The 144179-nt window shown below is 40.1% G+C and overlaps 2 protein-coding genes and 2 long non-coding RNA genes across 10 annotated transcripts in view; 2 read left to right on the top strand and 2 right to left on the bottom strand.

The window, feature by feature from the left end:
• The first annotated feature begins 33038 nt into the window (after positions 1 to 33038).
• Positions 33039 to 77375, top strand: ITGB1 (integrin subunit beta 1). Of its 2 annotated transcripts, XM_040056207.1 has the most exons (17): positions 33039 to 33141; positions 52566 to 52635; positions 52883 to 52968; positions 54464 to 54686; positions 56682 to 56852; positions 57168 to 57406; positions 58620 to 58775; positions 59791 to 59886; positions 60706 to 60795; positions 61416 to 61556; positions 61692 to 61894; positions 62861 to 63099; positions 64528 to 64750; positions 65811 to 66043; positions 68168 to 68334; positions 69086 to 69166; positions 76119 to 77375. In XM_040056207.1, exons 1-16 carry the CDS (start codon positions 33133 to 33135, stop codon positions 69158 to 69160), a joined length of 2421 nt encoding a protein of 806 aa, XP_039912141.1. In that variant the 5' UTR covers positions 33039 to 33132; the 3' UTR covers positions 69161 to 69166; positions 76119 to 77375. The 2 variants fall into 2 exon arrangements, with proteins under 2 accessions (XP_039912141.1, XP_039912149.1); XM_040056215.2 differs by lacking the exon at positions 69086 to 69166.
• Positions 77376 to 81280: 3905 nt separating this feature from the next.
• On the bottom strand, positions 81281 to 90355 carry LOC120757573 (uncharacterized). Its single transcript, XR_005702584.2, has 3 exons — positions 90263 to 90355; positions 82626 to 82664; positions 81281 to 82547 (listed from the first exon to the last, which is right to left on the bottom strand). It is a non-coding gene; the product is annotated as an uncharacterized LOC120757573 (long non-coding RNA).
• Positions 90356 to 113810: 23455 nt separating this feature from the next.
• The window catches only part of EPC1 (enhancer of polycomb homolog 1), a 63425-nt gene continuing 33056 nt past the window's right edge, over positions 113811 to 144179 (top strand). For 2 of the 6 annotated variants that reach the window (XR_005699610.2, XM_040056553.2), the window contains exon 1: positions 127802 to 128148. Coding sequence is in view for 4 of the 6 variants with exons in the window: in XM_040056553.2 (XP_039912487.1) it covers positions 127996 to 128148 (153 nt within the window). In the remaining 2 variants the exon portion in view is untranslated. Of the gene's footprint in view, positions 113972 to 114724; positions 114829 to 127797; positions 128149 to 144179 lie in introns of those variants that run through there. The other 4 variants (XM_040056577.2, XM_040056544.2, XM_040056560.2 and 1 more) reach the window with 4 other exon arrangements.
• Positions 114557 to 125558, bottom strand: LOC120749311 (uncharacterized). The gene is made up of 4 exons (XR_005699616.2): positions 125420 to 125558; positions 125019 to 125057; positions 121311 to 121441; positions 114557 to 114590 (listed from the first exon to the last, which is right to left on the bottom strand). It is a non-coding gene; the product is annotated as an uncharacterized LOC120749311 (long non-coding RNA).

Below are 144179 nucleotides of genomic sequence, written 5' to 3'. Positions count from 1 at the left end.
ATTCATATTACCAACCTCAGCCTCCCTACCTGACTATATATCACAAATTGTTTAAGCCACCTGAAAAATGCGTGGCCACCAACCAAGTGTCATCCTACTATCCCAGGATCCCTGAGTGCATGTTCCCACCGCGCTGCTGGCACTGGCATTGCCACTTGTGCAGCCACACAGTCAACCAGACCACAGCTGCTCCTTCAGTTCTTTGTGCCTTTTTTGGGAGCTAAATTTTCTGCCCAAGGGAGCCAGCAAGGAGATGAGCAGAGAGGGAGAAAGGCGGGACTGCCTTTTTTGCCCACAGGGCACACAAGAGGATTCGCAGCAACTATGAAACTGCCATCTGGTAAGTGCAAAAACCACGCAGTGACAGGAGGAAATGTGCATTTAGACTCTTCCCAGCTACCACTTTTCTGTTTTAATCACAATCACAGTTTCATGTGGGCAGTGCATCACCCTTGTGGGGAGGGGGTTGCTATTTGCTTCACTGAGCTGTTGAACTTCGCCAGGCCTTCAGATCAGGCAAGAGCAGAACGCACAACAAGAAGTGGGCAGGTTTTGCAATCCTTAGTCATCAGCTTCAACACGAGTTTGTCTGGAGGGGAGGAGGGAAAACCGTTAACGAACAGGCCTAAAAATAAATGCAAAGGTTTCCTGACATTGTTTTCTGGTCCTCTGTATTCCCCCTATGAAGGAACAAGAACAGTGGGAGTCAAACTGCATTTTAGTTTGTTGTTGAAATTCAGATCCCAAGAAAATATTTAACAGGACTCGGAAACAAAAGCAGGTGTAGTAGCCACTATGACCTTCACTTCTGTTGTCCCTGGGGTTTGTGAAAGAGAAAGGAAATCACCCATCATTACCAACACCGCTGCAAATTATTAGTTACAAGCTTAGGTATCCAAATACTAAACACTTAGAGAACCTTCTTTCCTCCAAAAGCTGGACCACATTTATAGAAGAAACCAGTACATTACATTTATAGGTAACATCTTAAACTTTTCCATTTCCAGAGAATATAATGAAAGCTCTAATTGTTTCTTTCAGTATATTTAGGGAACCTGTCAGAAATTCTCCCACATCTGCTGCAGCCAAATATACAACTTTTCTAGCTATGTATCTATCTATGTCACAGGACAGGCTTAAAAAAGAAGCAGCAATATTGATCTCTCAGAAATCTATACAAAAACTATTTAGGTTCATCTGTCTTGGATACCATAATTATAGAGCACAGCTTTGGCTGGCTGTTAGGTTCCTCAAAACAAGCTGAAAGGTACTAGTTTGAGTATTTATTTTCTCTTTGGGGGTACTTCATTGCAATTGCCCTAAACATAAAAAATCCACAAGTTTTCCTAATGGTTTTCAAAAACAAAAAAGCCCATTTTTAGTGGGAGGGCTTATATACAAGATGTATATAACAGGCAAACACCACTGGAGTCTGGATGTATCTGGGGTCTGTTGTGCTGATGCAGCAGTGTATGATTTTTCTTACTGTTGCCCTTCTGGTGCCCTCACCCAGCTGCTGTGGAGGAGTGAGCCAGGGCCTGTGTGAGGCTGAGCTACCTACCAAGGTTAACCTAAAACAATTTATTCCACTTTTTTTTCTGTCCTAGTCAGTCTTGATTTCATGTTACAGAGCTTAAGAACCCAAATTATTATTGGTTGACATCATAAGACCTCCAGTACACAGAAATAAAGTAAAACTCACTCACAAAGTTCGGTGAAAGGTATTTGCTTGACTAAAGGGTGCAGTGTGGGGAACAAGAGCCAGTTTAACTGGTATAATTTGCTGCAAGGATGGCTCCTCTCCTGGCTTGATGATTGCCAGATGCTCCTCCTGGTCCTCTGCTCCTGCAACACCAACAGCTGCTTCAGCTGTTTCCCCCAGTGCTCTCAGGCATTTTGCTTCCCCTTGCACATCTGCTGGCATCATGAATTCTTTTGACCTGAGCAAGCAAGTCACCATCGCCAGCCTGACTTCTGCTAGACAAGAATTACAGATGCCCAAAGCCACCTGCTACTCTTCCATCCTTCATTTCCTACCCACCGAGTCACACTGCTCTTGTTTGTTAGGGGCCTGAGTGCTTTGAACACAAGACAAAGATGTTATCAGCATTATTTCTGTGTACATATCCTGTTTCAGTCCTTTTTTTCTTTTAGGTCCTGCCCTCCTTGTGACTTCTCCATGACCTTGCCACTTGCTCTGTGAGAGTGCCTCTGGTTATTGTGCTTCTAAGCTTAGATGCCTTCCTGTTATTGCTTTACCTTGATCTGCTGCATGCGCTCCCAGCAGACAAACAAGTGGAAAAAGGCTGAAGCTGTAGTCTAAATGCATTAATTTGGAAGTATACTATGTCTATCTGAGGGACAGGGGAATGAAAAAGGTCTCAAAACCAAGGAAGAGGATTACATAATAGAAAGTATGTCCATCATTTTTCTTCTGATGCAGTTTAACGTAACGATTCAGCTTACAGAGATGATCTGGATGCTCTCCACCACTCTCACCAGTGCACACTAGCTCAGGAAAGTGGCTGAATATTATATAAACTATTTTCAGAAGCAGCTTTGTAAAATATACACCTACAGACCTAGGGCTGCCCCTGCTTGTTTGAGTTTTCACTCTCCCTCTGATGGATGCCCGTCAACGCCTGTGTTCTGCTGAGGGCAGGATGTTCCTGGCCGGCTGGTGAAGCTGGAGCATCATCAGTGGAGGCAGAACACAGCGAGGAGCCAGCCGGGCTGGGAGGCAGCTGGCATCATCGGCATTGATGCAGAGAGCAGCCACCAGCTGAAATCCCTTCTCCAGCTCCCGCTCATCTCCTGATAAAATAATTACTTGATCGAGCCCCAACTTCATCAAAGACAAACTCGATCTCTGAATCGTGACGTTACCTTGGGACAATGAAATTTTTACAGTCGGGATGAAACGCACAACAGGAGCTTTTACAGGATCTGGGAACAGAACATTTTTGGATGCTGAGAATTGACACTCTTCTTCCTGAAAAAAGACAAGCCTCAAGTCTGATTCATAGAATAAAAATAAACATTATACATGAATATAAAATTGGTGACCATTTTGTATAAAGCTACGAATATAATTTAAAGCTGGAATGGACCACCATAATGATTTGTTTTGATCCCCTACAAGGTATTAACTGCATGAATTCCCTGAACTCTTGATTTTAAAAATCAGTTTGACAGTATTTATTACAAGCCTATTACTAATTATCCTCCTTGCTAATAAATTGGACTTTTATCAGTGAAAATTAAAATATCGTCATTCTACCGTGAATGTAGTGTGGTAATACATTACTTCCTTTTCTTATAAAATGTTGAATTTACAGGTTAAAATTCATATCAAATTGCAAATATGTAAATAGAGACTTTCACTGTTTTGAGAACCTTTAGAAATAATCAAATAAACATAATGTTGACCTCATTGAAAACCGGTATAGAAACCTGGTCTGTATCCAAAGTCAATTAATCTCTTTCCAAAATGCATTCTAAATAAGAATTGATTTGGTAACATTTTAAAATTGTATTATCAAGAAAGCCAGGTCTAAACATACCATTTTAACTTGATTTGCCATTTCTCATTATCATTTTACTATTTATTTTGTCCCATTTTTCAATTGAATGACTTAAGCATTGCCCTTGAGATGCTCCTATTTATAGCATATCTTAGAATTTATTAGGTTCACAAAAATTCAGTCAATGATGTTGACCTTTACAAGAAAGAATCACTCAGACTCCTTAATTCCATTTCACTGCATTGCAGTGGTAGCTATCTTTCTCCATTTTATCTAAATTTTACCTATGTATTTCACTATCTTAAGGTTCCCTCAAGCAGGAGGACATTTTCAAGCTTCAATTTTTCATAGCCCCTTTATTAAATGCAAATTTTCTTTTTGTAGTTTTCCTTTTCACTGAAAACGTAGAAAAACAGACAAAAAATCCCTGAGATCTAAGGAAAAAAGTTGGTTAGTGATGTATTGTAAGGTCTGTTCTGCAAAGACACAGAAGTCTTTCCTTCCACAAAAGCATGGACAAGTCCAGACCAGGGCTAAGAATCAAACTGAAAGAGTGACAATGCAGGGCACCTTACGGTAATGTGGCTTTTCTGCTTCAAAATTAATAATAAGACCACTAAGATTAGGAATACCAGCACACACACACACACACAAAATAATTAAGAAAAAAATGTTTAAAAAAGCCAAAACAACTCATGCAAAACTGACTTAACTTAGTAGATTACCAAGAGGTTAAATTAAAGGTCTGCACAGGGAAGAACATACATCACTGAAAAGCTTCAGCATACCAAGTAGGTAATGTGACTGTAGATTAATGGAAAAGAAGGTGATGGCAGGTTAATTAACCACATTTCATGTAGCCCTAGAAAGATCACAAAAGGGGCAGAGTCTCAGAAACGGTAGTAAAAAACCCCATATTTTAACTTTCAAAGTTGGCATTGGCATGGAGTTTGTTAGTAGCTGCTGTCACTAACTGCTGACTGCTTCACGTGTGAGAAACGCCTCAGCACAGAGGTTCTTTTAGAAACTCAAGGTAGAAGGATGGCAAGCCCAGACAGAATCATGATATTTACTCAACCAGAGCCAAAAGCAAAAGAACCAGCTTCAGAGCAATGACATACCACACAGAGGAGGCAGGTATTTATCAGGGCCATAAAGTGATTTTGTCACACCTAAGGGTCAGCGAAGTTCGTACTTCCAATCTTTCTTCTCACTTTCTTATGATTATGAGAAAGAGTGGCAAAGTAGCTTCCTCTTTGCAAACATTAGACCCTTTCTACCTCACAAGCCATCTCTGCCACCCAAAGTCACCCCACAATCTTGGCTGCTGAGAGAGCCAGCAGAGCAGATGAGGATCCCAGACCCGCTGAGGCATCACAAGGCAAATGAAGCGATGCCCAGACGAAGCCTCTGGAACTCTCCTCCTCTTCATTTTGGAAAGTCAATTTTATCAGTCTACAGCATGCATTTGCAGACAATTGGATGTTCCCTAAAAGAATCTGCAGGGTTTGGTAACCATACAGTGTGGGGTACTCCAGGAGAAATCCCAAAGCTCCAGTGACTGCAATCACAGTATCCAGTGTCTGCCTGGTACTAGCAGCTTAGTTCTATCCCTACAAGATGGGGATTAAAGATAAGGACCGTTTCCTTTTGTTAGACACAGATTAAAACAGATATCTGTAATAATAAAATTGTGACAGAAAAGTACAAGGCAGGTTTTTTCCAGTAAGGCCAGCACCTTCTCAGCTGTTCTGGTGAGACATGTCTGTCCCCCTCTATCACCTTTGCCATGCTTGGAAAACCTCCTTCTTTTCTGTCAGGATTTTCCAGTGACAGTATTCTCTGTGACAAGTCACATGGCAATGTGAAAAACTAGATTATCTTTTCCATTCCTCCTTGATGTTTCCATGAATAACACATTCATTGGATCCCTCTGCTACTTTTCCCAGGAGGAGTATTTTAGTGTGGGGAGGGTGAAAATAAAAGGAGGGTGAGATTTGTCATTGTGTAGATAAAAAACTCTGGATTGTGCTATTTATGGGACACACCTACCTTCTCACTGACCTTACTTTCTTTGCACATTTATATATCCATTAGAATTTATTAGCTATGAATACATTAGGCTCCAGGTGCATAACATAGTGTCTAGAAAATGTATTTTAATAAAATATCCCAACAGTATGTCCAGATAATGCCTCCAGTGTCCCCATATATCTCACTACACAGATCACACAACTTAGTATGTCCTGGTAATGTATGAGCTGCAATGGTATCATCAGCTACACTCCTTGCCATTTAAGACAGGACAAAAAGGCAAACTCCTATTAAGTGGTTTGGGGTTTCTAACTGTTCTATTTGCTACTTTAGAGCACAATATTTTAATTAAGGGGGTTGTTTTCCCATTATGGAAATAATTTTGAAGCAACTTTCCTCCTGGTTGCTTAAGCAGGTTCATTACAATGCAATGCAATTTACCCAGCTGGACAGGTCTGCAGGTGGCCAGAAACCCATTAGAGAGGTACCTACCTACTACAGGGGAAACTAATATTCAGGAGACAGGAAATCTCACAGGGACTTCGATTTTGCCAGGCATTAACACAGTTGACTGGGTAGCAGGTGGCTGGAAGCATAAATTTCCCTGTAACTTATTTATTAGGTCTCCCTTGCCTCCCTTCTTCTAGAATTATGACATGCTCTTGGCATTGATAAACCCCAGCAAGGGCACACTGTAAAGACACAAGTAGCAAAGCCTTGATAAATATTTTTTATCTATTTGACCTGAGCTATTTGAGCCAAATTGGAGTCTTTTTCTTTTCTTTTCTGAGGAGAAAATAAAATATTCCTATGATGCAAACCTCCACATTTAGAAATAGTTTATAACTGCCTGTCTTCCTGAACAGAATAAGAGTCAAAGAGGAATTAGATTCTTCTGTCAGAGCTCCAAATCTCCTTTCAGCCAACTCTCTGCCTGGAAAGCTTTCCATCAGGTTTGTTTTTTTCCCTACACTATCATCTGTTTTTTCTCACTGTTTTTTTTCCCCTCTCCTTATTTCCATGGTGTTTTCTCTCCCACTAAAGTTTTAGTCCCTCTGCTCATTCCTGTGGAAATTATTTGAGCTACAAAGTCTGGTTTTCACTTATCATATGCCTGTGTACTATTTATATGTTTCAGTTACCTGGTGCCCCCTGGGAGCTCATCTGAAGTTCATGATTCCGTGGAAGGCTCATCATCACACTCACCAGCTCTAAAGAGGTTTACTTCTGCGTAAACCAGAACACAGAAAAGAAGAACATTTTCCATTCATTCTGGCAGGAAAAGCACAGAAAAGTCACCCATGAGTGCTTTGGGAGTAGTTATTCAAATTCCCTAGAATATTCTGAACATTTCAGCATTAATCCACGAAAGCCAAGGCCCGTCTGACCGCACTGCATTGCTCACAGAGCAGCTCGTGAAGCAGCACTCACCACACCTTCAGCTTCACAGCACACTCACCTGTTCCGCTACAGCAAAGCAGAAACTTGCATTTAGGTTTTGTTTTCCATGGTTCATTCAAGACAATTTCATATTCCCCCTCCAGCTCCAGGACCACATGTTGCCACTTGTGGATGGCTGTGGATTTGTGCAGATGTAATGGAGCTGCCTCAGTCCTCCCTGCTCCATGTCACAGTCTGACACACCACTAACCCTTGTACTGCAGAAAGAGGCCCTGGAGGGGCACGGGAGTAAATGGAGAGCCATGGTATCCGTCTTTCAAGACCAAAAGTTTTTGGAAAAAGCATTGCCTTATGCATACTGAAGAAATAATTCTCCCTGCTAACACCCACACAGGTTTTCCTGGAACTCACACTCTTCGAGTAAGCAACAGATCCAGAAAGTTGATATATTTACTGTAAGTGGTTTGGAGAATGGAAGTAGGTCTTACATCTGCTTCTAAGAGATTTCATTAATAAGTAAACATATACATAAATATTCTGAATAAAACAGGGGCAAGAAAGACCACTTTCATCCACTTAACAGCAGGAAAGGAAGAAAGGATTTCTTTTCACAGGCTGTTCCTGTAAATTATATGGGAGAGCTGAATAAATCTTCTTTGACCTGGTTTAGCCATACACTGTTTTCCTGTTAAAATATTCACATACAATTAAGTATCCACTAGGCAGACAGTCAGGAATAGAGATCATGGAGGTGTAGGGGGAGTCTGTCACAGAACAGACTCCTCCTCACAATACAAATTACAAAAATCTCTGAAGTGGCCCATGTAAATTGAATCTCTTCAAAACTGTCTTTAACATATTGTCATTTCCTTTGTCCTTTCTCCCAAATAATTCCAATTTTTCTCTTTTAAAGCTGGCACACAGAAAGCAAATCATTACAGTACCACACACTGTTACTAGACAAATCCTGTTGGCTTCATTCACACACATCTCATCTTAATGACAGTCTAAGGCCTTTAAAATAAGGCTTTAAATAATAAACTCAACCACAAATATACCACCATTGCAATAAATTCATATTAGACATTCAGACTCTATGGCATTAAGAGGTTAGATGGCTAGAAAGATACACTCTTAGAGCCACTTGAAACACAATTACAAAGGAAAAGCTTTCAGCTGGGTTTTCCCTTTATAAAAGAAAGCAATGCACTGTTCCTTCGACACCTTCCGTTCTTGCCCTCCTTCCAAGTGAAAGAGAAAAGGTCCACTTTGCAATCTCTTGACCCCAAAGAAAGCATCTGCATCAGCCTCAGGGACGCCTGGGTTTGGCCTCAAAACATTTTCTTCATTGGGGTCCTAGACTTGCATGGTAAAACCACTAGCCTGGGGGTGTAGAAATTTCTTAGGAATTGCCCTTCTACCCACATATCTGCCTATGAGCAGTCCTGATCAGCTCCAAGGTAAGCAAATGCCATCACATCCTCCACAGCAAGGGGACACTTATCCTAGAAAAAACAAACAGTTAATCCCAAATCATCAAGACACCAGTTCCAAATGGAGTCAAGCATCAGGCACAGCAGATACATCCAAAGAAGTATTGTTTGATGTTGGCTGGTCCCAGAGCACTTTGTTCCACATATGGGAGCCCTACATCAACCTACATAAGAGAGTAAGCTCCCTACTTAAACAAAGGAAAAAGCATTTCATTTGGGTTCTCTACATAGGTCTGCAGAGGTACTCAGTCCCTGCAGTGACTGCAGAATCCTGTGCACCTAATTTCAGCAGTGTGAATTCCCCCTGCCAAGGGGTAGGTGATCGGAATCTGGCTTAATACCACATAAAAGTCCTTGGAGGTGAATCATTCTCCAAAATGTATTCAGTTTAATTTCCTGGTAGGAAAAGTGACTGCTCATGATGACCCTTTGGTGAAGTGGTTGCAAGCTATACATTTTACTTGTTTCATCTCTAATGTTTGTTCTTAATTTTTCTTCATCTTTCCACGCTTTCCCTCCCTGCCCCCCACTTTGTATTTAGGCACAGAATATTATATTGTATTGTATTTAGACACACAAGTATTGTTTACTATCTCATTAAGCTCATCTGAGAACAATCACAAGCTCCATTAGACCACACTGGCAATATATGGCTTTAATTATTTTTTCATAGAAAATTCTCACACTGGAGTAGAGTGGTAAATAGAGTGGTTGTGACATCTTGCTACACATTCTTATGTGGGAGTGTATGTGGTGGGAACAGGGCTTGGGGAGGGCTAATGGAGAGGCAGGAGAAGGCAGAACTGCTGTTTGGGCGTTCTCTAAGGAGAAGCATCTTGGTGAAATATTTCCATACACTACACATTCTAAAAGTACTTCCATCTTTAATGTCATATGGTCAGAATTACAGATCCATCATGCCCTAAAATCTAAATCAGGTCACTTGTTGAGATGATAGTCATATTTTTATTAAAACTTTTAAGCAATTTTGATCTGATAGATTTTCGTAATACTTGAACTGTAAGCCATATTCCACTATTCCTGTGTTTGCTGTTTAACCCACCTTACAGCACAGTAAAATGTCCTACCATCTGGCAGAACAATCAAAGCCTAGAAAATTAGAACATAATTCTAAGCTTTCTTGGTATGTTTTTTTGGCAAAGCCTTTGTCCCAAAGTACAAATTCTCCTTACAAGCTAGGAAATATTTCCTAAAATATTTACAGCCAGAAACACTTTCGTACAAAGTGTCTCTTTTTACCAACTCATGCTGCTTCTCAAAGCAGGGGAAAATAGGCCTCAACATCCCTAATGCTCTTGGCTTTCACTTTGTCGAGGCTTTTCTGTTGAAACATTCAATACTGTCGATAGAATTCTTGTTCTGGCAAGACAGTTTTCCTCTTTCAAAGGATCATAAAATAGCATTATGCATTTATTCAAATCCTACGTAGTAGAGGTTATTCCACTGCCAAGGTTGTCAAGGTCTAAATCTTGGCCTCCCTTTTCGAACTCCAGGATATTTGCCATTACTTCATCTCCAAAGAACTATTTCTTTTCTCCAATCTCCCCTAAGCACACCTAAAGAAGAGCCTTGAATCCTCCAATAAGTCAGTTTAAGAGCGTACGAGCAGCCTGTGAGTGCTCCCCAGAGAAGCCAGCAGAGTCTGTGAACATTCCAGCTGGGATGAGGACAGCCACAACCGGTGTTCCTGCAGGCAAGAGGCTGCTGCCCATAGAGGCATAGGGCAGCTTTGCAGGGGTCTGAGAAAGGCTGCCTGGAAAGCTCTTTAGTCCTTCGGTTTCCCCACAGTTTCGTGATATTTTTCAAGTCACCTGGCTAGGGCCTGTGAATTGGCAGGCACTACTGACCTTCTGGCAATTTTATGAGACCCATTGTTTCAGTTCCAGACTCTACTTATTTAAAACAAACAGCTGGTGCATAGTGACAGTATAAATATGCACAGAACTCCAGAATTTCCAGCCTCGCAATTCCATTGTTCTGCTCTGATCTCTGGTTCTCAGGGGCCTCTAGCCCTTGTCAGTAAAATCCTGATGGTGAGGAACAGATAACTTAATTACCTTGAAACTGAAGTTTCAGCCTCAGTGTTACCTAGCAATGCGTGCATCGAAAGCACTATGTTTTAAAAGCCATCTGAAAGCATGGGAAAGTTGCCAGCTATTCAAGTATTGTCATAGTTCTGATTTTCTGCAGCTCCCCTGATAGGCACTCAGAAATGAGACCAGCCTTCCAAGGAGGAAAGACAGCTGGAATAAAGACAACTCCATTTATGTATCCTGCAGACTTTCAAAGCAAAGAACTGTACTTGGCTTCGGCGTTGTCATGTGGGTGCCCTCACTTCTCACTGGGAAGAAATGCCCCTCTCCACTTTCTGCTGCCTGGAGGAGTCAGGTTCCTATCGAATCAGATCGTCAGGAACCCCACAGCCACAGATTTTGTAACAGGAAGTTTTGTCAGGGTGTCTCTGACGGGCCCACAAGATTGCCATTGTGACTATCCTGTGTTTACTGTGGATTTCTGCCTCCTGGTCCTCACAGTGAAAGCTTGATTTCAAGCTAAAGGGAAGCCCAGGAAGCCAACCTTGAGAGATTCATCCCGATTCATCTTTTTCACCATCACTTCTTAGATTACCTGTCTGTCCAGGCCTGTTGCCTCTCTTCAAATGAAACACTGATGATGGACAAAGGGCTGGCTGTCATCTTTGGCTGAGGAGCAGTACTCACTGCTTGCTTGTATACGCCTCTGCTGTGTCTCACCACAGCTTTTGCAGACTTTGGGGTGGGACCTGTCATTTCATGCTGGAGCTGCTCTGACAGGCACTGGTCAAGATGAAGGCTGCTAAGCTCTACCATGATAAAAATAAATAAATGAGACTCTGGGCGGTCTTTGTCCCACTTCACATTAAAGAGCTCAGAAGATCTTCGCCATGTGATTTCACCTATGTATGTCCAATAGAGAGACTTGTCACACAAATGTGACTGGCGACTATAACTCATTCTCAGGGATTTAGTGTTCCTTTCCTTGGAAAAGTTCTACATTTTAATATGGCGCACGTATTAAGAAGACATTTTAATATGTCTTCTCTGGAAGCATCTTCAGAGCTGGACAGAATAAAATAGGAAATGGAGGAACACTGAGATCAAACAATGCGGAAGATAATAGGAGAGTGTAAATAACCTCATAAACATTTACCTCTCCTGACCTATCCCAGGATGGAGCAGCTCCCCCCTTCAAAGTGAAGACAAAGCTCCTCTGCACAACCCTCTTGCCATTCTCCTTTCCTTCCACTGCTGCTAATAATCCTGTAGATGCTGCCTTAAAGAATCTGCTCATTTGAGCTAAAGCCCCATGTTTGTACTGAAACACAGAAGTAGCACATTAAACTCCTCTTAGATAAATTGTTTAGACTAAGTAATTCTCTCCTTTCCTCCCCTTACGTGTCCAGCCTATTGTTTATAGCTAGCATTCCAGGCTGTGTGTGATGAAAATGCTGATGTGTTTCCTGAGTTACAGACTCAAACTTTATCTCATCCTTCATTTAGGAAACTGGCTGCATTATCACTTTATACTGCCGTGTGCAATGTTTATTTTTCCCCCATTATTAACATTGTATAGGAGGAAGTGCCCAGCCTCATCAGCTGGTAGCTGTATTGTGCGTACCATACACAAACACACACAAAATAAAAGGGAATACGTATTGTAAAAGTTTGGAGAAATTTGTGAACACACACAGTTCACAAATGCTCTGTGATATTGAGGACAGCCTCTGGGTGACAGTGTCCATGTGTACTTATATCCTTCACACACCGTCTTGATGCAGTTTGCTGGTATCCTCTGCTGATGTTAGGTTCCATTTTTCAGTCAAAATCCACAGGATGTGACCAAAAAAAAAAAAAAAAAAAAAGCTCCTGCCCTTTGTACAGACCTAAAAATGATTGCCTATGCATCTGGAGTCCTCCTAGAAATAACTCCTTCCCAGGTTTTCCTCTGTTTGAATTCCAGGTGAGACATCACTAAGCAGTGACTTGCCCAATGGATCATGAAAGCAGCAAAGGCAACCCAGGTTGCATGTGAATCCCTGACTAGATATTCTGGTCAACAACAAACTAATTGGAAAAGTCAGAGACAAGCCCATGACTTAGAGAAGCTATATTTAAGAGAAAAAGAATCCTGAACTTCCGATAGGATTTTGACTTAAATCCAAAGAATGCACAAGTGGTTAGTAAAAAGAGGCACATGCTCATTCTTTTGTCTACAAGAGATATCTCTTGGGCTAGTTCAAGTGCATGGATTTTTTTAATAAATTTTTGCAAAGCCTGTTTAACTTTTTGGCTAAATACTGAAAGCCATAAGTACTGTGAGGAGAAAAAAAAAAAAAAAAAAAAAAAAAAAAAAAAAAAAAAAAAAAAAAAAAAAGTGTTACTTCTAATATGAAAAAGAAGAGCAGAGGTTGTAGGGGCCAAAAGCAACTAAATTAAAAGATAACATCACTGTGAAGATATAAAATTTCCTATTTTGGGCTTTCTACTGCATATGAGGACAGCTTCTAAATCTGCAATGTGGTCATCACTTCACAGGTGGTCATCACCACAATTATTTTCAGTTACAGTTTTTATCAAGTAGGCTCAGTTACAGTTTTTATCAAGTAGGCTCATTGCATGCACACAGTGGATTGCCCTGAATTTCTGAAGGATCCCAAAACCAAGATTATCATACCCTCTTAATGTCAGACAGTTCAACTCTTCCCGGAGATTCTACCAAGTGCTCTTCTTGAACCAGTTTTCATAATAATAACCATCCTACTAAAAAGCATATTCCTTCTGAATACCCAGAAAATTAGTTACCCGTTCCATGTTTCTTTCAACACAGTTTATCTACAGTTGCTTATGCTGACCTTTGTTTACAAAGAATATCTCTCAAAAATAACTTACATTTACCTAAACTGGAACAAAGGGTCCTGACAATAATACGTCCTGTCAAAATCCAGCTTAAACTTAGACTTGCTGCTCAGGTCTGCTTCCTTCCCTCCCACCCAGTAGTATTTTTTTCTCTAATTCAAATGGTTTCAATTCCATTTAATATTCTCTTTCTCAACACCTCACTTCCTCATTAATTCCCAGAACAATGTGTGGTTCAAATGTTTGCCCTGTGGTCATCCACAAAACTCACATACACAGTGCCAGAGCTACATAACAATCTCCATGGATTAGCTGTCAGAGACGTGGGCCGGGTGGATTCAATTTTCTGAATTTTCACAGACTTTTCATAATAACCTTGGCAAAGTTCAAACCACCTTGGAGTTGCTGCCTTTCCAGCAAGTTTCTCAGCTCGCCAGACGTATTTTTTTCACACCACTTAAAATTAGTCAGTTACTAGATCACCCATCTCAAGGTATTTGCTGTAGTTATTTTGGGAACAATAAAAACAGACATACTGGAAGAGCGGCAGACTAAACCAAAATAGTTTAGAGATGAAGTGTGTAAACTGCTCGTCTCATTCTGAGCATGGCATCTCCCGCAGGGGCCCTTGGAGGCGAGGCCCATGCAGTACCAAAACAGGATCCGAGTCTATATTAGACTTACACTATATCCAGCTGCAGCACATGGACATTCAGTCCCTTTGCTTGGAGCCAAATTTCTCTTCTTCCCGTTCGGGGACTGTCACAGCATTGATGTGCTGCATTCCAGCGCTCCGGGGCTGTGATGTGATCTAGTGGTCGTTATATCCTAGTGCAAGCTGCAGGGAATATTTAAACTGTGATATCCATCCATAATCTGAAAGAGCCATTTCAGTGCCTCTCCCTCGCCGTGGTTCTCTTTTCTCCCTCCCTTTTCCAGCCCTGGAGCCAGCAGCACGGAGGGTCCGCTGCCAGCGCTGCGCACGGAGGGCAGGACCGCAATGCTCCGGGGGCAGGATGCGGGACAAACGTCCCGGGCAGCGCAGGCGAACCTGCTCAGGAATCTGCTTCATATGGGGAACACTAGATGGCACACCACAACCGCTGTATTGCTGCTTTTTTGGTTCGGAAGTTACAAATTTGTTTCAGCCTGGAATGCGGCTAAAAGGAGCGAGCAAAACATGAGCCTAAGTAGGCTGTTAAACCCCACTGGGCAGATAACCTTTCCGATAAAATTTTACCCCTCTTACTCTGTTGGAGTTATTTTTCTATTTATAACTCTGCCTAACTTGGCAGCCTCGGAAAGTAAACAGATACTTTATTTAGTGGCTTGTTGACAGGCAAGGGGATGCTCATTTTGGTGCAATGTGAAATAACAGAGTGGCATGCAAAGTAAAGCCACTTGGCCCGGCAACCTCCACAGATCAAAATATAACTGCTGGGACAAGAGGCAAGTGATATAATTACCTATCACAGGCATTCTGCTAAAGGACCTGTGCTTCACTTTGCAAGTAAAATCAAGTACTCACTTTCACTCTTCCCTGTCCCAAGGGATCTAGAAGCCCAGAAACAGAAATTTTGCTATTACAACTTTATATGCTTTACCGGATTTGTGCTTACCATGGGTCTGTATTAATTCTGGGTGGCAGGGGGGGAAACCAAAAGAAAGCATTCATACTTCATTTCCAAAATATTGAAGCAATCAGTTCCTGCTACTACTTCACAGGTTCAACAAGCATAAAGTGATGAAGGGTCTGGATCGCATCTTATGAGGAGTGGCTGAGGGAGCTGGGGATGTTTAGCCTGGAGAAAAGGAGGCTCATAGGGGACCTTAATCTCTGCAACTGCCTTAAGAGAGGGTGTAGTCAGGTTGGGGTTGGCCTCTTCTTCCAAGCAACAAGTGATAGGACAAGAGGAAATGGCCTCAATTTGCACCAATGACCTCAATTTGAATTTGAGGTTCAAACTGGATATTAGGAAAAATTCCTTGTAAAGAATTGTCAAGCACTGGAACAGGCTGCTGAGGGAAGTGGTTGAGTCGCCATCCCTGGAGGTATTTACAAAATGCACAGATGTGGCACTTAGAGACATGGTTTTGTGGTGAACTTGGCAGTGCTGTATTAATGGCTGGACTTGATGATTTTAGAGGCTTTTCCTAAACTAAATGATTCTATGATTCTATGACTCTAACTTCTGTGAATGTGTGACATTACTATTTAACTGAAAAAAATGTGAACTTTCAATTTCCTGCCTACTGCTAGTAATTGGCACGGCTTCTTTGGAAAAGAGAACCATGGCTCCACGATTGAGGTTCCATCCTAAACTCACCAAAGCAGGAAGCTGTAAACACCAGTGTACTGGCAGAAGATGTCAATCCATCCTTGCTGGTATTAACTAGCTGACACGGGAGTGGGGAGGGAGCCTTGACTCTGAAGGGGGCTAGAAAGAGACCTAGGGGCCCTCTATGAGGGGGTGTTTCTGAGAAAGCAACCTCAAGCTGTAGAATCAAGACCAGTGTGAAGCACCCACCAGGTTGAGAGATGACTCGTCTAGGGAGAAAGGACATTCAGTGCAAACCAGAGCCTCTGCCAGATATGAGTGTTGGGGTTTTTTTCTACTTTCATTTCCGTTCATGTGTTTTTGAATGTTCTTCATTTCATGGTTTGGGGTTTTTTTTCCAACTATGTAAATAAGTAGTTGTGTTTGCTTTTGACTTGCTCCTGTTTGTGTCAAGAATAGCTTCTGAGTAACTGGCTGAACTTTATGGTATTCCAGTCCTCCATGATGGCCATCCTAAAAAAACAAAGAGTTCTGGATAACTCTCCCCTGCTTCTCCTCTTTGCCACACAGCCACACATAACAATGTATGTTTCCACATAGTTTCAGGAACCAGTTTGAGCTGGAAAAATAGATGCCTTGGGACAAGAATTTATGCCTGGAAGTATCATTAACCTAGAAAATTCTTCAGCATTAAGTAAAAAAGAGGGGAGGAAGAACAGATAAATTCATGGACTTTTTAAGGGAGATGTAATAGTAATTACTGGTATCTTATTTTTCAGTTTCAAGTTAAATTCCTGTCCTACCAAGCATTCCAGCCAGTTTGAGCTAAGTAATATCTACTTCAAGGATGCCATGGTAAGCAAACTGAAGAAAAAATTTTAGAACTGTGTAAATCCACATTCTGGCTTAGAGGAAATACACTTCCAAGAGTACTGTTGCAAAGTTGTGTGTGTTGACAGTTTGCTCTAAGAGCTGCATATAATTAATGGATGCATAAACAATTCTCACTTTTTTGTTAAGTCTCTTTTTTTTTTTATGTTACTTGGAACTCTAGTTGCTAATTTTGTATTTGCTGCTTGAAATGGTTTTTTAATGTCATCACGTCATTGATCACATCCAATTAATAAAGAGTGACTGCAAGCTTCCCGACAACATGGAAATGCTTGGACACACCTGTCTCACACACAAGGACAGAGGGTGAGAAGCAGCTTCAGGCACCAGAATCCTCTGCCTCGGAGCAGTCAAATGCTGATCCAGCTCTACCCGCACTTGATGTTGACCTGTTCCAATTGTACTGGGCTGATGGCAAGTGACTGAAATGTTACTTTTCAAAGGCATTCCTTTACAAAAGCATTGAGGTCTCAGAGCCAAATTCCTACCAGCCTCTCTGAAAATGCTCTTGGGGTTTACCTGCATCTGTAACACATACGCACCTAAATATTTCTCACTAACATTCCATGGTAAATCTTGGAAATTGATAGTAGGAACTTAGTAGCATATATTTTAATAAAACTACAGAGAAATTGAATGGTAATGTTTTTACTAACTTTTTTCTCTAAACATATGGTATTATTCTACTCTACATTTTGTTTTATCTACTGTGCAAGAAAAAGTAAAAAATGTGAGTTGGTCACACTCCAGAGGAAAAAAGAGCAGATTGGAAACAGGAGCAGTGTGATCTCTGCTGTACGCTGGCAACAGACTTCAGGCTGTAAATTGCAAACAGTAAAAGAACATGCAAGAGCTGGTTGTGGTGGATTCCTCATCAGCTGAGGCTTTCAAGCAAAAAGTGAAAAGCTCTCTGAAATATATGCTTGATTCAAACAGGCATTTATGCAAGGCTTGTGTTATGTAGGAGATCATCTAGTTTGATCTCAAGGATCCCTTATGGCTTTACAGTCTGTGAATAAAGAGCCTCTTTCACTGTAAGAGACTCGGTATTTCAGCTGCTTTGGACCTAAAGTGGTATAAGTAGGACTGCTACAAAGCAGGAATTGTGTCAGACATTTCTAATGCTGTGAAGGCCCCTGGAGAACACAATGGGGGACAAGTGTGTGAAAGAAGTCCTTTCAGTGCCCCATCAGGTCAGTTGTTTGAGCACAAAGCTGGGCTGAGTAAAGAATTACAGTATCTTACTTCTCACATTATGAATCTCTTTCACTAACAAATCTCCAGACCCATTAAATTTTATATTATGGCCACACAAACACAAAGTCTTTGGTGATTGGTGAGAGGTATACAGGTCTTCTGTGTTGCTATTTTATGTTATGTTTGGAGGGGAAAAGAGCAATACAGAACAGAATTAAATGTGGTTTATGAGAGAATCTTTCACACTCCAAAGCTGATCAGAAAAGTGATTTTTTTTTTTGGTTTTTTTTAAAAGGTAAAATAGAAGTACTGACAGGTTGTCTACTCTGGATTCCAAACTAGAGACAATTTGCTCCACTAATAGAAGCTATCGGTAATAGGATCTAGACAATGGAAGAACTGGGTTATAAAAAGGGATTACATCTGACAAACAAAGACACTTTGTTTCTTGCTATAAAAAAGAAAACAATTTCATGGATATTATCTGCAACAACTTGGTTTTAGGAAGCATTTGAAACCGTGACTACGATATCTTAAATGGTATTCAGCTTGAAGAAACCCCAGAACCTCAACTGCAGCTTCTGCAGTAATTTTGGCAGATGTGCAGAAATGCATAAACAAGCTCTTCCTCAGCTACTTCAGATATTACAAGGAACGTAACCATGACACCACAGAGCTCATCTCCAGTTAACCACAGAGCCTTCCCAGCCTTCCTAGACACCTACTGCAAATCTTTCCGTGTTTCATTCGGCCATTGCTGTAGAGTCATCAGTAACTAAGCTAATTTCTGCTGGAAGCTAGTTCAGATCATTTCTCATTTAACACTAGTTACAGCAGTAAGCAAAAGACAGACATACTCAAGAGTAGCTGGTGATGAAAACCAAAACAATTCTGAGTAAAATAATCGTGAGCTCAAAGAACAGTACATATCCAATGGGAAAACTGTTATAAATTTTATTTAAAATATTTGTTAAAAAATTTAGAAGAGGGATAAACACTACATTTTGAAAGGAAAATTATACTAATTTAGAATGGGTTGCCTATCTAGAGCTCATATAAAACGCCCCAGCTATTTCTGGAATGTAAAAAATATTTCAAGCAGAAATATTTACTCTCACAATCTGCTCTCAAAATTCAAGTTCTTGTCTTGTTTACTAGAGTAAACTTCAGTTCAAAGGTTACTTCTTTATGTCCCTGAAAAATAAGCATATCCTTTTTACCCTTTTTGGTGTAGGCTAGCTTCATGGGGGTTTGTGTTTCTTTCTCCTGTTCATTAACTGCAGGGATAAAGGCCAAAGTCCTCAGTTCAGCAAGGGAGAAGTTAGGAAGAAGCAGAAGAGGAATGGCCCCAGTTCAGGCTGGATTTTAAGCATGTGCATTCTTTCTCTCTTCACCACATTTTTTACCCCTTTTGCCGAGAGTGCCACACCATTTCATGAGTAAGAATTCCTTTTTGTTTCTGCACCCTCATTTCCTGCTGCTTCCATCCTGCAAGCCTCCTTCAGGATTTTTAAAATTTTTCCACTCACGCTGGGAGAATGCACTGAACTGAACAGATGATGGAGGAAGTGATGTGCAAGAAAAATAGAAAAGGAAGCAAGAAAGAGATGTGAAGATATGGAAACAGGGAAGAAAATACGTCCCTCTGTATGCAGAGGTTCTAAGGTGGATTTAATGAGTAACTAAGGAGTACAACTGTGAGTGCAGGTCTTGAGAAAGCTTCATTAGATACAATTTCACATCTTAAAAATAGATAATTTTATGGTGTGGCTGCATTTCCAACACTACGTGCATTTCTGATGCCTCACTGAAAAGAACTGAATGCCTAATGTACTAAAATTCGTGTACCACTGCCTCAGAAAGCAATACAGAGATCGCTACTGATCTCATACCTTCATCTCAACAGTGCAGGCTTCATACGATTTCAGATACGTGCCCTAAGTAAGTTATAGGGTTGAGAAATTCCAGTTGCAATTTTTAAAAACAGAAAGCAAATATTCTTTGTACATGAGAAAATAAACGTCCAAAACTAAAATAAATAACAAGACAACAAACACAGGTTTGGTTCTTGTTTTGCATTGTCCTGTAATCATCCGGTTTGCAAAAGCTTCTCATTTTCCTAGAAAGGGACTTAGAGGCCAAGCCACAAACACTTTCAAGAGCCAACCATTTTCAGACAAGTTACTTGAAAAAATTAAGGGGAAGGGCAGTTTCTTCTCTACTCACAGATCAGATTAGTCAGGCAGACAAGTCCATTCTAGTATCATGTAAGGATGTCTGAACACGCACCAGCAACTTGTGTACCTGATCCTGGGTTGGGAGCACTCTCTGAAACTGCTGGCACTCTGTTTTACCAGCAAAGAGGCATCTCTGCCACTTTTTAGAACACGACAAAGACTTTGAGTGAGAAATATGAAGCAGATGGGTGATTTTCATCAGCAAGTGAGTCTCCCAGAGCTCTAGATCAAACACCTGAACACCCAGGATGGTGCTACCCGCACCCAGTGGATACAAGCTGAAGCTGGGTCTCTTGACACAGATCTTACTCTGCAGCCAGATATGCAGCTCTGCAGAGCCCTCCAGGCACTGGAATTCCACAGTCCTGTGTCTCCAGGGTTCATCTCTACAGACCTAATTGCAGAGCTTTAATCTACAATTTTCTCGGGGCATGGATGAGCTTTTCCCTTTAGTTTTATCTTCTGTCTGTAGACTGCCATCATATAAATGACACCAATAACAAATTTGTTTCTTCCTAGAGAACTTCAATCATGACTCTTGGGTCACCTTTTCCATCCTTCTACTGCATACTTCTATCTGCAGAATTCCAGAAAACTTTATAAATGATGAGACAAAGGGTTTTATTTCTGGAGTCTCATCCACAAAGCAGTAAACCTTGGAGCCTTTTTCCTTGTACTTGTCCAAAAATACATTTTTGCTCTGGTTTTAGTTATTCTTGAGTCTAGTATAAGGTCTTGGATACTCCTAACAAATTCCTCTCCTTCCCTGATGTCAGTGTCCTTTCTCATCCCTCCATTTGCCAACCAAATTCTCCATATTTATATTGTTTCATTTTCTTATATAGATTGAAAAAGAAAAAGCAAAAACCTCAGCAGAGAGACAGAAATTTCTTCAGAAAATTAAGAGCCTATAAAAATGTGCAGAGGCGAGAAATCTGTCAAATGCCCTCAGAGACAAAAGGCCCTAAAATCAGCTGATGTCATGGTAAGCGGCAGAAAATGTATCTGGAAGCAAGTTGACAGGAAGAGGGAATACTTTATTGCTCAATAGCAGAAAAGGCTTCAGTAAGACTTGTATACCTTGTACACTAGAAAAGTACAAATGATCATAGCACAGACACTTGATCTATTTTGTGTCTCCAGCAATGATCAATAGCCTTGGGAAGAACCATAGCAAGCACTTCCCTCAAAGTCCTGCTCCAGAGCCATCTGGCCCAGGGTCACAGCTCCTGTTCCTACTCCTGCCAGGGAAAGGATGCTAGCAAGTTCCAGAAAGCTGATACCTGCATCACAAATTTTATGGAGGGTCAGAAAAGTGAAACTCTGCTTACAAGCTCCATTAAAAATTATTATTTAAGCTAAAACTGATCCAAGGTCACACTAAAAGATAGGATCTCTTATCTCCCTGCTTCATGCCATAGGCAAAGACAGAGCTATTTGTAAGATCACTTCTGCAACCAAGTTTTGTCCAAAAAAAATCTGCATTGTTGAATGTGAAATGGTCTGTCTGGAATATCTCTTACTTGGCAGACCTTCAGCAGAGTGGGAGTTTCTGAGGAAGCCCAGTGGATGTGGGCCAGACAACACCAGAGGCAGCAGAACTTTACAGCCCTGTGATCAGGTACAGCTCTGAGCTGGGAGACAGGCAGGTCCAGCAACTTCTGGCCCATGAAAGTGTTTCAGATTAAGCTGGGGGGGAAAAGCTGCCTATATATCTATATACATCTATAGATATCTATAGATATCGATAGATATCGATAGATAGATAGATAGATAGATAGATAGATAGATAGATCGATAGATAGATAGATAGACAGATAGATATAGGGGTGTGTATATATGTATGTATGTATGTACGTATAAGGGCTCTGTGTGTCTGTGTGTCTCTGTGTGCGTGTACTGCAAATGGAAAGTCTTCTCCTTAATAAGTTGCAGTAAACTCAGTTGATGCTCAGCCCTGAGGCACATTTCTCATTACTGGACTCAATTGAATGCAGCAATGCAGAATACTAGAGTTTCAGGTCTGTTGGCACAATTTCAATTTTCTTTCATAGTTTTATTTGAAAACTATGGGAGAAACATCTTTCCTTTCTTCTTGCTCAAGAAAACAAGAGACAGGAGGACAGTCCATGCCAGCCATGTCTTTTCCCTGCTCTCCAGTGGAAGATTGATGTCTTGGTATACTAAATTCAAGTACTTTTAACTATCTTCAAAAAGTTGCTGCCTTTTTTTTTTTCTTTTTTCCTAATTATTTTTGTGTGACAAAGTCTGACTTGTTTTAATGAAATCCCATTTTAAAAATATTTTGGCAATATTTAGTGGGAAGAGAAATCATAACCACTCTTTTAACAGTCTTAAAATGAGACAATCCCACATGAAGCAACGTTGCCCCGCCTTGCAGAGTCATTACCCAGAGGAAAAGCACACCACACCTATTGTACACTTTTTATCTTCAGAAGCCTCTGCCAGGACCTTTAGGGTGTTATTTTCTCTCACTGTCTAAAGAACTGAGGAACATAAAACATAAGAAAATAGTTTTATGTTATGAAAATAGAAGCTCAAAACAAAGTATAACACAGAATAATGTATTTAAGGTAGTAGAAAAAAAGTCAGGTTTGTCATGTGAAATAGAATTGTTCTAAAGTATTCACATTTCCTTTTATTTATTTTTTTTTAAATATATATATATAGGTATTATATTAAATACATACTCTGACTAAGATACCAAACAGGGAACTCTAGATTTAGGAGCTTAGAATAAAGTGAGCCAACCCATCATGAGCCCAGCCAAAAAAAGGGCTGCACACAATATCTTGCAAAAATCAAAACCATGCTTGATTTTGACTAATTTCCCTTCTTAGTACTGCAATTTAAGTGAGTCCATGAGGCCAATGGACTCTAGATTAACTGGTTTACCCAACTATTACAACCAGTTTGGTCATTGCTGACGGTCATCCCTTCTGGATGAAGTTCATGGACTTGTAAAAGATCCAACCAAAATTGTCCACACAGTAGAAATATGAAGGGAAGGACTTGGAATTCTGCCAAGGGGGAAACCACAAGATTTCCAGTTTGATAGATCCACTGGTTACAATGGAGATGTGGATGAGGACAACAGCTGGAAACAGAGCTGACAACCCCACAGTTTCCATGGAGTTTCCACCACATCTTATTATTTATTCTGATGCTATTTTCCAGGAAAACAGCCAGCCAGCTCGCAAAAGTGTTTTCAGTAAAATAATTTTCAAAGGATGGTGGAACAACAGAATAAGCAGGCCACAGTGAACAGGTGGCCAGGCTTTTCTTTTGGGTTGACCATTTTGCATGTTTGAATAATAACTTTGAGTGGGTGGTAGTATATTAGAAAGCAGTATATATGCAGTATCTCAATTTTCCCCATACAATTTAGCCTATAAAGTTTTAAGAAATGAGTAAATAGCTACTTCATCTACATGAGTTATTTAAATGCTCTGAATCAGTATTAAAACCAGACAGTATAGAGAGTTACCACTCTGATACAGTTTAAAAAAAAAATTTTGCGCAGAAGAGAAAAATCTCTATAAATGACATACATACACACATATGCATAGGCATATATATGTACAGACATATGTATATGCATATATATGTACAGACATAAATGAAGAGTCAGATTCCACTTACACAATAATTAATCCATCTCTTTTCCCTCACTTCAAGAAATGCAATCACATAAGTTTTTGTCTCTTTTTTTACCAGTACTGGAAAAAAAGGAAGATGACAGGGGGTGACATCTAAAATTTAAGGAGCCAGACACCAGAATTCACATTCCTTGCTCAGCCAGGAAAGCACTCTGTATCATTGAGGGGACACTCTATCACTGGATACAAGCTTAAGGATATGAAACCCAAAATACCACATGAGAAAACTGTCAGTGAACTCCCATATGAAATTAACTGCATATTGTGTGGCTGGTGGATGAGATCTCCTCTGTCATACAACAAGACATTTAATACAACCATCCTGGGATTTTCTTTTAAACATAAATTATCTCATAACTGGGTATTTATTTTACTAGATGATTCAATGACTTTTGTGAGAAGAAAAAATTATAAAAATGACCAAGTGAAAAAAAAGATATCTTTTAAATTATGTCACTTTTCTGTATCCCAGGAAAAACCTTATTTCCAGAAATACAACAGTGCTCTTAAAACAGTAAGTCCAGTAAGATAAAGAGAGTAAGGTGATACAAGTAGTTCAGTATATGGATTTATCAGCACTGTGTCATTTGGTTTTACTTCAACAACTGAGTAAGAGCAAAGGACAAACCTTCCACTGCAGGCGAAGTGACACAAGAAAGTCTGCACCTTTTCCCACAGGTGACTCAAGTTCCTGTTTGCACTTAGAAGTCAAGGCTGAGAGTATGACTAAAGCAAAAATGTTCAGACAACAACCTTCATTTTCACTTCAGTCCCATCCTTTCCCAACAGAAAATAAAAAAGCCTCCAAACAAAAGTTACGCTTTTATTCAGTTTACCTCCAGTAAAGGGATGAGGTGTAGCAGATAAATTTGTTACATTAATACACAAGGCCTGCCTGGTATAAAATTAAATTTTAAATAAGGAAGAACAAACATGTCGCTTGAAAGCCTTAAGCATGTTGTATAAATAACCTACATTGCTATCCAGAATCAGCTGAGCTGTAGGCATCATCTGCCCCAACCATGAGTCAGCTTGAGTCAGTTCACTGTACTTTTATGGTACTTTCAAAAACAGAAAATACATCTCCCGGCAGCATGAAAGAAATCTCTGAAATGTGAAACAAGTATTTGGTGGGAAGGCATTCTCTACTGTAAGATGGCAGTGAAATTAGTGAAGTAAATAAAATGCCAGTATACTTAACATTTCTGTCTCCTTATTTTTAGCCCAGAGGACTGAAATCAAAGCATGAAATGAAAACCAAATCGTGTGCTCTTAAAGCAAAAGCATTTTAAACTCTTCATGAACTGCTCCTTCTGCACAGCAATTCTCCAACTGTGCAAAGCAGCACTGTGGCAATGTGGGTTCAGTAAATAGGGAATGCTTCCAGCTGTTTGCATCCCTCCCACTCCCAGTATTCATAACATCCTGGCTGGTAGAAGTTATATTTGTGTTTAAACACGATAAGGCTGATTTACATTAGAGGAATGTTTCTGATCAATCATTTGTACTGAATAGCCAGTGACTAAGTGGAAATGTTTCACAGAGAGTTCTGCCGAATAAGAAGTGAGTAAGAAATTCATAAAACTCCAGGACGTGGTTACAGCCTCTAATCTACTTAGCAGAGAGCTCACAGCTTCCTGTGGCTGCTTGCACTGGGCACACACACATTTCTCCCCGTACTCAGGTTCATTATCCATAACTGTGGAACATAAAAGGGAAGGAGGGCTCTCCACACTTCACTTTGCCCATGGAGAGTTCAGTGCCAAGTACAAACTGGTTGTTACAGTCAAGGGAGAGGGATGTAAAGCTTTTCAGGCACTAATCTTCAGGCAGAACGGATCACTCTGTCCACTGGCTGGTATCAGCCTAGGATCTAAGGAGCTGCCTCTGGCTGAGACAGATCTCAGGGCAGGTTTGGTGCTGGCTGCTTGCAGGATGGATCATGGGCTGGGGCTCTTGGTCAAGCTGACAACAGCGATGGGGCCAGTGGAGCTGTGGAAACCAAGAGGGGTGAAGAGCTGCTCTTATCTTTACCAAGCTGAGAATCCACCGGCCTGGGCACAGCAGATCTGTTCTTGAGGATGTCTTGTGGAATAGTTTTATAGTCCACAAATAGATATTGACACCAATATAACATTTCTGCTTTGATATTTGAAAAATAATTAAAGAAAAAAAATAATTTAAAATACGTTGCTAGCCTTTTATGATGTTTTCATAAAGAAAAAAAATAAAAGGAGCCGGGTTTGGACAAAAATGCCACAACTTACTTTTTTTTAAAGACTTATGCTGTCAAAAGATAAACTATCAAAATGGATATGTTTCAAAGCTAAGTTAATATATACTATTAATCATGGCTCTTAAACTTACTCTGTCAGATCTGCTCAGACAATGAAATGACAAAACACACACTGATTTTAATTTAGGATTTACATGTTATCTCACAGCTATGTCACCCAAGAGAATTATTTAAATTGAACAACATCTTCTTTTCATTTTACACAGCTTCTTACAAATCTCAGTTCTAGGGAATTTATTAATATGACTTCAGCAATGTCCCTGTAAATCTACAAAACTAGTATGTAAATATTACTGCTTTCAGCCAAGGCCAAATTTCTGTTTATAACCCCATTTTACCTATTACCTATATGAACATAAATTTACAATATTCATGCATCAGGCTGAAGACATTCAAGAAAATCATTCTCCTGGAGTTGTGTGCTTTCCTTTGGAAAGTAAAAACAGACCTGTCATTTTCAATAGTGTAAAACTAAGATACAAAAAATGAAGTTAAAATAATTCCTGCAACCTCCCATCCCCAGGGCAAAGGTCTTAAAGCCGTTAGAGGCATCCCTGGCCTTTCTTATGACAGCATTGTAAACTGGGCTACTTTATGAAAATGGACATGTATATCTGATAGAAACTAGAATCTGACAGTTTCCAAAGCTTTGTTTATAGCATGCAGACTCCAATCAGAAAGCAGCTCGGTGGAGCTTTCTCAGAACCTGCAGGTTCATTTTCAGAGGGCACTGTGTGCCTCAACAGCTCTTGGAATTCATCTTTTCTGCGTGGGAACTGGGGACAGATCAGTGCAGCAGGAATGTGTAAGCATGAGGCTGTATGTGCCACTGGCAAAAGGAACAGCCTAGAGCCCACGCTGCAGAGCAGAAAAAGAAGACTGTTCAAAGCAGGTGAGGAAATCTGAATGATCACAGATGAAAATGGGGAGAATAAAAAGGAAGACAGGGTAAGATGGAGGATGGATCATATATGGTACAAGGTGTTTTGTGATATAGATACCGGACAAGCAGAGAGAATTAAGATTTATGTTTACTAGTCTGAAGACAGTTTAATTTTAGCTAAACCTCAGCTACAGCAGAAAGCCAATGCCAAACATACTCAAGTGTGTGGTTACAGAAAAGACCACAGATCCCGAGTAAGATGTGAGGCAAAAGGCTGAAAGCCAAATGCCTTTCTACCACCTGAGCAACGGGACATCCAGGATGGCCTACATGTGCATTACAATCATAGCAACTTTAAATTACATTTTTAACCTGTACTAGAGTGATCAATTCACCTCCTTGCAATGTTCAATCTTATTCTTTTTGAGCTTTTCTCAAAATTGCTCGTGAATCTCTCTGTTGTATATAAATTCATCCACGTCTATATTTTCACTTTCACTCTTTGTTGGTTCATTACACCCAGCTAAAATCAGAACTTTGTGTTTTTAAATACGTCAGCTGAGGCCAGAATATCCTACTGCCAATGATACTAGAAAACTACAATACTTCCTACCCGATGATGAATTTCATTTAAGAGCCTGCACCTGTAGACTGAGAAACTCAATTGTTTGCCTGATGAGTCCTGCGAGTTACACAGCTTACTGCTGCAAAATAACTGCAACTGCTGTCAGAATCATAAAGAAGGCAAGAAAATCTGAGTGAATAGACAACAGAAAGTCAGAAGTGCTTTGTATTAGACTCTGCTTAGATGACAAGGTAGTGAGATAAATCAATATTCAAGCAAAACTGTTATTAACATCCAGACATAACCTCTTAAGAAAAAGAATATTGATGACTTGTTCTAGAAAGATGACATCATGTGGGGATCATTGAGAGTGCACAAGCAAGAGATTCTGGCTTTAAATCACCGGCATCTTCATCCAAACATCATTACTGCCAAAGCATTTTAGTTATGAGCCTTAAAAAAAAAAAAACTTCTAAAAAAAGTCAATGAAATTATTTGAAGAAACACCACCATGAAAATAACTTCAGTTGTGTTAATAGGGGAGGATAAATTGGGGGCTTCAAAATAATCCCAATAAGGACTCTTCTACTTGACAGAAATAGTATCAGAAAAATATTCTGTTCTGCCTTTTTTGCCACTGTTTTCTTCTAGAGCAGCCAATCACCTTATACAATAGTGATTACATTTACCCAAATCTTTTTTCCCAGTGGTACCATTACTATTTATTTCCTTCAGACTATTTTCGTCTTTTTTCTTGCCTACACTCTTTCCCCTACATATCAATGAACATGAAATCTGTCCTTACTCCTACTCTGTCAGACTCTCAGTACTAGTAGACTGCTACCATCTCCTACTTTTTCTGCAGCTGATGATACCAAAATCTTCCTTTCTCATTTCCAGCCTTCCTCTCCTCTGCAAAAGTCTAAATTTCAGTAATTTTATGCACTAATAACTACTGCATTGAGGTTGCAGGATGTCCCTCTGGGCAAAACTGACACAGAAGAATTCTTCAAGGAAAGCTCTTGCAATCGTCCTTGCTCATTTCTTTGGGGGCAGTGGAATTCATTTTTTCCCTGAATGAGCATGAGCTGCTTGTCTAAACAGTGGGAATCCCCTGAGAAGGAGGGAACAGAATATGTAAGCACGTGATCTCAGAGTCTCACAGAATAAAAGCAGCACATGGTAAGAATTAACTAACTGCTGAATCTCAGGAACTTACTGTGCATTCAGAATTATCATCCTTTGGGGATACTTTAATCTCCCAGAGGCAGTTTTTTTGGGTAATTAAACACTAAAATATCTTCAAGCCTGAAGTTTTTAAATCTAGTTCTCTAGAAAACATGCTTCATTTCAAGCAACATAAGGAGCTGGTGCAAAAGTTCTCTGCCCTGTGTTATCATGAGTATGAGTGCTTGAACATAAATCTCAAAAACTTTAGTATCTTCACTTAACTTCTGCTCACTTCTTTACTTTGGAACACAGGGGGCAACTTGTGGTTCATGCCTAAGGAACGAAAAAGGGTTCCTACCTTGCTTATTGAGGATCAAAATATCTTATAGAATTTCTGCATAAAACAAACGATCTTCACAATGACATAGGAGTCCCACAAAAGTGCTTTGGAAGATATAAGTTTCATGTGTCAAATAAGAAGGAACGTGTATGCAATGGCAGCAGGGAATGCAACAGCTCAGCCTACCCAAACATACACAGAGAGGGGAGAGCAGCTCCTCAGCTGAAAGAAGTGCAGAAAACGAGTCAGAGGAAGGATCGGTGCAGCTGTAAAAAAAGCTGCACTGATCCCCAGCCCCTCTACTCCAGCAGCCTGCTCTGTCCCAGCAGGGGCACAGTCCCACCACAAGGGCCGTGTGCTCTGCTGACCTCTCCTCTCTTCTTGCCTGACAGACACAAGTTGCTTTTTAAACGCTGGTGAGCCGAAGGAAGGGCTTGGCGGACTCTGACCTTTTCAGGCTCATGTTAAACACAGGCCTGTCATTGAACAAAGCAGAGAACTAAGCGTTGATCATAAACCAGGTGTTAATATATCAGTTTTATTGCACCTAAGTGCCGCACATTGCTCCAGTGAACAGCAGGCAGACAACCTTGCAGAGCAAACCTTTGCCCACAGGATACAGTCTATGGCAATCTCCTGGCTGAACGTTTGTGACTCACTTCACTCCTTGTGTGGGGCAGGAGAACCTGGCTCCAGTGTCAACACCGCGTTCCGTATCTCGGGCACGCTGTACATGGCTGACAGGCCGCCGGACTTGCTCCCTGCCTGCCTCCAGAGAAGTGTTGCTCATCCCTCATGAGGAGCCAAATAGAGGCTGTTATCAGAAGCAATGACCACAACCATTTAGCACCATCATTTCCTGTACTAAATGACCCTTCTAATAATACCTTCTCCATGAATCTTGTGTCCAAGGCCTAACATCTCCTCCATCCTCCACACTGGAAGCCAGAGCCCAGAGCTGACCAGCTGCCAGCAAGGTCTAAGTGCTCGCTCAGTGCCCCTTGGCAACTGCACAGCTGCTGCTGGAATAAAACAGCAGCTGCAGCTCTGCTCCAAGGTCAGGCCAGGAAAACTGGGTGCTGCCGCAGCCAGCTCAAGCCAGGTGGCTGCAGTCTGATACGTGCCCAGGAGACCTGCTTTCTTTTCCCGGCTCCATTGCTATCCTTGGGAAAATGACTTTGACTTTCTGTTTTCCCTCCCACCATTTATCTATCTTTTGTGATTAGACCATGATTCTTTACCTCAGGTTGATAACTTGGTTTTCTTTAGTTTGGAAAGAAAAAAATACTTTAAGTAGGGTAGGAGCATTTTGAAGAGGCAGGGAAGGAAAAGAAGTGGGGTGGAAAGGGAAAGTACACTGCTGTAAGTTACAAAGTTTGCTGGGAAATTGGAGCAGTACAGATAAATTATCACTCCCTGGGGCAGAGGTGAGCGAGATATCTAGAACAGTATGAAGAAGTAAAGGTGGAAGTGTTAGTGGCTGGTGAGATTATGAAGTTGCCTAATGAGCACCCTGATGGGAGGTATTTGCATTTGGGTATTAATGTGCAACTCATGGCTCTCCTGTGTTTGTTATCACTGAGGCCCCAGTAGAAAAATCTCCCTCTAAACTCTTTGCAAGCTGCAGGAGTGGAGTAGATGCTGGAGAACAGGGTGACAGCAGTGTGAGCTTTAGTAAGTCAGAGTTCAGCAGCTTGGCAGCAACATGTGGCGAACGGGAAACTGCAGCCAAGGAAATACCCTGATAACTGGTGAGGAGCTGCTGCAGCTTCTCCTACCAACCAGTTCCTGCTTCTCTGGAGGCACCCAAGGGACCCCTCACTCCCAAGGTTCCCAGCCAGGCACTGGGAGGGATTGCAGTGGAGCTGCCTGGCACAGGGATACTCAGCCCCAGCCCTGGAGCTGCAGCTGGGCACCCCTGATTTACAGAGCTGGCATCTTTACAAAGGCAACCCCGGACACACCAAAACCTGGTTTGGGATTTGTGTTTGTATAAAAGTTATAATAAAACCTGTATCTGAAAGATAAGTTAACAGTGAACCAAACACTTCCCAGCTTTCCACTCTATCCATAAAATCCCATCTTTTCTCGAGCCCCCCTGTGCAAAACTGTTCACTCATTCTCCCAGATGTCATGTACACTGCAGTCTAGAGATGCTACATTAAACATTTTGACATCACCTACAATCGTGTCTACTGGCTCAGACACTTCCAGCACTTTTTTTTTTTTCTGACATCTTTAGTACTTCAGAAGTGTTGGAAAATAACAAATGATTTTCATACCCATCTGTGCTCTCCAAAGGAGTCCAGAAAGCAGCCAGATAATTCAGTGATTTTTTTTTTTTCAGCCATTTGTGAGACTTTTTCCTGTCGATTTCCTATTGCTCAGCACAGCCAGCTACTCGACACAATAAGATCTGAGCAGAACATTGGATAGCACTTGAACCAGTCTGTTGAGCACTTTTATTTACTCCTCAGAGCCCTAGTGATCTTGGTAGCACATTTTTGCCACCACTTCTTTGCAGTACACTATAGTGGATGGCTGCTCATTATTTGCCTATTCTGGCAAAATCACAGAATATTCAGAGTTAGAAGGAACCCGCAAGGATCATCGAGTCTATCTTTTAAGTTAATGGCCCATACATGGATCAAAATCCACAACCTTGTCATAATTAACACCAGATGTGCATTTTTCCCCTGCAATAAAGAAGTGGAGAAGAATACCTTGGATAAAATTAATTTTTATCTTCCAATACTTAAATTTCCCACATTTTTGGCAGATCACTATCCCTCCGGCATTGGCTTTAAGATTGCATGGCATTATTTTTTACCATTTTTAAAATTTTGGCTTTCTGGTGGCTTTCTTCTTTCCTGGCAGTACTAATATTACATATTGATTTACCTGTTGAAACATATAGTCCCTGCTGTCCTTATCTCTGAATGTTGAAGTTATTTATCTACCATTTCATTTGTCGAGTGCTTGCTTTTGATGGAGCTGCTTGGAGTAGCAGTCTGTCATTTCAATCTCATTTTCCAACACCACTAAAACAGTTTTGCAATTACAGCTGTATCAGCATTAAAAGCTTCTGCTAATACAGCTGTTACAAGACTGCACCCTAAACCACTGCACTGCCCAAGTGGAACACGGGGTTGAATCCCAGGCCACACTTGAGTAAAGTAGAAGCATCATTCCTTTCGTATTTCAAAATGCAGTTAGAAAGCAAGCAGGGGAAAAGTGATTAAAATTATGAACACGTTGCAGCACCAGTGGTTAAGTTAACCATACAAAACCAAGAACTGACACAAGCTCCAGTAGCCACACATAAAGGCACAGCGCTTAGAGCTCTGAGCTGTGAGTTCATAGCTTGCGCTTCCCAACACCTTATCTTCAAAAAGGTTTCGAATGGCACTGGTTTAAATTTTTTTTAATCGGTAATTTCCCAAGTACCTTCTTTAAGGGGCACTTTAAAATACCAAGAGCACGCTCCAAACACCAGCAGGCTCCGGCCGAGGGACTTGGGGAAAGCCGCTCTTCAGCTCGGAGCGCGTGTTAGCACCAGACAATCCCACTCATCGCTTAGTGACTTCCACATCCATCAATCACTTAGCGACTTCCATGGCTTTTGGAAACAGCTACCAGCAAGAGGAACGGGCGATCCCCCTTTGCCCAGATTCCCCGCTGCCGCCGCGCGTGGAACCAGGCAGGGAGGGAAGCAAGGAGAAGATCCCTGGAAAAGGGCTGGGCTCCAATAGCCTTCGGGCACCGGCGGGAGCGAGGGGGCCGCGGGGCAGCCCCAGCCCCGTCCCCACCCACCGGCCCAGCCCGGGGGCTGCAGCGCCGGGGCCCGGCGGCCGGGCCGCTGGCAAACCCCGCCAAATAAGGCTCTGGCGGGCGGCACGGATGGAAGCGGGAGGGAAGCGGGCACCGAGCCCCGCCTCAAGCGCCGCTCTCCCGTGCATGCCCGCCGCGCCGCAGACGCCTCCCCGGCCCGCTTGACGGCAGCCGGGAGGAATGTGTTTCCGGGGCGGGTAAAGCGGAGTGCGGACCTCCTCTCCCCTCCCCCGCGGGCCGGGCTCCCGCAGCAGCTCGGAGCAGGCGGCGGCGGGCAGCCAGCGAGGAGCGAGCCCGGGCGTCCCGCCGCGCCCAGCCCTGCCCAGCCCAGGACGCCGGGGCAGAGGGAGCCGCAGCGAGCCGGGCGGGCCGGAGCGCGCCCGCCGCCCGGAGCCATGGCCGAGGTAACGGGAGGACGGGCGGGGATCGCAGCCGGCCGGGAGCGGGATGAGCGGTGCCTGTGGCCGCCCCGGGGCTCGGCGCCTCGGGCGGGCGGCGCGGGACCGCGAGCGCCGCTTCCCGCGCCGGGAGCCGCCGCCGCCCCGCGTGCGGGTCCCCGGGCGCCGGTCCGGGCGGAGGACGGGGCGCCGCCTCCCGCCGTGCCTGCCCGGCGCCGTGGGCGGGAAGGTGTCGGGCCCAGCCTGAGGCTTCCTGTGGCGGCGGGACGGCGGCCTCGGGCCTCCCGTGCCGCCGGGGCCGGCCGGGCCTTTGTCCGCTCGGGGCCGGCCCTACCCCGGCAGCGCCCCGACCTCTCCTCTCCGAGAGGGACGGAGCCCGTGCCGGTGCCCTGTCCCGGCCGCCGCCTCCCGCCGGTGGTTCCCGGGGAAGGGGTAGCACTCGGCTGGGAAAGTTTCGGGCGACTTCCCGGGAGTGCGGGCGCGGGCGGGCGTCCGGAGGGGGACGGTGCCTTCCGCGGGAAGCGGGCGCTGGAGGTGCAGGAATGGGAACGAAACGACTGAGGCAGTGCGGGAACCTGAGTACCCGGGGTTCTGACCTGCACGTATCTGCAGAAGGCGAGCGCTGAGTGCGGGGTATGTGCAGTTTGAATGACGGGATGGTCGCAGTGCAGCGTTTGGCTGCTCCATGCGTCCAAACTGGCTCTGAGCCTCTATAGCTTGCTATAAACTTGTGTCGGGATGGAAGTGGGAATGTGAGGCCTCTGTGTCATATCCCGCATGGGAATTTCTGAAAAATCTTACAGCGATAGTACCGCAGTGCTTTGTCTCCTATTATTGCCTTCATTTACCGGTGGTTGGAAATGTGAAGCGATGGGAAATTCATTCTGACTCACTGTTTAGGCCTATGTCAGATGTCTTTATGTTACGGAACAAGTATCTGACTGCCTGTTAAACTCATTAGGTAGCCTTTGTGACTGTTTATGAAAAAAAGTTTCACGTTTGCTTCGTTTGTCCTTGATAGAATACAACAGTCCATTCATGCCAGCACATGTGCACATAGGTGTTGGGTGAAAATGTTGATTTTTCTGGTAGATTTGCCATTGCTGCTACAGTCCCGTTCATGCCAAGATACACAAACCTTTAGGAATAAGGATTGTCTCTATTTAGATTAGTGGAACCACTCATGGCTAATGCTACTTGTGTGCTAAGGTGTTGAAATGAAGCAGGACTTTATGTATGTGGAAACAGATTTAAATAACTTGTGCTCTTGGCACACTGATCATTTGGTAGGTGATGGTGGTAGCGTGAGGAAAAATTAGTTTTGAGAAGTGAGACAGCTTGGTAACAGTGAGGGGGCTTTGTTGTTCTTGGTTGTTTGTACGGGTTTTTTTTAAGTAGTGTTATACTACTAGAAAGATGTAAATTAGACTAAATTAAACAAGAATAAGAGTAGCAAAGACGTTCACTGTCCACATCCATCCCAGCAACGAAACCGATGATTCATTCTCCTGTCACAAAAAATATTACTTGCCTCTGGGAAATGATTAAGTAGCATTTTGCAAGCTTGCCTAAGGCTCTGTTTATAAGGGTTGCAAAAACCGAGCCATTGGCAATAGGTTGGCAAGACAAGACAAGTTTAAGATGTGAACACCTTCAACTTTTGTCCTTTTCAAAGATGTTTCAGCTGAAAGGTGAAAAACTGACAGGCATGCATAATCTTACCTTGATCAAAGTTGGAGCTGGTAAGTGCTGTATCTGTTTGCCAGCTGCATGATAACTAAGCCATATTTATTTCAAAATGACATGTCAGCAGTTAAAACTCTGGTGTTCTTTGTGGGTGCAGCCAGGGAGCTCATTCTGCTGTATTCAGGCCATCATCTGTGCCATGTCCCCAGTAATGCCCACCCTTGTGAAGGACTGATTTGGAGGATTGCTTGTTTCTCTAAGAATATGCATAAATTTGTGATGGGAGTGCAGAATTCCAGTGTTTTGTCTTGAGTGTTTTAAATGACTCAAGTGGTTAGCCTTACACCACTTCCTCTGGGAAGTGATTCCCAAAGCTGAAAGAAAACTGTCTGATAACTTTTCCTGCTGTTCCTTCTTCCTGATTCTTGATTTCATTCCTCTCTCTAAACTGTCCTCTCTATAACTCTCATTGAGTAGCTGTGCTGTAGTTCAGATTTGAAAAAAGCTTGTTTGCTATAGCAGCGGCTCAGGAAGTAGATAACTTGGGTAGCAGAAAGGCATGAGTTCTCTTTGAGGAGAACCATGCACACATGGGGTGGGCACGTGCTGTGGTCTCCCTTGCCCTGAATATAATTCCCTTGCTGCTGCTGGTATGAGTGCCCGTCAGTTGTTTGTAAATAGTTGTCATGCCTACCTTTCCACCCAGTCTCGATTTAGTTGAGTGATGTGATGCACACTTAGCTTGTGGTTCTCCCAACTTCTCATCAATCTGCTACAGGCTTCATGGTTGGCTGTGGCTCTTGGTACTGAAGCAGTGATTGCTCAACAGGCTGTTGAGTACCTTCTCTTGATGGGACCCTTTTAGTAAGCAAGGGCTCTGGTTCTGCATAGGGCTTTTTCCTTCTGGTGGACAGCCATCTGTTGCTTCTCTCCTGCCTGTGGTCCTGGGCCCTGGATTTCTTTGGTGTGGACCTGCTCCTGATGCCTCGTGCAGCCTTTGCTTGTGTCACCTGTCACTGCTGCACTGGAGGTGGGTGTGTGAGCTGTGCTACTTTCACTGGTAGTTCTCCTCACATGGTGTGGGGGGTGGATTTTGTGGAGGAAGGCTGGAATGGAGCTTGCTGGCCATTGGTATACCTGACTTTCCTCTTCCTCATTCCTTTCCAAATTTGTCTTCCATGTAAGACAGACTATTGTAATCAGTGAGACATTGCAGAAATGAAGTTAAATTAGTATTAATCACTAGCTTTAAGATTGCTCATGCCATCTCATGTGGCACTTGGAAAAGACACTGATGAGATAGATCCAGAAAAGACAGAATCCATACTTTACAGTAGCAGAGCCTATTCTGCCTCTTTGCTTTTCTAGAACATCAAGTGATTTTTTTTTTCCAACTTTTTTTTTAGGATGGCCAATCCCCTTGGCATCCTTTTAATTCTTAGGAGCTTCCATCAGCCCTCGGAGAGGGAATCATTGTTGGGAGTGCCCTTTTTTTTTTTTTTTTTTTTTTTTATTTGCCTTTTAAACTGCATCTATTGGTGGAGCTTGTAAACCAATTACATAAATTAAATCAATCTTAAAAATGTAATTAAGGCAATATGTAGTTAGATTTATTTTGGAAGTGTCATTAAAAAATACTTGTCAGTATGTGTGCTATTCCCCTGTGACTAGATTTTTAAGTCAGCTGCTATATTCTGTGCCTGGTGGAAAATTTCCTGTCTCCCAGCAGCAGAAAACGTGGAGTTCAGTCTGTGTTTTCCTGCTTCTCATCTCCCATCTGTCTTTATATTGCTGATTCTACAAATTGTTTCACTCGCCCCACTCGCCTTGCTCTGAAGTCACGTTCTAATAGCAGCGGTCTCACTGCCGGTTATAACGTTGCTGATTCGATAGTCAAGGTTTTTCAGGCTTCTGCTCTGGTACAGGTGTGCAGGGATGTTTTTTAGACAAATACATCTCAAAGCTGTACATGACAATAAGTTTTTGTTGTATGGGAGAGTTAGCTGGTTTTTTTTCTGAAGAGGATGTTTGTTTGCCTTTCAAGAGGGAAGGAATATCACAGATTTGAGAACAAATGAATAGATGAACATATTCTGCAGCTCTGTCTCCTGGACAGATACTGGCAATATCTGTGTCTAATTTAATGCTCCTTTTGTGTCAGAAAATTAAAATCTGTTGGATAGTTCTAATGCTGCTGCATATTGTCATTTATGGTGGCTTGTATGTTCTGCATTTTTCTGTGTAGTTCCTTCTTGCTCTGCTCTGTGGTGTATTCTGTTGCCAACTTTCTAAAAAGGATGATGTTTCTTGTCATGCGGTAACCAGAGGGGACCACAGTATTGACCAGTATCTGTCAGTTGTTGTGGTTATGGCGTTTCTGGGGTAGCCTACAAAGCCATTTGTGTGCTAACACACAAGTGGGAAGACAAATTCTATTTCTTTTTTTTTTCCTAATTTGTCCTGCATAGGCGTGGTCCAGTAGCCTAAACTCTCAAAACTGTAAGTCAGAATAAATTTATGAGAAGAAGTCTTCTCTGAACGTTTTTTTCTTCCACCATGTGGATTATTAGTGTAAGTACCAGTAAAAAGTATATACAGTTTCATTGTAAGAAATTGTCATGTGTTTAGCTGTGTGAGTTTCTAGCCTGATTTAAGACACATGTAAGCTTGCTGAACAGCTTCTGTTGGGAATGTTACTCAGAAGATGAAAATTTTCACTTCTGTGAACAAAAAATGAGACACTGGGCACCTCATTATACATCACTAAATAATGATTGCCTTTTCAAGTACTAAAGGTGCTCTCTTTAGCAGAATGTTGTTAGTAAACATCCTGTATTTTTGTAATAACCACCTTCTCTTTTCTGGTCATAAAGTAATCAGAGTGGTTAGTGCACTTCCTTGGCTATTGTATTCTCCCATTAATGTATTTGATATGTTCAGAGAAATGGTAAAGGCTCTAACAAAATTTGCACCTAACCAAGCACATGGCAGGGGAATTAGCCTGATGAGACTATAATATTAATGCTTTATTTTGCAAAAGGTGATAGAATTCCTACTTGTAATCATCTTTGGAATGCCACTGAGCAGAGGCTCTTTAATATATTAGGTTTGGGGGGGGAGGTTTTTGCTATATCGTTCTCATTTCTCGTTACAGTCAGCTGCAAAATGGGTTATGAAACATGCTTTCTGTCTTAAAAGTAGTTTCATGTGCTTTTTTTCTTTTCCAACAGCAGCAACAAAATACCATGAGTATTCTTGTGGTTTTATTAGAGGGGAAAGTTTTGAGTAACAAAGCTGAGGCTAGAATCTTAACTCTGTTATTGCATGTAAGAGCTAAGAAGATACTGATCTTTTCTCGCCATCTTTTTCATTCCTTCCTATCGCAGAAAAATGTTTTGCGAATCTTTGTTAAATTAATGCAGTTAATTAATGCAGATTTTGTCAACAAATCATTAGACTATAAAAGTTGCTTTCACAAAAATTTTAATCTTAATGAAGTGCAGATTCTTCTTTATAATGCTCATAAACTGCAACATATACAGTATGTAATGCCAGTATTTCCTCCCCCAAATGATTGGCATCGTATTTGTTCTCTTAGTAGTTTCTGCTTTGTGTTTTGTATGACATCACCTACTTACACTTAACTTAGTCCTAGTTTTGACTCACTTAGTTTTAACTTCTGCTCTTGGTACATTCTAGTGCAAAAGCAGGAAGAAGGGCTGTTGTTTGTGCGAATTCTTGTTGTTTTAAATGATAATTTTCTCTGTAGTATTTACGCTATGAAGAAGTACTTGCATATAGTTAATTTTCTGTTACAGCTATTAATAATTTTTTTTTAACTTTATAGAAGTATAAGTAAGATAGCATTTTTGATATGGAAGCTGAATGGAAAAAGAAATCTTTCTTCTTTTCTCATCCTTTGTGGTAGACTGAAAAACAGTAATTATATATTGGGCTGAACTGAAACACTGAACTTATCCTCATTTAAAGATGACTGATTTGTGGTTATTTAAAAGAGAAGAAAAGTAATTGTATTTGATTCATTTAAAAGGAGTCAGTATTTCACTTAGGAAATGGTGATGAGTCAAAGGTGGTATCTTGGATATCAGCGCATACTTGGTCTCTGAGAAACAAACCTGAGACTGGGATGTGTAGTTTGGCATAACCTTGCCCTTGAAGTAAATATTGAGATATGGATGTGTCCATTCTGCAAGAGGAGAAGGAGGTTAAGTTGTCATTCTGGTGTTTCTTAATTTTCTTCGGTGGAATTGTAGTTTAACGTGTCACAACATGTGCTTACCTTGTGCAGTGGCACCAAGAGTCACATCTTCCCCTTGTGCAGGAAGCTGCTCTACAAAGCCATCTGATCTGTCCTCATCTGCTCTGGGTCTCTGTAGGCTGGCAAGACCTGCTGGTAATGATCTTCCACAAAGCAGAGGATGCTCTCCCAGTGAGCAGTGAGGTAACCAGAGCACCAGGAGCATCCTGGGGACCGTAGGAGGTCATTTGAAGGACCTGGCATTCTAGTAGCTTGGCCACCATCCTCCACAAATTCAGCTGCTTAAGTGTTAAATTGGCAACATCCAGCTCTGCCTAGACCCTCCTGCTGTCTGGTTTTCCATATCACGGGTAGAGAGGTTTTGTGTAAAGATGAGTATAATTAAAAGGAAAGCCTGTTTCTGAGGTGGAGATAAATATGAAAGAATATAATCTTTTTGATGTTAAATCAAAGCACTCTCACAGATATCAAAAGATGACATTTTAGTAGTTAGTTATTGATAAATTTGGAATAAATGTTATATCAGGGTGACTTCTGATACTGCTAACACATCTTTAAGAATGGACTGGCTGAAGGCTTTATGCTTGTCCAGTCAGCAAGTGAAATGCTCCCTCTTCTGTTAATGAAAAGGAGAAGTGAGGAAATCTTTGCTATCATCATCCTCAGGGTTGGCTAGGGGAATGGTTGATGTGCTGCCAGTGAGTTCTGGCTGGGCTTTTTTCTTATTACACTGACATTTTATTTTCTGGTGTATTAGGAAATTAGTTTTAGTGGGCTTAGGATCAGGTCAAGAATTACCTTCTCAGAGGTTCCTTTTGTGCTTTTGCAAGGTCGTATTTAGTGGGTGTTATTGTGCTGACTTTGTGATGCCAGGTGGAGCTTGTCCCAAAGCTGAAAGGCATGCTGTAGCCCATCTGCATAAAATACAAAGCTTGACGCTTTTTGAATTGTCAGTTCTCTGATTTTGTGTCAGAATAGATTAAAAACCTGTCTTTCAGTTACATATTAATGTAATTTATGTGCATCTCCAAAATATCTGAAAGTGTAACATTTTAGAAGATAACACTTGTTCTTTGCTTTTACTGTGCAGTTCAAAAATGGGGAGAGATTTTTTTTGCGTGTGTGTGTGTTGTTTTTGTCACTTCTATGCAAATACAAATCAGTGTGTGAAATTAATGTACAAGAACTTCAGTGTAATTTTTCCTGGGTGTGGGCTTCAGCATAAAAAAGGAAACAGCAAATTTCCTTTTTTGGAAGAACATGCTGCACATATCAGCTATGGGTTGTTAAAAACACGTAATAAAACCAATAAACAGCAATAAACATTTTTTTTAATGTATGTGTTATCTCCCTCCGCTACACATGCTGTTTACATAACTTTTCAAAGGCTAGACTAAAATGTTACACAGCCAGTTAGAGATACTTCATTTCAGTGCAAAACTCAACTTCAGCCTTAAGGAGTAACTATACTGTGTAAGATTGCTGCCAGCATTTTTACCATTGCCAGCTGTCGGGTTTGGAGAGTGTTCGGATAGTAATAAAAGAATTTGCACAGATACTGCCTCTTTTTGGTGCATAATTCACAATGCAGTTTCACTTTCTAAATGAATAATATATGTATTTAATATGATTAGCATTTGTTTGGAGCTGGAAGCAATTTTAATGCTGTGTCTCTGCAGAGTTAGAAAAAAATGAGCTCACTCATTAGTGATAACTCAAAACTCTGCAGCAAACAATTGGTTTTCAAATTTACCAAAATGTTCCAGTGGGTTTTGAACCATGAATTCAACTAAAATTGTGTTTAATTTTTGTAAGAGTGTGGTTCTGCAGCAATTTATGCCAGCTGTAGGTCTCAGCTGACCCTCCTACCTCTAGCTGTGCAGTTTTGCCATCCTGCTTGCATCAGGTGTGGAAGTTATAGGGCTGTACATCGAGTTATTGAAATAACCGTTCTGGTTGAAAAACAGCTTGACAAAAAATTAATTTTCAGCTAGATCAGCTCTTGGAGACCACATGCACTGCGAGGGACATGCTTCAGAGCTAAGGGAGGAACGGGAAAACCTGCAACTCATAGCGAGAGCGTGTGGCACTGTGGCAGTCCAGAGATAAGTTGGCATAAACTGCCGTGGAACCTGACAGCATCTGCTGGTGCCTGCTTCAGTGCTCTTCTGACTTGAGTAATCCATCTTAACTTGCTAGATGAGGTGATAAATCACTCAGCAAGGTGTTATTGCTCAGCTCGTTCCACTGGCTCAGCTAAGAGGTGAAAGCATTGTCCGCAGTTGGCACCAGAGATATGAAGGGTGCAAAGTGGGGAATTTTAGGGTCTGGAGAAGTTGAGCTGTCTCCAGGGTTCACTAGTAGCAAAGTGGTAGATGGACTTGGCTACTATGAGAAATCTCATCTTTTATTATCTTTTGCAGTGCTCTTGGAAGCAGGATTCCAGGCTTAAAATCCTGCTCTGGAAAGCAGCAGAAGTGTATGAATAGATTTTTCAGGCCAGGACTGCTTTTTATGAAGTACTTTGTGATGAGTCTGGGTGGTTTTGGTTTTTTTTATTAAAAAATCATCTAAAGTTAAAGTAATTTTTTTCCTGAGATTGATCAGCTTTTTGCAAGTGCTCAAATTTGCCTCAAAATCTGGATGAAGTCTGCTGTTTATTTCAGTTTGTGCTTCTGCCTAGTCAGTTATTTCTGCCGTTGAACTAATAATCATCGTTAGTTATGTACACAAAAATATATAACATACATATGAAAAATTAAATATATAGAGAATTAAATTATATTCCTAATGTCATAGATACAGATTTATAAGGCTATATGTAGTTCTGTGAGATGACCAGTTTTTTGTTATTTCTACATGATCATTTTTCTGGACATTAAAAGAGTGTTGAGGATGAGAGTTGTTTCAGTACAAGTCTCATTCTAAATTGTGTTTGAATACTGAATATATAGTGAATATTTTTAAAAACTTGATGTTAAGTATTTGAATATTATCTGTAAATATTAATTTATGTGCTTGCTATTCATATTCTGAACTAAAATATGAACAAACATCAACAAACCCAAAATCCTTCAATATTTTGTTCTTTGCTTGTGTTCATTTCTTCTGCCAACTAATTAATTCTGATAACCTGTAAAAATAAAATCAGAATAATTCCCCAAACTGGCTGGCTGTGTTACAGAACGTTTATAAACAATTCATCCAAGATCAGCTTAGGATAGTTGGCCCGGGACAGCCTGAATTTAGGCTGGTTTAGCAGCAGAGAGCCCAGTGTAATTTTGAAGGGCAGTCAGTCTGTCAGCCGCCTACCCCTTGAAGGGCAGACAGTTCCTCAGCACTCCTGTGTCCATGTAGAGTTCTGGTTTTCACTGAGGCTGACAGAAAGTGGCTTCTGACATGGAGGGGAAAGGGACGGCTCAAGGTCCAAGTGGAGCTGGCTTGGGGTGAGGGAGGTCCCTAAGTGGTGGTGCAGGGTCAGAGGTTGCTGTTTTGGAGATGCTGCAGCACTGCTGATTCTTTCAGCTGCAGTTAGCTTTCATCTGGGTTTTGTCTGGTGAAACTGTACCCTGAGTGTTAATGATAGCTCCTGGTGGGTGAACTCTGCCATGTAACAACAGACGAGTTTCCGCTGAGTTTGCTCTTTGTGGTGTGCCAGCTGCTGGCTTCCTGCAGTACCTGCAGCAATAGCCAGCAACACATTTGCAATTGTTTTTTCTTAAAGAAATAGATGAGTGAGACATTGCATTTATTGAAATTCTCTAGCTTTTTACTTAAGAACATACTTGCCTCTCTTCTGCTTTTCCTTTAACAGAAAAGCTTGGATTAAAGTAAATTTAACCAGATGTTGTGGCAGTCATGGAGGCAGTACAGCCTCGGAAGCATCAGTTACAGTCAGCTGTGTAAGAGCTATATTTATATGCTTAACTAAACTTTTCATTTCCCCACGTGGATAAATGTGAGGTTTAAGTTGCACAAAATTAAATAGCGTCTTTATGGGAGTAGTAAGTGGTGCAGAGTGTACAGGAATTTAATACTACCACACAGAAGAGACCCCCATGTTTTCTACTAGAATAGCTTAAATCATTTTGTGGTATTGCTGATTGTAATCTGTCAGCGTTAAACTTAGCCAAGAAGTGTTGTAGGCTGGAAAAAACTATGCAAACAAGTTAAATACCCAGTTCACACTTTCTCCACCAAAAACATAGTGTTATATTTAGACTGGAGAAGAAATTAAGTTGTTATGGCATGGTTCTAAAAACATTTGAAAAGTACAGAAACAACCGATTTTTAAAATTCTGTTTTAATCAGAGTTGTGTGAAGAGATGCTTGTAATAATGAAAATCCTGAAATATTTGTTACAGAAAAGTGCCTGCTGATAGGAGCAAGATTGAGTAGGGTGATAATTCTTAAAAATTTCTGGAGACAACGTGCTTTGAGTCAGTAAGGTTGTGATTAGCTATTGGAAGCTTATGTTTGAAAGAGTATGGAAAAGGGGTATTTTTGACAATGACAGTTTTAAGGGGAAAAAATTACATGTTTTTGTTATTGGCACATGTCCACTTTGTATATTTATCCTTAAAGAGGAAGCTTTCTAGGTGTGCATGTATAGAGGTGCTATAGGTGCAGCAAACACTTTCAACCACAGTATCGGTAGCAATGGGCTTGGTGTGTTTTAGTGGTTTAGGCTTGGAGAGGTGTCTTTGCAGGCTGCTTGCATGCCAGCATAAGCAGCACAGGAACAGGTTCTATTTTGTCCTTTCCTAAAATTCAAAGAGCTTCATCCTTGTAGGAATCCCTGGGTTCTGTGGGCAGGATGCATGGACATGGGATTTCATAAGCACAACACTTTCAGAAGTGTAGAGCGAGATGTAAATGTTATAGCTTAAACTAGGTATAAGCCATAGGTAATCAACACGTAAAGTACATTGCTGATATTTTAATGAGGTGTAGCCTCAAGTCTCTGAGTGCTAGGTTGGAGAACATGCAGAGTCCTATTTCTCTCCTAATTTAGTGTTGAATGTTAAGCACAATACACGTGTTTGTTATTCTAGTCTTCCAAAATACAGCTGTCAGAGTTTACGATGTAAATTGCAGTTTGCGGATAACTACCTGGTAAAAATATTTAAATAAAAAGGAACATTTTCATGTGAAAGAGTACCTGAATTGGCTCTTGAACAGTTTTGTATGTGGTTATCCATATACAAAATAGTTTTGTATATGGTTATCCTGCACAGATTGCTTGTTCTTGTGAGCTGTGTCTAAGTACTACCTGTCTTTCAGGTGCTGAGATGCTTTCCAAAGCAGCTCCTGAACTGTGGAATCTTGGCTTCAAGTTACGATCCAACAGGTCAAGAAAGTGTTATACAAATAGTCTCTCCATGTGTGTAAAAACCAAGCCAGGGACAAGGATGGTTAAGACAGCAAAGTAGTGTTCTTAAATTAGTAATGATTTGTGGTATGGTAGTACTGTGAAGATCCAGTCATGAATTACAAGCTGTCTGTGCATGGCAGTGTGTACACACACAGTTTGAAAAAAGATCCTTCCCTCAAAAGTGGTGCTGACTAACCGGTGTTAATCCTGCCTCTACCACAGTGCTCTCCAAAAGGCCTGAGAACAAAGGGGAGAGATCAAGGTTGCACTCGGGGTTTGCTGACTAGAAAGAGGAAGGCTCTTTGTCAGTAACTGCATCCTCAAGTTGCCCCTGTGCATCTTTTCCCCATTCTTTTACCTTCTGTCAACATCGTCAGCATGCAATTTGGACATGTGTGGGTTCTGAAATGGAAATACTCCATGAAAAGACAAATCATAGTGTGATTCTTGCGATTGTCCTGTGCAAGGCCAGGAGTTTGACTTCAGTGGTCCTTGTGCCAGAATATTCTGTAAGTTGAGTGGGCTTTAGTAGCAGTAGTCTTCTTTACAATTTGCTATGGCACTTGTTTTTCTTGTGATGAGTATTACTTAGGTGTGCAGCTAAGATTGCAAGAGTTTGTCATTAAGAGAAATTATCACTAGATTTTGCTAGAGAAAACACAGAAATACAGTGAAACGCATATAGAAATACAATTAAATCAGGCATGGTATGTAATTGGTTACCTTAATAGGTTTGCTATGTTCCATAAAAGTCTGCATTCTGTAGGTTTTTCTGACTTTCCAGAAGCTCCCTGGCTGCCTTTGGTTCCTTGTATTTAGCTCCTTGTATTCACTTTTAAATTAAGTCCCTAGAGGAGTGCATATAGTTTGGATTGGTCAGGTCTGCAAGTAGAGAGGGATTTCAGCCTGGCGTGCGCTGGTCAGTCATCATCCATGACACACGAGGTTTGCAGTCGAGGCTGTCGTATGGGTCTGAGTGTGAACATATATCTGTTTCTGTTCAGTTTCCTTCAGGGTAGAGCACTTGGGGAAAAAAAAAATAAAGTTCATACTCCAAATTATGAACCCAAGTATCGGCTTTTTCTCATAGACAATATGCTGTAAATCTGTAACTACTAGGGGGAACAGTAACTGGAACCCCACTTAGAGCTTTTTGCCTACCTCCTGCTATATGAGCCCTTCAGTAGGTAAACTAGAGACAAAACTATCAGTTTTCTGTCTCCATGCCTTTTGTTCTTTGTAACAGCTTTGGTTTAATTAAAGCACTAACTAGTGAATCCTGTAGGATGATAGAGCATTCCCAGGAAATGGGAATGCAAACCCTCTGGGGCTGAGGAGGGACTGGAGCCCTGTTACCTTACTTCCTGTGTATGCCACAGTACTGTAAAATATCTGGGATCCATTACCACCTTCTGTCATGTCCCAACTGGTTCTACTGCATTTTATCTTTCTTATTGTGGAGAGATGTCAGATACCAGAAAACTTTATCATCTGCAATTGTTCTGAAACCACTACTGTATTTTTTCTGATTATAGACAGAATTTATGTTTTCCATTAAGAAAAATGTTCCCCTCCACAATTCCCTACAGCCAGGCACCTAACTTGAGCGGATTTCTTTCCATTCCATAATTTAAATCAAAACCAAAAAATACTTTGCATAAAAATACCCAGTGGCTTTTTATTCTGTTATTTAGAACTGTCAGAAAATTGCGAACTCCTGTGAAACTCAGAAACAAATACCAGCAAATTCTGTGTAAAAGCAATAATATGGTCAAACCATGTGTGTGTTTGTGAAGTTAGTGGTTCAGTCTTGAAGCAGCTGTGTCCTGTATAAACTAACAAACACCCCATACTCTGGGGACACAAGATGATAGCATGAGCAGCCTTCCAGCTCTGTTCTCATGAGCTGTGGCCTCAGCCTGCTCATACTTGTACACGAACACTTTTCATTTGTTCTGCCGAAGAGGCCGTGTGATGTAGGTGCCCATGCTGGGATTTCAGTAAAAGACTCAAGGTTATTTTAGAACCTAACACCTACTGATTTTTCCCACTGCATTCAGTCCTTTTTGGTGAATTTTAAGCTACTTGATTTCGTGGGAAATTTTTTAGAGCTATGTGATTAAACTGTGGGTAATAAATGTAGTGTAGCTCAGAGTCTCAGCAGTTGCGTTACTCTTCGTGTTTGTCTACCTTACTGGGCACGGAAGCGGGGCACAGTAGTTTCGATGTCAAACTTGTAGAATTGTGGTATCTTTTCTCATGGCTTGGGCATGCAAAAATGTGTATTCTCATCTCTTTTTGGACTCCCAACCCTGCCAGGGGAATCTTCTGAGCTAACAGTGACATACATTAATTGTGGCAGGTGACCTTATAGAACCATACTGGAATGGAGGAGTTGGTCTCCCTAACCTAAGCAGAAAATCAGTTTTCTGTAGATTTTAACTCTCTTGTAATTGAAACTTAAGTCCTAACTGGTTTATTGTATATTATTTTAATATATGATGCCTTGCTAAAGCAGTGTTTATGGAAGCAATTCTCATAAGTATTTGGAGACTCATTTTATTCCATTAACTTAGAAATAACTGTGAAGTTAAGTCCAGTGTGAAATATTGTTAACTCTTTTATGCTGTAGCATCATGGTAGCTGAAGTGGTTATGCCTTAAAGTTTTCTCAGGAAACATTTTGAGTAAGCAGTCTTGATGTGCTGAACTTTTTGTGTAAAAGTTATTTCAGTGCTAAAGAATCTTTTATTTTGCACTTCAGTCTGGGATAAAATCTCATTCTTTCCAAATTACTGCAAGCAGTTCAAAACCTGCTGCGTTCCCATCTGTGAAGTTACCAGAGGCAGAAGGAACTTTGTGGTCTTGAGCTATGCTGTTAGGCGAGTGGATTGATAGGCTGTTGAAGGAAGGCTTACCTCTAGAATTCCCATTTGGATTGGTGTGTTGCAAAGTCCTGCTCTTGGGACTGCACTTCTGTTGTCCATCTTGACTTTTCCCATCAAATTCACTTTCGCTTCATGGTGATCTAGCTCTGCTGGCTCCTCCCTGATGATGCGGTGTCAGGAGCTGAGCCTCTGTGAAGGGCAGCCATCACAGGGCTGGTCTGCATCCAGGGAACAAATAGTTTTGCAGATTGTGTTTAGGGTTGGGTTCTTTGATTAAAATTGCTGGCAATTCAAACATCAGTGTTTATCCCAAATCTCTGCTTGCTTAATGAAGAAAGCATCACGTTTCTTCATGGTGGTCCTGGAATTTACTGTGCAGTGTATTCCAACAATACTTCAGTATCACAGTAACACTGATTAAGTAAATAAGACGGCTGTGAAGGTCATAAATGAAGAAATACCAATTTAAGATTTGTGGGAAAATCTATACCACAGGCTTGAAAGCTTTCATCATAAGCAACTCTGTGTAAAACTTTTTTTTTTCCCCCCTCACTGGTGCCTTACTCAGCAATATGCTTCTCTCAAAACAGAAAAACGAGATCCCATTTACTGCTTTCATTTATAGTGAATTTCTTCTTTACAGTGAATAGTTGTACAAGCAAGTATGTTCAAAGTTTTCATGTGCAGGCGACTTGGGGATTGTAATTAATGACATCTGTTGTGTGAGTTCTGCTGTCAAGAGTATTTACAGGTCATTGCTAGAGGTTTGTAGTGTCTGATTGCTGTCCCACGTCACTAAGGTTGTTTGGTTCTTCAGTCCCTTCTTTTCCCCCCGCTCCTTTTTCGGAAATGTTAGTGGGATTCATTCTGCCAGTCAGTAAAATTCACACTGAAAAGTATGGCCCTCAGCAAATGCCAGGAAACCTTCTGGAGGGAGGGAAGAAAGAACTGTTGTAGCAGGGTAGCCATCAAGTTCTGAAACAGGCATCTCCAGAGACTATTTCATTTTGCTTATTTTAGAAACAAGTCTCTTCCTGCTCCTTTTTTAAGCAGAGCCTTCATGCCTGGGGGTGGGGGCTTGGCTGTGTGACCAGCGTAGTCCAGCACACCACCACAGGCTGCGCCTTGGGAGCAGGAGCTTTTGCTTCCCCGTCCCCTCCAAGTTCTCTCTTTCTCCATCCTCATTTCACCACTTCTGCCACGCCAGGATTAGTGGTCTTGTACCCAGGTGGAAGAAACAAGACACTTCCTTTGTTGGATTAGTCTCAGACAGATCTTTCCTTGCTCCAGCCCTCCCGGTGGCCTTAGTAATGGATCAGAAAGGAAAGCAGTAAGAATTAATCAACCAGGAGGTCAATTAACAGGAGCGAATAATCAACAAGGAGGCTGGGGCGGCTCTCTTAAGTGACTTTCCATCCTTGCACTACATGAAAGTGGCTGTAAATGTAACGTCAGCTCTAGGAGGAATCAGTTCTGTGCAGCATTTCTGAACCAGGATTTAAACCCATGAAAGGACAGCTCATGCTAAGGAGGCGTCAGGCTGTGGGGAGCACGAATGCGAGCCCAAGAGCGTGAGTTGTGTATTCATTTCTAGGTTTCTAAGTGCAATCAGAGTGGTGTGTGGGGATATGTGTGAGCTGACTGTCTGGATGCTGCCCCAGAACGGTGGCACCTGCACAGCAGCACTTACTGCACGTTTCCCCCGTGGTGTGGTTGCATGTTTCAGTGGAAAGCTTTGCAGTAAGGCACGGTTCAGAATGCCGTAGGGACAGATGCCATGGAGAGTTTTCCTGCGCTTGCCATCAGCTTGGTGGATACTGCAGTACTGGGTGAGATGAGGAGCAGCTCAGCTGAGGGGAATAATGCTGCAGGAACCTAACACATTGTTGTTAATATTGCCTTAATATATCTATAAACTGTGGCCTGTGGCAGTGCCGAGCTGAAGATGATGAGAGGGGAGCAGCACAGCCATCAGTATTTCATTTCAAAGGAATAAATGTGTGTAAAACTCTTACCTTTCTTCCTTGATCCCATTTGCCCAGTTAATTTTTTGCAGGGATGCTATTGCCATTCTAATAAAAAAATTAAATAGGCTTCAGTACTGTGGAGTGGTTAATTTCTAAATATCCTGATGATTAGCAGAATGTGAAGGTTCTAAATACTTAATTTACAAATTCAAAATTCTATGGAGAAATAATCCTTCCTTCTTACTGTTTTCTCTTAGTGAGTGTCATTTCAAATTAAAAGCTCCAGAAATTTCTATCGAAGCTGATTTTATAAATAAAAAATTTTCTTCAATAATTACTAATTTGTCGAAACAGCAAAAAATAACAACTTGGAAGACATTGAATCTAAACTTTTAAGGTTATGTCAATGTTTGATTTGCTAAAATATTTAACAAAAATAGAGTATGGCCCACAAATGTGCAGAAATAATTTTAAAATCAGTTTTTCAACAGCACACCATTTGCAGCCTTTTAAAAAGGATCCAAGTGTTGATACAGTTCTTATTAAAGAGGTTTCAGTCACTTGGCTTTGAGTTCCTTGTATTCAGGGAGGAAAAAAAACCCTCTTTTTCAAGGATTCTGGAATATTTTTCAAGGATTTAGAAAGGGGAGAGCAAGTATAACAGAAAACAGTTGAATGTGTTGCGTAAAGATATTAATTTATTTCTTGTAACAATTGGGGGGGGATCTTTCTGTTGCATCTGTGGTTGAATACTGACACAACATTAAGTTGTAACCCCACCGAGGGTTTCCGGAGGCTGCCTTTGGCCGTCCGGTGTACTCGGGAGTTATTAGTTTGGATTTTGTCCCGCAGTGGAAGAGTGTGCGGGGGGCAGTTCCCGCTGCTGCCGGGGCACTGGCAGGGAATGCGTTTGCCGCAGCGGCAGCAGGGTCGGAGGGTGCGGGTGTGCGCGCCTTTGCTCGCCCGGGACGGCAGTCAGAAGGGAATCCGAACCAGAGGATCTCTGCTGGTGTTTTCCGGCGCTCGGCAGCTGGAAAAGCTGTTAAGCCGTGGAGGTGAAGGAAGCGAGCTGCGTGCTCCGGCTCCGGGAGAGGCATTGGCGCAGCCATATATGGCAAAGGACATTTTCCTTGTTGGCTTCACCGGGACTCTGTGCCCAGAGCTGCGTTCGTCACGCGGATGCATTTCCACTGGAACCTTTCTCTTCCAAGTGGTCTTAATCATAGCTTTAGCACTGTGTCACATCTTTGCTGGCTTATTTATATAGTCTGTGTGGACTTGCTGGGCATCTGCCCTAAAAAGGTGAACTGTTTTTAGTTTTCTTGTCTAGGCTGACAGAAAAGATGGTACTCACCTGTTGCCAGCAGCTTGGCTTTTTTCTTACTGAAAAACCCACTCCGTTCAGGGCTCTACTAAAGGCAAAACTGCTTTTCGAGTAACAAAATATCCTTTCACTTGGCGGTGAAACTTGTTGTTGAACGCAACATACCTACCATAAAACCAGGAAAGAAGAACCTAAAAGTTGAGCAGCCTGGTAAGGACTTGCTGTCCAGACTCCTGCTCTGGTAGGTGAGCTCCTAACCATGGAACCACTGACTTTCCAAGCCTTGCTTCAGTCCCTTCATCTGCCTTCCACCTGCTCACATCCCCTGGGTCACCGTTCCCGTCTGGTTGAGGTTTGTGGTTGCACAAGTTGAATTTAGGTGATCACTTATAAAGGGACTTAATAAAAGAGTGTTCCTGGAAGAGAGTTTTTGGGAATGAAGCACTGGTCACTTGCAGCAGTGTGCAGAGAGAAATTCGGGTTGCGTATATGCAGTAGTATTCAAAAGTTAAGTAAGATATAATTTGCAGTTCAGTTTTTCCCTCTTTTTTTAACCAGTAATTTCTTTTGTGCTTATGCATAACATCTATCAAAGCAGTTCAACACCATATTCTCTTAATTCTTCTGTGTCTAAACTCCACTGCCTGTCCTCTCACCATAGCATCCACTGAAAAGTGAGCCAAAATGATTTATCAGAAAAATATGAGCCATCTAATGCTGTTGTTGGATACAATTTGTTAGCAAAGGGTTGGCTTCTGTTTGAAACTTTCCCCATCAGATTTTGGAGCAGCCATCCCTTCTCTGATAGGTCTGGCTGGATGTGCAAAGGAGCAACTGTGTTTCATTGTGCAAAAACCAAAGCTCAGCTGCTGTTCTAATTTGAGCATTGCTTACTTTGTTGCTAATTTATACGAAAAATAGCACCTCTCAGAGAAAAATTACATGTTCAGTTTAGGAGATCCCGCCAAATTCTCTTTTCCTTGGCTATTCTGCAAGATATTTTTTAGAACAAAAAGTTATTAAGAATGCTTTTGTTTCCAGGATGTCTGCAGAGGCTTTAATTAGGAACAACATTTTAGGGTGTTCAAGGAAACTGGCCGTTATCATCAAAGTTCTCAGAACTCATTATAATGAAGAAAAAAGAATTTAAAATAGTATCAAAATTTAAAAGACAACTGACCCTGGCTGACTACTTGCTATTAAGGTAGAAAAAGAATTCTAAAAATTTAGCCTTTCATTAATACTTATAGCACTGAACAAAGCGTTTTTTTCTTTGATATGCGTGGTATCCATTAATTTTCTGTTCTCTAGAGAAGAAAAAACGGGGTAGAGTTTATGTCAGGGGTGGATGCTTTATGGTGCATATTTTGAGAGGAAATTTCTGGTTTGTTGTATAAAGTGCAAAGTTAATCTGTAAAACGCCCTTTGAAGAGTCCAAAGAGAATGTTTTGTAAAGGGCTTTGGTGTTTATTTTCAAACAGATATGAGTACAGAAGCTTTGTTTCCGTCCCATATTGCTGTGGTAGCTTTATTTAGAAGTCTCTCTCAGATAACATTCAGAGCACAAATATTTTTTTGCAAGGTGTTAAAAGATTGGTCTGGGTTCTTCCCCCCAAGTGAACAGTGTTTCCAAATTTCTCGTAGCTTGCTGGTTTACCTAGCAGAAGAGTATTTCAAAATAATTTAAGAAGCTATTGTTGTCTTCTAAATACAGTGTAGCCCGCAAACCTGGTTTGTATTAGGGCAAAACTGTCCAGCTGGTACAACTAAGATAATTAGATTTGCATTTATTCCATGTTCCTTGTCTCCTCTGAAACACAGTTGTATGTCCACAGCTTTGTGAAATTTTTAATTTTTTTGCACTTACTCAGTGCAGTAAATCATCCAGTTTGGTTTCTGGTTTTGTCTTCCAGACAAATTTCAAGTTGCTCACGTGTGCTGGCGTCCTCTGTTGCTTGATATGGAGTGGATTAGCCCAGCAGGGTAAGGCCCTTGATTGCACTGCAGCATTTAATTGCTGCTCTAAAACTGTATCTGTTTAGCAGTTATTTATGTGGATAAATACAACCTCACTAGACAAATGCTAATGGCAGTAGGTCAGTCATATCTCATGTTAATAACCTGTTTGTAGTTGGAATTTAGTTTACCAAACCAGAGTGAGCCAGAGTGAAATGCTGTTGTTGTAAACACCTTTTTATAAATGAAATTACGGATTTGCATTCCTCTCTAGGTGGAAGTGACTGCATAAAAGCTAATGCAAAGTCATGTGGGGAATGTATACAAGCGGGACCAAACTGTGGCTGGTGTAAAAAAACAGTAAGTGTTGCAGAAATCTTTTTATGGTTTGGTTTTTTCCCTTGGTTTCAAACTTTAGTGAATACTTTACCCGTATAGAAATGTCTGTTTTCATTAATAATAGTTTCCTCTAGTTCTTCAATTCGATACTTATTTGTACTTTAAAAATCAAGTACTATGATTTTTCTGATTTGAGTATTAAAGTTTTTCACAATGAGTTTACTTCTCCTTTTCTAAATTCTAATTGTATACAGACCCTATAGGCTGTCTCATAGTTATTTAAAATTACTCCAGTGTGGACTCTGTCTGAGTATGTTGAATTATATTCTTCCAGTGACATTAGAGCTAATTTTAGACAGATGTAGGTGGAGTAGGGAAAGAGATTGAAGGGGCTTTTTTTTAATGAGAGATTTTTCAGATTTTAGTTTTCTGTTGTTGTAGACTTGAGGAGTAGGAGACAGGTTTGTGTGGGTGGGTAGTTTGCTTCATTAAGAAACAAAAAGGGTATGTTCTTAGGTTAAGAAAAATTAAGTTCAGAAAGCTACAAAGTATGAGCTATAACCGGTGTATGCTGACATAACTTCTTCAGGTTAGAAAAAGAAGAAAATGTTTTCTATAGCTCTTCATAGGTTTGTTATTGGAAACTGAGAAATTTTCCTGTTTCTTGCTAGGAGATGATAATTTATATTTATTTCTATATATTGCATAGTTACTGTTCCCTAAACCAGCTTATAAATTTGCAACATTTAATTAAACTGACTGATTTTATAATTTGGCCTTGAGCTATCAGATTTCCTGGAGGTCTGTGTCACCAAAAACTGACAAAGTTTATTTATTTATATGCATATTTTGGGGATGGGGGCAGAATCAGAATCGCAAAGTTAGAAACCTTATTTATTTATATTTGAGGTTAGAGCTTTTTTAGGGTTTGAGTTAATGATAATTTGTTGTTCAGAACAAAGTTAAGGATTGCTTTTGCTTATGGGTGTTACTTTCAGATTGAATTTCCCCAAAGTAAGCATCTGTCTTTACCCTGCTCTGTCAGCATATAGCTATTACTTTATTGTGGAGTACCAACATACACTTACAGAATCTTAATTAAAAGGAAAGAATGTTAAAAGCAGGCTGTATAAGCAGTTACATTACAGTGTGTAAGCTGTGACATTATTGGTAACTATGTGAAAATGAAAGATTTTTCTACTTGCAGTCACTTTTAGAGTAGCCAATTTAAAAGTATGTCCCACTTCTGATGGAGGTGACATTGGGCTTTATTTTTTTTTTCCCCCTCTTACTTTCATCTTATACACAGATAAGTATAAGTAGATTCAAACTCCTGGAGTAAGTAGTAATCACTGAATGTATGTAGTATCATTTCGTATATTTCAAGACCTTGTGTTGTGTTACTGAACTTTGGAAAACAAAAAGATGTGATCATTGTAGAAAGAGCAGTTGTGGGTAGAATATAACAACTTGCACGTAGCTTTAAACTAAATACTCTTTTGCTTGTGTTTTCTAGGACTTTTTGCAGGAAGGAGAGCCAACATCTGCCCGGTGTGATGACTTGGCAGCACTGAAGAGTAAAGGCTGCCCTATAGAGGATATTGAAAATCCCAGAGGCAGCAAACAGGTGCTCGAAAATAGAGAAGTAACAAATCGTAAGAAAGGTGCTGCAGAGAAGCTGAGACCAGAAGCCATTACACAAATCCAGCCACAGAAATTATCTCTGCATCTAAGAGTCGGTAAGGACAGTTTCGTTCCACTTTGGGGATGATTTTTCTGTCACCACCACGTCTCTGCATTTTTTGATTTGTATGTATAACCATTTTGTTACAGAAATGACTATTTTCAGATAATGTGAATGATAGTGGAGGCATTCAGTTCAGCTCCAGGTGTTTAGGTACACCAAATACTGTTTGATTTTTAAGAAAGATTAGATATTATCACTTGTTCTATTTTCTCAATAGAACTTAAGAGAAAATCAATGTAACGTGCATTGTTAGATATATCAGAAAGGTAAAATTGTTTTGTTTTCAGTATTTTGTAGTTGATTTTCTACAGTGTGCCTGTAGGGTGGAAGTAGAGTAGTCAGCAAAAGCTTTAAGTTATGAGAGCATTTCCTTTTGCTTGAAGTACTGCTGTTGCCTGAAGTCTGCATGTTTGAATGAAGTGGTTTTGTTATGCAGCACAGTTTTTGGATTGCTGCATAAAATACCTTCCAGTGGCTAAAGATGTGGACACAGAACCAGAGTAATGAAAAAACAAAGTAGTTGTGTACCATTTCTAGCCGCTAAAGAGAACTTTATCTCATTCAAATGAGGGGGGCAAGGAGGAGCAGGGCTAGTGGCTCACTTGAGCACAGTGGAGATTGAGAGCTCTAGGGGAGGTCTCAGGTACTGTAGATCCATTGAACAGCTGCCTTGTATTTTCCTGAAACAAGAGCTTGTACTTGGGGTCAGCTGCTTGGTGTAGTTGCAGTAATAATTGGAAGGTGATGTGAGGCAGGCTCAGCACGATGTAGAGAGGAAAAAGTAATGAAAATTATTTTGCAGTTTAGGTATGGCTCCTATGTATTTCTAATGTGAACTTTTTTGCTTCAAACCAAATTATTGTTCCTCTGACACAGAAGTTTCTTCATCAGAGCAGAGCAGGGACCTGGGCAATCAGAATCTAATTACCCAAAAGATGTTTGTAAGCACTTCCATTGGTATAAGTTCTCTGAGGTACTGTGTACTTGCAGAGGGGGATACTTGCTTTCTGTGCAGGCTTTTTGAAATACTAGCTAAGGAAAACCTAAACAGATTTTTGTGCTGGGTTTTTTGTGTTACGGCTTTTTTTCCTCTCTGTTTTGTCTTTTGGGGATTTTTTTGTGAAAACAATGTTATATAGCTGTGTGATCCATATGCTATTCAACTTGTCCATTTAATGTTTTTCTCACATTACGAATTTTGCTGATTTAAGGAAATGTTTCCTAATTATTAGGCAAACTTATGTAGCAGCAATACTACCATTTAAGCCCAATGACCGAGGGCAGTGGGAAATCCTATTGATTTAATTCATTTTTTCATATAAAACAAAAGAATACGGTTCCAGTTTCTGGGAAAGGGGAGGTGTGATGTGTGTGTGTGTAATCCTTCTGCACTGCCTTTCAGCATCAGACACTACATTCTTCTGTAGCTAAAATGCAGGGTCTGGACTTACAATCACAACAAATACTAACTTCCTATTCTCTGCATTCTCTTGCCATTTCTGTGCTCTGAGGTTGGCAGATGCAAAGTAACTTGCAATATTCCATCCAGAGCTAATTTTTCTTTTATAAACCTATTAAAACAATGTAGATTTTTAGCTTTTGAGAATTATTGACGTCATCTTGGATGAAAATAGGTGTTGAAAGTTTGTGCTCTTAAGTCTTACAAGAACCTTGTTAAAATGATTGCAAGTATGAAAATTTGAAATTGCAGCAACTACAAGAAGCTTGGTTTTGCCATGCTAATTTTTCTGTGGGGAGATAAAGTACCTGAGAAATACGATGTTGAACGTTTGAAAGAAACAGTTGTTGACTTTTTTTCATCATAATTTGATGTAAAGCATTTCAGTCAACAGGAGAAAAAATAACTCACCTGTAATTCAAAACCTTCATAACTATTTGCAAGCCTTTCCTTAGAAGGGCATTTTTCGTGCCAGTGCAGTTATGGAATTTTTAATGGTTTCTGTTTGTTGTTTAATCTCTGGAACAGGGGAGCCCCAGACATTTTCATTAAAATTCAAGAGAGCTGAAGACTACCCCATTGACCTTTATTATCTTATGGACCTCTCCTATTCTATGAAAGATGATTTAGAGAATGTGAAAAGTCTCGGAACGGCTCTGATGTTAGAGATGGAAAAAATAACTTCAGACTTTCGGATTGGTAAGAAAGATTTGCCTATTCTAAAAAAACAATAATTAACCCCCCCAGGTTTCCTTCCTGATGTTTTTCACGTGATTGTATATGAAGAGTATATTTTTTTTTTAATTTAGCAGTATTATGGCAGATGTTCTAATACAAAGAACCTGTTAAACAGCATAGAAGTATTTGGCATTGGTGGAGAATGTGGGACATAAACAAGTATAAGAGCTATTTCTGATGTCAGTTCATCTATAATATATTAGAATTCTGCTGTGAGATAATAGAAATGAGACTTCCATTCTTCAACTTACATGGATTTTATTGTTCTTGTCTTAGGCTTTGGCTCTTTTGTGGAGAAAACTGTGATGCCTTATATAAGTACAACACCAGCCAAACTCAGAAATCCTTGTACAGGGGACCAGAACTGTACAAGTCCATTTAGCTATAAAAATGTGCTCAGCCTTACCAGTGAAGGAAACAAATTCAATGAACTTGTCGGTAAACAGCACATTTCTGGGAACTTAGATTCTCCTGAAGGTGGATTTGATGCAATAATGCAGGTTGCAGTTTGTGGGGTAAGTGTGTTGTTTTGGGGTTTTTTTAACTGTTTTATTAGATGAAATTGTTTGAATGCAGCTTTAGTGTTTCCTGGTGGCTGGCATTTGAATATGTTACCTCCTACAAGCAAGAACAGGGTTGGTGAGGAGGAATTCAGTGAGTGAATGAAACGGGGAAATGTGGAAGTGCTGACCAGAGGTCTTGATCACAGATCGTGGAGACAAAGCTATTAAAATTGGCTGTAGAGGAAGAGTCAGGTTCTGCTTAAAAAGTGTATGAGATCCAGAGTAAGCAGTTGTTGTCATATTATTTTAAAGGTTTGTAAGCTTGTTGTGGTTGCAGAAATGTGGTGTATTGTGACTTCTACTAGTTTATCAGAAAGTAGATGGAAAACTGTTTTTCTAATTATTTTTGAAGGCTCAAGGATTCTTTGTTTCTGTTGTTTTGACAGACTGTTCTATGCACCTGTACAAAATGGACTCCCAAAAAAGCAATACCCAAGTTTATTGCTTTGTTACCATCTTATTTTTGCTGTTGATCAATGCTTTCTGAAATGATCCAGAGACATGATTTAAAAGTGCAGTGTTTATCATAAGCCTTGTAGGAGTTTTTTGGTGGTAACTGTCAGTATATGAAACTTTTACATGGTCTTTTGTTCAATCAGTTAGAGCTTCAGCTCCATGGAAAAATTTAAAGAAATAGGAAAGGCCAGTTTACATAATTAGGCCCTGCAGCTGTGGGCCAGGATGCTCTTGGGCCAGTCCTCTGGCAAGCACTGTGCTGGTTTTAAATCTGCTCTAGGCTGGCAAAGCCTGGTGACTCTTCAGAGCCGAATTCTGGGAGTTCAGTACTGCAGCAGTGCTGCACAGCAGCCTCCTGGGGCTGCTGCCTGGTCATGGCATGGGAGTGGAACTGGCGCTGAGGAGCCTGATTTGTAAACCCTGTCACTCTTCAGATACCCCAGTGAGAACTGAACAGGGTCTGTCTCAAAAAGAATCTTTTCTGCCTTTGATGAAAAACCTGTGGCAGATGTTTTTGAGCAGACATTTAATGAAATACAAGTGTTTCCAAGGTTTGCATGAATTAATGTTTTCCAGGGTGACATTTTAGCAATGTGGCTTCTCCTAAGTCTGTCTACTTTTCCATGCACTTCTCTCTCAAGTGTTGGTCCCCAATGCTTTAAAATAAGTTGGTATGAAATACCAAAAATCTGCTTGTGTTTTTCCCAAGGAACAAATTGGTTGGAGGAACGTTACAAGACTATTAGTGTTTTCCACGGATGCTGGATTCCACTTTGCAGGAGATGGTAAACTTGGTGGAATTGTTCTGCCAAATGATGGGAAATGTCATCTGGAAAATAACGTGTACACAATGAGCCACTATTACGTAAGTCTTTATATCATCTTCTAGGGAAATGAATATTTTATGATGCTTAAGCTCAAAAGAACTCATTGGGTCATCTGATGTAGTTTCAGATCACTATGTCTTAGAAAATTTATCTGTTTACATCAAGTGACTTTATCTAAACTAAAGCAAATGTGCAAGAATTAATCCGGTCTTAAATTGAAAATTTCAAGAAATGGCAGCTTTCATGCTATGATTATCTGTTGCTGGTTTTTAACCTTTTTTGATGACTAACAATCCTGTATGGCTCACTGAATCACAGAATGTTCTGAGTAGGAAGGGATGCACAAGGGTCATACAGTCCAACTCCTAAGTGATGGGCTTGTATGTCCGCTGGAAAACGGTGGTGGCTATTTCATTATTTTATCATTTCACCAGTCTTTGTTTTCAGAATAGTTTTCTAGTGAAAAATACTGTCAAATAGCTGCTTGAGTTGTTTTTTAAGACTGAAGTCTTACGATGAGAAGTTTATGGTAAGAGTATGGTTAACGTTGCCTTTGTAGTTTACTGGAGGGGAGATCAGACAAAAAATTCAAAGAGAAACATTTACCAAATGGGGTAACCACAATAAGCTTTACCAAGTTTGTGTGTTCATATAGTCCTAACTTTGAGAGAAAATGGTTCAATAAAAACCTAAAATTAATTCAGTTTTATTTCATCATTTCTTTGTGAAACAGTGCAAAAAATAGTGGTTTTGAGGGACTGAAGATAGTTTTCTGAGAACATTGAGATTAAGGATTTAACCTTTTACATGACATGGAATGTGATAATGTCCATGTGAAAAAATTCCTGTCTTCATGAGGCTTATATGAAATCCTGCCAGTGCTTGCTTGTTTTCAGAGGTTGTTTTGCTTTAGAACTGGGACATGAACAGGGTGGTAAGGAGTTGTATATATGTTTCTAAAGATAATTTGTATTAATGATGTCAGAGTCTTTTTGATTATTTTATAGCAGCATGTCTCAAATTTGAAATTAATTTTATGCTTGGTTTTTTTAGGATTATCCCTCTATTGCTCATCTGGTACAGAAACTTAGTGAGAACAATATTCAGACAATATTTGCTGTTACTGAAGAGTTTCAGGCAGTCTATAAGGTAAGGAAATTACTCTGAAGTCATTAAAATTTACTTACTTGAAATTAAAGTGTTTGCAGAAGTAAGTGATCATGGAAGTAATATTTTGCTACTAACATACTTTATTGTTAAGCTTTTTTTAAAATTTCTTCAAATCAAAACTGGCTCTGTGTGTAATTTCCGGTGAGAAAGTGCCCCTTCTCCTTGCTGCTCTTTACAGATATGAGTGAGTGGAAAACACATTTGCAGTTCTAATTTTTGTGAATATTTTTACAGCAAAATAGCTGAGGGGGGTGTGGACACTGAATCAGGGGACACACATTTATGAAAGAACATATTTTGTCTCTTGTGCTCTATTTATATACCCCATGTTTAAAATTAACCAAACTGCTGGATGTGATTGTGCAATAGGAAATGACTGTAAAGGACATGCATATTTTTCCTTCTTTTAACCTGTTTTTTTGGTTTTGGGGTTCTTTTTCAAACTGTATTCAAATTGTTTTTTTCTTTTTTTGTTGGAAAATGATGCCTGCCTATTTTTAATGTATTCTGAGTGCGGTTGAAGAGAGATTGTAGTCAACTTGTACAGGAGAAGGGCTTAGCATTCTGTTACTGCATACAGAGTTAGAATGCAAAGGAGAAAAGACTGAGTGTTTGTTTGTGCTAGTAGGGCTGTGTATAACCTCAAAAATCACGTTCATCACTGGCAACACAGCTTTGTTTTCTGAAGTACTTCACTAGTTAGTCCACTAACACATTATATCACCATTTAGGCTGCAAATTGTACCTTGTTTGCTAGTAAGACTGTACTTTCCCTTCTGTTTTTCTCAATATTGAAAGGAACTGAAAAATCTGATACCAAAATCAGCAGTGGGAACATTGTCTTCAAATTCCAGCAATGTGATTCAGCTGATCATTGATGCATACAACGTAAGTTCAGATTTTATTTGTGTTAATTTTTCTTGCTCCTGAGTTTTTCAAGCAGAGACTCCAAGGTGGATTAGTTCATATTCTACGCTATAAATGCACTCTATTGCTGTAAAACCATACTAAGCATTCAGACTCTATGGCAGTAAGAGTTTAGATGAATAAAAAGGTATGCTCTTAAAGCCATTTAAAATGACATTACAAAGAAAACTTACCGTCCTCATTTTCCCTTTCAAAAACTAAAATTCACAGCCAAAACCCACACTGTTTCTTCATCATCTTCACTTTCACCTTCTTTCCAAGTGTTAGCAAAAAAGGCCATTTTGCTGGGTTTGGTCCCACAATATGCATTGTGTGTAAATGAGCCTCACTTCTCTTTGGGGTACATGGGGTAAAAGTGCCTCCAACATGTGTGGAAACCTCTCCTAACCTTGTAACAAGTTCAGACATGAGAAGGGGTCACCACAGCATGACTTTGGGCAGCCCTGGGCTTGTGTTTCTCAGCACATTGGAGCTTAAATAATTCCAGTGTGCTTGTAGGTTTGATGCACAGCTGTATAATGTCTGTCAGTCAACAAAACACCTCTGCAACTCAGTTTGAAGTTAATTAACTGTTGTTTCAGTCCCTTTCTTCAGAGGTTATCCTGGAAAATACTAAGCTACCAAAAGGAGTGACAATCAGTTACAAGTCTTTCTGCAAGAATGGAGTGAATGACACACAAGAAGATGGAAGGAAGTGTTCTAATATTTCAATTGGAGATGAGGTAACTCAGAGTATATGTGCTGCTGCTCGAATACAAAAGGCACTCAGCGTCCAACACAGTGTTTCTTATTAATAGTACAGACAAAACTCCTTGTAGTAACATGACACTCCTTTTTTTATTACTATTTTTTTGCAGGTTAGATTTGAGATTAATATAACAGCTAATGAATGTCCAAAGAAAGAACAAAATGAAACAATTAAAATTAAACCACTGGGATTCACTGAAGAAGTGGAAATTAATCTCCAGTTCATCTGTGAGTGTCAGTGTCAAAGTGAAGGAGAACCTAATAGTCCAGCCTGCCATGCAGGAAATGGAACGTTTGAATGTGGTGCGTGCAGGTAAATAAATAGACGTTTTCTTTATTTTTGCAAAAGAGAAATATGAGCAAGATCTTTGTTTCCTTAATTAGGGTTTACATGGGTTTACTAATTTTTTTCAGTGAAAAAGCAGGAATTGCTGTTACAAGCCTGTTTCTTTAGGATACTCTGAAATGCTGCCATATCTCTGCAAATAATCCCCATGCTTAAATATAGTTCATTAGATCAGCATTGTTGAGTTAGAATTGAAATTTGGCCTTGAGTCAGTGCTTTAAAGGATATAGATCTGATCTTGGTGCTCTTTTTAGATAAAGAGAACAGAATTTCCCACCTTTGTCTAGAAAAACTTATACCTGGTGACTGTCACTGGTGTCCACTTGGTTTCACATGGGCCTGTGGGTAAGCACAGCCTTTTGTTTTTGTAAATGCAGCTGTTTCCCAATGATCTGTTGTCTCTGATGAACACCACATAACAGTCTGTTGATGACTGATGGGAACAAGAGCAGCCTCCATTTGCTCATCAATATCTTACCCTTGATAATGAGAAATGCTGATCCCTGAAGATCTCAGTTTGGCAGCTCTGAAGATCATCTGCTCTCCTGCTTAATTGCTGTTTGCAGGAAACCTTTTCGTTGAACAACAACAGCAGCCACAGGGAACAGTTGCTGTCACTTGAGAAATAATTATTGTTCCGATACATGAGAGAGGGATTAATAGTGATTATGTGACAATTTAGTTAGAGGGGGTGACACATAGTCTCTCACCTGGAATATTAGGTAAGATAATCAGCATAAAAGCAACTTAGTCCAGTTTGCTCCAGTGCCTTCCAGAGCTGGTACATAGGTGTCAGCTGGAAACCTCATTTGAAGTTTAAGTTGGAACATCCCTTGAGAGTGTAGTCGCTTTTACTCCTGTTCTTTGTGCTAATCTTGTGGCCTTTTGACTTTCAATTCAGGTTACATTTTCAGTCATGTTTTTATCTTGCAGATGTAATGAAGGACGTATTGGAAGACTGTGTGAATGTAGCACAGATGAAGTAAATAGTGAGGATATGGATGCTTACTGCAGGAGGGAGAACAGCACAGAGATCTGCAGTAACAATGGAGAATGCATTTGTGGACAATGCGTGTGCAAGAAAAGGGAGAACACCAATGAGGTGTACTCTGGCAAATACTGTGAATGTGACAACTTCAACTGTGATCGATCAAATGGTTTAATCTGTGGAGGTAAGAGGTGCTTCAGGCAAAGCTGGTCAGCAGTTCACAAGTCTCTCTTCTCCACCCAGCAGAGTAGGGATACTTAGCTAAAAGATGAAAGCCGCTTGATAAGAGATGAGGATACTCACAGATTTAGTGATTGCAAACATTTGTCTGTTAATAAAACAGCCCTCTGAACATATAGTCTGTTAATGCACATTACAGCTTTCTTGAATCACAGCTCTGAGAAGAATGTAAAGGGAACTTCACTTCTGTTTATTGCAGAAATACCCTCAGGTATTATACAGTAAAGGTGGCTGAGACAACTGTCCTAAGATGGTAATGTTATACTGGTTCAGTGTAACCACTCTGTCAATAGAAAGAAAGAATGCCCTCAGCTCACTTGTAATAGTGAGTGCTTGACTTTGGTGCTTCACAGGATGCCAGGGAACTGCTTGACACTGTTCTGAAAGATAAGCGAAGACTAGAATGTGCAAGATACAGAAAAACACCTTAAGCACTTGAAGCAAGACTTTGATGATTGTTAATGCCTGAAATCAAAAGCAATTTAAAAAAACATTCAGCAGCCAGTGTCTAAATTACTTGGCTGCTTTGCATGTGAAAGTATCTGGTAGAAATATGACCACTGCCTCTGTGTGGTCTGTGATACAAAAATAAAACAGAGAAGCCACTAAGCTCTAACTGAGTGATGAGAATACCTCATTTGTCTGCTTTGGTCAGAATCCACTGTTGCTCCACAAAGGATAGGGAGCAGTGGTGGTGATGTTCTGGAATACATGGTGACAGGAAAGTTTTGACTGAAGCACTTCATTCTCACTGGAGAAGGAGAGGTGTAGCCAAAGATCTTTCCTTGTCATCTGGATTGGTATAAAGGCATCTTGTTTCTTGTGCAGAGAGTGTAAGGAGCATGAAATTGGGTTGTGTGTGTGAAGTCAGAAGTACAGCAGCTAAACACTGGTGTCCTGTGGAGCCAAAGCTGTTACATTTTTCTGTGTTTTGAATACTTAGTGCACTCCTCATTTTTTTAAATCTTGCTTTATGTGTTTGTATAATGCTAGATATGAAGACAGGAGCAGTCGATTTATCTGTATGCACACAAGATTGGGAACTGAAGCAGTGCTGTAATGCTTTCCACTCAGGGGACATGGTCATCACATTCTACTCTACTTGATCTGATATTCATGAGTCTTGTTATTTTGTTTATGAAAGGAAATCCAGATGTATAGGAGAATGGGGAAAAGGGACAAATGCCTGCAAGTAGTCTTTCAAGGAGCTAAAATTTATTCTGTACCTCTTAATTCATTAGAGTCTTCATTATCTCTCCTCCACGGTTTCTTTTTCTTTCATCTACCCTGTGCTGGTAAACATTTATTTCTCACTGTCACAGATATTTTTATATTAGACTCGATTTCATCACAATCCCTTTTCACTGCACAGGAAACGGGATCTGCAAGTGCCGAGTGTGCGAGTGTTTCCCCAACTTCACGGGCAGCGCCTGCGATTGTTCCCTGGATACTACACCGTGTATGGCATCTAATGGGCAGATTTGCAATGGAAGAGGAACCTGTGAATGTGGCACCTGTAACTGTACAGATCCCAAATTCCAAGGCCCCACGTGTGAAATGTGTCAGACTTGCCTCGGTGTCTGTGCAGAGCACAAGTACGTACCCAGAAAACCAAATCCCAGCTTCTGTGCATTTTGAGTTTGTGATACGTGAGGATTTTTAAAACAAAGCTTTTGATACTTAAAGCTTCAGCAAAGCTTTTTGCTTAAATGAAATACTTGAAATTACTAACTTGACAGTCAAAAACTAAATCTAGACCTGTGTGGGCCAGTGAAATCTGCATCCTTCCCTTTGGAAATCCAGGTTTTTAGAAACCTAACATTTTCTGCATGAAAACTTTGAAATAAGTTTAGGATTAGTGGCTGAGCAGGTTCCTGTGCAACTCAATTTGTTGAGAAAAAACCTTGGTCTTTTTAGTACAAAAATCTTATTCAGTCTGCTTTTTTCAATGAATTACTCAGTGATACCCCACTGTAAAGTTTGTCACTGAGTTTATTCTTTTTAACCTCTGTGTGTGTTCCACTGTGAGTAGCTTGTTCTCACAGTGCCTTCTCTGAGAGTATTCATTTCCCAGGCAGAGGTGTTGAAAAAGTGTTGCTAGAGGACATGAATGGATACTCACAATCTCTTGACTCCTAGAAGAAGGCTGCAGGAAAGAACTTTTTTGTTTACCAAGACCTCGCTTATATAGATTCTGAACAGTGACCAGGGATTAGAGAACAAGGCTACCACCTCTCCATCCCACTGTCCAGACTAGAAGTCAATCAGTCGACTCTCATCAGAGAGGAATGTAGAAACGATTGTTTATAGTACAGACCTGAGAACTCAGCTACAGAACTGTAAACATCTCAAAAAGCTCACATAATATGGCAACAAAAAAGTTTGGGGTTTTTTGTGTCCTTGAAGCCTGTGGATCATTCAGGGAAAGAGGAATTTATGAAAAGGGCATTTGTTAATCTCAGGGTATATAAATGTTCAGACTGGGACAAAGCTGTGTGTTGCTTTATTTTTTCCTAACCCTTATGGCAAAAGGTTTGGTTTTCTTGAGCTTTTTTCCCCGATGTTTTCTCCTGAACCTTTCTTTAGATTAAATGCTAGAAATCTTCCATGAACACTTCCGTCCAAGAGCACCGCTTCTGTTTTGTTCTTGCCCAGGGACTGCGTCCAGTGCCGAGCCTTCGACAAGGGGGAGAAGAAGGAGACGTGTTCCCAGGAGTGCATGCACTTCAACATGACGCGCGTGGAGAGCCGCGACAAGCTGCCGCAGCCCGGCCAGCCCGATCCCCTGTCTCACTGCAAGGAGAAGGACGTCGATGACTGCTGGTTCTACTTCACTTACTCTGTCAACTCCAATGGGGAAGCCAACGTCCACGTGGTGGAGACCCCAGGTAGGAGCACCATGTTGCCCGCTCTCTTTCGTTGTGGATTTGTGCAGTTGTTGGGTGCGACAGAGTACCTTTGGGTGAGTTAAATGGGTTCAGAAGCAGGTGCCTGTTCCCCCAAGTGACAGCTGTGCATGTCTGAGTAGCTTTAGAAAAACATGTGTCTGCCTAGATCTAGATTTTTCAAAGCCTTGAGCTGATAGAAGCAGAATTCTGTTTTTTTAAAAACAAAAGGCAAATCAGATAAGTGTATTTGTTGAAACATTTCCTGTGTGCTCTTGATGTGCAAACTCACAGGCTTATTTTATCTCTCCTGTAGCAAGTCCTATTTAGATAAATTTTGATAAGTTTTTTTACTAGGCTTCTGCTATACATTATAAACTTGTCTGTGGGGTTCTGTTCATTTTTTTCTTTTCTTTTTCTTAATAATTTGGGATCAGTCTAAATGAAATTGTGTGCTGTGTTGCAAACCGCTTGAATTATTTTCTGCTGAGAACCTTTGTTTTTACTTGGCTGCGGTACCTCCAATAATAGATCCCAAAATCTTTTCTTTTTTTTTTTTTTGTTAATCCTTCATAGATCAATCTTCTGATAGAAAAACAGTGAGAACAATTCTATAGCTCCATTGGTAATTTATCATTTATTTATCCAAGAATATTGTTAGTTTGAATCACTTGATATTGCATCTAATAGGGCAAAATTTATGGCTCTGTACATTAGCAGTTTGTGGTCTCCTGATTTTTAAGAGCCTCATAGAAAATGCATCCCTTAGAGATTTAGTGCTGTATTATATACTTGAGGAATTTTCAGAATTGATCATTTTGATGGTTATGGCTTAACAAAGTCCAGTGGCTAGTAGCTCTTGGAAATAAATACTGCTTCAATTTAGAATGTTTTGAATTCTTTACAAAAGTAGTCCACAGTATAGAGGAAGAACTTGAGTTCTGTCTCCTAGGACAAGCCATACATGCCCTACGCTTTTGGGGCCTGACCTTTTCTTCATGTATGGACTACTTCTGCCTTGGCTCAGAGGTGAATCAAGCCCATCATGCACGAGGGGACACCTTTATTTGTACCATGCAGGTGCTGAAGGAACAAGCTCTGGCCAACAGAGCTGTGTTCTGTGGAGCAGACACTTGTTCCTTACTGGCTCCCAAGAAATTCCTGTCGTGTCCCTTCCCACTTCCCTCACTCTTGCAGAGGCAGCTGTGAAGATAAGGAGTCTGCAGTGTGGGAGAAGCTGTGTTCTGTCCACACTTGTTCTGTTGCACAGGAACTTGGATTAATTTGCTTCTGACTCCTTCAGTCTGTGCACTGAGCTCTGTAAAAGCCTTTCTTCAGTTTGTGATTATTGGGAATTTTATGTTACTAGTGGCGTTGGATTTTAATTTGTAGGATTATTATTTCTGTGTCAGCCACTTTAAATCACCTTGCATCTCATTGTAGGCTACAGCTTCCTTGTGAGGAGGGCAGACACTGATCTCTGTGGTGACCAGTGACAGGATCCAAGGGAATGGCCTGAAGTTGTGTCAGGAGAGGTTTAGGTTGAATATTAGGAAAAGATTCTTCACCCAGAGGGTGTTTGGGCACTGGAGCAGGCTCCCCAGGGAAGCTGTCACGGCACCGAGCCTGACAGAGTTCAAGAAGTGTTTGGACAATGCTCTCAGGAACGGGGTGTGACCCTTGGGGCTGCCCTGTGCAGGGCAGGAGTTGGACTCAGTGATCCTTGTGGGTCCTTTCCAGCTCAGGATCTAATCTGCTAGTCAGCATTTGTGCTCCAGCTGCCACAGCTTTGACTTGGAGCTCTTGCATGTTTAAATACAATTGCCAGTTATTTTACTCTCAATAGTGTAAATAAGTAGCTTGGGAGGGTTAGCAGTGTATAAACATTATCATCAGAACAGGTTGTTCCGTTGCTAAGATCAAACACAAATTAGAATGATAAAAATAAGCTGGAATGTTACAGAATGTACATATTCCAAAAATTCTGTTACTTGAAAGAAAAGTAGTATTGGCATATCTGATATTCAGAATGCTGGCTTCAGTACAAAATCAAACATTAACAGCTTCTGGATATGCATTACCTTTACCATTTTGTAAAAATCTTGTTTCCCTTGCTTTGTTCCCCAGAGTGCCCCAGTGGTCCTGACATCATTCCCATTGTAGCCGGTGTGGTTGCTGGAATTGTTCTAATTGGACTTGCATTATTATTGATTTGGAAACTACTAATGATCATTCATGACAGAAGAGAATTTGCTAAATTTGAAAAAGAGAAGATGAATGCCAAATGGGATACGGTGAGTCAAGAAGCTTTTCTATGTATAACAGCTGCAGTAGAGAAGGAAAACCAGAAGATTTTTGTTCATGTGCTTTGAAGTGTTTCAGATTATAACCGGTCCTCTTAGAGAAGTATTTCTTGAGGCGGAAAAGAGAATAGTAACTCATGCTTAAGTAACATTTCAGAGAGGAAATGTGATGGTGACAGAACAGTTCAGCTTTGCAGTTCTACCACGCTTTACAACATTTGATAAAATGTTTATTACAAAGATGAGTCACTTCTGTAGAAAGCAAAGAAAAAAATTTTGTGCTCATTGAGGAAACCTTGTAAATACTCTCACAGGGTTAGTTGGGAGACTTCCATAATGTCACAAAATCATGGCTGGTGCTGTTTTGTTGAAATCTTCCCAGCTCTTTGTCAACAGAGAAATGTGCAAGGAAAACAAGCCTATGGTCTATATAGGCTTTCACAGACTGTGGAGTCGCTGCCTCTGGGCAATATCAGGAGTCTGCTAATCAAGAATCCCTTCACTACAGTTCTGTAGAAGTCAACGCCCCAATGTGCTTGCTAAGAAAATATTTATTCTTTAAATTGCCCTAGGAAGCCTTTTGGTTTCATTTAAGAAAATCTATTAATGTAATACTGGGGAAAAAAATTACTAACGCTTTACTTTATAGAGAGCATGATTTTCTTCCAGTGATAGTTGAGAATGTTGCCTTTTTTTTTTTTCCTGTTGAATTATTCGACATTGACCATTTCTTTTACTTCAGCAAGAAAATCCAATATACAAGAGCCCTATTAACAATTTCAAGAATCCAAACTATGGACGTAAAGCTGGTCTCTAAGTCTCAGTTTGTATCTCCTTTCATTTTCTTTCCTTTTTTCCTCCTTTGCATGTCACTTCAAACTCACTGTGTGTCACAGTCAGTTAATCACAGTTTGGGTCTTGCTCAGTGTATCTACTGCTGCTTTGATTGTGATGTTTTCAAGAATGCAGCTTGAAATTTTTTAACTGGGTTTGACAGCGAGATTGCTTACTTACTAATACTGCCAGTACTGGCTTAAACTATTCTACAAGTGATTTTTTTAAATTTTTTTTGTAGATGTGTGGACACATAATAGAATAGTTACTGGGATTGAGGAGTATTTTTGGATTGTAGAGAGACACACAGGGGATGCTTTGTCTTCTATTTCTTCAAATCAGCAGTCAGTTTGCTTAAAATCAATATTTTTGCTAAGCTAGATTAGATACTCCTAAAATACCCCAGCCTATAAATATCACTGTTTATATTAGAATAACTCTGTGAGCATGCAGAGTAGCATTACTTTTTCCTTTTTTTGTAAACTGCCTTGGCTTATTAACCTAGTATAGACCTGGTCTGTAATTAAGGTATGAAATGCATATACTCTACTAATTTCATTATTAAATATGCACCTTATTTTTTTCATCCTTGTTTCTATTGAAACTGGCAATATCACAGTCCTTGTAACCTAGCCAGCCTTAGGGTGTCCGTAGAAATGAAACATTAATAGGGCAGGAGGAAGTACTCTTGTCCCCTCTAGACACATTTTTAATCTATTTCTTACTCCCTCCTAAACTCAGCCTCAGCACCTCATTTGATTGGAATTGCTGAGTTCAGTTCTCTTCACACCCAACACACCAGAAATAACAGCAGTACCCAGGAGAGGAAGTCAGTGGAGCTGAAGCGATGAGCAGATGCCTTCTGCAGACTCAGATTGCCTTCCATGAGTGCTCGAGGTGTTCTCCATCCCTGGGCCCCCCAGCTGCTGGGGAAGGACTGAAAGGGAGGCTGAGGTGGGGAATGGATGCCACAGGAGCACAAAGAGAAAGTCGTACAGAGATGAGACTAGGAGGGGAATTAAGAAGTTGGGAAGGCAGCACATCCATTAAACATCCATGGAGTTTTTTTCAGAATCCAGTAAAGGGGAAGGATCTCTATCTCTCATTTTATACTGTCTGCTGTCTCCCTTTTTTAGTGTTGCATTCAAAAGATTTTGTAAAGGAACAGGAGAAAGCAGAACCTGAGAGTATTTAAACTCGCTCTTAACTCTCACTGTGACACCAGTTCCAAATACTTTGTGTAGCATTCTGATCCCTTCCTGATGAAATACACTTTCCTTTTCTCTTTGCAATCATTTCACTTTCCAATGTGTCCAAAATGGATTGTAAAAAATATTCCTTTTGCCTGCAACATCAACCACATTCACCTCCTTTTCATTTTTCTTCCCAGAACCAATTATTCTGGGGAGGAAATTGAGGTTTTTGTCCTTTCTAACACTTCACATATTCCATCTGGTTCAGTGTTACCTGTTCTTCTGCCATTCACTTAATTGTGTACTTTCTGTTGCATGCAGGACAAGCACCTAACAAACCATACGGTGTGTAACTTCCATTCTGTGCTCTTGTTCTCTACCCTGTGACTCTTCAGGATGTAATGTCCTTGGCTGCTGCCATTTCTCCTCAAAATGTATTTCCTGCAAAAAGCTTTCCTCTGGTGCAAAATGGAGGGATTGCCTTCTGCCCTTTTGGTTTGCTCAGATGTGAAGGTTAAAAGCGTGAAAGGTTGTGGTTTGGGTTTTTTTAAACGTGACTTTATAATTTTTAGTATTCATAGAAATATTAGAAGTCTGTGGAGAAAGGGAGATGCGTTTATTCTTACGGACCACCAGAAAGGGGGAGGTCAGAATTGTCAGAGTGGACGAGCCATGAGATGTAAAACAAGGTCCTGCTTTTCCCTATAGATAAGATTTTCTGGTGGCTTTAGATTATTGCCGTAGCCTCTCATTTAGATTAAGAGTTTCCTTGTAATGCCAAGGCAGGAAAGTCATCTGAAATCCCATTATATGAAAATCACACCATAGTGGATTCGCTCCAGGTGTGTGCATACACAGATTAACTTTGTGCAGTTTGTGTGCCCTTTCCCCTCTCCCACAGCCATGCTCCACACGCAGGCTGGGGCTCTGTGGGGAGGGAACTGCAGCACCAGGGAGTTGTCATGGGCCAGGTTCTCAGATACTTCCCTGCTGCTGGTCCATGGTGGTGCAGATGATGCCATGATGCCATGACATCCTGGTGGTCCATGCTGAAGGCAGCTGGGTCAAACAGAGTTGTGTTTGCACAGGTTCCACCCCAATCAGCCATGAAAGCTTTGGTGCAATCATGCTTGTAACAAGTCTAAGGATGAATTTCTTCAGGACTGAAAAGCTGCGTCACAAATTAGAACACAAAGCTGCTATTTGCAGTGAATGGCATTATCACTCCTGCATGGAGAGAGCTTGTGCATTGCTGAGCACCTTCAAACAGTCTCCAAATTCAGTCATGTTGAATTTCACAAGTGATAAACATTTATATTACACACTAACTGCAGTCATTTGGTTAGCCTTATCAGCAGCTACCGGTTTAAAAAAACACAGACAGTTCAAAGCGCTCAAAATCGCAGGGACTTTGATTTTATGTCTGTAACTTACCTTGCTGCCGATGCTGGCCGTGCTCTGGGCGCGGGGGCGGAGGTGCCGTGTTTGCGATCCCTTTGGTGTGCGCCCCTCTGTTCGAGCAGCGCCGGTTCCTGGCTCCAGGGATGGATGGAGATGGCGTTGGCGGTGCCCCCTGGCGGCCGCCCGCGCCCGACCGCGGCCGAGCTCTGTCCGTCCGTGGAGCTCTGTCTGTCCGTCCATGGAGCTCTGTCCGTGCCGGGAGCTCTGTCCGTCCGTGGAGCTCTGTCTGTCCGTCCATGGAGCTCTGTCCGTGCCGGGAGCTCTGTCCGTCCGTGGAGCTCTGTCCGTCCATGGAGCTCTGTCCGTCCATAGAGCTCTGTCAGTGCCGGGAGCTGGGTCCATGCCGGGAGCTCTGTCCGTGCCCAGGAGCTCTCTGTCCGTGCCCAGGAGCTCTCTGTCCGTGCCCAGGAGCTCTCTGTCCGTGCCGGGAGCTCTGTCTGTCCATGGAGCTCTGTCCGTGCCCAGGAGCTCTCTTTCCGTGCCCAGGAGCTCTCTGTCCGTGCCGGGAGCTCTGTCTGTCCATGGAGCTCTGTCCGTGCCCAGGAGCTCTCTTTCCGTGCCCAGGAGCTCTCTGTCCGTGCCGGGAGCTCTGTCTGTCCATGGAGCTCTGTCCGTGCGCAGGAGCTCTCTGTCCGTCCGTGGAGCTCTGTCCGTGCCAGGAGCTCTCTGTCTGTCCATGGAGCTCTGTCCGTGCCCCGGGAGCTCTCTGTCCGTGCCGGGAGCTCTGTCTGTCCATGGAGCTCTGTCCGTGCGCAGGAGCTCTCTGTCTGTCCATGGAGCTCTGTCCGTGCCAGGAGCTCTCTGTCCATGCTGGGAGCTCTGTCCATCCATGGAGCTCTGTCCGTGCCAGGAGCTCTCTGTCCGTCCATGGAGCTCTGTCCGTCCCAGGAGTGGCCACCGCAGGGCCAGGCTGGACACGACCCCGTGTTCCTGGGAAATAGCGCTGGACATCATCAAGGGCTGGAAATAGTCACAACCAGCTCTTGAACGATGTGTGTGCATGAGTTTAAATTCTGCTTCTTATGGTGACTTAGGTCTTAAACCCACTATGGAGGTAACTTCAGTGACTGTTGAAATAGTGAGCCCCTGGAGCAAAAGGAATAAGGTTAATCAAACATCCATTGGTTCATCTTTACGCAGCGCTGGACTGAACTGTTGTCCTCTGAGCAGCCCAGTCTAGTTGAAAGTGAATATTGTTGCAAGAACATAGCTCTTTATTCTCAGCTGAAGGTACTTTTAAAGTGCCTCCATCTTTATTTTACTCAGTATTTCACTGAGTTTTGTATGTAGTTACTGTTTGTTAATTTTAATTTTGGTTTAAGTGTGCATGGAGTTTTCAGTTGTAGGGGCATGTTGCGAATGTGTTTTCCCTAACTCTGCATGCTCAAAGCAGTGTATTCTCTGCAGTGCCCTAAAGAAAATGAGGTATTTAAAACCATACTATTTGTCTAAGGCAGAAAGTTTGGAATCCCATGTTTTTAGTGGCCAATTAAAAAACTGGAATGCTTCTAATGTCTGGAAATGTATACCCTCTGCCAGCTGTGAGGGGCCCTGAGCGAGGGGAGCATCATGTTGGATTAATGGATATTTATTTTAATGAGGAGCTGTCTGCAGGAGACCCTGCCAAGCCAGGGTGGTTGGGGTGTGGCTGGAACAGCCAGGGCTTTACCAGAAGAGAGCAGAGAAGGAACCTGCAGATCCATCAGGTGCCTGTGTTGCAGTTATAGGCAATAGAGCCTCAGGAGCCATTTAGCTGATCAAATGTCAGGTTGGGTTAAGCTGAAGAGTTGTGAATATTGTAAATCTCCGTTTTCTGTAATGGGAACTGAGACACTGACCTGACACGGGGAGACAGCTAGTCAAGTGCTTTGTCCAGTAACCTAAATCCCACTGTGTGCTTCTGAGAAGTGCAAGTACAAGGGAAGGCAGGACAGAGTTTCAATACCCTTGTAGGGCTTATGCTAAATCAAGATCATGAAAACTTTAATCCTGACTTCTCTTCAAAAAGCAGTGTAGTAAAAAATTTGCAGTCTTACTTTGAAAATTGTATTTTAAGCCGATTTCAGGTTCAAATTAGTCATATGAATAGCATCTAGCAAATTTCCATGTTTTAGTCCTTACCTTTAGACCCATTCCTAGACCATCTGGTAGAAGTTATCTCTCTTTTACAACTAGAAGATGTGAGTCTATACCCCCTGTATGTGCTGGGGGAGTCTGTTCTGCAAAATGTTGGAGGCTAACAGCACACTGTAACAAGTATTACATAATGTCTTGCCATGGAAGAGCTGTGCAGTGACTTCTGCTCTGCATATGATGCAGCCTCTTATGCTTACAGACTTCCTCTGCATCATAAACTTTATTGGCTTACATTTATATTTTTAAGAATTCTCCATTAAAACTTGTCAAGGAAATAAGCAATATACATTGATTGCCAAGAACTTTGAGGCATAAAGAGATACTTCAGTACCAGATTAAATCCCTCACCCCTGGATGTTTTTCCTATTTCATTTGCATGATACTATTGCAAACCTTTTGCTAAAAATATTGGGTCATAATTTTGCATTGATTAATTAGTCTGTCTGAGAACTAGCCACATCGCATGATTTTCCATGATGCAAAATTTAAAAAACCAGACCAAATGTTTGTTACTCCTCATCCCTTCCCAGACCAGTAGGTGATACACTTTTAATCAAGACAACTTTTGCCTGAAAACTAACAGAAGAGGGAAGGGATTTCTGCTGTTAAGCTGTGTTTGTGAGGTACAGCCAGCGCTGAACACCCAGCTCCTCCTTCACCTCTGCCCAGGTGACATTGACTCAAATCTTGACAAGACTGAACAGAGAACTTTGACTTCCATTGTCTGGCAGTCCAGGCTCTGGCTGGACAAGTCTAGATGAGATTGGATGCACCTCCTTGCTCTTCTCAGGAGAAATAAATACCCTTTTCCTGTGACAGGAACCATGACAGCAGCAGCCACTGTTGGTGGGGTAGAACAGTTTCTCCTCCTGTGCTGAGCCTTGCAAACAGAAGGCAGCAAACTTCCCAGGAACTGTGATGAGAAATGTCACAGCAAGTGAGGTTCTTGCTTGCCTTTGGCACATTCTGTGGTATTCCTAGCTGATTTTCCAGGTTTATGACCCTGAAAAATAGATGCCTGATGTTTGCGTGTCCTTTAATTGAGTGAAGGAAAAAGTGGTTTAACCCGAAATATTGTAAATAGAGTTGAATATTAATAGAGTTGAATTAATATGGTTGTATAGCCCATCTCAGACCGGGGGAGGAACTTTGAAGGGACAGAATTCCTTTACTGCTGCTGAAGGGCCCATACAGCCCCAGCCAGAACAGCACTGGAGCTGACATCTGCACTGAGCTGAATTTTCTCAAGACTCAGTTGTGTATGCACAGAAGAGCTTCATGCTGGCAGAAGACATTCATTTAGGCTGAGGTTCAGGCGGTGGTAAGCACTCAGAGCTGCACCTCCAGGCCATTCCAGCAGTGGTCCTTTCTCCTGTGAAGATTTATCTGTTAATTTTAAGTTCAAGCTGTTCATCTGAGGTGTGCAAGGCTGTCATAAATGGAGTAAGATTTCCTGAGATAGAAGGAAACCTGGGAAAAAAGGAAGCTTAAAACAAGCTTCATTTAAGGGGTTTTAAATCTCAGGAGGAGAGATATAAGCAGTTGTGCTGTAGGCTGGTCTTGTATCAGTAGAAATAATTTTTTATTACATCATCTGTACCAGTACAGAAGTTTCTTTGTTTTATTTGTACATTTTGCCCTTACGGGGGTGAGAGACCTGTAGGAATAAAATGAGAATGACAAGTACTGAATGTTCACTGTAATTATTGACTGTGTACCAGCAAAACACTAGAAGTCTTTCCACATGGTTTCTAGAATTCAATTACAATGTAAGATAAGCTGTTTAAATGTTTATTATAGCAGAATGTGGTCTGTGGTCAGTCCTGGTGTCAAGCAGTGCTGTTTACAGTTCTGATCTTTATAAAATGCCCTGGGTGATGGCTCAGCCCTGAGATGAGCCTGAGGTTCAGCTGCCTCCAAGGAATTCTGTGGTGCAAATGGAGCAGGATCCCGCTAACCCTTTGCTTTATTTATTAGCTGTGCATGCCTTTGTTCAAGCTGCTAGAAGGAAAACTAGTTTGACTTAAGCTGTTTGTGTGTACAAACAAAGCATTAATGGGTAATTTCTTATGCTAATTTTTATGCTTCTTGCAAACATGTATCCTTTTTCATATCTTTAGATGCTAATATTATTTTTTCTTCTTTTTCTAGGGTGAAAATCCTATTTACAAGAGTGCAGTGACGACTGTGGTCAATCCTAAATATGAGGGAAAATGAACACTGCTTGTATAACTTCACAACACTGTATGCAGTATAGCAACTTTTGTAGTCACAGTAAGATAGATTTAGGGCAAACTGCAGTGATTTTACTAATACATTACATATAGGTTTGTTTTCCTGTGTGAAAATGTACCATATGTAATTTTTTTATTTTCAATTTTTTTTTTTTTTTTAATTTTTTTTTTTCTTTTTGTTTTTTGCAAATATGAGTACTTGGTGCCAGAGGCTGGACAAAAAACTTGAGTCTGTGTAGCGTAGTAAGCCCAGGTCACATGGTGCCTTTCTGACCTTTCCCATTCCCGTGCTGTGAATCCAGGTCTTGTGCAGGGCGTGCTGCTGCATGGCAGGACTGGGAGGGAAGGGGTTAAAGCAATCAGCATGAGGGCTCTGCCTAGCCATTTAGTATTAAACTTTTTAGCTTTACAGGGAAATCAGGGCTTGAGTTTGCAGATGTAATTAAACTCATGTAGCATGGAGCTGGTGGTTAATTGGTCTTTGACTTGCTAGATGTATGATTAAGTATTTGGTAAGTTGAGTAAGCTGGAAGGGAGCAGTGTAAAAGACTGAAAAGCGTGTGCATACTTATCTTTCATTTTCAAGTTGCATATTGCCAGGTTATGGTTAAAATGAAAGGTTTTAAGGATGTTAGAAGGAAAAAAAAATAGCTTTAAAACATGTGCCATTACTGAAGAAGTTGCTGACTGGTAACTTGCTTAGTTTTTCTTTGTAAATTCAAGCCCTTGGTGGCAGTATCATGAAGTACCTTACCGAGACATCCTCAGATCACCTAAGGGCCTTACGTGATGCTGTGTCTTTATTCTGTAATGTTTCTTTGCTTTCAAGCCTGGTGCTTTGTCACCTTCTAATCTTTCTAACGTATTTGGTTGCGATTCTTTTTGTAATATTTTTGTATCAACACGAGCTTTTTTTTCCCTTTTTTTTTTTTTTTTTTTTTTTTTTGAGCAGTCTTAGCTGTAAATTTGCCTTTACCCTATAGCTAAGATTGCATAGTTTGTCATGTGACAAGTCACACATCATTCTTGACATGTGCCATGTATATTTGCCTCTGACCATTCAAACTGCATCATAGTCATATTCTTGTTTTAAGTGCCTTTTTATTTTAACAGATGTTCACTTTTTATGATGCTATTACTGAAGTTATTTATTAAATAAAAGTACCTTAAAATATTTGATCTTGTCTACTTATCTTGTAGAAATTGATACTGTAGAGAAAACCTGAGAATTGTGTTTCTGCAAGGTAATAATTGTAATAATACCAAGTTGATCTTGGTTAACAAACAGAAGCTGTTGTAAAATGCCCAGGGGTTGGGTGCAGCACCTTGTTATGTACAGGGACTGTTGGTGTAAAGCACCCTAAGCTCATTTGCTTGCATGCTAAAAAGGTTGTGGTTTAATAACATGCTGTGGTTTAATAACTGTTCCAGCAAATGGGCTGTTGGCTGATCAATACTCTTTCACAACACGCAGCAAATTAGAAAAATCGCTGTGTTTTGTAGGAAAAGAAAGTCTTCTGGTTTGGGGGGGGTTTTTTAAGAGTATAATGTTGTTAGATAATCAAACACATTGTCATTAAATACGAAGTATATGGGATATAAATATGGAATCTGTATGATTCATTGGGGGTTTTTCAGCTCTTGGTGCTTCGATTGTGCTGAAGCACTGTGGGGATCTGTTCTGAATGTCCCTTTTAATGTCCTGCCCCTCTGAGGGCAGAAGGAGCCTGGTTTCCATGCAGGGGGAATGGGGAGTGAGGGCAGGATGGGAGGTGTGTGTCAGTGTGTCTGTCCCTGTGAGGGAAGCAGAGATGCAGGAGCAGCTCCTGTCCAGGCTGAGTGTGCCAGGGAGGGCATGGACACTTCCCACCCTTGGGCCTTCCTTGAGGTCAGCAGGAGGGGAGCAGGGAGGAGGCTGCTGTCCCTGTTTGTGTGTCCCAGGGCTGTGTCCTGTGTGTGCACAGATGTCCTGTGAGTGCACTGCCTGCACAGCCTTGCTGGGAGTGAACACTGCAGTTCACCTCATCACGGACCTGGGGACACAGAGCTGCTGCAGTCTGGCTGCTGGTGGGCTCCTGGATTTGGCGGCAGGAGCATTTTCGGATACTTGGTGACAATGAGAGCAGACTCATGGATGGGAAGGTGTGCAGTGATTTAGCCTGTGGTACTTCATGACAGAGCCCCACCTCGGGGAACCAAAACAGCCTGAGAGCCGTCTAAGCTGGCCACAAGGTTAGATACACGTGGCAGCTGCACCTGCACGTGCAGCTCATGCTCTCTGTTCCTCTTGATTACTGGCTTTACAGAACCGCCTCCATAATGGATGAGATTTTATTTGGGACATTTGAGACTTGCCACCCTTCCTCATGCTTTGAGGATTTTCAACAGCTACAGAAGAAAAGATGCAGAAATTTGTTCTAAACATGTTCTGTAGTACTTGTCCACAGCAACTGAGACAAAGCAGCTTGAACAGAAAGGATAGTTTCTGACATTTTTGGCTGTTTTGTCAACCTTGTAGAATGCATTAATCACAAATTTCTGGTTTGGGCTGTAACAAAGTCCTTTTCAGATCAGTTTTTTTACCTCCACCTTTCCCAGACTGCAGAGCTATTCTAAACTATGCAAAATTAATGTCACACAGGGAGATGACCTTTAGGAACACAGACCCCTATACAGCATTACCAGTGCTCCCAGTTTAGGTAAATATTTAATTACATGTACAGTAACCTAGTTGTGTGCACTCATTGCATTACATGTTCTGCAATTTCCTTAACAAGTCTGGTTTCAAACTGCTTTTGTGGATTGGTAGGCTGCTTTTTCACAGAGATCCTCAAGGCTTTGAATTTAAGTGGCCCTTTCTAAACCCTTGTTTTCAGTAGACACTTCCAGGCAGATGGAAGGTGCTTAATATCTCCAAGTGAACAGTTGCTTAAATGAGAGAGAACAGCTGCCATCCTACACCAGGATCAGATTCAAGTGTCACAGACTGGGATTTGCTTTAAAGCAGGATTGGATGATCCAGCTAAGAGACAAGATGTAGTTCAAATAGGATAAAATTTAGATGCTGGGAACCAGAAGTAGTTGGGAATCCTCCTTGATTTGTAAATAGTGATCCTCAGGTTTTCCTTTGAATTCTGCCAGTTGACAAAGCAGTGAACTTGTTTCTGCCCACTCAGGGATGGCAGTTGTCTGGGGCTCCTTTTGCAGGAGTTTAAATTCCCCGGCATTCAGGTGGTTTTAGAGTCCTGGCCCTCTGCAAAGCTCTGTGCCAAACCGAAGGAAGAGATGGAGTCTTCAGGTTTAGATTTTCAAGGTTGCAGACTTCGTTTAGTGTTTCTTATCTTATGATTTTCTCAGTCCAACAAGATGTTTGCCGTGGCTTGGACTTCTCACGTCTCCCCCCGAGCTGGGTTGTCCTTATCTTTTATACTATTGCTATGTATTTCTTATTTACTATTTCTCGCCAATGCCTATCACTAATACTAAAAAAGTCATCTCTACTCTGACCCAATCCTCACTAACTACTTTGTGCCAATGTCACTGCAGAAATGGAGTGAGGGAACAAGAAGGAAGAAAAAGGAGACAACGCCCCAAAAATCTCCATCTTGCCCCATTCACTTCAATGCCAAAAATCCCAAACCCCCTGTTTTTTCACCCTGTGATATACTGAACTACTATTTTCCACACTCTTGTGGCCTGCAATGCTTCCTGCAGTGCAAGAAGCCTCTCCCATGGACTGAAATCAAATCCAGTGTCTCTCTGAGCTCTGGGCTGGGGTCCCAGACCCCCCTGCCCAGGTCTCTGACCCTCCAGGGCAACCAAAGGAATGCCCTGGACTGCAACATGAACTCTTAGAGTCAGTAGCAGTGCATCCACTCAGAAGACTCTGATTCCATACAAGCCACATGTAAGAGCCCAGCAGTTCCTCTGTTTTAAAATAATTACAGGTAATGTACCCATACACTCGCTAGCCTTAATCCATCTGTTTCCTCAACTCCTGTCTAGTGACTAAAGAGTTAAGCTAGGATTGTTTTATGGCAGCTGTAATAATCAGGGGGTTTTATCCTGGATAGAAACTAACAACAAAAATACAAGTCAGCTAAAGAAAATAATTCTTTGTAATCCTGTGGTTTGTTAATTAACCAATTTTGCCATAATATGTTGAGCCTCCTGCCTTAAAAAATGCTGCTTGGAAAGTAGTCTTAGCACAGTCTTGAGCACCTACACATGAAGAATCTGGACTGATAAATTGATGGTCTTGGGTTGCTGATGTTTTTTTTTCCTTTTCTGCAAAATCTACAATATATTTTCTGTAAAAAGTAAAAATTCATTCTCAGAGGGACATAGGATGTGAGTAGGATAAAGAGAAGCTTTTAGATAAGTAAAATACTGATGAAGTAGAGATTGTGAATGTGTTCTAGCTACACAATTCTACTATTCAGCAGGTGTTTTTCAGGCACTTCTGGTTTTCTTTTTGAAAAATCAGTTGCTGCCGAAGCATTTATCTAGCAGAAAGAAAATATTTATTAGCAACTATGAATACAACTACCAGAACACAGATTGCTGCAATGTAATTCCAGTGAATGTTCATTAATGATCATAAATACATTAACCCCCATCTCAATAAAATGGATAAATTGCAGGTAGAAAAAAAACAAAACAAAACAACAAACCACTGTAGGCCATAATTTTAAAGTACTTGAGAATGTTCTTAAATGAGGGTGCTGACATAGCATAGTATCAGAATAATATCAGAAACTCTAAAAATAGGACAATTGTTAGGTTATTATCATTGCAAGACTGATAAAAGTCAAATCATCTCCTACAGTAATGCCTAAGTGCAAAATGGGAAAAGAAAGTTAATTCAAGGAGGTAACTGTGTGTTTGAACGGAGCTACCAAACTCTTCTTGGGCAGCAGAGAACCTGTCCAAGGAAGATACTAGAAAGATTACATAGAAGGCTGAATTAAACAGGCAGTAAAGCCAGCTGATAAAAGTAGGATGTCCTTGAAAAAGCTGAAAATATAAAAGAATAGAAATTCAAACATTAGAAGTATGCTGAAGAGGATTTATTTCCTCATGAAAGGCGCAAGAAATAATAAATACACTGTAACAAGAAGTCTGACACTGAGCTTAAGAAGGACAGAATAAAGAAATGACAGAATATGCAAACTTATTCTTTGCTTATACATTTCTTATAGAAGAGTTTCATGAGATAGCCAACCTAACACTCCCCAGCAGAGGGCAAATACCAGGGAAATTATTCAAAATGAAGTGTCAAAAATTGAGACTATGTATGTTAGTCATTTCCCATTCATATGGCAATGAGACCTGGCACTCATCCTTGAGTTCCTTAAGCCTTCTCAAATTACTAGCATTGGCTTTTTGCAGTTTGCTGCTATTCCTTCTGTTGATTCCTCTCCAAAATATATTTTTAAGAGGCTTTCTGGGACTTAAAAAAGAGTTACCCAGACATTTCAACCACTATCTGGTAGAAATTATAAGTGGACACAGGGATAAGTGGGACATAATGTGGAAGAATCAGCATGGGCAGAGGGCTGTCATATCCCACAAACGTGAACTTTGAGGGGATCAGCAGCATGCAAAGAGATCATTTCATGCAATCGGGCTTCCAAAGCCACCTAACAATGCTTTGCATCAAATTCCATTGCAGAAACTTCCAGGGGATGTAAAGAAAATCTTTGAAAGAATAAACAGCTATTAAAGGCAGGAGGTTAAAAAACACAGCATAAGAAATCAGTTACCAGTTCTCTAATCTGAGAGTGCCATGGATGAGTCTTTGACCTGCTGGCAGCACCCCTCTCTCAGAGCAGTCCAGGACCCCACTGGGCACCCTTGCCATGAGGGCACTGAGTCACTGCCCTGTCCTTGTGCTGTCACCAGGACCAGCAAGGTCCTTCTGCAGGGCTGCTTTCCACACTCTGGACGCCACTGTGTGCTGGTGCTTGGGGCTGTTCCTCCCCAGGGGCTGGTCTTGGCACTTGCCTTTATTGAAATGTCACAAGGTTTCTTCCATTCCCAGTTTCTTTCCATTCCCAGTCTGCCCAGGTCTCCTGCACTGAACCAGCCACTCTTCCCAGTTCTGTTCATCTGTGAGGGTGCTGAGGGTGTGCCCCATGGTTCAGGTCATTCTCAGGGATGTTACACGGGGAGGGGCCCAGTGTCAAGCCCTTGGGTACACCACTGGTGATGGCCTCCAGATTTGTGCCATCAATCACAGCCCCCTGGCATTTCAGGCAGGTTCCAACCCACGTCACCATCCTCTTCTCTGACATAAACTCCATCACCCTGTCTGCAGCGATGCTGTGGCAAACTGTGTGAAAAGCTTTATTGAAGGGGAGATAACATCCACTGCTGTCCCCTTAGAAAACCTAAAGGCTGAAGGGTGCAAATCAGTCATTACCTGTATGAATTCAGCGATGGTCTCCGAACTACCTGGTGCCTGCTCAGGAAATAAGATACAGACCATCAGTTTAATGCTCAGTAACAGTCAATAAAACACACAGCCTAAGTAGGGATTGCTAGAAAAAGAGTAAAAGCAAAACAGAAAACAGAAATTTTATTTTTGTAAAGAAAAAAAAGGACTGGTGTGACTAAATCTTGAGTATCACTTTAGTTTCAGCCTTCTCAGCAAACATAAAGTAAAAGGAGAAAAGACACAGAGGAGGATGACATAAAAAAATTGCATAGCAGTTTCTGTACAATGAATTACTAAATACAGAGGGATTTTCAGCCTGGACAAAAACAAGGATACCATAGTGACTTATCATGAGAGGCAGTGGAGAAGGTGAATAGGGGAAGACCAAATAGTTATCAGACAAAGCTCGCAGAAATAAATGTAAGGTACATCTTCCCACAACCCCTAAGTTGTAAAGGATTCTGAAATACTGTAGGTAGTATATATTTAAAATGAGCAGATAAATTCACAAAAGAGGAATTAATCATGGGATATTGGCTACAAAACCTAGCAAATATTGCTTAGCTTGAAATTGGAGATTGTGCTGGGAAGAATCATATTTTGTTGTCTACACATTTGCTTGTGAAGACTGATGGAGAGAGGGCACTGGATTAAATGAACCCTTAAACTGACCCAGGAAGCTTTAAGTTCTTTGGAATTTACCATTCATGTCCCAACACTAGCCAGCTGTAAGTGTCCCATCTTCTTGCAGACATTTCCAGTTTGATTCCAATCTTGAAAGCAAAAGCTTTCAGTTGCCTCCTGCATTTTAGTTTCTGTCACAAGAGAAACACTTTGCAACAATAATTAGAAGTAAATTACATTTACTATTTTAAAATATGGATCAAAAGAAATAATGGATTTATTTCAGTAAGGCTGTCTGCCCTGCTCCTTTGTGTCACACTAATGGGCTCATCAAAACATCCCACCCAGAACAGAAAACAACAAATTCTTTTAATTTCCAGACTCTCCACTGATGTCCAACTAGAACGCTATCCCATAAATCTCTCAAACAGCAATAGGATGTAGTGTGTATTAAGAGATGTGGGAGCTGTTGCAGAAGAGATTCATGGCAGTAAGAGACACTCCACTTCGGTCTGATACACCACAAAAAAAAATATCCAGGCTGTTACCAGAACCCAATCAAGGAGACCCTACCAGTCCATGGCTTCACGTTCAATTTTTTCACAGATGAATTCTACTACCAGAACAGAAAGTGCAGCCATTTCAACGTAGTTTACAGACTCTGGAGTTATCAAACCACCTGTAACTTGGAAGCGTCCAAATACATTTCCATTTCTGTAAGAGCTGGTGTTTAAGTGAAATTACCCAAGTGCCAATTCATTTAACCCCCAAACTGAAATACAATCTTTCCCTGCTTTTGTTTGAAATATTATCTACAATGAGCAAAAAGAAAATATTAAAAATGAAATTTTATGTCAATTATTTCCTTTCACTGGCACCTTCATCCATAGAGGATCCAGAGCCCTGAGCTCTCCCTGGGTGTGGGCATGTTTGATACAGTTCAGTGGCTGGAGAACACCACAGAGAAAGTGTTGTTGGACTCCATGCCTTGATGAAACTGGATCACTGTGCAGTCAGTAGAAACCCAGAAATCTTTTGGACAGTTGAAAACCAGGAAAGTATGTTTCTCTATAAACAGGTAATTGTTTAACACATTCAGCTTTTGCTGGACTGCTCTCTTTGACTTGGGCAACTCAGTCTTCTGTGGAACATTCTGCCTTTAGTGCCAAAGCAGGTAAGGTCTGACCTTTGCACTGAATTCGGGGTCCTGCATAACACTGGCCATCAGGTTTTCCTCAATTAAATCCTTTTGAGACAGAAAATTAAAATGAAAATAACCTATTTTACATTGGTAAGGAGCACTCCACAAAGCTGACAAATAGCTGGAATTACATAGCAGAACAGTTAATTCCATATTTATCTAATTTTGTAGTAAAAATATCTTCCTGCAAAACTCTACTAACTTGCACATCTCAGCTCTAATAGCATTATAAATGCTATTAATAAATAGGGTAATTTCAACACTGCTCAGAAAAAAAAAGAAGTTGGTTTACATCTTATCTTCCATAAAACAAGAATGAGTGACATCAGCTATATTTCTTTCCCTTAGTTTTCTATTAATATTGCCCTGCTAAATGATTCAATATCAAACTGATACTGTCTCCTATACTCCTTTAAAACAGTAGCACAACCATTGGTTTTAAAACACTTGCACAACAGTAGCTCCATTACAGCTTTCTGGAAAAAACTCTCCAGAGTTTCAAGAATGACAATAAATTCTCTGTCCAAGCAGCTCCTTGATCAGCTCATTTGTTCAGTGCCTTTCTGAGACAATCTCTAGCTCACAAGTAAGCATTCTGCTCATGTACATGCACACTGAGGTACTACCTGTGCCCTTGTAGTACAACATTTTCAGTGTAACAAGGTTAATATTTCTTTCCCATTACCTGAAATATCCTATCAGTTTCATTAGTTTAAAAAAAAAAAAAAACAGAACATCGGACAAAAAATAGTATAAAAAAGCTTTCTGAACCAGGCTTATCCTGCCTTTCAAGGATATATTATATATTTCACTAATTTCCAAATAGATATTATCAGAATTTATAGTCTATCAACAGTTTTATGCCAAAATGTTTTCTTATAACTACAATATTTTATCATCAAATTTCCGTATTAAATTTGTATACTCAAGCACTAGCCACATAACAATTACAGAGAGCAATTAAAATTTATATTTATATATAAAACATGTCCTAGCCAGCACCTAAATCATAGCACAGTTTTTCAGAGGCCTGCAGAAGCAAGGCAGCTGCAGTTGAGCAGAGAAGATGAATACAGGCCATAAGGGTTCTGTGTCTTCAGTAGAACTTCAGGGAGACAGAACAGCAATGACTGCAGTGAAAAGAAGACAAAGGAAAAGTCTACATAAATTAGCTCTGTCTCTTGTGCCATAGAACATTGGTCTTCAAAGAACTTGGCTGCAATATCACAAAATCATTTTTTGAAACTCATTGAGCAACTTCAGGTAAATTTGATTAATGTTAAAAATACTTCAGTACATATTTGGATCATTAACTTTATTTTTTCTGTTCTATTAATTGAGTTCTGAATTAGAAAGAGATTGAGGCATCTGTCAAAAAAAGGAATTTAGAATCCCCTGACTTGTCTTCCCATTTTGACAGGGCAAAAGACTCTTAAGGTTGTTATCTTTTATATGAAATTATCTGCATAGGTCAGTTCAGAATACTCACATTTCATCTGACATATTCCAAATCACACACCAGTGTTAATAATACGCATTTTCAGTTAAAATAACATTTAAAAATACTTCAAGGATCCATTGTAGGACTGCCCACCAAAGTCATAATTTTTACTGACCGTACATGCAGATGAATGCCCATAGATGGTCTCACCCTCTGACCCATGTGCACTTGGCTGATCTGTACAGAATTCCTCACTCTCTGCAGGTCTTTACATTTTTCTTTCAGACTTGCAACTAAATTTGTTTTCAGCTCATGTACCTTCTTCCTTATAGGAAATAAGAGATATATTACTCAATTTGAAGTTTTACGCATTTTGTAATGTAAGATTTTAAGCTAGAGTGCTTACTGTTGAAAAGTTGCCTTCGCATTCTCATAGTAAATATAGTATACTGAAATTAGACACAGAAAGTCCCAATATTAATGTTAAAAATATTTCAAGTGGAGATTAAAACAAGACTGCAAACCGAAATGCACCACGGTAAAGATATAATGCAAGTGTGTAACACCCTCTCTCTATGGAGCTTAGAGAAAAAAAACAATTCCTAGCTGCTGAAATTTATACCTTTGATAACATTTTCCACTTATAGTGACAATCTAGTATTGCAGACATAGATCAGAAGTATATTTTTATGCTTCTTCAACTAATATGCTCCTAGGTTATCAAGCTTTTAATGTTTTTTCTTTAAAATGCTTAAGTAGTTCCCAGACAACCTAAAATATCATTCCGCCATTTCAGAAGTTCAGTCAATGACCATTTTCACCCATGTCAAAAATCGATATTCCCTTCAAATTCCTTTCCTTCACATCTCAAGGGAAAGAATTCTAAACATTAAAAACTGCTAAAAATAATCTCCATGCTTATAAAAAGCCCGTTCTGCACTCCTTCTCCTGAGAGATATGAATGTCTCCAGGATTCTACTCCACGGACACACATGAATAGATAATACAGCATCAGACTGCAGCCGGGTGTTACCGTCCACGCTGCCTGCTTGGCTGCCTGCCAGAGCCAGGCTTTCCTGCAGGTCTTTCACATTGCATTCCAAAACTGTAAGAAGCCTTCACTGGATTGATAGCTCCTTTAGCTAGAAAACTACATTCATATTTTTCTTTAAAAATTGAATCCTAACAGATAGATCCCGGGCTTAAAATTTATTTTATGTTGGAAAAAATGGCCATGATAAATTATTAGCCTATAGTGTGGGTGATGGTTAAAAAGAAATTTCTAAGCCTTGAAAAGAAAGCTCACATTTAAACAATACCAAATTTTAAAAGTGCACAGGGAATGGAAAACCATAGCATTTCTATTATCTTGTTAACTCTTCCCTTCTGAATGTGTTGTACTTTATATTTAAGCCCTTCAAGAGACATTATCTTCTTGTTTTTATCACAACACAGCTGTGATTCTCATTCCACCCTCTAGATCATAATAAATTATTTTCCCACCTTACACATCGCAATAGCAAGAAGGAATTATGGTCAGACATAGGCCTGGGGATGAGTTCCTGACTCTGATTGAAGCAATCACAAAATTCCCATCATTGCCAAGTCCAGCACCAGTGATTAAATACAGTGAATTCTCTGCCGGGGGCTGAGCTGCCGTGCCCAAGGCTGGCTCTGGGGTGGTGCAGCTGGGGAGAAAGCTGAGCAAAGAGCAGTGCCAGAGGCAGTGGTAAGAGGAGGGTCCCTTCTCCCCAGGGGGGGACCTGTGAGTCCCCAGCCCCTGCCCAGGCTCTGCTGTGGGTTTGCCTTTACCTGGCCCCGCTGAGTTGTTTCCCTGCCGTGACTTTGGGCCTGCCTTGGCACTGCACTCCTGCTGACACTCACTGTCACCAGCCCTGATTCTGACTTCACCTCGAATTATGTCTCACCATTTTGGACCTGCCTCATGATGCCAACAACCATAACCTGAGCAGCTCGGCTTGCCTTGCCCGGCGTCTGTGGGATTGTGCCCCTGTCGGTACCTCCGGCCATCCTGCTGTCATTGTCATCCCCCAGAAACCTCCTGACATGGCAAAGCCTACTCCTGCTGCTCCTTGACGTGCATAATCTCCCGAGCCTTCATCCCCATATGTTCTTTCACCTTCTTCCAGTTTTTCATGCCATTGATCATTCTTGCCTTCCTGGCATTTTACATCCACTAGACTTGAAGATTGGGGGTTTTTTTGCTCCAGTTCTTTTCAAGACTGTTCTTGTAGCTGATCTTTTGTTGAGTATTTTCGCTCTTTCCCCACTCTCATTATTCCCCAGGGCAGTATCTATGGCCTTTTGCTTGTCTTACATTATGCTCTCTCTCCAAGCAATCTCATCAGGTGACACATCCTCAGTTATTATCTCCTTGCTGATGACTAACCTAACAAATCAAGCTCAGCATCATTAATTGTTCTTCTAGCAGTATTCTCCACCTGTCTTTCTCTCAAATTATGTCATTTCAAGGTTTTATCAGCTTCAACCAAACCTGAGAAAAAGGACTAGTATCTTTTTCCCAAAACCTTGCCATACCTTTACTTCCTGAACATTCCAGGTAAGTGTTCTCAGGATACTTTCAAAATTTTTTCCTCACATTATTCTCAAAAAAGAAAATCCACATGCCATTTTAGGATCTCCATCTACCCAACATCCTTCTTCCCTCTGTCCAAACAGAGGGGGCTTCCTTTAAGTCCCAATAAAACGTTATTAAAAAAACTCTTAAAAACATTTTAAATTTGTTCATGCAACACCCTTGCCTCAAGACTGTACCATCTGAATCCTTCCACAGGGCCCAGTTTCCTTTGATGTCAAACTTACATTCTTCAGTATTGCTTTTAAATGTCCACATGACATAAATCTGCATCTTTAAAAAAAAATAATAAATTGAACACTAGACAAGATAAACCATATCTAATTGCCAAGCAGAAGTATCTGAGTTAATTTTAAATTAGAACCAGTGAAGTACCCCCAGCAACAGTGGTATAGAGCTTCTTGGCAGGACATATTAGCTCATGCACAGCTCCATGCATTTGTGAGTATTCTTCCTGTTCGTCAGTATAGCTCTCTCTCTAGTTCCCCCATAACGTTTTCTCATTAAGCTTGATGCCTATTTATATTTTGTACATTCTGCCAGTATTCCCAGCCTTGTGTAATTTGTTTGACAGTCTGTCATCTATGTAAAAATAAAGTGTTTTACCCTATTTAAAAGTTCCTCTTAAAATAGTTCTACTTCTCACAGCATCTCCAGTAACTTTCACTAGAGTCTGTCTCTTCATCCTGAGACTGGGAGCGGCCAGAGCAGTAACATTTCTTGAATAAGTGCATGTGAGGCTGTAGAGTATATTAAACAGGGACCTAAATAATAGAATACAGATCTCTGTATCTCTGCTGCATTTAGTAGTGCTTCTGTCTATTCAACTGTCTTCAAAAGCTCCTTTGTCGTTCAGATCTTCTGTACCTGATGACAGCTTAGCAAGTTTCACTGTGCCAAATCCTTCGCAAAGATAAAAGCTACTCAGAAAGATGTTCAATAGAGAAAACATCTAAACAGTGTCTGCTTTTCCTCTAGAAACTGGCACACCGTGTTTTCTGGAACGAGTGAAGATAAGCCTCTATAACTCCTAAGAACTGACCTTTCTGGCATTTCTAGCTGCAGGCCCGTGCAGTCCCTGCATTTTCACTCAGTGATGAAGGCAGTGTAAGAACCAGTCCAGACACAGGAATTTGTGCCCATGTTGGAAAGCACTTGCAATAGCACAGGGGTTGGGAATTTCATCCCCAGGTGAGAATTTTACATTTCACTGTAGGGTATCTTTACATCAGCCTTTAGTAGCCATTTCATACAGATAGATGAGGAACTGGCACAAACTTAAGATTTTATGGAGCTGGTCAAGTTTCAGTAATAGCTGGGAGAAAAAAAAAAGACACAAGAAGATAAATAGCACTTCACTGAGGGCAAACTGTCAACATCCTCATGACATGCTTAATGTTCTCTAATCAGGACCTTACACAAGCAGCTTTCCTTTACCAGTTTCCAGGCCAGCTTCTGCTGCTGCAGCTTGTTGGATTTTACTCAATTTATTAGTGGCAGCCTCCTGCCACTTAGTAAAAGTTTTAGTTCTTTGGGAATGATGAAAAAAAGCAAAGATTACTTTAGAAAAAACACATAAGTTTTAATCTAGAACATAGAGTGTGCTGGCTTGAAGGCAAAACCAGCAAGAGACTCCAAGTCAGAAAAAACAATTTAATAGGAGAGGAAGAAAAAAAAAGTAAAATAAAATAAAACACATGCAGTGGTACAAAAGATCACTGACAGAGTCAGAATACAACCTGAAACTGTGGTGGTAGCAGTCCAGATGAAGTGGTCTTGCTGAAGCAGTGATCCTGTACAAAGGTCTGGCAGCTCTTGTCCTCTGGGAATCCAGTGGGTAAGGCTGCCTGTGCTGTCCCAAGGCCCCGATTATATCCAGGTGGGAATGCTTGGCTCCTCCCCCTGGGTGGAGCATCTCACAATGGGCTGGTACCATTTTATCAGTTTTGTAATGGGTCCTTGATTGCCCATTAAACAGAGATAGCTCCTGGGGAGAGTTATCTATGAGTCATGCAGGACGGCATTGATGGGCCATTAACAGAAGATAGTCTGGAGGGAGGGGGCAAGGGAAACAGTGGTGCACAACAACATTTCATGTAGATGGTGATAGAATACATCCTTTGGGCACATTTTACATTGTAACCTAGGACATAGAGTAACATATTTTATTTTAAAACTATGTTCTATATTTAATTCTGTGTCTTTTTGGACTATAGGATCTTATATGTAAATATATAAATACCTTACAACCTTGATAATCATTGATATTAAAGCTTCTACATACTTTCCTGCTAATATAATGAAGCTTCAAAATAGCTGAAGCACCATTTAGCACAAAATAAGATCAAAATGGGATTAACATATATCATGCTTCTGTTGTTATATATTTACTTAAAACTGAGACTTAAAATTTTGTTTTGTTGTTATAAACTTACTTGCAAGATGAGAATCTGTTCCCAAGCAGGCAAAGTTATCTGCAGACATAAGAACAATTATCTTTTTTTACAGAAGCAAAACCTCAAGGTTCAGGGGACAGGGATGCAAAAAATTAAGAAATAAATTAATTACCAATGTAGAAATATCAGTACAACATCCAAATAATACCTTTTTTTACAGCCTGAGAAGACTCTGCACGCAGATAAATTCCAGTTTTCCTAGCTAACTACTAAACAGAATTATTTCACTAGCTTTTAAGATTTTAAAAAGTGCTTATGTTGCTATATTTTTAGCCCGTAAACAAGGAACATGTAAGGCTGACAGTCACTTCAGGAATTGCACCAGAAACTTTAAATGACCAGGTGTGTCTGATTTCTCCTGATCACCCTGCAGGTTCAAAGCATTTAGCAATTAAGGAGACATAATGTAGTCATTCAAGGAAATCTAACTGCCACAGAAAATAACCCAAATAATTCATGGAGTCACTTTGAAAGTAATCATTGTCGTTGTAGGGACCCTACATTATTGTTTGTCTGGACCTAATTTAATTATGGGTATTTTCTGCATCTGGTGTAGGCTCCCCACTTGACAGCTATTACAAAAGAATAACCTTTACTTGTATAAATATTCCCCATACAGCAAAAATGTTTTTAATGGCAAAACACATTAATGCACATAAATTTTCATACCATTTTCATCACATATTATGTTTTACAATTATTTAACAGTCATACTTTCTGTACATCAGCTTGACTGAATATCTTTTATATACAATCAGCTCAGTTGTAAGTGTGTTCATTGACACAGCAAATTCCCAGGGCATCAGAGAGAAATGGTCCTCAACATTGTTAAAACATTGGGTTTGGGATGCATATTCCAAGGTCTCTGGTGATTTTTGGCAGGATGGCAGTAGTTACAATCAGATGGTCTTCTTTCTAAAGAAAAGAAAATAAAAGATTTATCTTTAACATCCACTAGTTCCTCTTAAAATAGTCCATGGAAGACTTTCTTCTTCAAGTAATATGGTTTCCAAAGTTACATTCTATAATGACAAATCATAACATTATATGATATTGTTTACTCTTATTACAACATTAGTCAGCTGATAAATGTTTTTTATTTTAACATATCCAAGTCCTGAGTAAACTCATTCAAACTACAAATTAATGAGCTACATTTAAGAACTCAGAAGCAGTTAATTAATTTAATAAAACTAATTTCAAAACTGATTAATTGAATAACATTTCTCCTTTTTTTTCTCAGTTTTATTTATACCAATTCACAGAACCTTGCTCAGAAATGTAGTTCTTTCTTCACTTTTTTCCATCAACTTTTTCAAGTTTGAGAAGCCTGATATGAAACCAATGGAATCCTGGCAGTTGATAACTTAAAAGAAATCCTTCAATATTTGGAAAACTACAGAATATATATTATTGTGGAGGTGTTGGTATGTATTTTGAACTGCTGAATACAAATATGACAAAGAAGAGAGTTCTCACGCAGTAGGGCTGGATGGGCTGTGTCATCTTCCAATGCTCAAAGGAAAACAGAGATAATAAAGGTTGCTGTAGGTTGTCACTGCTGCTGTAAACCTCTTTAGGATCATATTCAGTGTTTCCACATGGCTAGAAACCATGGAAGCATTTTGTTCCAAAATATGTTACTGACTATATTTCAATGCTTTTAAGGATAATCCTATAAATTTCAATTTCTGTGTAAGGTTTTTACCTCCATCATCAGGATATTCTTGTAAGACACTCTGAAATCAGATACTGGAGTATAAGTGTCATGTAGGAGTCCAATGCATTCCACTACAGTCTCTGTTGCTGTCATGTAGAGGAACTTAGGAAGTTCAAGACAGAAAACATTTTCATGCAAAAGTCCCCAAAAGCCAAACATGCTGTGTTCAACTGCTGAAAATTAATTTATGGGAGGGTTATGTGGTTCACTACAGTTTAAGGAAGCAAAACTCATTAATATGTTCAAACACGGAAACTAAGAATACCCAAGAGCCAACGGATTCTTTTGGAAATAGAGGAAATATTTTGTTTCACCTTATAATCTAGATTCAGTTCCTTCTCATTTGTATTTTCCTCTCACAAAACAATGAGAAAATTTAAAGTGTAACATTTTCAATCTTGGAAATGTCACACAACTGAAAAAATAATAGGACAGGTAGGAAAACAAAAGAATCCCTTCTCCTGCAATCAATTTCTCCAAGTGTAAACAGCTGCAGTTCAGGTTATGAACAAGACAGTTTTCTCACTGAATTAAGCTTATTGTCAATTGCTAACAGACAGAGAGCACTGACACAGTAATAATGTAATAATAAAAAATTATTAATTTCACCTGTCCAGTGTATGAGAAAATTTAATAACCTCTGTCCTCATTTGTTTCTGTTTCTTCTGGAATACTCTACCACTATACTAAATTCACAAAACCCACTTCAATATCGGAATAGGCAAAATGCAATGCAAATTTGCAGGTAATGTGATGACCAGCATCTTGGAAAATAAGACTCTACCATCTCCAACCATCTAGTTCCTTTAGACTAAAACCATCAGTAAAATATATCTTGCTGTAGATAGACTGAATTCAGTAATTTGATCAAGTTTTGCTGTATTGGGTTTCTGCCTATTTACAGTAAAACAAATGGAGATAGTTATCATGGCTGGTTCTTGATACTGTACTAGCCAGAAGGGGGGGGGGGGGGGGGGGGGGGGGGGAAAAAGAGCGAGAGAGAGAGAGACAGAGAAAAGAAATGTATGACTCCGTTGGAAAACGATAAGCACAAGTATCATATCCCATCCCAACCCATCCCATCCTCCTTCACAAACACCTTTTTTCCCCAAGAATATGAAGGAAACCTGCCTGAAGACTGGATGAATTCAGAGTTTACATGAGCGAAATACAAGGCTTTCTATTCAGATGGAGAGGAAAGAAATAAAACAGCCACTGAACACAGACATAACTCAGCGCTATCATTAGAGGTGCTGTAAATTACAGTGACATAAGGTACTTTCATGGCAGAACCTAAAGTATTACCTATGAGAGCCTGGCAGAATTCTTACTCTCTGTATCACAGATTTCACCTGCAGCAAGCGGCTAAGAATCCTTACCTATTTTTAGAAATATTTTTAATAATTTCAGGTAAAAATTATTGCATGAATCAGCCCTGTGAATGCCAAAGGCCTAGAATTCATATGCAGCAGTTTTCTCTTGTCTGTCTGAGATTAATTGGGGTGACTCTAATTCCTTAGGTTTATCCAGCTCACCTTACTTACAAATACAATCTTTTTTTCTTAACTTGCCTGCTGAACCCACATGATTGCTACATTTCCTTCTCTCTGCTAATAATTATTTTCATAATTTAACATCCTTTTTTGAGGTGGCGCTCCAACTTCTTCGGTTTCTTCCAATCATGTAGGACTTTTCCTTTTTTTTATAGCTTGTTTTCCATAATTCACTACTGCAAATTTCTGTACTAATTCATCAGTTTCAGTAATGAACTTGGAAGGTAACACTGTAGTTGCCTTCATTTTCAAGTCACTTTTTTGTCCTTTCTCAGGTAACCATTCAGCTTTTTTTTATAGTGATGCCAGAAACACCAATGTGATCCTCTTCTACATTTGTGTAATTAACTTTTCTTGAAAAAGTTGTGACTTGAATACAAATAGATTTTGCTAAGTTGCTTCTTAGCCTTTGAAGCTTCCTGTTAAAGTATATATTAAAAACATATTTGCATTGAAATTCTGTTGCTCCTTTTTAGCTGAAGAATTCTTAAATTTTAATATTGTTTAAGCTTCAAGTCAAATATATGCTTAATATCTGTAGCACAGCTTCAGCAAAGCACATTTAAATATAAAAGTAAAAAATTAAAAAGTAGTTAAAACATTATTTAAAGCTTTTCAAATAACATGAATTGAAAACAGAAAAGTTGAATTAAGGTTTTATGAGAAATTACTGAAAATTTTCTCTAATTTTAGAGTTTAAAGTTCCCCAATTTTTAAGTTAAATTTTGTTTAATACTTTGAAATAGAACATCTTCCATAAAAAGAATTATACAAGTTGCAAAATGGAAGTTGAAAATGAAAGCTCAGAAAGACAAATGAATATTCCAGTATATATAAAAAATTTGCCATACATTTAAAATTGCACATTGGTGCATTTACAGAAGTTAGTACAGAGATCACAAATGAACAAATAACCATTTCTTGCCCTTTTTTTCTTTTTTTGGAGCTGGTGTATTTTAACATTCCATTAATGCTTTTGGTGTATAGGAGATATTTCTCAGTGTGCCAGTTAAAAGTATGGGCAAGCTGTAACCTTGTGTAAAATTACAGAGAATCAGTAATTCATCTCATTCAGTTTGCATGTCTACATTTGCATTAGTCTCTAATTAAACTGGTTTGACTTTCTGGCAAGTGGAAAGAAATGGATGTTTCTAGAATGCAATTAATCTTGCCCCAAAATAGATTCTTAAAACAGTTCAGATAAATTAGTCATTAGAAATGCTTGATTATCTCTGTTAACTATGAAAAGAGTTTAGTAGGCCTGCTCAAACACAAATTTCTGTGACAGACCTCCAATGTTATGAAAAATTAATCTTATGTTACATTTCCCATTTCTTTGAAAGGGGAATAAAAAAGCCCACTAAGGTGATTTTACCACCTTCCAGGAATTTATCCATTTCCTTTTCCAAATTTAAAAATTGCTGTTCAGTTTAAGAAAGGTATCAAAACAGTAACAGCAACAACAACAATAACAAAACATAATAAGAAAGTAAAAGCAATACATATATTGATATAAATACTTTTCCAAATACAATACTTGTAATGCTTCTTCAACTTTTCCTCAAGGATTTTTTCCCTCGGATTCAATCATCCTTTGGTGAGTGAAAACTGTGCTGCTGGTATACCAATTACAGCAAAGCCTTGACAAACCAATTTATTTTGAAACATCTAGATTAAGTTTTACCACAACACAAGCAACAGACAGCTTTGCCTGAAGTAGAAACATGTTTTAATTTGGCTCGAAATAGTTTTGTAGGTAAAGGGATCAGGAGAGATTAATATCTGAACATACACTGATGCTAATCTGTAACTGTCCTCATGCAAAAATAACAGCCACGCTACTGCAGAGATTAAAGGTGATCCTGTATTAAAGGCCTGCTCTGTCTCAGATCTGCTAAGTGATTTCAGGTCATTCAAATCAGCTCTCCATGCCTCAGTTTCCCCACCTGTCAAATTAATATGCCTGCTACTCTGCAGACATGGCAACATTAATCAATATTTGTAAAGTACTCAAATATTATATAAGCCATAAATAGAATACACTGTATTTTAGTTGAACGTTGTGATGTCCATAAACTGATGTTGGTAATGAAAAATGCATTCACAGAAAAAAGAGCCAGTACCAGTGAATGACATCTTTAAAAGCTCACTGTGAAAAATCCCTCTGTGCTATTATAGAAAAATAACACAAGCACACTGCTATGCACATAAATCATGACTATAAACATAAACAATACAAATCAAAAGCATATATAAGGTATAGAGAACATTAACAGAATGAGACCTGTGTGCAAATGTTTTTCTAATGGAAGGGGAGTGATCCTGGAAAGAAAAGTAAGTGGAGCATCCTCAAGTTGTCCTGCTTATTTCTACAATGAAATAGTGAATGTCTAAGTTAAAAGTTATACTCAGTCTAACTGAGTATAGCAGGATTCAGATTATACCAAATTTTGCCTCTTTCTTTGTGTCATATATGTAACATAACCTATTTTGAAACACTGATGGGGCAGGTTGTGGGCATAGAGGATGTGATGGTCACAGGAGCAGCCTCCAGCCTTTCAGCAATTTCCTTCTCCTGGTCAGAGACCCCTAGGTCTGTTTGTGTCTTTTGCTTGCAGAGACCACATTGTCCCAGTGTCTGTGCAGCACCAAGAACCACAAAGCTTTCCATGATGAGTGTGGAGAGTCCAATTATTGTCTTATCAGCATAATATCTAATGATTAGTGACTAGCAGCAGAACAAGCTTAAGATACACACTATAGTGCAGTAAAAGTTTAAGTAGCACTCCTTGACATAACTATGTTTTTTCTATTCCGATTGCTCAGCTCCAGTGAGAGAGAAATCATTCCTGAATGAATAGAATCCTCATCCCTGTCATAATGTCCACAATAAAACAGAGCAACATTTGCACAATAAATCAGGTAAAGCAAGAGCAAGAAATCATAGCTAATGATTTTCAAATGCAAAAATATGTAATCTTTGCAACTGCATGTTTATTTTATTCATTCACTCTTCATTACAGTGTATCTTTACTAAGATATAAATCATGCAACCAGGCAAAGAGATGAATGTGATGACTCACTTTAAAAAGGTGGTTGCTGAGCAGCCCATAAAAACACGTGGACTAGGTACTCAAATTTCATATTTAATACAACAAGGAGCATAATCCTGGACAGATTTCTAGGCTGGATTATAGGCATTGAACTTGGACATATGCTGTATTTAAATACTTATTGTTGTGTGGTCGATTATTTGCAGGTTAGGAAATGCCACAACTAAGTTTGCACTTACAACTTCGATTCCTGCTTCTTTGTACTTGATAGATCATAACATCTTGTGGGAAAATTCATGTGTCATCATGCACCTGAAACATCTTGACTTTACACAGTGGGAATCCCTAAACCAATTACTGTTGATAACTTCATTCAAACTGTTGATGTACATTATACAACTTGCAAATAATGCTTTGGAAATGGATTATCACTTTCTGGTGGTTTTTCCTCTTTCTTTACAGGGGCAGGTCACCTCTGTGAATACTTTAAAAACATTAATTCATGCATTTTCAGAAGCACTTTGTATGATGGATGAGGTGACGGTGTTATTTTTATACATGCGGGTAAAGAGAGCAAAGTCAGTAATGTCAACTTATTCTGAAAGTCCAAGGTGAGCTTTAATTTTTTTTTCCAGCTTTAACATTTTGTGTTCTGGGTTTCCACTGACTTCACTTTTGATGTTTCCAAATTGTACCTTCCACCACTATCCAGGTTTTACTAGAATAACTGGGCCAGGATCATACAGGAAGACAGAATTTCAATCCTACCGGGGGGGGGCTGTGCAGCTGCCTGAACCCTTTATTTTTCTGAGGCACACTTCTGCCTCATTTACTGCACATCCAGTTTACATATTCTGAAAAGAAATTATCTGGGAATATCAGAGACAAATTCATCCCATGAGGACCAAGTTTCATGCACTGTAGGAAGCAGAGATCTTGTAGAAAAATTTACCAAGTAACCTCCTATTTGCTGAAGTTCTCCAAACAAAGTTGCATACACACTTTCTCAAACAAGAAACTTGCAGCTTTGACATGTCTCAAAAACTGGGATTGGAGCATTGGCTTTTATTTTGCTTTAATATGAATATAGCTTCTCAAATATCTTAAAAAAAAAAAAAAAATCAGGAGAGGTCACATATCTTTTCATTGATTTCAAAGTTATTTGGAGATAGCAGATACTCACATTGACTCCAAGAATTATGGATTAATTCTAGGATCCCTGAGTGGTTTCTCCTTCTTCCTTTGTCATTCAGCTTTTGGTTTTTCCTGCTAACCACATTCTGTCTTCTTTAATAAGCAGCTGCCCAGCAGACCTGTGCACCAGTCAGTCTGCCTCTGCAAGCTCTCCATGTGATAGTGTTTGAACAAGAAAAGCCTGAGACATTACCCACAGTCTCAGTTTTAGCACCACAGTGACTTTCAGTACCATGACAGGAATGCTGGGCATTCTGCTGAGCTCTGGAGTCCTCAGACTAAGCCACCTCTTGCTAAGCCAGCAGGGAGGCAGGGAGAGAGAAACAGCTGTAGGGATCCAATGACTCCACCTCTTAGAAGGCACAGCAGAGTTAAGGTATAGTAATACAGAGTAAGATATAATCAATATATAGAGCATGTAATGGAGAATGCTACATATAGTTGCAATATTTCTGAAGATTATATGCCACACATAATTGCCATTAAAAAAAGTCAAAACAATGAGATTGGATGTCTTGTAGTTAAGAAAAATCTATTAATATTTACTGAGTACACAGGAATTGTTTTCCCAGACTTGGCCAAAATTTAACGGCAGTCCTAAAACCAGCAAATTTGTGTCGCTAATGTCAGAGAGGTTCTGCTGCCAGATCCCAAGTCTCTGCTCCAAAATGTGACAATACTAGATCTGATCATTCTAAAATCTTAGTGCCAGGGAAACTGAATGTGACAAACATAATCCCTCTATGACGTGTCCTGATACGGTCCTGGAAATTCTAAGCTCCTGAGTGTGATCTCCATCTTGGGAAAGCTATTGGCAGAAACTGTTACAGATGTAATGTTGAAAATGGACAAATATAGTTACCTGGAGAGAAGTCAACCATCATTACTGTAAGGGCACACTGGGAAGATAAAGTGCAATTGCATGTATATAAAAATGGGTTCTAAGTTACCATAATTCCTCTTCCCTCTCCTAAAAAAAAAAAAAAAAAAAAAAAAGTTATTGTAGTTAATTCTACAAAGAGAAATAACTCTGAGTATTAAGTGAATAATGTTAAAATCTATTGGATTATTGAAATAAAAATCAGCAGAAGATAATAAGCAAAGAAAAATAAAATTCAAAAGAATACATCATTGTCCTGCAGTATGCATGGATGATATGCCCATATCTTGACTACTACATCTACTTCTGGCAGTCCTAACACAGAAAGAATAAAAATGCAGAAAAGGAGCAAAGAAAGGTGGCAAAGATAGCAAGAGGCATTGAATTGCTTCACTTGAGTCAAGAAATTGATTGTAGTTTTCTCCAAAATACAACAGAATCCCTCTTATCTGACAGATGCAGTAAAGCCTGGGAATTAGGAGTGATGGCAGAATGTGAGTTAAAAATTACCATTGCTTCTGAAATCAGGGCATATTAGAAAATCAATCCGCCATTTACAAATTAGGTCCAAGCAGAAATGATTTCTATTATAGAAACTAAAAATACAAATGGCTTTTAAATATGCTTCACAAATTCATGGAGGGTATGTCTGTTGGTAAATAATGAGCTCTGGGGTCCAGATGCAGAAACAGCTTCCCCCCTCACCTCCTGTGGGCAGCTCAGGATGTATCCACCTCCCAAGGATCACCCTGCACGTGGCTGCTCCCCACGCCACTCCCCAGGTGTCTGCTGTCCGTAGGAGCTGCCTGACATTTCACTTCCCTCCCTGGCTGTTCTCACTTTCTCCCCTTACTGACCAAACACTGCCCATGCCAGATAAACAAGTGAGAGCATTCCCAGATCTGCATGTGGCTGAGAGTCCTGTGCTCTTCTCCATTTCTCTGATTGTGTATCAGCTACGTTTGTAACCCAAAGAAAACAATTCACTGGTACCATGAAAACTCTCCTTTTCTCTACAAGCAGAGCTACTGATTCATGGAGATGTCTTATTTTACAACGTGTTTAGATTCTAATTTATTCTGCTATGTTATTTAAAATCATATTTAGTTGAACATGTAATACTACCTTTGTCAGAAAAAACATTTTTACTTCTCAGAGTAACGCAACCAGGCTTCTCACTGATTTCTCCAATTCCACAGATGGGGTGAAGTGCATATGAGAAAGCATTTTATTCAAACCCTTTGCTAGCTCAGGATGTGATCCTAACTAGGCAAACAAACTGTTAATGGGGTGATGGAGCTAGAAGAATATATTTACCACAAAATTGATAGCACTTTCTCATAAAACCACTGTAAGTAATAAAACTTTAAAATTATAAAAGAATACTAGAAAGACAGAACCCAAGTCTTTACCGTGGAACTTTTCTGTGCATGTATTTTCTGTAAGAATTTCTTCAGAGAGGGTATTAATATGGTATCTCTCTGTTTTAATGGAATTAGTAGGAGTTGAATGCATTTACATACATGAATATCACTAGGAGTCCACAAAACTCTGATTGTGGTTAGATATTTGAATTATGAACACAAAAAGCAGACTGACATAAACACAGTTTCTTCCTTTGTCAGATATGATTGAAACTGGCCAGCAGGTTCAAAAATGTTTTAGAGATGAACTGCAACACATGACAGTAAAAACTGAATTTCCCTATGAAACCTGCTACAAAGTCCTGTTGGAAATTTAAGGGGAAATCAGTGGAGAAGGAAAGGAATTCTGGGCCCTACAATAATGCAGATGAGCTGAAGTAAAGGCAATAAAAAGAAAATATTAATTGAGTAAAGAGAAAGGCCACAGTATTTAAAGTATTTAAAGCAGCTATTCACTCTAAGGAATATCTCAGAGTGGCCTTACTCAGAATGGAAAGGAAGTTTTGCTAAAATAAGACATTTCTGAAATTCAGAAGTATCAAATGTCATTGCTCATTTAGCAAACCACATGTAAAATAATGAATTGATGATTTGAAATATTTGTCAGATGCTGTCCAAACATCAGTCAACTTCAAGAAGACCTCTGTAAGCACTGACATAAAAGAAAGCTTACAAAAGAATAATCTTGCATCTACCAGTAGCCATCTAGTAATGATACTTCAATACACATGTATATTGCATTAAAGGACTAATTTGACTTTGATCTTCTTGACAAGTTTATCTGAAATTGATGAGATTTTTCATGTTGGTACTGGTCTGGGTGACTGCAAAGGAGCTGACAAATTGCTCTTTATTTCTGAATTTTATTAAAGAATCTTCCTCTTAAATTGCATCATTAGAGAAAAAACTATATTCTTAGGAATTTTACATCCAAGTCTACCAATAAAATCAGTACATCAATGAGAAAATAAACATAAATGGTCTATTTTAATGTAGGATTGTGCCAATTTGATCCACAGGCCCTTGATTTTCCTATTTATTAATTGAACTTGTGCAAAGAACTTGAGCTGAAAAATGCTTTGACTTAATACATGGAAATTGTAAACAATTATCATACTACATAAAATTCATTAAGTACTTTTAATTTAAATATAATTAATCTTTCATGAATCACATAAATATGTAATTTATATATTTCTAGGATCTAATACTATACTTATGCAAAGTATAGTATTACCTACTACCTAAAATCTTCAAATACAGAATAAAAGTGTTAATCAACCATCCAGCATTAATCCTAAGTGTTAGAAAGGTGGAGCAAAATAGTTTCTAAGCAAAGTCACAAGTCAAAAAAATCCCAATAATAAAACTAAACTAAGCTAAAATGCTCACGATTTTTATAATATTTAATCTTATCTGAAATTTCCCAAAAGGACTAGCACTTTTAATATCGGTTTTGAGGCTCATGTAAAAGATTATTCCTACACTTCCAGCCCTTTGACTAGTAATACTTCACTACAGTAACAAACTCCTTACTCATGTGCTTTTTAAATTTAGATTCTCCCAAAAACACCCTTTCATTTTATATTTTACTCCAGGAGAGTTCTTGCTATTAAATTTAAATGTGTTCAGTCTTTTCTTCCTTCCTTTCCAAGATGTTAAGCTTATTAATACTGTAGTAATAAAGTCCATTTGATTTTATGCTGGCTCAATAGTCTCCCAACTCCATTCGGTGTGTTTGATAAATGAGCAAACTCAGTGAAGCGTGAGTAGGTTAACTGATGATTGATCAAACGATATCCAGTAAGTAAAAAGAAAAATGTGTTAACAGTGGGGAGAAGGACTTTGGGCTCAGAAAAGAGAATGAGACTAAAACCAAGTAAACCCATCTAAGCTGCTTTTTTTTTTCACTGTGACAGAAACATTTATAACTATCCTCCGTGACAAATGTCTTAAGTCTACCTGAAATAAAGGTCTGTGCTAAAGTTTTATAAAAAGCAACTAAGAAGACCTTGTGGGAGCTCAGCTCTCTCTTGTGAAAAATAATTGAGTTCAGCTCAGTGGTGAGTTCATAGCGCTTCTGAAGTACTTTGCATGAAAGTATTACCAGCCTTATAAAGTACTTCCAAGCAATATGAACTTAGGTCCTAGTTCACTTTAATTCTTTACTAGAATGAAGAGATATAAATGTTGGTGAAACCACCTGATACTTTTGAGCCCAGCTTCATCATCATCATTATTTCTTCATGTCTGAACTGGAAAATTAGGGTGTTTTTAACCATTTTATCAAGGGAGTTTTCCCATGTGAAACTTATTAATTACACCAGCATACATTGAGGTCAGAAAATACTCTGTCACAGGTTAGAAAACCTACTCAGCAATGACAGGTTTCTTTGATTTATTGGGTTAGGGTGGCACAATATATTCACAGTAAAGTAGATTCTATTTTCAAAATTTTCTACCAAACAGATCCTAAAAAGACCAGATACCACTCAGCTATCTGTAGATAGTAGTCACTGGCCATGTGAAACCACACACAGAACAGAATAATGACTTTAATGTTAACAGGCAACAAAAGTCTACATAATGCCGTATTTCTTGTTTAAAAAGTATCATTGGGTTCAGCACAAAGGTTACTGAGATATGTTTTGGCAAAGATTCTCTAAATAGATTATTGAGATTGTTTTATACGTTTGTGCGTGTCTAGAGACACGAGATGAATTTTAGCTTACTTTTCCTAGAGCTGTTGATGCAAAGACTCTGAAACAGAATGAACAGAAATACAGAATGGTATGAATTTTCAGGCCTATTTTTCAATTTTGATTTTTTGTCTCAATATTTTAGAAGCTGCTGTTCTTGGACCCTTCCTTAGATTGCCAACATTATTTCTCACCTTTTTATTGAGTCACACAGAAAGTTTTATAAGACTTATACTAGTGTTTGTTTTTCCTTTCCAAAACCTAGGAGTCACAAAGAAAAGTTTATCTCTTAGATTAATTTTCCTTCAAGTTTTCACACAGCTATGAAAAAATGACACTTAAAGGAGTTATAAGACTTGGCCTTTTAAACGACAGGCCCAGAGGTAACCTACAGCATATAAAAGAATAGAAATTTCAAATAAAAGACACTAGAATTCATTTCTTTCTAAGCTACTCTCAGAGCAAGGCCCAAGCTGAAGGGGGCTATGTCCGCTAAGGCTCGAGTCAGCCAAAGGAGGAGGTTAAAGCAGCTTCAGGGCTGCTTGAGCTGTTCCCTGAAGGTTGCTATTAGGCCGTGTTGCCATCTAGGGATCACCACAGTGCAATACCCAGGGGCATGCTCCAACGCATTCAGGGCCTGGAAAAACATGGCTGTATTCTGTAGGTATTGTTTTCAAGGATTACTTAGACAGCAGTCACATCTGTGATTCTCCCTCCTGCTCTTGCATTATATGAAGAAGGAGTTGGGACCAAGTCTGGCCCAGAAATATGTCGTCAGTCTAAGGAACGTTAGTTACCATTCAGGAGTGGGGATCTCTGTACTCAAGAACAAATGAGAATCCTTCAGAGTTCAGCTGAAATAGGACGCTAGTATTCATTTCCCTCTCTGTAGCTTGAAGTTTTGAACATAACATTATCCCACACTTCAGGTCTGCTGATCTGCCAAACAGATTTTTAAAAATCTAGGAGGCTGTAAGTTTTATCTTTTTAACAGGAGAGAAAGACAAAAAAAGTACCGGGCAGAGTGTTGCAAATGATAAGAAACAGAAAAATCTTACTGGGAACGCACAGAGGAAGTGCAGTGCCTGTGGTGCAGGGAGAAAAAGAACAGTGAAGGTCATGACAGGAGAAGTAAAATAAAGAGTCGTGCAAAATATGAAAAGAATAGCAAAGCTCCATACAAGAGCATGCAGGGCACACAGTAGCCCTGAGAGGGACTAAGAACACAAAGAGAGTCTGGCTGGCAACAGAAGGATGTGAGGCACTGTTGGAGAGATAAGGGACACCTCTATCACCAGGGGGAAAAAGCACCACAGAGCCTGGGTATCTCTGCCATGGGAAAAGGTCTGGAAGATTTCTGAGATAAATAAATATGAGACTTGGCCGAGTGAGGACTGGAGAGATGTAATCAGTGCTTTGCATGTGCGCTGAGCATACTGAAGCAGGCAAACTTAAAGAAATTTTGCTAGGGTAGAGTCAGGAAAAGGATCACAGTAAAAGTAATCCAGGATTAAAAACCAATGGATGAACTGGCTTGAAGAGTAAGATAAATGTGGTTTATGGCAAGACACAAAGCCAGGAAGGAAAGGAGACCCTAGTATAAAGTACAGCAGTGGAGAATGCCCTAAAATCACAGAGTAATCCAGAAGGGTCATCAATAGATGATCTGGTCCCAGATTTCATGAGAAAGAGAGTCTAGGTCAGATTACCCAGCACCCTGTCCAGTCACATCTTGAAAACCACCAGTGATGGGGACCCTAACACACCGCTGGAGAGGTTGTTCCAGTGAATGTTTGCTCTCACTGTAAAAAATTTCTTTCTTCTGTCGTGATAAAACCTCTCCTGGTGCAACTTCTTCCTGTAGCGCCTCATCTTCTCAGTGTGGCTTCTTGTGAAGTGAGAACATCCATCCTCCTTGTAGCCACTCTTTAAATACTGGAATACTGTGATGAAGTGCCCTTCAGCCTTCTCTTCTCCAGGGAGAAAAAAAATCACACTCCTCTTTCCTCATAGGACAATCTCTCCAGCTCTCTGATCACCTTTGTGGCACTCCTTTGAACCTTTTCCAGTCGGTCCATGTGTTTCTTGAACTGTGGTGACCAGAATTGGACACTGTACTCCAGGTGTGGCCCAACAAGCACTGTGTAGCATGGGATTATTACATCACATCTCTTCTATCTCTGCCAATACCATCCCTGCAGATGCAGCAGGATTCCGTTTGCTTTTCTTGCTGCAGTGGTGCACTGCTGACTCATATCAGGTCGGGTTAGACAGACCCGTCAAGGAGCAGGAATAAAAATTGGGAAGTGTGTCATAGCCCAGATGTACACTGAACAGTGAAGCACAGATGCTGCCTAATGTTGGCTTGGGGAGAATGTTGAGTGACTGGACACCTCCTGGCTGCTGGAGCTTGCTGGGCCCTCAGACACTGCAGGTACACTCTTACAGGTTCTGCCTGGCCAAAGCAAAAGCGGTCAGGTGCATGACTTCCTCACGGTGTGTATTTCAGGGTAGCTCAGGTCTCATCTATCAAACGTCCATTTCCAGTGAGGACCTACACACTGCAAATGACAAAACCAGGAATGCTTTGAAGACAAGAAGCTTCACTTCCTAATGAACTTACACCAGAATTGGCACCTTTTGCTGACAGTCAGCACCTTGTCATTTGCTTCCCTTAAAAATATCCAGTCACCAAGAACTAAATACAGCTGCCAATAACTTTATTAATGACTGAAAGTAATGCAGAAATTTTCAAACTGAACTACTGTTCCAGGTTTCAACAGTCTTCCATCACAACTAATTAGACTCTGTTTTCAGAAAATGCACATCCTTAAAAATATACATTTTGACTCTCAGAAACACACCAAATATAAGCTAAATAATTTTAGGGAAACAAAATCAGGAGAAATGTTAATGACTCTTTATAAGGTAAAAGCTAAAGTTCTGTTACCACAAAATAAATCCCATGTTAGTTTTAAAAATTAAGAGGAACCTGAGATGAAGTAAGCAGCTATGAGAATAAGGGAAGTATATAAAAACTGTTAAAGTATCTTTTCCCCCATTTGTGGACTGACAGCACACCTTTTTTAAGTTGGCCTCTGTGGTTAAGGCAAAACAAAAGGCTTTTTTTTAAATCTTATACCATACAGTGAAGCACATTTCTATAAGGTTTAATGATCTCTGTTGCAAGTGTAGCTCACCACTTGCAGATGTGCCATTTACAAATCACTGTGAAACATTAGCATTAAGATTTTTGTGTGGCAGCCTGAGCCTTGGATCCTGTGTGTATTCTCCATCTTTGCTCAGACCAAAAGGGCTCTGGCAATGCTTCGTGGAAATTTACTGTGTAAATAAGGTGGTGTGATCCAGCTGGCAGCACCTGTAGTAGATCTAGCTCGTAGGATATTTCCTTTTGGTCTGATACTTCTTCTTTGTGGAAATTACACAGGATTTTTACAGACAGAAGAAAAAGGCTCTTCCAGCCCCTTGCTAAGAGATCCTGCTACCATTGGAGCAGTGGAAAGAGAAAGGAAAGGAGAACATTCCTTACTGTACATGAACAGCACAGAATTAAGGTTTTTGTTGCCTCTGCAGCACATGTAGGGAGGGCAAAATCATAGCCAGTGTAAGATAAAATATGCAAGACTCTACATGAAAAGGCAGTATGGTACCTTCACTAATGTGTACTTTCTCTTGCTTGACTGCATTTCTAATCAACAAGCAAATGAAGTTTGGTCAGCTTTGTCTTCAGAGCTTTTTCTAACATTAATGAAAAGACTAATTGTAAACACGTTGTTTAGACTTAAAAATAGGGAAACTGACAATAAATATATACTGTAAGTCAGAATCTCTAGAGGATCAACAAGAATCTTAAAAAGCAAAGAATATTTGATCAGCAAAATTAGGATACAAGAAAGAATTTAAAAATAATTAGGTAAAAAATAGGTCACATGTCTAGTATTTGCCCCTGAGTGGTTTGAAATATTACAGCTGATAATAATAATGCAGAAGAGCAGACCAATAGGCAGTTTCATATTTGAGAATGTGATGGATGCTGTAATAATACCAGAGAATGTATTTGAACCACTTTGCTTTCCAGCAGCAATTAATAATGGCATGAAACAACAGCCACTGTATTCTAGTATCTTAAAATTATTAATGCCTTATCATTTGCATCCTGGAATTTCAGACGAGATGACCAATTAATGCCTTGAGCTTGCTGACCAGATTTTCTGTTGCCTGATTTTAGCTCCTCAGTAAAATGTGTACAAACTGAAACAAAATTGTATATAAAAAGGTTAAACTTATTTAAAAACTAGGAGAAATTAAAGCTTTTACTACTGCAGTTCATAGTCTTGCTGAATCTGGAATTGCAAAGGGCTTTGGTTCAGACATCTCAGACCTACATATCCCCAAATTTGTATGCAAACACAGGCTTTTCTTAAATTCCCCTTGATATCCTCCTTCCTATGCTCATCAAGCTTTTGCTGACTAAACTGGCTTCCATTCACTATGTCACCAGCATCAGAACATTTCAGAAAAGAAAACTGAATTGTGACAGCACTGCCTTTGCCACACAGATGGTGCATTTGTTTGCAGCAGCAGTAAAAGTGAACACCAAGGGTGACTCTGAACAGCTCTGAGATGTTTTCAACAGTGGCCCTTTATTCTAAATGACAAATGTGAATTCAGAAAAGGACAGATAAAATCTGCTGAACACATAAACCAGTCAACAGGCAAGTCAGCAGAACACAGACAGACTGCAGCCATTATTCACCTTATCTGAATCCATGGCATTTCAGCTGAAATTTCCTAGGTATAATAAATCATATGGGAAGATGGTCTCCAATAGTGGCTCATCTAATAAAATCCATGAGACTCCCTTAATTATCAGAAGGTGAAAGTATGAGAAAACAACAGAGTGTACCAGTACAGTAGAAGCACCAATTGCACATTGCTTTGTTTTGGCACAGCACACCTTAAACAACCCAAGAGTAGCAACAGGTCTGTCCTGCAGTCTGGGAACAAGGCTCACAACAACCACTGTGAGCACAGAATAGGGTTGAAAACAAATGAAAGAGATGTTTTAACAGTTACTTGTGCTTGTAAACATAGCATTGAATATTTATTCAGGATCAGTTTTAACACATGGATGAGGATCCAGTGCTTCGATTAAAATGCATGGAATACCTTTCCACATAAAATTCTGAGATCTGCACCAAAGCTTATGTGACTCTGTTTCAAATATCAGCACATAACAGGGACAGGACACAGAACTATACCAATCCAGTAGCTGGCTAAGCTAAAGGAAAGGTTTCACAGTGGGCTTTTCTTTCATTCTAGATTTTTTTCTGACTTTACTCTGAAATCACACCCAGTACCTCCCCACCAGCTTCAACCAATTAGACAACTAAACGAGGAGAATTTTTCTAAATGCATCTGTGCCAACATGGTGTGGCCAAATTTTTTTTTTAGTAAGTATATAACCATATTGGACTTGTCATATGGACATAGATTTAATTCTGAAAGGACAGCATATTTTGAGTCCTATAGCAATTCAACAGAGGATACATTCCAAACTCAAAGGAGATTTTTAATTCATAGAAAGATGTAGATTATGACCTGATCAGTCCATCAGGGGATCTGATTAGGTACTTTCAGGCCATCAACAAAGATACAAGACAAAAAACAGGAAGAGGAGAAAAGATGTGTGGCATACCTTGGCAGCCAACAGCAACAGATGTTCTGGAGGTTTATTTCTGGTTTTTATTTTCAGAAAACCTACACACATTTTTGTAACAAATTGCTTTTCCACTTAAATTGACTTCATTATTTTCCACATCTTTTGCCATCAAACATCATCCTAAAACTATGAGAGCTGCCACTGGCAGGATTTGTGGTGCGAGTGAAAGACATACCAACCTGTGACAACACCGGACTTTAAATTGTCTTGGTCCAGTCATAAAGCTTTTGAAGACAGGGTCCTACCACAAGGAAACAACCACAGGAGTACAGCTTCAGTGTGTGAAGCAAAGGAAAACACTGCTTAAAGTAAGAGTATCGTGAAAAGGAATCCTTACTGATGCTCACAGTGCTGCAGAGTATGAAAGAGAAGAAGCCAGCAGTGAGTGTGTCATTGGTAAAAGGCAGTTTGGATAGGCTCATTAAGGTGGGCCCAAGTGGAGCAGTCCATACGTCTGTGCCGGGGCAAAAGGTAAATCCTGAGAGCAATGTTAAGTCCTATTGAGAGAAACAGGGAGATGATACGACTGAAAAGAGATTGCTGCAAAGGTTACAGATATTAATGGGATAGTCTGCTGAACCTGGGGTATCTGTGATTGTAATGCTGCAAAAAAGCAAATAAAATACAAGAAGTTACTTTAGTATTGGCAAGTACTGTAATTGCTGTTGGCGTGTTGTGCTTATTTCTGATGTGCACGGAATATTAAGCATGAAGATTACTGGTAAACTAGAGAAGTACTAAAATCACATAACAACCCTAACAAAGAGTAACATTTTGTGAATCTTGTTTACTCAAATGAAACATGTCCTGGACAGAGAAATGGAAACAGGAGGTTTCATATGTAACAAAGTCTGTGATTTAAAGTTAAATTTCAAGCGAGTCAAGTAATCACTGCAGCAATTTAGTGAAGATTTTGTGGATTTTTTTACCACTATGCATTTTTAGGCAAGACCACATGCTTTTTAAAAATATCTGACCTGGGTCAAACAAGAATTAAGCTAGGGGAGCCTGTGTCCTCCTTTATAATACAGTCTGGCATCAATAATCCATTCTTATGCAATAATTTATGAATTTTCCAAATTACAGCAAATCGGCATTTTTTTATTCTTCAAGAGCAGTTATGTAGCTATGTGAACATTATCTATTGAATAAAAATGCAAACTATTTATGCATTTGGTGATCTTTCAACCGAAAAACATTCAATGCCACTTTTATGAAGGAAAATAAATGATCATTTACATATGAGTTGCAAAAGCACTTTGATATCCTCCAGCTTGTGCTATCTATCTAGTGATTTACTGACTTAACAGAACTGGTAATTCACTTCCTAAAGACATCAACAAAATATTGTCAAAAGGAGATCAGTGTAATTTGTTTATTACAAGTGTAGAGATAGAGAGCTATTCAGAAAATATGGCAATAGAGTTAAATCTTTATGGGCAAAATAAAGATAAATGCAAATGAAAGGTAAAGAATAATAAAAGCAATGATACTGCAAGCAGAATGTAAAAGGTAGTATCTCTAATTTCAGTAAGGAGCTGTGATTTGAGTGAGGTTTTAGCCACATTTTTGTGTTAGTCTAAATCCCAAAATGTAGCTAGTTTTCTTCTTTGCTCCTGTACAGATATCCTATTTCCCTGTTTTTGAGCAAAATCTCAAGGCAAACATTCACACCAAGCATTGGACAAAGCTTAAAAAAAAAAGAAAAAAAAAAAAGAAAAAAAAAAAAAGTGCAGAATGAGCGATGGTGACTCTGTGACTCTGAACTGTAAGAATTTTGGGGAAATTTGATGTCAGGTCAAGCAGGGGTTATTCTTAAAGCCTGAGAACACATAGTTCAACTTTTCTTGGAACACTTATTCAGATATATTAAAAAAAAAAAAAAAAAAAAAAAAAAAAAAAAAAAAAAAAAGGGTCACAATGTGTATTTTAATCCCTATCTCAATTCTTAACATTTAGCACTTGATATATGCTGTTTTCAGTTAAAACTGATGATGAGATCCAACAAGAGAGAATATGACCCTGCCTTATACAGTTTCCATACATCAGCTTATCTACAGAACTAGTAAGCTTCAAATCTGAAGGAAATCTGTTGCACTTTAGTTCAGCCTGCAACAAAAGAATCCAGCCAAATTCTTTCACATTTGCCACACCACAATAATTCCACAGACATTCACCAAGGCTTTGCTTATTTGAGGTTATTTACTGTGCAGTGTTTAACTCCAAGTTATAAGCACAACTAGCCAACATATTTAAGAACCTCACAGTACACGCGAAGTTATCTTAGGTGTTTTGTGCAAAAGTACAAAGGATTTGAAAATACGTGCCTGCTACTACTGCAAATGTGGAAGATAAAGAAAAAAGTGTTTAAAAACCTACAGCAACACAGTAAAGGATGTCCTGAGAGGGCTCTGAGCCTACAGACCATACTCCCACTCCAAAGCATGATTTGCTTTCCTGGATGTAGCTGTGCTCTAAACCAGAGCCCTTTCTGCCCCTGCACCATGCATCTGAGGGCTCTGTCAGACCTGTGCAAGTGTAAGGCGTACAGTCACCTACGGGGCACTGCTGGCAGATGAAGGTTCCTCCAAAAACAAGTGACAGAGGGAGCAACCTTCCCAGCTTAGCTCCAACCTTCCTATGTGCTTATCCACTCATATTAACAACTATGAGGGGGACCCTTTAGTAATCAGGTGTTCATATACTAAACACTAAATCAGGAGTAGGACTTAAGAATTCACTAAATACAAACTAGGAGGAATGTGTGGACAATCAACAGAGTCCCCACATTCATAGTTAAGAACACTTTTTTTGCTAAAAAGTTGTGCTACATCTCTTCAGGCCCATACAATGTGTACTGTCTACTTTTTTTCCTAGGACTTGTTTACTGCCAGCAGGCCTGGTTTATGATTTTTCTACCATGCCTTTTGGATCCTTTCTTTGCCTCTTCTGTCTCAAACATAAGCTTTGTGACTGTACTTTCAATGCTTTCAATAGCCTACTTCCCCCTTATCTATTTTCCGTCATTATACAAAGATTAATGCCAATTTGATTAGGTTTCTGGAGTTCACCTCCTGCTTTTTCAAACATCTTTGTGCTTTCTTCCATGTTGTCCTTCTTGTTGGAGTTTTCTTTCAACGGCCACAAAACCTGATTAATTTTCTTCAGCAAATCCCACCTTATGTCTTCTTCTCCATGAAGTATACACAGAAACAAGAGTTCGACTGATGGTGTGTTGCAAACTGTGCCTTCCCCGCTGATCAATAGTCTCATTGTTTCCCTCATCTGCCCATAGCCATCTGCTGTCTTTTGTCTTATACTTTTGAGTTCTTCAGGGCAGGAATTATCTTTCTGCCCTATATTCCTGTACAATATAACGTTATAATCACAGTTAAGGATTAAGACTGCTAGATAACACGATAATACAAGCAAATTATAACAACGGAAAAATTGCTCCAAGTTCTTTGCAGGTTTTTTTTTTGTTTGTTTGGGTTTTTTTTTTTTTTTTTTTTTTTTTTTTTTTTTTTTGTTTTTGTTTTTGTTTTTGTTTTAATCTAAGACTTAGAAATATGAGGTGGCTCAGGAAAAACACCACCGATACCACTGTTTTTTCAATGCCTCTGACAAAGGTTTAGAATGGCAGTAGGTGAGAATATCATTTCAAGTCTTTTAATATAGGGCTGGATCAGGCTCGGCAGGTCTGACAGCCTGTCTCCGTTGTAACTCCTCCTAAAGGCAGGAAAAGGATTCTCACGGGAAATGAATCAGCCCCTACGGAGCCCACGAGGCAGCGCGCAAGAAGAGCCGTGCTACTGCCTGGCAAGATTGGTGTCTCAGACAGAGGACCACGTAGTGACATTTTTATCACAATCCCTAATAGAAATATGCTGTATTTTCCTGTTTATTTTCATTTTAAGCTGAATGTCACGAAAGTTAAAGGGCAGCAACACGAAACGGGGTCCTAATAAGGGAAAATCCAAGATTATTTGCACAGAGATCATGATTCAGGCAGACTGCTGTGAACCACAAATGCAAAATTATAAATATTACAAAGCGTATATTTCTGTGAAAGAGGCCCAAATTTCAGTTTCCGCTAAGAATCCTCATTCCAGGGGCCTCTCGGTGCCTACATGCTCGCTTACGAGCCTGTGATATGTTAGGGGGATTATTTTATTTTGCACTGAACAGGAAAGGTGTTAGAATTTGCTCGTCTTTTCAGAGCCCAGCTCCAGCAAGCACTACCTGACTCAGCTCACAAACTGGAGCCTCAGCATCAAATTTCCCAACCCACTTAATTTGAAAGCCTGCCAAGATAGGTGAAAGACCTTATAAATATGTAAAGCAGGAAGTTCAAATTACACAGTGATGTAAATACCCAGTGATTGATGCCCTTTTAAAAACAATAAAAATCCTCGAGAAACTACAATGTTGGTGAATGTGCTTCCCTCCCGATGCTGTCTGGCGGTGCCGTGCGGAGTTTGGCTGATGTATTGTACTTTTCGTGCGGATTTTATTTTGGATTTCTACCACTTCCTGGAGGCCAGGGGGAGGCACAGTGGGAGGAACCAAAAAACTCGGTGCCACAGCCATTTTGTTTGTGGGCAGCATGGTAGAATTCTGTCAGTCAGTATAAGGAGGGGTTTTTAAAACAGTATTTATGGAAAAACTATTCCGGCCGTAACGGACGTATCTGTTGAATTTAGTGTTAATTTAGTTCTTTCATAAGGTAGGTATTTCTAATTCTAAGTAAAGGGAGTATTTGTCGGGATTCGAGCCTCCGCACTTTCCAGGAATCATGGATTTTGTTTCAGGCATGACTGGCTCTTTCGGATGCTGCGAGGCTGCCGGAGCCCGGCGGGGCGGGGGTGCCGCGGGGGGAGGCCGAGGGATGCGCCGGGCGGCACAAACTTGCTGCGGGGTTCGGAGTGGGGGCGGGGGCGGGGGGAGGGACGGAGGGAAAACGGCGAAGTCTTGGAATTATTTTCTCCAACTGTCTTTCTTTATTAATTCTCAAGAGGCAGCTGCTCTCTCCGAGGGGAGGATGAGGCGTGGGATTGCGCGGGGCGAGCCGTAGTTTTGCAGTGTCACCGAAAACCAGCGCTAGACTTTGGTCCTGTGTGCACCAGAGGCGGGTGTAAAATGGCACACTGCATTTTTCCAGGCGGCGGCGGCGGGGGGAGCGGGGGGCGGGCGGGGGCGCCGCTGCCCGCGGAGCCCATCGAGCCAACGCCGGCCCCGGCAAAGTTGTGACCCCGGCGGCACCGGGTCCCCCGCCCCGGCTGCGGCCGCCCGCCGGCATCGCCCGCCGACCCTCGGGAAGCCGCCTCCTTCCTCGCCCGGCGATCCTGGGTGACGGGGAGGGGGAGGAAAGAAGAGAGAGAGGAGGGAAGGAAAAAAAAAAAAAAAAAAAAAAAAAGAAAAGAAAGAAAAAGAAAAGAAAAGAAAAGTCTCACTTTCTGCATTTGCGAAATATTTTAAGGATGTTCGGGAAGCCCTTTGCAGCATGGAGGTGGCTGGTTGTAGGAGAGCGAGTATGCAGTCCATATTGTTACAGCCCTTTTGCAAGGGCTGCCTTCTTCGAAGGTAAGTTTGTGGTTTTAACCAAAAATATTCGTTTCTGCGGGGTTTTGGCGTGTATCAGTGCTGTAGAAGATTTTCGTTGTGTTGATGAACAAAACGTAGTCTTGTATTTTTCATAGCTTTGATCTCGTGAATCCCACCCAACGGTGTCTCCTTAATAGCGACAATTACTGAAGTCAGTTTTGTTTCCTCTTTAAAATTTTATACACGCGAAGATTAAAAACAATTTAACTTCAATTTAGGAGTATAAGAACTCAAATATTTTCCAGATGGACTTGGGGTTGGTTGGTTTTTTGTGGGGTTTTTTTTTGGTTCTGGCTTTTTGTTGGGGCGGAGGGGGCAGGGGGGAATTCTTTACCGAGTAATAAACGGATCCAAGACCAAATATGTGACTGTCTATATAAATATAATGCAGCTCTCGTGTATAAAGAAGCATATTATGTTGATGCTGTATGGTCTGATGGTAGCTAAAAGAGTTTACAATGCCATTTGTGATGGCTCTTGATGGATTACTTTGGTCTAAAGTAAGGGGGAAAACTGCCCTTGGTATGCTGAAGGTGGAGATGAACATAAGAGGGTTTTTATTAAGTTATGTCTCTTACTAAACAGTGACCTTTTTATTTACAAATTCCAGCTCTTGTGATAATTAGCTTAAAGCATTAGTTATATAAAGGTTCTTATTTCCCCACACTTCACTTAGATGTCTTGGTGTTGGTTTGTTTGTTCTTTTTTTTTTTTTTTTTGGGGGGGGGGGGAGGGGTTTGGGGGGCGTGGGGCTGAGTGGTTTGTTTGATCTTTTTCTTCCAAAAAGATACATTTGGGAGACATTTTGTAATTTTTGGTATTTTTCTAGGCGCTTTTTTTTTTTTTTTTTTTTTTTTTTTTTTTTTTTTTTTTTCCACCCGGTGGGAGATCTTTTTTGTTTTGCATTGCTCTGTGCTGGTGGCGCTGTGGGGCTCCGAAACAATTCGTGTCCCTGGCTCTAAAGGGGGAGGGGGCCGGGGGGAGAAAGGTGGGGCAGGAGTTGATCTATTGTATCATTTCCTTTTCTCTGTATCAAAAGTATCCGCAAATTAGTTAGAATGACGATGAAATTGTATCGCTAGAAAATTGTAGTGTCGCATGAACTATGGCCCGGCAGAGGCATGACCTCACCCTTTCGCTGTTTTGTGTAATGAAGCATATCCTTAATTAATTTTTTTTTTTTTTTTTTTTTTTAATCCTGTACCTAGAATCCAGTCTTCCTCAGTGATGAGATTTTCGGTCCCACCCCCAAAATGATTTTACAGTGGCTGCAGATGAAAGGTTTTTAAATAATTTTTTGCAGCCAATATGGAAGGCTTTGACACACACTTATTGTGCAACTAGTCCATTGTTTGCTTGTTGCGAAGTTAAAGGTTCCATCCACGGCTGGTTCTCAAGCCCTAAGGTCCCCCTTGCTCGCGTGCTTGCATATGCAAATCTCCTGACGAGGTCTAAAAGAGTTTGGGTTGTGTATGAAGGTAGGGTTGAAAAGTAGGGAAAACCTAACATAGTCCTTCAGATTGTAAGAAGATTCACCTCAGGTGGGTCGGTTTTTCCTTTCCTTGCTAAGTGGAGCATGCATTTTGTATGTCTTTATAAGTAGATATATGTTAATGTGTGTTATTTTCTTTTGTTGCAACCTACAGATCACCTCGGTTCTAAGTGCAAAAGGATTAGAAGGCTTTCTGCTAACATCCATATTAGGTGTAAGAAAACAGAAGTGATTAATGCTCTAAGATGGGTGGAAGACATAGTCAAGCCCATGATCAGGGCATATACTGGAAACTCAACAGGTTCAGGAACAAATTTGACATTAAATTTAAGACATTTTTAAGGAATCGATGCCTGTTATTTTGGATTGATAAAAGCTGATAATTTTAGAGGCCTTTGCATCTATTTTACATTTCAAAGTCTTCAGTGTTTCCAAAGAATACATTTGACAAATACTAGGCAGTTTGAAACAGTCTCTAAACTTCTCATGAATGTTTAAATCTTCAAAAATTCATTTAGATTTTGGTTCAAAGAGTTTGCTCATTAAGTTAATTAGTTTTATGGAAACTGATACACAACTTCAATAGATCTCTGTAATGATCTCTTGTTGATTATCCTGTTTCAAAGGAAGGTAAATTTTGCTTCTGTTTTAGGTAAAATACATCTTGCAACCTTCTGCCAGTAACAAACATATATCCAAGAGAGCAGCCAGCTGTCATCATCTCTGCTCTCTGTCAGACAAGATCTGCTTTTATGGATCCTTGCTGGAGCAGAGACCCCGTGGCCTATGACAGTGCAGTATGATCATTACTTCTTTGGTGTCCTGGTACAACTCTTAGATCTTGAGGACAGATATCAAGACATAAACCCTCTTAGAAAGTGTGGATTTTGGCCATCCTTAATTTCCATTTCTGAGACCTGATCACTAGGACATTTTGGCAGAGTTTATGCCAACAGAAGTAGCTCCAGTTGTTGAATCTATTACAATAATTATCAGCCTTGGAGAATCACTAGGTTTAATTCTGATGCACCTTTTCTTTTTTGACATTGTTTAGACCAATGTTCAGTGTGCTCATCCATGGACAACAGTACTGAACAAATGATAAACTGAGGTGCTTACTGAAGGTATTTTAATGCTCTTCTTACCATCCTGCAACATGAAAGTGATGATTTCTTGTGGCTGCAGCCTGTGCATGCAGGCCATGAACAAACAGATTGTTGTGACCTTGCTGCTCAGTCAGTTTGAGCTCAGTGAAGTCAGCAAGAACATAAAATCTGAATAGAAACTTGTTTCACACTTGCTCCCCTTTCTCCCATTCAACTGAGGCTACTCTTTAACTTTGGTTGTGGTTTTGCAACTTTGAAGCTGCATCTGATGATAACGTCTGGTTTTGCTCCTCTCAAATTATAAGGTGAGAAGAGTGAAATGCTGATCTTCTGCAATTCAGTGGTTTTCACACTTACCTCCTCCCTCCTTTTTGAGCCATTGTGTTGCCAATAAGGAATAAGAAATGGTTAAGATTTTGCATCCTCTCAAAGCTACATAGGAACTAATTTACGTCCTGCATCTTCTGCAGGAATATCCAGAAGAGTAATTTCTGTTGGGTGGTTCAATCTTTGTTGTGTTTTCCCCACCTTCTCCTTCTGAAATACCAGTCTGTGGAATTCCAGGACCTAAAGATATAGAGTCCAGACCCCTTTGAAAGGTATTTGGGTCTCTTGGCTTAAAACTATTTGAAGTATGGCATTGTACTACAAACCAATGTTTTTCAAGAGCTTAATTCAACCTGACTGACCAAAATGTTCTTTGTGCCTGTGTGAGATTCCTCTTACTAATATTACTAGTATTATGTACTTAAGTAAGAGTCACAGTAAAAATGGCTGTCTAAAATTGTCAGTAGCAGTTAGTGCAAGATGTATAGATCCCAGGCAGATATAATCAACTTCCAAAGTTAACCAAAATGCCATGCAAACAGTTCCTAAGAAGTGGATTGGTGGTGTAGAAGAACATTGTTTGGGGCTCAGTTCAAAGAAAAGCCATATCCCCTGCTTCATTTACTCATGTGTTGTGCTCTCCAGTTTCCTATGCTGATAACATACCTTGGTGCAGGGGATTCCTCTCTGTTATCTCTCAAGGGTTCTAAAGTATTCATTGTGTCCTTGATTTAACAAGGTTTCAAAGGTGGGGGGGCTATCTTTATGTTGGACACCTTGTGACATAATTTTGTTTCTCACCTTTCTTACTTCATAACTTTGCTAGCTGTACTTCCCCACATCATACTTGTCATCGTCAACTTGTAGCAATGAATAAGTAGTTTAAAACTTACTTCAAGGATCACCTGGCTGAGAACAAAGGACAATATCCTACAAAGGACAATGCCTGCTTCAGAGCCATCTTCTACAAAGTTAGGTCTCCCAACACCTCTTCCAGACTGATATTTGCATGACCTTTCAGTGTTATGAAATTATCTGCTCTAATTCCTATATGCCAGAGGAACTGCTATAGCTAGGCACATAATTCTACCTTTTAACATTCTTCATATTTTTCCTCCCTTAGCAAATAGCACATGAAGTTAATTCATGTTGCAGTGAAGAGACAATCCTAGATCTGAAATTCTTTAGTAAATATACAGGGTGGGGGAATGTCAGTGCTTTGAAATATAATTCCTGTGTTGCTGTTGTGAGCAACAAAATATGCCTTCGACATATATGACCACACACCAGTGGCTTCAGTCCTGTGGGCTTCTTTAGATGCTTTACTAAGTCACATTTCCAGTTTATTGTGTTACCACTGGACTGACCACAAGCAAGATAATACCAATACTATAACTTCCTTATCAGGAAGGTTTGTCCATCAATTTTCTACCAATAGCAGCTAGAGCCTGAAAATGGTGGTCAGAAAGTACAGCAATGCTTAAAAGTCAGTACATTTGCTAAAAATTATTCTCTCTGCTTATCTCCCAATATAAACAACAGAGAGATGGGAACAGCCAAATAACAGGTGAGTCCTAGTCTGCACTACTTGTGCAGTGAGTTGGGATGCTGTTGTGGAGCTCCTGGATGATAAATGGAAAGTTGCTCAGAGCCATCCAACACCATCCAACATAAAATGGTAGTTACAGATGTAATGTCTATTGCTTTGAGCACCAGTAAAAATAGCAAGAGTTCTAAATGCAGTCCGTGGGAATTCCTGCTTGGAGCAAATGACTGAAAATGGGGGATGCTGGCTCACCATCTTCTGCTGTTGAGCAGAACCTGGATCACTTTTGCTAGGGAAAGGGAAAAGGACGAGTTAGATTTTACAATGAATTGAGCGCTGGGATTTCCACAGGAAGAGAGAAAAGCCGGGGTTTGATCACATCCCTGCTCCCAGGACTGCCTCATGGATTTTAGTCAATAATGTTTAAATGTAAAATGTAGAAATTCCAGGGAACAGTGAGCAGATTTGTTCCTCCTTTTGTCAGGTTCCGTTTTGGTTTTCCCTTAGGTCAGAGATCTGGGAAATGGGCCTGTAAGGTTGTGTTAACTTGCATTTCCCTGGACTTGCAGTAAGTTGGGCTTTGAGTGAATCAGAATCCCTGTATTGTATGCATTCATGTAGAACTTCTTTGACTTGCCTTTAGATGTGTATTGTTAAGTCTGTAATCCTCAGTGGAAAGAAACATCAAGTAAATCATAGCTTTAAAAAATTACAAAAGTACCCCAACAACAGCAAAAACAAGCAAACAAACACAACCAAATTTTGCATGTCTGCTGTGATAAGAACTGTATCTTAAATCTGAATATCCTGATCACATCTCCGCCTGCCTCCTGTGACTAGTACAGATATGAATGCCCTCACTTAATCAGAGATATCCCATGCCCGTGAGTTTGCTATTACTGTCCTGTGCATGATTTAGGTAATGAAAAGTTAGCTCTTAATCCTTACTCCCCTTCAAAGCCTTGAGAAAATGACTAAATGGAAGCAAGACCTTTGGCCTCACATGGATGTACATCTGGAATATTCATTAACACAAATAAGAGTGAGTTTTCTATGTTTGTTCAAACACTTAAAAATCAGGTGATGCAGATCTGGCGATTTCAGGGCATCCCTTTCTATTTACTAAAGAATCTTGGTGCTGCCATAACCTGATGACTAAAAGGATAACTTCTTGAAAGGGTCCTTTCACCTGACAGATGAAAATCTTCAAAAAGGGGTTTTACCCCATATGTCAGGGGTAGACAGGACATGTTTTCTGGCTGGATTTAGTAAAAAGATTTTTTTTTTTCCCCTCAAGAAAATGTAATTGAAAAGGTTATAATGCAGAGCAGCTGTGTTATTTCTGATGGTCTTAAAGGTATCCACACAAGGCAGTACATCTTGATGTCTTTAGACAAAGTGATTGTGTATTCACAATTCAAGAAAAGTGCTGCAATCAGCATCTTTTAAGGAGAAACCATGCTGGAAAACAGAGGGAGAAAAAACATACTTCTGACAACTCTGCACAGACACTTTCTGTTTAGCCCATACTCATCTGTAAACACATAATGAATGAAAATTCCATAAGAAAGTATTCTGCTTTCTTTCATCATCTCTGAATCAATTTCCAAGTTAAAAATTGGGTATTGTGGGAATCTGTGGGATTTGGAAGGTCTAGTCAAGCAGACTTTCAGATGAGCTACTTTAATGTGAGAAACTGTTTTCCTTCCCATCTTTCATATTCTCCCTTGATATTTTTTTTATTAGGTTGTATCTCTTTATGCTAGCACCCTTCTTGAGTTGCTTACAAATCAAAAGCTCAGCAGACTTGGCACGTGTGACCAGTGGCAGGCTGGTGCACGTTAACCCCAGTGTCAATGACAGGGGTCTGTTGTGTTCCTTTGGTCAGAGAGGCAGAATGTCACAACAGCTCTAAAACTGACACACTGTGCAATAAGAGAATGGGAACGGAGTGTCTTTGTCAGAGATGGATGAGGGGGTTTAGTCTTACCTGCTTATAACCTGAATGATTCGAGAAAACCACTTTCCATTTGGCTGTTTCTCAGGTTGCCCTCACAGCAGATTTGGGGATTTCACAAGGGAGGTGAGAAAGAAAATGCCAGTGATATCACAGCACCCCACCTACATTAGTGACAGAGAAAATAATGTAATGTGATTTCTCTATTTTTTTTCTCACAGCAACTTCATGTTTGCATCTAAATGAAAACACTTCCCTCTCAACATCGGCCCATCTCCCACAAGTTGTTTGCATTATCTAAATGTCGAAAAACCTCAGAAATTGCACTTTCTTCATGTTAACCCTATCAGAGTTTTACATTGCTAAGCATCTGCTATCATTTAAAGATATATAGATAAGGATATCTCAAAACAGTCTCATCTGATCAGTTTTACATTCAGAACTAGCCTCCTCTGCTGGATATTTACAGTCAAACTTAATTCATTAGGCCTTTTTTCCCCACTAATGCAGCATTATTAATTTATGCTTTCTGAAGTGTATACATAAACATTCGGTTATAAATATGATCATGATTATTTGTATCCCAGAGGACAAGCAATATTTTTATAACATTCACTCATGCTGACTTTGGTATAAATCAAACTGCAGTGTGTAAAAAATACACATCTAAAATTGAAAGAATATTTGTGTTCTTGCAAGCTAATAACAAGCTTTAGTAATCCAAAAACTGAGTTATTTGTATTTTTTTTATTTCTTTGGAGAAGAAATGTATTTATGTTAAATAAAAATGGTATAGCTTGTATATGGTACTTAATAACACATTCCTATCAATTTGATGTGGAATTCAGAGTTCACTTACACTGTAGGTATGTGGGTACATCCCACTACCATTAAAATTTAAAAAAATCTAAACATACATGTTAGGAAATGCCTCTTCATTCCAAGATGCAAATGTACTTTCCTGCACCAAAAGATTTCTGAAGCCAAGCTAATTCCTGTCTAGGTATAAGTCACTGTTTTCCTCAATTGTGTGAGGGAAGCAAATAACCTACTTTCATTCTGATTCAGGAACTGTAAATTAAAGCATTTGGCTTTATATAATAACTCCACATTAACTTCACATTATTTAACATCAGCAAAGTAATTCTGAAGTTTGAATATACTTGATCATATTAACCAGAAGCTCTGAAACACTTGAAATGATTTTTCATAAATTGACTTTCAAGATAGGATTTCTATCTTGGAAGTGTAAGGTAAAAATCTAAGAAGTTAGAGCATGTAATAGTAAAACGTTCTGGTCTTACTATTGAACTGAATTTGCTATTTTATTTGCATTTACATAGAGCCAGGCAACTACTAGGGTAGCAGTAAAGTTTCTGGAGTCATGCGAAGGCACAGAGCCTGTCCCCAGTTTACCCCTTTATTCCATGTTGGGGTGTGAGCACTGGCAGTTGAGGTCTACGTAGTGGTGCCATGTGTGTGTTTATGGTGGGGTTTTTTGTTGTTTGTTTTTAGCTCAATGGTCAATTGAAGGATTTGGGACACTGTGCAAACCTGTGTACAACTATAATTTCTCTACTTCTGTTTTCCTTTTTTAGCCTTCCACGTTATACTATGCAGAATATGAAAGTTAGATGTCCATAGCTCTTTGACTGATGAATTAGCAATTATGTTGGCAGGAGAGATAGGGCTTTTTTATTTGGTTGTTTGTTGTTTGTTTTGTTCTTTTTTTTTTTAACTTGATTGTAGTTTCGCTTGCTTTTTTTGTTTGTTTGGTTGCGTTTTTCATTGTTTGTGTTAGGTTTTTTTGCAGGAAAAGCATAAGGGTTCTGACCTTCTGTGAAGGTTCTACTAGAAATAATGCAGGATCATGTGATTAAATTTACTTGACTCAGAGGTTATTCATGTGTTATAATCTGATGTTTGCACAAGTTCATGCCTAAGTTAGAGGTGGTAACCAGTCCACCCTGCTCAAATTGTGTTTACCTAATAAATTGCAATTTTAGTATTATTATTGTTTTGTATGTCTGAACACAAAATGTTTTGCATAAAGATTTTTTTTTAAAACAACCCCACAGCATAAAATCAGATATTTTGGGATTTTGTTTTGTTCCCTTTTATCTTTCTACTTAATCCTAAACAATTAATTTGTGAAATGACTTGCTAGTAAAGATGACTAAATCAAGAATTGTGTCTAGCATAGTGTTTTAGAGGGGATATATGTTATAGAATGAAAACATGAAGGAGAAAATCATAAAAGACTTTTAAACGTTTCAATTCCTAGGATACCTGTTCTGAGTCCATTAAAACTTAAACAGGGAAAGATGTATTTCAAGACAAAAGAGTCTCAGCATAATTTGTGTCTTTTTACCACCACTGTATCTAAGAGAATAACTGCTTCCACTACAGTGTGTTTTTCCTAGACACATAAAAACTTACGTCTCTGAAACAAGCTATATAAAGGAAACTGATTCTCTTCTGACAGTACTAAAAAAAACTCCATCAAATCCTTTATGCTTTCAGCTAGAGCCCATTTTACCATTTTCTTTCTTATCTGTCCAGGTGATGCTGGGACAATGACAAGTCTGTAAAATAATAATCCTAAATCATGAATCCCTTTTGAAGTCTTAGTCCTATGGACAACTGCCTCCACCACCTGTAAGAATTCAGCTATCTCTACTGGAAAAGTAGAAACCTGGCAATAGCTTTCGCTGCTCCTCTCTTAGCTTTGTCTTTTCTCAGTAAGAGAATTGCTGGCTAGTGGCTTTTTCTTCTCTTTTGGATATGGAGCATATCCATTTGAGGATCAGCTTAGTTTTCTTGAGGATGCTGGACTCAACTTTTGAGTATTAAAAAAAAAAATAAAAAAGGTCAACAAAAATGCTGTATAGATAAATGAAGAGTTATTAGGAGCAGGGTGTAAGGTAGTAACAGAGTGGAAAAAAAATTGCAAATATTTATGGATACAAATGTCAGTGTATAACTTAGTATAATACAAAATACAAACACAGCCTAATTTAAAAAATCAAAAATGTTTAAGAAAGCTTTTTTTTTTTTTTAAGTTGAACAACTGTCTCCTAGAATTTTATATCCTTAAAATACAAAATGCTTGAGGCCAAAAGGCAGCAAAAATGACGTGGTTTAACATATATGCACATCATGTACTTTTGTCATGATTGCTACTAGAATGGGAGGCAATATTAAACACGTGTGCAAAAGGCCACAAATCATACTTAAATAAACTGGAAGTCTTTCTTGAACTCAGAGAGGTTTTAAGCCATAAAACTAAATAAATACCAACATTTGTAAAAACTTGTCAAACAGTACACAGGGCTTGCAAACCAAAATAGAAGTTACATTTCTGGGCTTCACAAACACAAGCTAGATGAGAGCACAAGAGACCCCCTACCCCTGTCTGTAGGTGCATGGATCAAGTTGTATCTTTGCCCATAATGCTCAGTCTGAATTTAGTACTTTTGAATGTATTTTGAAATGGTTATATTTACCAGCTGCATAGCTGATATGCAAAGTGCTTTCATTTTAGTTAAGCTTGTTCTTTTAATTGAGATTGTAAAAAGATAAAGCCTTATAGAAATGCCCCAAATTATTTCAGCAGTTTAAAACCCAATAATGATAGCAATTCTAAATGTCTTTGCATTATATTTCAGTTACTTTACCTTACGGTTCAGTTTTAAAAATAGACACATAGCACTTAGGTTTAACAAATTAATTTATACTTACTGATCTTTCCCTGAGAGCTTGCAAAGAGTATTTTGGTCACTATAAAAAAATACAAATTCTGCATTAGCTGCTGTCATAGTTCAGCACTGATGTCTAAACACGTAAACTGCACATTTTGGTAAAAGCTACAAAATGGAAAAAAAGTATACCTGTATTTTCTAACCAAAGAGAAAATAAAAGGTAGTATCAGTCTGGTTATGTTCTATACGTTTTCCTGCCACCATCTTTTACAGAACAGGCATCAGGACTGATGTCACATTGTTTTCAATTATCATACTTTCCATCTTACTAGCAAATTAATTTCGAACAAAATATTTAAACACAATCTCTTTCAATGGCAAAACATTAAAAGTTGATGAGTCCAAGAGTTTGAGGCCAAAATTTTTTCTTAATGCACTGACCTCTCTGTATCCAAACGTTATTGTCCATTCTGCTTGCTCTGCACTTTTCTCAAGCCTGTGGCAGGGTTAGAAATGCAAAGGTCAATTAAGGATAAGTTTGAGCTTGATTATTCTTCCTTTATAGTTCAGGATATTTTCAATACTTTGCTTTCATGATTGTAATTATGTATTGTTTTCCTTTCATCAGTATAAGTGGAGAGTTATATTTAATGGACTTTTTTTTTTTTTTTTTTTTTTTTTTGCTTAGCTGCCAGGAGGTATTTCATTTTCATTTAATTTTTTTAAGTCAAAGCTATCTATGACGGTATATTGTGATGGTTTTGGTTTTCGGGTTTTTTCCTCACATTATCCAATCTGTTGATTGGATAAACTAAATTATTCAGTATTTGAGAGAAAGGGTGTAGATGTTCTATGGGCAATTTAACTAGTGTGTGTTTTCAGCTTTAGAATTAAGAGTAAAAAGCAATATGCACGTTTAAACATTTGATTCTGATGTAACTACTGAAATACAAATGACTACAATGATACTCCTTAGTTCACACCACTCTCCGTAAAAACAAAACAAAAAAACAAAAACAAACAAGCCTTCCTTAAAAAAAAAAAAAAAAAAAAAAAAAAAAAAAAAAAAAAGAGTCTCATTCTCCCTAGCAGCTGTATTCCACTGCATTACCCATTTGCAGTACAGGTAGAATTTAGCATCCCAGAGAAGTTATGAAGCCAATGAGTTGCAGTTTAAGCAGTTTGGGAAACCTACAGGGTTTTGGTTTCCCAAACAGTCATGCAAATAGTTGGCTTGAATCTTCTGTTAACGAGTACCTCTAGTAATATTTCATCTAGTCTCTAGTAATAGCTTAAGGTCGAGGACAGTGATGGTATTATTATTAAAGGGGTGGTGTGATTTTAAAAATGGCTTTTGTTTCTATTATAGAGATAACTTCTAAAATTGCCAAGCAAACTAAGGTTTTTCTAGTTGTTGTTGTTGTTATATCTGTGGTGTATTTCTGAAAGATTTGTTTCCCAAGAGTAGTATGTGATAAAGAACAAAGTTCTGTCTACCGATTCTCATCTGACAGTAAAGACCGACAGTATTTTGCACTAGAAGCGGAGGGACTCTTAAATTCAGTCGACACACAACTATCTCGCATTTTAAACTAAAATAAGCTTAACTCGGATAAAATGGATTTTACTACAGAGCTGGAATTACATATAACCTGGTGCGAGAACATACATGAGCACGCAGAGTTCCTTAGCTAGACGGCTGCAGGCCGGAAGGGAGTTTGACGTTCCTGCGGCGGCGCTGGGATGCCCTGGGGCGGCTTGTGCAGAGAGCACCGAGACAGGGCTAACTCGGCATTTCCGATCCCTTGCTTAGAGCCGAATGGTGCATCAATTTAATCGACTCATTGAGATGTAAACGAGTTTCCCTAATCAGACATGCTCAAGTGGGTTCTACCCATTGCCTGGGGTGAGCTCGTTTGAGCGGGTCACTGATAGTAACTTAAGTCCACGCAAGGCTTAAACCGAAGTGTCTGCACTTTGCTGCCGGACTAAGTTTCTGAAAATCTTAGAGAAACGGGGTGGAAATGCCGTTGTGGAGGTGCCCCGTTCTTCACCGGGTTCGGGCAGGTGCCCGTGTTTCCCCTTCATTTAGCACGGACGCGAACTCGGTTCGGAGACGCGGGGAAGGACAGTGCCCGACGGGCGGCTGAGGGGCCGCGGTTGGGCCCTGAGGCGAGGGGCGCTCCCGGGGTGGCCCCGCGGTCGGACCCCGCCACTCGTGGGACGCCGCTCCGGCCGCGGCCGGGGCACCGCAGCCCTCCCGGGTCGGGGTGAATTCAGAGACTGGCGCCGCTGTCCCGCGGTCTGGAGCCCGAGAGGCCGGAAAGGTCGAGGCCGGCACCTCCCCGCCGCTCTCGCCCAGGTTTCCCAGAGCTGTCATGGTCAGGCGCAGCTCCAGGGGAGGTTCCTCCTGGGGTGAGGGGCTGGGGGCTGCCCCAACTTCTCACCGCGGCAGGAACGGAGCGCGGCTCCGCGGCACAGCTCCGCGGCCGGCGGGCGGAGCGGTGCCGCACACGCTGATTAAAACCCCCTTTGCTCCCCACTGCGCCCCCGAGCCCGGTGCCCCGATCCGGCTCCGGCGGCTCCGAGCCTTCCCGCGCTGCCGAGCCCGCTCGGGCCGCTCGCGCCGCTCGCAGCGTCCCGCGCTCCCGAGCCCGCGCCGCCGTGCCCGCGCCGCGCGCGCTCCCCCCGGGCGGCGCCGTGCCCGCGCCCTGCGCGATGCAGTGTGGGAATGGCTGTGGCGCTGGGGTTGGCTGAAAGAGGCGGCCAGTCGAGGTTTAATGTCCGCCATGTTGGCCGTGGCGTATTGAGCGGAACCGGAGCGGCGGAGGAGCGGAGCCAGCGCCCAGCCCAGCCGCGCCAGCGGGCGCCGCCGGGCCCCGTGTCGGAGTGCGCCCCGCCCCGCCGGGGGAGCCTCGGTCCCTCCATGAGATCGCTCGGCGGGGTCCGGCTCTCAGCTCGGAGCGCGCTTGCTGTCGCCCCCCCCTTCCCAGCCGGAGCCGCCATCGCCGCCTAACATGAGCAAACTGTCGTTCCGGGCCCGGGCGCTGGATGCGTCCAAGCCGCTGCCCGTCTTCCGCTGCGAGGACCTGCCTGACTTGGCCGAATATGCCTCCATTAACCGGGCCGTGCCGCAGATGCCCACGGGCATGGAGAAGGAAGAGGAGTCGGTACGTGAGACCCCCCCCCCCCCAACTCGGCCGGGTCCCACCATCCCCCCCGCACCCGGGCCCCCACCTTCGCCTCTGCGCAAGCACAAAATGGCCGCCATCTTCTCCCCGTTCTCCCCGCCCGCCGGGAGGGGGGGGGATACCCGGGGCGGGAAGGCGCCGAGCCCGGCCGTCCCTCACCGCGCCCTCCCCCGGAGCTCCCCCGCGGCCCCTTCACCCCCTGCTCGTGCCCCGCGGCCGCCGGCGGCCCCTCCGCGGGGCCCCGAAAGGCACAAAGGGGGTCACGTGACACCGCGGGGCGGCCGCCATTTTGTGTCTCGGTCCTTGGGCCGGGCCTGGTGCGGCAGCCGCGAGGAGCAGACGGGGCCCGGCGGCGGCGCCGTGCGGGCGCTGCCCCGCCGGGGGGCGCTGCCGAGCCGGACGGCGCCGCGGGGGGCGCGCGGCGGCGGGAGCGCGCGCGGGCCCGGCTGCCCTCCGGGGAGCGAGAGCGGGGCCCGCTGGGGCCCTTGCCTTTTGCTTTTCCCCTGCCAGGGAGAAAACGTGGAAGGGTTTGTGTTTAGGTTTATCTAAGAACCCTGCAAGTGCCTTCAGACAGGCGCGGTGTGAGTAAAGTTGTGATGGTCACGAAAGTCAGTTCTGAAGCACTGCTCGGTGCAAGGAAATCCGTGTTGGAGGCTAAAAGTCTATCACTTCCTGTTCGATTTTGCTGTCTCAGTGGAGGATGAAACTTTAAACCATTTTGAACTTCAGGGTCATTTAATCATTCACTCAGCACTTTCCAAGATAGGTAAAACAATCAGGAGCTGTTATTGCTGAAGGTAAAACACTTGGTAACTGTTATTGTTGAAGGTTCTGTTGTGAAGTGCATTATTTGCAGTGTTGTAAATCTTTAATTATTTCCGTAGGATAATCGGTTTTCTCCATCTGTGCATTAAGCACAGCAAATAGGGAAGTACCGTAGAAATACAGTTATGTAAGCAGGTTTTGAAATTTGGTTCTAAGAACAAAGGTGACACTAGCTCAGTTGGTTAGAGCAGCCTGCTAATAATGCCAAGGTTGTGGGTTCCATCCTCATATGGACCATTCACTGAAGAGTTGGACTCGATGATCCTTGTGAGTCCTTTCCAAGCCAGAATATTCAGGGATTCTATGACAATTTCCTAGTCCTGAGTTTTTCTACTTGTCAGATTTCCTTTGTCCTTTGAAGGTGACAGGCTATAAAGCTTCTGTTCATAGTTCTAGATGTAGCAAACTTAGAGTTACATTTAAGAACGGTATCGTCTTTACATGAGTTTCCTCTTTGTGGCACTACTGCTTTTAGTTATGGATTCTGTGAATTTTTATGACATGTCTTTGGGCAGAAAGGTTTCTGTACAGTAGTGCACTTTGCCTGTTGTTGCCCATAGAGTAACCAGTCTCTGAGGCTTTTCTTTGCATAACCATTTTAACATAATTTGGTATTTCCAAGTCTTCTGCAAGTCATAAATTGTTTTACATATCTGCTAAAATGTATAATGTGAAGTGTAGTGGTTTTGTGGGGTTTTTTTTTGTTTGATTGGGGTTTTTTAATTATTATTTTTCTAATTTGTAGGTTGGGTTTTTTTCAGGTTGTTTTGGTGGTGTTTATTTTTGTGAAGATGCTTAAAATTTTACCATGGTATTGACTAGGAATTATTTAAGCAGCAGGTAGCAGTGCTTAGGATGCTTGTGTTTCTTTTGGGCACAGTAGGTATATTCTGAATCGATACCTGTAGATTCTGAATATGAGAGGAAGCACCTTTAATTTCCTCTTGTACCGTAATTTTAAATTTTGTTGTTTGCCATGGCGCTTGCTGAGTTTATCTCTCAGTTCAAGAGAGTGAGAGTGCATGCATGCATTTATTTATGTAGAAATGTCAGGTTGCTGTCTCTCTCTTCTACTGTTTGCCTGGCAGTTACAAGTTTTCAGCCTAGAAAATTACATGGGCTGTCTGTATAATCTCCGTAATTCCAGACATATATGTCCTGGCGAAGTAAAAGTAGTCATGGGCAAGGAAAATATTTTAAACATTAATTATAAGACTTGTTTTTGTGGTTAATGTGATGCTTTTGTTTCCTAAATTTAGCTTTGAGGGTTAGCTCTAGGAGTAAGTAGACACTTCCCACAGCTGAAGTTTGCTCCTGCGTTTATTTTGAATATGTGTGTACACACACAACACACACCCCCAGAAGAAATTTGTTTGCCATTAGTAAGCACAGGTGTCTTTTTGAATCTTTTTGGACCTTCTTTCATAAAGTAATTGCTATTAAAGTCTTGTTCCCTATTGGTTCTGCAAACTTGCTAAATTTCCTTCCTTCTCTCTTGTTGCCCTAAAAAACTTTCTCTTTGGTTTGTATTAGTGTTGACAACAGACAACAATTCTATGAATGAAGTTGTGGCAAACCTCATAGGTTTAATACCTAGTGTGTTCTGTTTCCCAAACTTCAGGCCATGCAGGGTTTTGAAAAGTTGATAGTTTGTGTTATGTAGCTGAAGACTTGAGTTGGAGGATTTTTTTTTCCCTGATGCTTACAAAAATGATAGAAGTTTTTATTACAAGCAGATGGCAAAAGTGTCCGAAAGATTCTGGAGGAGAGGGTGTCTTCAACTAGTGTGAATTAGCATTTATAACTTTTTATAAATAGAATTCTAACATTGGTTTGAATTTTGCATAAAATTAATTTTAAATGAACAGATATTTGGAGCTAAGAGCTCTCCTCTTGACTAAATAACTTTCCCGAGGGAAAAATGCAATCAAGGAGATTTAATATTCAGGCATCGAGTCACAAGATATTTAAATGACTAATTACTGTTTTGATGCACAAAAAAGAATCTTATTTTGCTTCCCTTTCATCTTAACTTTTTCCCATCCTGATTCTACAAAGAAGTAAGTAGTGAAAATAGTGCATGTGCCTTATTAGAACTGGAAACATCAGTTCAGAAGCGACGCTCTCTAAGGGTCTTCTGAAGGAAAAACAACCATGCTGAGTCTATGGGAGTTGTAAAATACGCAGTTGATCCCGGGATATAGTAACCCTTTTAAAGGAAGTGACAGCTAAGGGCCTTAAGTGGTTTGGGTCTGTTACAAGTAGCCTGCCTTGCCTCAAGCCGTGGCTTCAGTCAGTGGTTTTGTTTGGAGGTAGAGGAACTAGTAGAAACCCTCTTTGACATGGGGGCAAGTGGCACTGGAGGTTGCCAGCTGATCCTGTGTTCTGACAATTGGTTTAGCTGCCAGGTTTCTGAGATAAACACGTTGTGGCCGTTGCCAAGTCTGTTGCTACATCTAAGAAACTAAAAAATATCACGAGACATACACATCTAAAAACAAACAAAAAAACCCTTGAAAATGGAATGGATCTTCTTATGCAACACTAAATATCCACTATATTATTTCAAAATGCTTTTTTTGAGCAAAACAGATGCTCAAATGCTGTAATTTTGAGAACCAGAGAACAGGCCACTGTCAGTAATGCAGAAATGCATATTTGGCTATCAAGTCGATTGATAACTGTGAATAAGTAAGTAGGTGAAGTAGATTTATTTATCATTTATAAAGGACTTTTAAAAAGGTGTTGCTTTGTGTATCCTGTGGTTTTCTATTTCTGAGGAGGATGTTGCTTTTTTTTTAACTAGAAATTCATATTCTAGACTGTAAGGAGACAGCTGGAAAAGCAGAGCAGAGGTAACTTTGGTTAAGCAAGATAAAAAGTGAAAAAATATGACAGACTGAAGCTTTTTGAACATGTTCAGTGACATTTCAGAAAGAAAGCATGCATAGCTCTACAGGCAGCCTAGATTTGATGGCCTCCAACCAAACTAAGGAAGACTACAAAATTTGTTTTCCTTGCATTTTTTTTGAAAGGAAAGTAGAAAGAACACACTCTACATCCCTAGCCTCTAGGTTCTCTTAAAAATAGAAGGCAGAGGGGGATGAGGAAGGGGTGTAGAGACTTTGTGGATAATTTTAAAAATATATCCTTAGGAAAATTAGTGTAGTTGGCTGGGTTTTTGGTTTTTTTAAGGGAGTTTTAAAAAGGAATAAAGCTATGTGTTTGAAGGACACCATGTCAGCATTACGAGGCTTTTTTAAAACATTGGGAAGTTAAAATGTCTTAGTTGAAGCAGTGCCCTAGCAAAGATTAGCATGAGCAGAGATACTTTTAATTAAGTTCCCTAACATTTGAGAAATTAATTACTTAATAGAAAAAATTGTCTGTGTTGGTGACATTTCCAGAGTTAATAACAGCCCTAGGGTTGTGGGAATTATCACGAGTGTATGGAGGGGAGTTGTTTGACTTTTTCCTTGAGTGAGTTTGTTATCCTCATGTAAATTCTGATAGTACTATGGTCTGCTAAGGTTTTGGATGTTAATTTTGATTTTTGTCTTCTGCCTGTTCAGGTTTGTATAGATTAAATGCACTTTCTCCCTTAGGTCAGGTTTTTTGAATGCCAGTGTCTCTGGCGTTTGTTGTTGAGGCAGGAGTGAGAATGTTGTTCCTTTATTCAGTTATTCCTAACTCCCTCTTCTGGCTGGGATCCTGGTCTGGTGATGAATTCTTGTCCTCACCTTAGCTCTGAAGTAGCTGTTTGCTTGTCCTGCTAGATTTCTGACAGTGATGCACTGCATGGAGTTGTTTTCTTGTGGATCATAGTTTAAATTTAAAGCTTGATTTCTAATTTTAGTTAGTGTTGCTAGTTACAGATTGAAGAATTAAGCACCCAGAGTCCAAAATTATGATCTGTACAGCTGTTCATTCAGTTCTTACTGTTTTCCTTTCGTATGTGTCATGATGTAATTGACAGCTTGCACAGCGGGTGGAATTAAGTCTGTATGTGTAATTATCATTTCTGGATACTGTCATACTCTGTTACCTGGTGTTTGAGCAAACTGTTGAAATAGCTTAAACTGTGCTTTTGATATCTTGAAATGCACAGTTTTATTATCTTTCCTGACCTGGCTTTCTTTAAGAAAAGCTTATTTGTTAAAATTTCATTATTAGATGTAATTTTCCCCCTTCTTCCCCTTTCAGCATAACCTGTCAGTATTTGCTAAATGCTGTACAAGACCTGATGAGGATAAGATAATGTTCATTCAAATGCTTCAGAGTACTTCAAACATATTCTCTAATAGGATGTGTCTTAATTTAACAAAGCACTGCATGGTAAATTTTCATTTACGAAGTTTGGATAGGCTCAAGGATCACATCCTTTCCGTGGAACTGCCTTGGGTGATGCTCGCACAGATCTCTGCCAAGCCATATCTGCACAGAAAAATGTCTTTCTCCTCCCAAATCTATAATGTAGGCATTGGGAGGCTACCATATCCAGCGTCTCTTGCTGCTAAAACAGCTGTTTTTAGCTTATCAAGAGGAAAACGTTCCTATACAAGGAGTGTACAAAAAGGCACCCATATGTTACCATCTAAGCCCTAATAAATTCAAAATGTGTGAAGTAAGCATGTGGCTGAGGTATAGTGAGTCAGTGCATGTTCAGTCTTATATATGGTAATTTCACTAAGAGTTCTCTCTAATGTTTGTTGCATTCTTGCCAGCTTAAGAAACTGCATTCTGTGAGTGCATCCATAAAAGTGTGTATTTCTAATTGTGTGCATGTTGCCTCGAGTACTCTTAAAATAACCACTGCCTTACTGCCGCATGATTCATGGATATTGAGTATTTTAGAATCTTATTGGGGCATCAGAATTACATGAATGTAAAATCATAGCAGGTACTCTAACTGAATCATTAGCTTCCAGTCTGGGCTTGGAGTTTTTTTTCCTTTGCTGCAGTGTTAGGAAACTCTGTAAAGTTTTTTGCTTACTAACAGAAGAGAACCTGTCCCCTCCTCTCCAGCTGTAGAAGCTCTGAAATGTTAAGCAGAACAACTGAACTCCTTTAGTGGTCTCTTTATAGAAAAGGACAACTGAAACATTAAAGTAGAGACGCCTCTTTTTGCATAGTCTTTGAGTCCCATAAAGTGGAAGAGTACTGGTTTTTTGTTTGTGTTGTGTTCCCCTTTGTGCATCTTTGCTGTTCACTCATAGCAAAGGCATTAATTTTGTATGCCAGTCTAATGTTTTTTTAGTGCATAATTACACTGAAGTAATAGATTACATTTCCAATAACCTACATGCCTGATAGGAGGGGAACAGAAACAAGGGCTTTTTGCAGTTTTGTCTAAAGGAACAGTCTACAGACACCTCAGTTTGTAGCTTGAAGAGATTTTTCTGTGAGGTCATGTTATGACCTTAGCTTTACCACTTAGTTTGGTACTGAGCTTAGTCATTTACTTCACATATACCTGTGTGAAAAAGGTTTGAAATTAACCTTTCGAGAGAAATAATATGGCAGTTCGTGACAAGTGGGGCCAAAATTTCAAGTATAAGAGTAATAGTGATGACTTCCTGCATATTCCATGTTCAGTTACACCAAAGTTTTCTGTTCTGTTTGATGTTATTCTGTGCACCTGAGCATTCATGCAAGTTAGGAAATCTGGCAGATCATGAGGAGTGAGCAGTTCATGTACCGCCTTCAGCTACCTGAAGAATGTTAATCCTGTGATGTGAAACCCATCTGCAGCAGTAGTGCTCCCTTTAAAGTCAGAGGGATGGTGGTAGCGTAGACTTCTCTTACAGGTTGGTGCAATTTTTTTGAGTCTGGAATGAGACTGAGTAAATTTTGCTTTTGGTTTCTCACTGGGATGGGCCTTCATCTATGAAGAAGACTTATAGATTATGCCTTTGGTATTTGACAACTTCCTGGAAGCTGGCAGTTTGGTGTAAAAGTTGAGGAATCATGATATATGTCTTGTTACACCATAGGGAGGTCAGGCACTAACTTGAATTTGTTAGCATGGGACTGCCATGAAGGTGGTTTGATAAGGTGATGTTCTGTATATGCTGTCAGTAAACATGTGATAATGGTAAAGGTGTGTATACTCTAAAGAATGCTGAAAATACTTAGACTTTCAGAAAATAGTAGGAGTTGGTTACGCATGTCAGAGGCTTTTACAGGAGGTCCCAGATTCTCTTTTAAAATTAAGGATATGAATTGGTAGACTTCAGTTTGATTATTGTCTATAATGCTAATTTTGAAAGAGGTTTTTCCTTTTGAAAGCAGGATTGTTAAGGCATTTTCAATAATCTTAATGGAATGAAGCTCTGTCAAGTAATGTTTAGGGTGGATAGTAGCAAAAGCATCTTCATCTAGAGAGCATGGCTGGGCACTGGAGCAGGTTCCCCATGGAAGTGGTCACAGGAGCAAACCTGACAGAGTTCAAGAAGCACCTGGACAGTATTCTCAGACATATGTTGTAACTCATGGGATTGTTCTGGACGGAGCCAGGAGCTGGACTTGATGATCCCTGTGGGTCTCTTCCAGCTCTGGATGTTCTGTGACTTTGAGTTACGTATGTATACAAAAGCAGTATAGTTTCTCTTAAGAAAGCTGTTCCAGAAAAGCTATATGTGGACTGCTCTTACAGAATCCATTTGATGTATGTATTCTCAGCTTATTTTTACCCTGTTGAGCGCATCCCAATAATTGCACCAAGAGAAGTTGTGTAACAGCAGTGGCTTTTTGCGTAGCAGAGTCAACTACAGTGAGACCATTTGTCCATGTTCACATTTGAGGTTAAAAAGGTTAGATGTACTTAATACTCACTTACTTGGAATAAGCATGTTTAACAGTTGGAAGAGTTTAAAAATGTTTGTATTGAACCAGGGAAGGGAGGATGCCCACAAATATAACTCTGTTGGCAGTGCTCTTGAGAGCCCAAGAAGTAATACAGCTGTCAGGGATTTGGAGGAGAGGAGTTTGTCAGGGTAAACTGTAAATCATTTTAAAGCCAGATTAGTATGGAAAGGCTTTACCTTCTGGGAATTTTTGCAGCTGGCCTTAAAGAGGAGCCCCAAAATGTTATCTTCCTGACTCTTTCTCAGCTTTGATCCATCATATAATGTATTTCAGCAAAAGATTGGGTATTAATTGTATGCAGAAGAATATGAATAATGGTAGGAATAATAATGCAGTCACCTTAATGTATGAGAAGTATAGTGATTCTTTTCTTTTTAATAGCTAACATTCTGTTTTTATTCCAGTAAAATTTTAGTTTTTCATGGGAACCTGCCTAGTATTAATTTGCTTCAGGTAGGAAGAATATGCAGTGTAGCAAGCTAATCTTTTCATTGAGTAGACCACTTTGCTTGTAGCCGTCACAATAATTGTGCCCTAATTATATGATTGTATTCCTCAGAAATGTATATGCAATTATTTAGCAATTTGTTAAGGGTATTTAGTCTGACTTTTGAATACCTCTAAATGAATGCAATTTTTTTTTAAGTTTTTGGTTTATAGGGCCAATCATGCTTTTATGTGTGGGCATCTGCTCTGCTAGAATGGAATATTGTAATTGGCCGGCTGTAGGTGTATGTAATAAGTTACTTGTTCTTTTTCTACTACTTTTCCACATTGTATTTGTAAGAGGAAACACTAGCTTTAGTATCAAGGAACACATTAAATGACTGATGTACTAGGCAGAAGATGCTGGCTGCTGCTTTTGTCTGTAGATGTACTCTTCCTGTTCAGTGAGTATGTTCTGCTCTCCCATCCACCTTTATGTTGTGTTTTTCTGTGTGTTCAGCTTTATATGCTTTCAAGGACTAACCCTGTTCTTAGTAAACAGATAGGTGAAGGTGAATTGCATCAATTGAGGCTGGAACAAAAGTTCGAAAACTTTCTCCTCTGTCAGTTTCTTCAAGCACAGATCGATAGTTTGAGTGAGAGAGGAAACGATCCTCTTAAGGTTTAAGTACCATACTTAAAGACTTGTTTCCTTTATATTTAATCAGGAATTAAGAAATTAATGATTTTTGAATTGGAAACTTTCAAGAGGGTGTATTTGGAGAGGATTGCTTTCCAACATCCGTTGGAGTTCGTACTTTATATCAATTTCTAGACTTCAATGTTCCTTCCAAGTTACAAAGAGGAATAACTGATCTTGTAGCCTGCCTGGAGGACTTTTGAAGCTTGCATTTGAGGAGAGGGACTGGTAACAAAGGCTGTCCTATACACACTAATGCTATTCTTTGTCTTCTGTTATAATAGCTGTAATCTTCAGGTTTTTTGTTGGTCAGGTGATTAATCCAGACCATGGCTGCTGGGAAGATGTTAGCGTGCAAAGATGAATTCTACATAGGCTTCTTTTTCCAGATTTTGCTTTTCAGAATGCAAGGATTTTGTGCCAGGCGTGTTGTTGTGAAAGTGTAATGATTGTGGATTAAATATGTTTAGGAAGGGGAAGAAAGGGTGCCCATTGCTTTTTCAAACTCTATTGATTTGTAATTAGTCCCACTGAAAATGCCTTTCTCAGCAGAAGTACTTTACGTGACTTGATGTTTTTTGTTTTACTCTGTGCCATTATCATTCCCTAAGCTACTCTGTCTACGGAGTATGTAGCATCTTTTCCTTCAGGCATTTCCCAGTATTTAATTATTTGAAATGCCTCATTCTCTTGTATTTCTAAATTCTCTAGTTTTGGTCTCCTTTTTGAAGTTTCTTTAAACACTGATGATAAAGTTGGATTTCTGATTTCCCCTGTGCCCTTGTTTTTGCTTCAGAAATGAAGCTTTTCACTGTGAGGTGAGGCCCCAATCTTGTATTAGTATTTCAGCAGGACATGTCTTGTGTGCCTTTTTGGTACTTGATTTTTCTCAGTACTTAAATAGAAGAAAGAATTCTGGAAAGAGTGACAGAAAGTAGGAACTGGCTTCAGAATAAGGTTTTGTAATATTGTGATGTGACTTAAAATACTTATAATTCAGTAACCTAGATCTGATATATCTTGTAAAAAAGCTGAATTCAAGACAGCAGGGTGGTTTTATTGTAAAGTTCATGAATAAGGCTACAGGTGAAAGCCAGTGAATCTGAATTCTGCAGGATGTTTTGTGTTATGTACAGAATCCTTTAAGCAGGTTATGCAGAAGGGTTGGATCTTTCAGATACTTAGAGATGCACTTCTGTACTCTTTTCATGGTTCTCAAGGATTTCTTTTTTTGTTTTCACGCATTCTTTGCCAAAGATGATGACCTTGCTTCTTCTTCTCTTGCTATTTATCTTGTTCAGTTAGAAGGAAGTTATTAATATTGGTGTACTTGCTTTGTTTTCTGATGAAGATGCTGTGGTCTTGAAGTAGGCCAAGTACAAAATGAGACTGTTCAAGTATTTAGGATTAAAAGCAGTTTAATACAGTCCCTCTTGGGGAACTAATGTTTTTCATAGTACTTCAAGTCAATAGGCAAGAACTTATGCTCTTGCTCTATATATGAGGTGAAGGAACTTGAGCTGCTAAAACTGGGGTAAAATAGCTTCCCTTTTCTTGTCAATAATGTAAGGTTTGTTCTGTGAGAAGGAAGTGTGTGTGGGAAGTCAATAAAACATGCGTGTTTACAAAGCACCTCTGTCTAATAAGTCTTTACCAGAGCTGTAGGATAAGAATGATTAACAGAAATTTCTGTTGTATGTTCATGCTCTCAGCTTTTCTCTGAAGGAGAATTATTTCCTTTGAGGTGTCTTGTCTTCAGAAGAAGTTCAGAATATGGAAAAAAACCTGGCACTTCTTGGACTAGAACAGAAAACATGAGGTTTGTTGCAGTTAATGCTTAAACCCTTTCGTCTGGCTGGTTTTCCACAACATCTGTACTTTACTACAGAAGGACCTTGTGCTGGTAGTTATGAAATGTTTTCTTTGAGGGTTTTAGCTGTCTTTTAAGTGATTAGGATGTGGGCTGCAGAATGTCTTAGAAATAATGACAAAACCTGACTGAGGAAGCTGGTGAGGAAAGAGAAGCTCTGGAGTGGTCCTAGTAAGTTTCTGTTACTGAGGAAAGTAACAAGCATCTACTAGCTTTAACTTTGAGGAATTGCTGTCATGGGTAGGTTGTGGAACAAAGTAACAGGTTTGTTATTAGAAGGCAACAGTTTTGGTATTGTGTGTCAGGGTAGTGTGAAATTCTGAAGCCTTCCTGAAGCAATAAGAAAAATATTCATAGGTAGTCTCATTGGTAAATGAGAGCCTATCAAAAAACCAAACTTGTGAAACCAAGTCATCAATCTGTTCATTATTCATTAATTTCATCACGTAAAAAGGGTCCCTGTTGCGTGATTTAGTAACATGATTATTTTTAAATGTTGAATCCAGAACTTGGCTTAACTTGGTAATTTTAAAAATTAAAGTAGGGCAGTATCTGGCATTTTATTTTTCCTTGTATTAAATTGTGATTTCACTGGTGTAATTTTCTGGAAAATTAATAGTTTGAGTGTTTTCCAGTGTTGGTTTTCTTAGGAAAATCGTTGTCCTGTCTCAGCAAAATAAGTTTGACTTCTTAGTTGACTTGTACTCAAGAGAAACTCTGTATCAGAAGCATTTGTTTTAGTTAGTAGATGGAAGGGGAAGACTTAGTGATAATTTTGCTGAAGAGAGTGTCTTACCCCTCATTGTTTTGCACTTGTGGTCAGGTGTGTATGTAGTGTTCACATCTGTGTTTATACTGGCTGGATATTTGTTTTGTTTTTGTGGTTTATTCCCACCATTACCAAGGAGAGTGAGTGTGGACGGTTTAGGCTGTGGTGTAATTTCTCTTCAGAAGTTCATAGGGTTAAATACGGGCTGATAAGTTAACTCTGAGTTGTTTCAACACTTCGCTCTTGAACATTAGATAAACATGAATTACACATTCACATTACCTGAGAATGTTAGATAGGATTTATTGCTGAGAGTTTGAAGAAAGTAAGCCCACCAATTTAGCAGATGGCACTGTCTGCACAGGTGGAATTGGAACTTGAGGTCCTGACTCAGCTTTTGGAACAGTATCATTTCCAAGGATTGAGGGAACCTCAGCTTACTTTGGCTTACAGTCACTGTAAGCCAGATCAGGCCGTTTAATGTGGTAAGCGGTGTGAAGCTGCAATTGATAATTCAAAAGCATAACGTTAGGCAGCTCTGAATTTTATTCTCCGGGAAATGAATGCGGCGTCAAGTTGATATTTTTCAAAACACAGTATGCTAAATAATACTTTATAAATATACTCACTAATGGTACTGTAGCTAAAATAGTCCTTGCACAGAAGGGATGTAATGAACTAATGACAAGTACAAATACCTCACAGCCTCTGGTAATATGCATGGCACCAAGTGGTGAGAGAGACAGGTACCATGTCTGGCCTTAAGGATTTTTCCCGGACTCCTCTAAGTGTGGTTCTCTGCTGCTACATGGGCTGTATTTTCAGACTCTGTTTGAGAAGGGCACAAAGCAATCTCTAAAGTGTCTGTTGTGCTTAATATGTTTATGTATTTTGTAGATACATTTCTATATCTTGTGTAGACACATCAAATTATGGCTATTCATACGGCTGTAACTTGATTCCTGTGCAGCCAGGAATGGCCCATTGAGCAGCCGCACACGCGGTGGGAGAGCAGGCGCCTCTGTGTTGGGACTGGAACAATGGGATTTGGCTGACTCTCCTTGTACATGACATTGGGCAGTCCTGAGTCCCACTCAGACACTTAACTCTCACTGAGTGCATGGAGAGAATAACAATGTCACTTAAAATACTCTGAGCTTACAAGTATTAGGGAAATGCTTGTCCTTAGAGGAAACCTTTCCCATTCACTTCTGTTCTTCTTTCTTTCGTACCCTCCTATGTATGACTTTACTTTGTTGCTGAGTGTTTATACCTTGAAAACAGGTTTGATCATAATAAAACATAATAACAGGTAGAAGGTCATGAATTTAAAATGCTAGTGTCTCCTGCATTTTTAAAGGCAATCTAAATAAACTCGGGGGTTACAAAGCACAGTGAATAGCTGGTGTCTGACTCACAGGAGTTTATAATTCAAAATGTACATTACTGATCAGGAAACTTTTAAGCTGGTATTTTGTCTAAGCTTTTCAGCCTCATACAGGCCTCTGCTCTAAGTAGCATCTTTGCATTGAGATGTAGCAGTGTTTATTCTAAGTCAAGCAGAGTGTCTACACCTGGAGATTAGGAACTGAAGACTGACATCTATAGCAGGTAATACAGAGATTCATTGGAGAGTCTGTTTGAAGTTATTCAGTGTTGCACCTGTCACTGTTGGAGAAGCACCTTCCCACCTTTGTGGCAGCAGGTCTGAAACACTGATCTGTTGGTGTTGCAAATATAGAAGCTCAGAGTGTTAAGCTGAGAAGTATGGGTAGGTTTTGCTTGCATTTTCATGAATGTACTTTGACAAAATTTAATTGGCTAGAGTAATTCTAAGTAATTGCTAGGCAAGTTTCTTCTTTACTATATGCCTTATGTAGTAAAAAAAATGTCTCTGCTGGTGGTCATACTTGGTGGGATCTTCAGTTTTCTAAAATGTCTTTATCTGCTCTCTTATCTTGCTGTCTTGGTTCATTAAAGAGTTCCTTTTACTAAATTACAAACTGCAATGCCTTTCTCTTTTCTTGTAACAATAATTGTAATTTGGAGAAGTATGACATGGGAACTTTGTTACCCTTGGCACTGACAGTTATTCATAGATGAGGTTAGGTGTACATCCTGTGTGTGCTCATGCAGCTCACATTTCTGCTCAGCACTATATAGCAATTTATTTCCATTGTGTGATATACAGAGGAGTAAAGTACTTAAATGAAGGTATTGTGAAGTCTGCAAAAGGGCTTGTTTAACATATTAGCTTCTAGTCATGGCTATGGTGCACTGTATGCTTTTTCTCCAGACTTTTTTTCTTCCCCATAACACTGAAGTGGTTAATGTTTAAAAGGTTTGTTTGCTTATTTTTGAAATCATAAAAAAGCTTGATTGTTTAAGATAATGCTCCAGAAGCTCCTTTACTTTGAAATTTTTTTAATGCAACTGTTATATATGAGCTTTTTTATGTGGAATGCACATATGACTTCTTAAAAGGTGCTTAGATGGTTTAGGTCTTAAGGCAAATTTCTTTTTGCTTGTCTGACATGAGATGCTGAGCCTCAACTCATGAGTGAATGAACTTAAGACAAATGTTGATACTTGATTTTCTTTTTAATGGTTTTAATGTTTTTCTGTCCTGTATTACTGTATAATGTTCAGTAGAAACACCAATTAAATGATACTACTTTTTAATGTGAATGACTGCTTGAGGTAATGAAACTATACAGAAGAGGTAGTTAAACCTGACAGGCATGTTGTAAATGAAGCAATCTTAGGGGAAGTACAGCTTGTTTAGTTTTGTATGTTAGAGATCCTATGTAAACCCTATTCACTCACTGATTTTTATTTTTATTAATTGCTTCTTTTGGTTGAAGGGAAAGGTAAATGAACAAAATATGAAAATGCAAGTGTATTTAATTTCTTTCAAGCCTCTTTAACATTAATGTCAAATAGAGCATAGTGGCTTAAGAAGTTCATAGAGAAATTATTGGACTGCTAAACTCAAAGATTAAAATAAGATTCCCGGCTTCCAATACCTTGTGGCTCAGAGAGAACAGCTGTGGAAGTATGGCTGTGGGTTTTGTGCTTTTTTACTCTCCTTGATAATGATGCCCATGGTCTCATTTTTGAGATGGTGCTAGGTGAAGTTCTACTCTCTAAAATGCACACTTGTCTTGCAGTTAGTTTCCAAAAATATTTCTGCATTCTGTGAAGAGCTTGCTTACTGATGATGCCTGGCATTTAGGCTGCCCTAGTCAACCAGATTGGACATTTGTTTATGTGAAGTCCTTGGGTAGTTTTGAAGTTTGGAGTTCAGAGATACGACTGTCAAGCTGTAAGTAATGTTGAGTTTTAGAGTGTTACTGCAAATTCTGAGGGGAAAAATAGTAGCTCTGGGTAGGTAAAGTTTCAAGATATGTTTTTAATACTTCTAAGAAAAATCCCAAACCAACTAGATCCTGTTCTTAGACTTGTTTTTTCTTCAGACTCTTTGATCATATGTAGATCTGGGAAACTTGATTTTTGCAGTTTGTGATGTGTGGCCTGTGAAAGGGAATGTTTCTCAGCCCTTGGTAGAGTTAATGCTAGGAAGATAGGGGTGCTGCTCAGACTCTGTGGCTTTGTTCACTTGTCTTAGCTGTCTTGATTGTACTGTGTACTGCTGCCAGGTTCATTGGTGGATCCAGACTAAGAGGTGTCTGAACTGCAAAGGGAGAAGAGGGTTGGTTTAATGAGGGTCATTTGAAAACCTGGTCTGAAGAACAAAGCCTGAGGAAGCAGCGATAGGGATACTGTTTTTCATAGTTTATGTAAAAAACTTTGAGAGGTATGTAAAAAATTTCACTAAGCTGAGTTGGCTTCTTTCTAATTCTGCTGTCTGTTGCAGTGTAGATTCTTAGCTTAGCCTTTACCTTCCCCTGGTGCTGTATATAGTACTCGATGACGACTGGAGCAATTGAGGCTCATGTCTGTGTTGGAATGCACAATGCTCTGTGTATCTGCACATGGAAGAACAGTGAAACAAAATCGAAACTTGTTTGCAGCAAAGTTGGGTTACCGTTGTTGCTTGTTATTTAGATAGCTCTGCTCTTTTATCAGTGCTGAACACCATTAATAGTAGTATCATCTCCCCATAACTAATGCTGGAATCCAGGTGTAAGCTTTATCATGCAAAATTACCTGAGTTACAAAGTATTGCTAATGCACAGAAACATTTTAAGCAAGTAGCAAGATAGATCCAGTGGTATCTTTTAACCTTGGAACTTGATGCAGTTATTAGTCAACTGATGAGATTATCTTTAAGTTCCACTTCCATAGTCCGTATGAGGTGAGAGTAATTTTGCTATAAAGCTTTATTCAGGCTGTTCTAAATGGCATTTTAGCTGAAAACTCTGGAAAGGAAAGGTTAAATTACAAGAGCTGTTTCTCATTCAGTTGTAGACTATATCCTGAAAGCCGTCTTCTTGTGAACTGTATAAAATCTCAGTCCACTTTGTTTTCCAGTCTGATTTCAGTGTGGAGGTCGTGCCCTGGACATGTATTTACATAATACATTAAAAACA

This window comes from Hirundo rustica, chromosome 1 (genome assembly GCF_015227805.2).
Source record: "Hirundo rustica isolate bHirRus1 chromosome 1, bHirRus1.pri.v3, whole genome shotgun sequence".
NCBI lineage: Eukaryota > Metazoa > Chordata > Aves > Passeriformes > Hirundinidae > Hirundo > Hirundo rustica.
This window is presented reverse-complemented; position numbering and strand designations above follow the sequence as displayed.

Coding starts and splice junctions, on each gene's coding strand:
- ITGB1 (XM_040056207.1), top strand. Junction 60,796..61,415: donor TGATCATTGATGCATACAAC/GTAAGTTCAGAT, acceptor CTGTTGTTTCAG/TCCCTTTCTTCAGAGGTTAT. Junction 64,751..65,810: donor GGTGTCTGTGCAGAGCACAA/GTACGTACCCAG, acceptor GTTCTTGCCCAG/GGACTGCGTCCAGTGCCGAG.